General features: G+C 47.2%; 1 protein-coding gene and 1 pseudogene across 4 annotated transcripts; both read left to right on the forward strand.

Moving 5' to 3' along the window:
- The first annotated feature begins 3,623 nt into the window (after positions 1 to 3,623).
- On the forward strand, positions 3,624 to 68,638 carry TSC22D3 (TSC22 domain family member 3). Of its 4 annotated transcripts, none has more exons than XM_040999419.1 (3): positions 3,624 to 4,025; positions 65,825 to 65,876; positions 67,083 to 68,638. In XM_040999419.1, the coding sequence occupies exons 1-3, from the start codon at positions 3,727 to 3,729 to the stop codon at positions 67,311 to 67,313; spliced, it is 582 nt and encodes a 193-aa protein (XP_040855353.1). In that variant the 5' UTR covers positions 3,624 to 3,726; the 3' UTR covers positions 67,314 to 68,638. The 4 variants fall into 4 exon arrangements, with proteins under 4 accessions (XP_040855353.1, XP_040855352.1, XP_040855351.1 ...); XM_040999418.1 differs by lacking the exon at positions 3,624 to 4,025 and adding an exon at positions 60,382 to 60,431; XM_040999417.1 differs by lacking the exon at positions 3,624 to 4,025 and adding an exon at positions 64,711 to 65,084.
- LOC121169610 lies at positions 9,896 to 10,129 on the forward strand (annotated as a pseudogene).
- Positions 68,639 to 126,745: the final 58,107 nt, after the last annotated feature.

A 126,745-nucleotide genomic window follows, 5' to 3' on the forward strand; every position in this document is an offset into this window, starting at 1 on the left:
TTCTGCTCTTTGAGTGAGTGAGTGTGTAAAATAGTTAGCTAGTGCTAACAGTGCCTGCATCCAACACAGCATGTATCAGCAAAGCAAAGTTTCACAATGGGAAGAAACCAAGGTGAGGCGGCCTTGTGCAGTCAGACTTCCATTGTGGAGGCATGCAATATATCGACACGAGCTGGACATGTATGTAAATATGCAGCAGCTCTCTGAAATATCTAAATTTTTCTATACTTTAGTTATATTTGCTCTTGATTAACCTAGATATAGCATGCAAAGCTGCATTGAATTATTAACAATGCTACTTGAGAGCAAGAACTACCACAAGGGAAATGTCAAGGGGACAAAATCTCAAGTTTAATACTGCCAAATGCCAAGAAGGAAATGCTTCCAGCAGGGCCTCATCCCAAGGTTATGCACAAAGATAAGAGGACTCAGGCAAATTTAGAAGCAAAAGTGTCAACGGTTCTCAGAAGCACAACTTACAGAAACATTTGTGGATCAAATATCTTTTTATAAGGTTTAACAAAAATAATTACAAATAAGAAAATTCATAAATGCTGTGCATAGGAAGCAAATTTAGGAGGCTATAAGTCTATACAACACAGATGAAATTTACTACTCTGCTACCTTCTCTGGCTTTTACTAAAGAACATTTTTTAAAAATAGACAATCAAGCAGAAAAAGAGAGAGAGAGAACAATCAACATATTCAAGGGATTGGCTTTGAAAGAGTAAATAATGATTCTATGAGTCTGTAACTCCGGGACCATACCACTCTTCTGGTCTTATCAGTGACCTCCCTTCTGCACACCAATACCTCTTTCATCTCTGACCTTGGGGTGCTTTCAGGAGCCAAGGATACAGCCTTTAAAAAAAAAAAGAAAAGAAAAGAAAAGAAGGATTCTGTGGTGGGAGGGGAAATGTGGAGGGAGGCAGGAAGGGGGAGGGGAAGGAAGGAATTGTTATATCTACAAAACTGTATCATGGACAGTAATAATAATTTTTTTTAAGTTCTGAAAGCTATAGAAAACACTGTCCTCCCCATTTCCCCCTAGTTGTGGAGTTCTATGTAAGACCCACAGGACGTTGGGAACAGAAGTTAATTATCTGCCCTTTGTTTTTGATTGTTTGTGGCCCCTGGGGGAAATCAGAAATACAGCAGCGTCATGTCACTAGAAATCGGCCCGGTCTTTACCCTGACTGTTTCAGGCCCTGTTTCTAACTGGGGAGACTTAAATCGAGCTCCTACGCGGGTGCGGGGTCCCAAGGCTTTGGGCCGTCTTCGACAGCTTTCCCAGGTCACAGACAGGGAGCTGGATGGGAAGTAGGTCGGCCGGGATTAGAACCGGCGACCATATGGGATCCTGGCGCGTTCAAGGAGACGACTTCAACAGCTGCGTTATCATGCCGGGCCCTTGGGGATTCTTAAATAAGAGCTTCCCGTGGGCTCTCAAAATCAGCGCCCGGGAGATTCCGCCAGGAGGCACTTGTTGCTTCTCCCAAGGAGCTGGCCCCCGAAGCACCGACAGAGACCGTGGGACCTCTCGGGCACAAGGTGGCAGTATGCACTGCTTTATTTCAAAAGTCATGGGCTTGTGAATGAAGCAAGTTGAAGGGGGTGGAGAACACTGAGTGGAATTGAAATCTATTTGAGTTTGATATAAAAACTGAAAAAATTGAATGCTTTTTGTTTATCTCAGAAGTAATTAGTGAACTCTACCCAATGAAAGTATTTCAAGTTTCCAAATAATGAAACACCTTTAAAGCTTCCTACTGGCCCACCTAGCACATCCCTACATCCTCCAAAGCTGGGGTATGACCCAGGGCACCAGAGCGCCTTGCTGTCTGCCCTCTTACTGCGCCTTTCAGTTGTCGAACAGCCACTTCTCACCCAGACAGCCCCTAAGGCAGAAGCTTTGAGAGGTGCCTTACTCCTTTTCTCAATCCTTCAGGTTTATTAACATCTATTTCCATATCTTATCAAAAGGGTAACAACAAGGGAAGATCCCTCAGACGCCAGGTGAGATTCAGAAAAAAAGCGTAAGGGGGGGGGGGGACGGGGATAGGGGAGGAAGAACAAATTAGGGAAGAGAGGAAGGTGAGTGAGGTGAGAAGCTGGCAGGAAGTGTCGGACAGAGGGCTGTCGGGAAAATGAAATGAAGGAAAATGAAGGTGGAAGAAAAAACTAAGAGAAGGGGAAAAAAGGAAGGGGCAGAGAGGAAGACTGAGGAACTAGAAAAGGGGAGAATTTTAAAAAATTACTAGAGAAAGGGAAAAGAGAGGAAATGGGGGCGGTGTTGTGGGTCTAGGAAGTCGGTAAGGGGGCTGTGGGGGGGGGGGGAGATGGAAAGATTTTAAGATGATTGAACCAAGTGAAAAGAGAAGGCGGGGGAGATCTACACGAAGCCTGTGGAGAAGCCGGCGTTGCAGGAAGCCGGGATGAGGTTCCAGCAAGATGCGACAGGGCAAAAGGGGGAGAAAAGATTGGGGTGCAAAGACAGTGAGTGACGATAGGTGGGTTGGGTGTGTGTGTGTGTCTGTGTGTGTGTGTCTGTGTGTAAGAACTGAGAGTTTGTGTGCGCTTCTGTAAGTTTTCCTTAAGGCGTTTAGTAGGTTCTCGAGACCTGCAGCTACCGTCCGGTGACGGCCAGGGGACGCCACAGCTTTCCGGGAGACCCCTCCCCCTCCAAACAAACAAATAAACAAACAAGCAAAAACGCCCAGGGCCTCTTGGAGGGTGGCAGTTTGGGGGGGCGCCGTCTGTGGTAGGACTAAAGATACATTTTTTCCCCTCTCCCGGAACTCAGTCCCCCCCTCCCCCCCAAGAGGCCAGGAGACCCTGGCGTTCCGACTGTCGAGGGGCGGGGGTTGGGGGCAGAGAGACGGCTACAGAGGCGTTGGCGTTGACCAAGGCTGAGAGGGCGGGAAGGGGGGGAGCGAGGCGAGAGCGCTTCTTAGGAGCTGAGGCTCCGGGCACGCCGGCGAGGGTGCGTGCGAGGGTGCCAACCGCCGCGTGGGTGCGAGGATGCGGGCGGGGCGCGGCGAGACCGGGGGCTGGCTGGAGCTCCGGGCCCTCCGGGCAAGAGGCCGCTGGGTGGCTGGGGCCGGGGCGCCCTCCCTGGCCCCTCTAAGGTGATTTACATGCTGTCACAGCCTGGTGCGTGCTGCTAGCTCGCTCGCTCAGGGCTCCAGTCACCGAGCAGCCGGAGCAGCTGGCACAGCCTCAGGGAGCAGGAGAGCCCGAGAACCCGAGAGCAGAGGAGGGAGGAGGCAGCGCAGGAGGGAGGGAGCGAGGGCGCGCCCCGGTTCTCCCTCTGCCCTGCTGCCCGCCCTTCCTGCCGCCACAGGTCCGCCCCGAGCCTCTGATCGTACTTAGGAAACTTGGGACAGCGCAGGGGCCGCGTGTGGCACCGCAGGGGGGAGCGGGGGGCGGCCCCGGCCTCGTGAGAAGGGGGAGGAGGTGGTGGAGGAGGAGGAAGAGGAGGAAGTGAGCCCGAAGGATCCGCTCTGAGCTGTTTGTCCAGCTGTTTCTATTCGCACCCCGAGCAGAAGCACAAGAAGGGGGCCCGAGCCGAGGGGTGGCCGGCTTGAGGCGCTAATTTCCAACTCTTCTCCTCCTCACAGCTGGTCTTTTCCAGGCACCCTGGAGTCCCGTCAGGCCAGTAAGGCGGGCACGCACCTGCCAGCCGCCGCTGAGGGCCCAGGGCAAGCGACCCCGGAGCCTGGGAAGATGGCTCAGACCAAGAGCGACTGCCGCTCACCTGTCGGCCTCGACTGCTGCAACTGCTGCCTAGACCTGGCCCACCGCAGCGAGGAGAATAACAATCCCGGCAGCCCCACCGTGAGCAACTTTCGGCAGCTGCAGGAGAAGCTGGTCTTCGAGAATCTCAACGCCGACAAGCTCAACAACATAATGCGGCAGGATTCGCTGGAGCCCGTGCTGCGGGACCCCTGCTACCTGCTCAATGAGGGCATCTGCAACCGCAACATCGACCAGACCATGCTGTCTATCCTGCTCTTCTTCCACAGGTGGGTGCCAGGGCAAAGCGGAGCGCGGGGAGCGGGGGAGGACGCGTCCTGGCCGACCACAACCTCTGCTGGACCCTCATCTCCAATCGAAGGGGCAGCCAGGAAGTTCCAGAGAGGCAACAGGGAAGGGGGAGGTCAGGTTCACGGGCTCCCTAGCACTGACTGTGGACCAGGCGCTAGCTACCCAGAGGACTGTGTTGCCCTGCGCGCCTGGCGCGAGTGAAGGGAGGGCCGGCAGGTGCAAGGCTATTTTGAAGGGTGTCTGATGAGACACTGGGTGAGAGACACTTGGGGCTCAGAAGGTGAGCAGATCCCAGAAAGCTTGGAGATTTGCCCCTCTTCCAATACATAACATTGGCACAGCCCATTTGGGGCTACAGCGGTGGGATTCTGGAGGGGGCAAGGGAGACCGGAGTTCACCCTTCTCAAAAACCCTTGTCTGAACGTGCAAACTGGGAATGAAACTGCAAGGCTTTTAAATTACAGAGTGGCCCTGGCTTCCATGAAGGCAAGGAAATGTCAGGACAAATTAAGCTGCTGCTGGTGTAGGGAGCAGGGGAGGGGGAAGAGAGGAATAAGAGAAATCAGATAGTTTTTGGAAGACTCTGGATTGGGGGACCCCACCTTCTCCATGGATTAGATTCAAATGTAGGCTAAAAGCAACTCCAGAGAGCATCCCAGGACATCTGTTTGAGTACCCCGATTATTGTATGTGGTGGGAGGGAGGCTAAACCCACGTTGGCGGGGACTTGCATGAAGGGCTGACTTTGTAGAAATTCTGCTGGGGAGACAGGGCAGGGGGTGGGGAGGAAAGAAACACACAAGGGGAAGATGCAGGTGGTTGCAGTCCTGCAGTCAGCTTGCTCTGGTGACAAGCACTTAGCAACAGAAGCACTTTAGAGACAGGAGAAGCAACTTCAGGAAACCTAGATGTGGGTCTCGTATTAGCGCCACTGAGACAGGGCACCAGATTGTGTGTGTGTGTGTGTGTGTGTACGTGTACAGGGGGGTGGATATTTAATTCTTGCTCAATGACACAGGTTATGTAAGAGAAAGACATCCCCACTGTGAAAGACCTGGCTAGTTGTAGCTCAAGGTAAGGTTCTACCTTTCTGTATGATTCTGAGCAAGTTTCCTTCTAGCCCTGACATTCCGGAGGTCCTGGGCGGATGCTGTGTCCAAAGTTATAAGAAAATTCTGAGCGCTCACGAATTGGGCATTTTTAAGTGATTTGAGAAAGGCAGGAGCTCCCCTCACTTAATTCTAAGACCAGGTTTACCTCCCTTGTCCCAAAGCTAAACCCACCGTCGCCTTCCCCTTACTCCAGCTCCAGCGGTTCTGGCAAAAGTCCACAAGGCTGCCAACTTTGTTAGTGCCATTTCAGCAAGTCATATTTCTCAGACGTTTCTGACACCTACTAAAACCCTTTCCCATCTATTATTTCACTTTAGGCATCAAATTATCTTATCTAAAATAAGCTAGGCCATGGATGGAACAGGTTTTGAGGGAATCTTCATTTCTAGGAGGGTATTCAGTCCTCAGAAGCTCAAACCCTGCGGAGTCAAATCCCTAACGCGTTCCTAATGATCAGCTGGGCTCTGCTGGAGAGTGGGGGCAGGGGCGCCAGGGAAACATGGAGGGAGAGCCTGTCGGATTTTTCCTTCCCTTAACTGGGAAAGACGCTGCTCCTCGTGGGCTATAGGGAAAAGTGTGAGAGGGAGTATATTCTTTGGTTCTTGGCCAAGGAGGGTCGCACCTGCATGAGTGAGTCAGTGAGGTTAAGGCTGAGAGCCTAAGATAACACTCCCTACACACCCTCGCCTCAGCGTGCTAGTAGTTTGGCTTTCTGGAATAGAAGAGACCTCTTTTGTCACCTGCTGCACTGACAATCAGCTTAAGGATGCTGGGTCCTCCACAAAGCCAGGAAATGCTACAGGGCTGTTGGGAGCGGCACGTTGAAGGCACGTGAGTCCCCCTGACTCCTGGGATCAGTTAACTCAGTGTCCCATAGCGCTGAGGAGCAATCCAGCCAGTTGTCAGGCTTTGTGGAGCTGGAGAGCAACAGGTTCCTGTACGTAGTGTAGTGTCGGCGGGACAAAACATTCTCATTGATGTGACAACTGTGATCTTGGAGATCGGAGAGTCGCAACATGCTTTATTTTTCCCAAGAAGCAATCTAGGAGAGCATTGTTGCTGGTGATGGGGTCCTACCAGTGCCTAGGCAGGATAGCTTTCTCCTAAGTGGACTTTTTTTTTCTTATTTTACAAATTCCTTCAGTTTCTAGCTTCATACTGCAGCCATTGTTTTAACTCCTCTTCTATTTAATTATTTGACATTCCAGGCCCCCTGTCTGGGTGTGCTTTTTTTTTTTTTTCCTTTGTCTGCTTTCAAGGCTAACCCTCCTCCTCTACCCTACATCCCACCCCGCCACACACCCCACACCCCTCCTGCAGACCAGCCCCCCTGCTGCAGAGACTGGAGAAGAAAGACAGGTCACATGCTTGATTTATATCTGGCTTGTCTGCTTTGACCTGTCCCCTGCCGTCCCACTTAATGCTCTTGTTTTCCCTGGGATACAAGATTGTAAGCAATTTGAGGGTAGGGTTGTGTTTTATTTGCTTGGTTTTCCCTCAGCATCTACATACACAGTCAATATTGATTTAGTAAAGATTGTTTTGGTCGGATGATTACCTAATTGTTGGTGTGGACCCATTTAAGATTTAAAACTTCAGGTTTTTTTTTTTTCAGTCAAATCTTTTTAAGGTTTAAATGTGGAGTACTTTGTTCTGTTTTAACTACACGCAGTAACTCTAATAGTCTGGTGAAGTCCTGACGGACAATGCTGTGCAAACACTAACAAATCAGTAGCAATGGGTATGTAGCTTATTGGTACGTAAATGGTGCTTCTGAACTACTGGAAAAAAAAGAGATGGATGTTGTTTTTTAGATTTTTAAATTTTTATCTAAAAAGCAGAGTCGTAGCTCCGCGGTGGAACAGAGAGAAAGGAATTGTATCTTCAATCTGCTGATTCACTCCCCAAATGACCACAATGACTGGAGCTGAACCAATCCAAAGCCAGGAGCCAGGAGCTTCTCCTGTGTCTCCCACACTGATGTTCAGGCCCAAGGACCTGAACCAACCTCTGCTGTTTCCCCAGGCGACCAAAAGCAGGGAGCTGGATTAAAAGTGGAGCTACTGGGACTCAAACCAGTGCCCACATGGGATGAAAGCACCGCAGGTAGAAACGTAGTCCATTACGCCTCAGCATTTACTCCAGGAAGAGATTTTTGTTTGTTTTTCTTTTTTTTTTTTTTAGACCAATTTTACTTGAAGTCAAGATGTATGGAGAGAGAGGGACCCATCTTCCATCTGCTGATTCTCTCCCATAATGGCTAAAAAGGCCAGAGCTGGGTCAGTCTGAAGCCAGGAGCCAGGAACTTCTGCTGGGTTTTCCACGAGGGTGCAGGGGCCCAAGGCTTTCGGCCATCAGCAGGGTGCTAGTTGAGAAATGAAGTAGCTGCAAGTAGAATCAGTGTCCATAGGCGACTAGCACTGGTGCTGCAGGTGGATTAACTTGCTATGCCACTGTGCCGGGCCCCCAAGAGATGTGTTTTACACACCATTCCTTTGATCTTTTGTTACGTAAGTAATAACCATAAAGGGTTAATAGCTAAAGTTTATTGCACATTTCCAATGAGTACTAAACATATCTCCACCATTTCATTTAATATTTATGCCAATCTGATTAAACGGGTGTTCTCATCACATATTTTGATTTTGTAAATATAGAAGGAAAATGAAAGTTTAAAAAATTAAATAACTTGCCCATTGCCTAACAATGAAAAGTTGAGCCAGGAGTTGTGGAAAGCCGAGATCTGCTGGAGTGTATGAATCGTCTATGAAGAATTATAAAAAAACCAACAAACGCTAAAGAAACTGTTACACCAGTTTCTAACAATTTCTAAATAATTATCTGTGAATCTTTCAAGATGGTCACCATGTCGTTATTAAGGATAGGGACCAACCACCCTGGTCCTGGGACATAGGACTTTAGGTACTTAAAATGCATCAGGCCAGGACAAACTAGGGTGGTTCTTCACCCTGCTATTAGGGCATCCTACCTTGCATTTGAGTATGCTTTCAGTAAGAGAAAACTTAGGAGGGCAATAGAATGTGCCAGACAGCTGAAAATTCTTCTTCTTCTTCTTCTTTTAATTTATCTGTTTTGAATGGGAGAGAAAGAAAGAGAAAAAGAAAGAGAGAGAGAGAGAGAACATTTCTGTCTGAAGCTTCACTCCCCAAATGGCTTTAGTGACCAGGGTGGGTTCACACAAATACAGGGAACCTGGAACTCCGAGTCTCCCAAGTGGCTGACAGGGTCCTAAATATTTGGCCATCTTCCACGGCTTTCCCAGGCTGAAGTTTCTGATTTAAAAGTAGCTACCAGGGTACCTCAGATATTTTGTGCGAAATGTAATTTTAAAATATGCCTATTTTTATTTTTAAAAAATGAGCCAGTGTTGCTGCTGCCTGTGACAACAGCATCCTGTGTGAGCACTGGATTGAGTCTGTTTTGGATCCAGCTTCCTGCTAATGTTCCTAGGAGAACAGCAGAAGATGACCTAAGTGCTTGAGCCCTTCCCACCAATATAGAAGACCACAATGGATTTCTGGGCTTCTGGCTTCAGCCTGTCCAGCCTCGCCATTTTGGCCATTTGGTGAAACAAAACAAAACAGTTGATGGATGATATCTCTTCTCTCTCTGTGTTCTTTCTAAAACTCTGCCTTTCAGATATTTTTAAAGATTCTTTGATTTTATTTGAAACACAAAGTTACAGAGACTGAGAGATATATTTTTTAAAATATTTATTTTTATTTTTATTGAAAAGTCAGATATAGAGAGAGGAGGAGAGACAGAGAGGAAGATCTTCCATCCGATGATTCACTCCCCAAGTGACCGCAATGGCTGGTGCTGCGCTGATCTGAAGTCTGGAACCAGGAACCTCCTCTAGGTCTCCCATATGGGATCCGGCGCGTTCAAGGAGAGGACTTTAGCCACTAGGCCACGCTGCCGGACCGAGGAAGATCTTCTGTCTGCTGATTCACTCCCCAAGCGGCCGCAACGGCTGGAGCTGAGCCAATCCGAAGCCAGGAGACCCAAACCTCTTCCAGGTCTCCAGCGTGGGTGCAGGTTCCTAAAGCCTTGAGCCATCCTCAACTGCTTTCCCAGACTACAAGCCGGAACTACAAGCTGGGACATGAACCAGCACCCATATAGGATCTGGTGCATACAAGGCAAGGACTTTAGTCACTAGGCCACCATGCCGAGCCTGAGAGAGAGAGATCTTGTATTGACTGGTTCACTCCCCAAATGGTCACCATGGCTAGAGCTAGGTGGGTATGAAACTGGAAACTAGAAGCTTATTCCTGGTCTCCTATGCATGTGCAGGCATCCGAGAATTTCGATCATCGTCAAATGCTTTCCTAGGACATAAACAGAGAGTTGGATCATATATAAGTGGAGCAGCTTGGACATGAATCAGTGCCCATACGGGATGTGGGTACTGTAAGTGGAAGATTAGATAGCCAAACAATCATGCTAGTTACAGAAACTGTAGTTTTATTTAAATGTAAAATCCAGGGCTGATGTGCTGGTGTTGCAAAATAATCTTCTGCCTGTAGTGTTGGCATCCCATAAGGGCTCTGATTTGTGATCCAGCTGCTTCCCTCTGGTGCAGTTCTCTGCTCATGGCCTGGGAAAGCAATGGAGGTTGGTTCAGGTTCTTGGGGCACTATATCCATGTGGGAGACCCATAGGAAGCTCCTGGATCCTGGCTTTGGATAGGCTCAGTTTTAGTAGTTGCAGCTATTGCTTCTCAGCCTTTTGGCTAAGATCAAGTGTAGTAGTTGCAGCTATTTGGACAGTGAGCCAATGGATAGAAGACCTCTCTGTCTTTTGTTCTCTCTGTAAAAATCTTCCCTTCAAATAAAAATAAATTTTTAAAAATTGGGAAATCCATGCATTTGACAGGTCTTCTAAACATTCATAGAAGAGTCAGATGTTGTGGCATATTAGATTAAACTGCCATCAGCAAGGTCAGTAATGGATTTGAGTCCCAGCTGCTCCACTTCTGATCCTGCTCTCTGCCAATGTGCCTGGGTAGATAATGAGAGATGGCCAAGTCCTTGGTTCCCTAAATCCACACAGGAGAACCTGATGGGGCTCCAGGCTTCTGACTTCACCCTGGCCCAACCCTGGCCATTGAAACCATTTTGTTAGTGAACTAGCCAAATAAAAGATCTCTTTTACTTGCTCCCTCTTTTCCTTTCTCTCTCTCTGTAAGTTTGCCTTTGTAAATATATAAATTAAATCTTTAAAAAGAAATTCCAGGAACTTTGTGAAGTACCGCATATCAAAAAAAAAAAAAAAAAAAAAAAAAAAAGGAAAGAAAGAAAAGAAAAAAAAGCCTTCTTAAGTTGAAACTTCAAAGGGCCTTCATTTTCTGACCTGCAAAGCAGAGCAAGCTGGAATGGCGGTTTCGCAACAGTCTCATGATTTTTCTCTTTTTTCCTGGTACTTGCTAAGGAACTGTATTTTGCCTTTGGCTTCAGAGTACACCTGCCTAGTGTGTTCTGAAATTCTCTGCATTCCCTTCCAGCTTTAAAAGCCCCCAAAATTCCATCTTTAAGCTTCTCAAGTGGCATCAACCGGTGCCCACTCTTAGATGCTCATTAATAATAATAATATTAGAAAAACATTTCTAATTGCTTTATATGTGCTAATTCATTAAGCTGATATATCTATATAATACTGATGAAGGGAAAGGATGTGGATTCAGACATTAGGCTTTCAAGAAACCTTGGCATAAAAATTCATTTGTGGTTCTTAAAGTTGAGTTGTAGAGCTAATGATTGCGTCTTACGATTACTGACTCTGACTTCAAAGGAAGGAACCACTTGGCTGAAGTTATTTGAGAGACTGCCTGCTGTTGTGGCCTAAATTATTGCTGTGTAAGATTCAGCTGTCCATCCATATACTGAATAAAACTCCTCTCCCACAGCCCTACTGCCGTGTGGACCACACCGTGAGAAACTGTGAATTAAAGATTGCGATCCTTTGTCAACTAATTTACCAATTGATTTTGAGGATGGAATTCTTTGCTATAAAAAGGTTTCGGGTTTCTATGTGGTTAAGCCTGTCATTCTTTGGCTTTGTAATTTTTACTTTTGGTATCAAGCTTTGAAAAATCCTTCCTTAGCCCAAGGTAATTCAAAATAACTATTTCCTGAATGTCTAGTAGCCTGACAAAGAAAACTCACTCTTGGATTAAGGGACTTTTTCTGTTAACAACACAAATGCATTTGCAAAGTTAATATTTATGGTTTGGATACCTCACGAGAATCGTGACAAGTAAGAAATTATGTTTTTCTAAGGCACAGATGTGAATTGTGTTTGCTTCAGGACTCATATGTGAGGGCCAATCCTTTCGCTGATGAGTGAACCTGAATCCTGTACAGCACTTGCTATTGTATGTGTGCATCTACTGTTATATGTGTCTATAATGTATTTACTGTTACATATGAAGTGGTAAAAATATATGCTATGTAAAGTTATAACCATTTAAACAAAAGATTTATGTAATTCACTTGGAGAACAAAAATTAAGGAGAGAGCAGGAGATACAGAAAGATCAATATTCCATCTTCTGGTTCACTCCCCAGATGGCTGCAATAACCAGAGCTGGACCTGTCCAAAGCTGAGAGTCAGGAACCTCTTCATGTCACCCATGTGGGTGCAGGGACCAAGGACTTGCTGCTTTACCAGTCCATAGCAGGGAGCTGGGTTGGAAAATGGAGAGCCAAGATGTGAGCCAATGCCCACATGGGATGCCGGAGTTGACAACCACCTTTCGAAGCCCAAATTGTAACCATTTTTAAGTGTGTAGTTCAGTGACATTAGTTGCATTCAAAACACTGGGTAACTATAACTACTTCCAGAACTTTATTTTTATCATAAACAGAAACTCAGGCCCGGCGGCGTGGCCTAGCGGCTAAAGTCCTCCCCTTGAACATTCCGGGTTCCCGTGTGGGTGCCAGTTCTGATCCCGGCAGCTCCACTTCCCATCCAGCTCCCTGCTTGTGGCCTGGGAAAGCAGTCGAGGACGGCCCAAAGCTTTGGGACCCTGCACCCATGTGGGAGACCCAAAAGAGCTTCCTGGTTCCCAGCTTCGGATCGGTGCACACCGGCCATTGCGGTCACTTGGGGAGTGAATCATCGGATGGAAGATCTTCCTCTCTGTCTCTCCTTCTCTCTATATATCTGACTTTCCAATAAATAAATAAATCTTTAAAAAAATAAACAGAAACTCTATACCTATTAAACAATAACCTCAATTCTACTTTCTATTAGAATGAATCTGATTTGCTTAACCTAGATACTTCATATACGTGGCATCGTACAATATGTGATTTTTATGTGTCTAGGTCATTTCCCTCAGCATGTTTTCAAGGCTAAACAATGTTGTAACATGCAATAATACTTCATTGCTTTTTATGACTGAGTGGAAATAGTACTCAGAGGGGGAAATGATTGGAGATATTTGTAAGTTGTGGACTGGTAAAAGTTTCACTGTATGTCTCTTAAATGGCCAGGGTCTAGTATACATCTGTAAAGAGCAACACACCATATCACTACTCATCACTAACCATCTGTGTTGATTTCTTTATTCGATCTGTGGCGGGGTGACAGCTCACTGGGAGTAGATTTCTATGGGGTTAAAACATGGTTAGCCACATTTGGAAAAAAGAGGTAGAGAGACAGGTTTGGAGTCCATGCAAAGGCCTAACTTTGGTGGACTGCCATAGCATGGGGTGCTGGGTGGCACGAGAGCTCAAGATGTCTTGTTAGAAGGGTCCACACTATGAATGAATGATAAAAAGAATAGAGCATGAATTTTACCTACACCCCAGTTTTGCCAGGAGCAGGGGCTCATGTGAGCCTACGCCTTAGAAAATAACTCTTTTCAGGGTGACTGTATTTCCCCTCCCTGCCTAAAGAGAATGTTAACACTGCTGCTTATATTTGCACTTCCAGATAAATTAACAAGCTCTCAATTCCAGGTAGGCTTGTTGGCTCCTTTCCAGACCTGGTGCTGAAGGCCAGGGAGTCTGAGTAAATGGAGATGGAAATGTCTGGCCAATGCTCAGACTCAGGGTTTGTGGGGTCCCTGAGTGATGGAGTCTAGCAGAGTACTTGCCCTTACCTTGCAGACTGGTTGAGAGAATTGAGGTTGGCTGTGTTTGCATCTGGGGGTGGCCATTGTGCTGTGTTTGTTCATCGCAATTTTACTTCTACCTGAACTTTCTCCTCTTATGTAAGGCATCCTTCAAGATAGCTGCAAAGCCATAATCTGCCATGGCTGGCTGAGTTTACATAACAAATTGGTCAGCGTCATGTAATAGCCTCTTGAGTCCCAGAGAAATCAGCATGCTGAGTGGGGCTAAATCTTGGGTTCATTTGGTAGAGCACTTTGTGTACTCAGTACACTCTTAAAGAGAGCATTCCATGACCATGTGGGTCAGAAAGAGAAATTTTCCTTTTAGATGAAGAGAGAGAGCAGTGACACTCCAGGACATACTGTACAGTCCCAATGCGTGCAGCAATGAGACAAGGGTTAGGACTTCAGAGCTTTGGCAGACAAGACCCTCCATTAGACCATGTAGAATACTGTGAAGCAAGAAGGCTCTAGCCACAGAACCACCTAGGCTTGATGAGTCAGGTCAGGGAACATGGGTTTTGGGAGGCCAACATCCACCATGCTGAAACCAGCTAAGCAAAGGAGTTAAGAGTGGACATAACAGGGTCCGTGGGAGAAGAAAGTAAGCTTTTCCAAATGTTGTTCTACACAGGAGGGAACTCAGCATGCAAGTCAGGCTCACGCGTACCTTCTAGCTAGACATCCCTGCCCCAAAGCTGCTTCTGGAAATGGTCTAAGAGGTGCAAAATCTTGGCCAGCACAGGAGACTGAATGGGAAACTTCCCTTTGTGTAGACACTAGCTCTAGGGTAAACAAGAGCTGGAAGCCAGCTTGGTCAGTGATGGCCGAGGCACGCTATCAGCCTTCCTCTCTGGGGAGCCACTTTCCTCAAATAGGTTCGGCCTGAAATCAGTCTCCTGCCTACAGACAAAGCACCACTGAGACCTTCACTATCTTTCCTCGAAGGAAGAATTTCCTCACGACATAACCTTGAGTACTCAGCCCACTTCCTCCTGTCTTCTTCAGGGGATACAGAGAGCAGCTGCGCACAGCTGAGGGGTCTGGCCAGGATTCCCACTCTGTGCTAGCTAGGTGATTGGCAGCAGCAATTCCGGAGGAAGAAGGGGGTGAGAAGTGAGAGAAAGGGAAGTGGCTTCAGCAACTCCTTACTGGCTTAGTAACCCTCCAAAGATACCCCTCCCTTCAGTGCTGCTATTCAGCCTTGCTCAGACTTGGCTGTGCCTAGGCCAGCCTGAGATCCCTGACTCATATCTTGTATAGTACCTTATGTAACAAAGTCAGGGTATGTATGTATGGCAGCATCAAGCTTCTGCTTGCTTAGCTGCAGGTTTCCCTTGGGCCAAGCAGTCAGAAGCCTAGTGAGGATCCAAGTCACCATACTCATCTTATTGCCCATGGAAAGGACTACTCTCTGGTGCCAGGAAAGCAGTTTACTCCAAGATAATGTACCATGCTGCGAAGGTGATCCCCATTCAGCTCCATAAAGCAGCAAAAGTAAGCAAGTAGGAAAACTGGAATGGGCTTAGTTTGACTTAAGGGGGTGCTCCTGCTAGCACCTGCTAAAGCAGCCACCTGGTGCATGTAGAAGTGTCCCAGAACAGATGTTGGAAGTTTCTCTTTCTTTAGTGCGTATATGCCTTTTGGTCCAGGGAATCATTCTGCAGACCCCAACTTTCCTAATATCAAGTGGAAAGATTTCCTTGAGTTTGAAGGAGTTGGTTAAAGGAGGGCCTTATACAACCAATTCCCAGTCTATTCTTTGATGAGTCTCCGAGCTTTCAAGCTGGACTGAATCCACATCGATTCTTTGCTCTCTTCTTGGCCTTTTCAAAATATTATATCACTGGTTTGGTGCAACTGAGCCCCCAGCAAAATCAGGTTTGCTGGATTCTAGGAGATATTTCTGTAGTAAATTAATCCTACTAGCTACATCACAGAGTATCTCTATCCACATAGCATTCCATTGGCTCAAGATTTGAGACTAAGCCAATAGCTCCTCTTCTTTTCTTCCCTCATCTTGGCTCCAGCCTTTCCCAATGTTTTACTAACAGACAAACTGAGAGGAGAGGACACTGCTGTTCAGTCCAAGGAAAAGGGTAAGAAATGAGAAAACAAAGTTTAAAAAAAAAAGCCAAAAGAGTAGCATGGTAATTATAGCAAGCATGGCTTGTTAGCAAAGATCAGACTCAGGAGTCCTTAGACTACCATCTCAGGGCTCAGGAGAGCTGGGCATGCCAAGTTTCCCAGACAGAAGCCAGTGAAGATCAGGGGGCCTGAGATAGAGGTGCAGAATTTCCCTTTGCGGTAGGCCTTTCCTTCAAAGGTTTCCAGGCCCCAATTCTCCTTATCCCCTCCACCCTTGTGGTTCTTAGTCAGTTGCAGTGAGGAAGAAAAGGCAGGCAAAGAAAAAATAAGAAAAACAACAACAAAACTAGTCAGTTTTAAAGGCAGTATAATCTGCTTGCACAGGTGCATGGAGAAATGAATGATGGCAAGCGTCTCATTCAGCCTTAGACCTAGCAACCAAGCACTTCAATTCATCAACTCATCATTTATTGACCAAGGGCCTGCTATTTATTGAGCACTAGCTGTGGATTTATTGAATGTCTACCTTGCTAAGCATTGCAGAGGGCAAGGAGATGTCAGAGGCTGAGACCTGGGTGTGAGGAGTTGAGGGAGCACCCCGGGGTAGGGGCTGGGAGGTGGCAGCAGCTGCTCCCAAGATCTGTGAGCAAGAAAGCACTGGATCTAGGTAGACATCTGAGAGCCAGTCAAGACTTCTGCTGCCAGGAGGAAGGCATTCAGGTCATTGCTTCCCAGGTCTGCAAGTCCAGAGGTTGGGCGGTGCCAAAGCAAATGAGAAAGGGAGAGTCTCTTGATGGCGGCGGCTTCCAGCAGGGCCTTTGAGAATGGGTTAGCTTTGGCATGATGGGAAGTGGCTATGGCTGTGGAAGGGGGAGGGCGGGTGGGGGGGGTGTTTGTTTCTGCTTGGAATACGAGGGGAAACTTGCTGGTGCTGCATGCCTGCTGGGTCAGAAGGAGGTGCTGTGAGTTGGGGAAATATTCTGGATATCATTGGGCTGGCCCTCAGAGCCATGGAGCTGCCCGAATAAGACAAAAAGGCCCACATGGCCCTTTCCCCTCATTGTTGCTGTATGACTCAGAGGCAGCCTGGATCCTCTTGCGTGGAACCTGTATTAGCCCTGGCTAGGTCGAGGCCTTCAGGCTCTTGGGAGCAGGAAGGTGCTGATGCCTAGAGGGAGCCAGCTGGAACCAGAATGACTACACTAGGGAGTGCAGCCGCGGCTGGACGCTAGAGTAGCCTAGATGCTGTGGCTGTCTAGCCTTGGTTTGCACGAGGCTCCTTTTAAGGTAGGGGACAAAAGCAGGATGGTGTCAGTGTGCTGCTGTGAGAGTACATATGCCATTCACCTAAGTCTCTTTGGAAGAAGATGCCAGTAGACCTGTTGGGGATCATTTCAGTCTTGTTTGTATGCTGGTAAAACCCTTCTTCTTCAGATACCCTATGAATGAAGGCCCTTGGATAAGGCTAAGGAAGATAGAAATCTGAAAACTGACTGGAGGGGTAAGAAATTTGAGGCAGAAAAAGGAACCAGTCCCTGATAACCTGGGAAAGGAGGGTGCTATTCTCCCTGGCTTCCACCTGTGCCTGCATCCTTTCCAAAGAGTGTGAGTTCACATGTAAATTCATGTACAGATTCAGTCAGCAGCAATCTTTCTCTGTATACTTTAAATGGGCCAGGATCCATGCTAGGCTCTGGAAGGACAATTGGAAACATAAAAGGCATGGTCTTGGCTGCCATGGAACAGTCAGTGGAGTATAGGGAGAGAGATGTTAACAAAGGTAGTCTTGATATTAAATGTATAATTACAAATTGAGTTAAGTGTGAAGAGGGAAAAGGAATAGCCTTCTGTCAGAGTATGGCAAAGAATCAGATAAGACTTTCTGAGGAAGTGATACGTGAGCCAAAGAAACGAATCTCTAATGCTGAAATTCTCATTTGTCAGTCCCAGGGCAGAGGAGACATTTTCAGACACAAAATTTTCTAAGGGACTCCTGTCATAGGGGTAGCTCCCACATCCCTAGGAATGCCTCCAGGCCATGAGCAGCTAGCAGGTCTGAAAGCAGAGGACAGACAACATTATGACAAGAGGAAGGGATGAGTGAGGCAACTATTATTTAATGTCATCCTTTGCTAAAAATAATCCACGATAGTATAGAAATATGCAAAGGTTGGCCCTGGAAATGAGTGATAAAGTGGATAGAGCCTGTAGGAAGGAAATTTTGTTTTTGTAAATTATGTACGATGAAAAAGAGAGGTGGGGGGAGAGAGAGCAGCAGGGAGGGGGTTGGGAGAGTCGTTTGGATTTTCTTTTTCCTCTGCAGGCTTCGTCCTGGGTGGTGAGTAGTTACTGTACAGAGGCAGTGGGACAAAGAGTTCTAGGTTTCCCTGCTCTCTGCAGCCCAAGATGGAAACAGCCTGGGCTGCAAATGTGTGATACTTGTCCAGGCCGAAAATCAGCCTAAATGTGGGAGGGAAGAAAAGCACCACCTGTGTGAAGGGCGAAGAAATCTATCGAGAGGCCTCCAAGCAGTGTTCATTGGGAAAAACAGCCCCACCACAATGACAGGGCAGATGATGGCAGAGAGCTCTGCATGAGCCAAAAGGATCCGATTGTAAAGGGTCAAGGGAAGGTCAACTGGATCTCTTAGGTCAACAGCACTCACTTAACCAACAGGAGCTAACCTGGGACTTTGAGAGCTGGGGGCAAAGCGAAAGGAACCAAGATTCTTGAGCTAGAAGTTTAAGGGTGAGATAGAAGATGGCGAGGAGTGAGAAGAAAGATTGATTTTTTAAATATGAATCACAACTTAGAGATTGTGACTAGTTGTTTCACAAACACACAAGGAACAGAACAATAGGAAACAGGCTTCCCTCACTGTAGCATGAAGAATTGAGATTAGATAGTAGAAAGAACTTCCTGACTACAGACATTCAGAGAAGCTAGATGAAATTACCCATAGATGGTATATATATAATATATATATATATACATAAAAATATGGGAAAGATGATGATAGTAGAGATAAAGAAATGGATAAAAATGTGAGCAGCCTGCCTTTATAAGGCCTGTGGGCAGAAAGGAACAAACAGGTGGAGAAAGCATATAGGTCAGGAGTAGGTGCTTATAAGGAAGAGGAAGCTGCAGGTGTTTTCTCTCAAAAATAACTTTTGTAGGGAAAATGGTAATGGAACGGGAGGTAAACTCTAATTAAAACTAGCCTACATTCATGCTGTGGGGGAATGGACTAAGGAACTGCTAGGATGCCTTCCAGCATCCCTTAGTCTTCTTATCCAGAGAAAATTAGTCTCACTGAGGCACTCCACCCCCCCCCCCACACACACACTCAAACAATTTATAGGAGCACCCGCTGCTGAGGGTGGTAGAGCTGGACTGCCCACCCCAAGGACTTGTGGAGGAGGAAGTCTTTCACGCACACAAAGCAGATTCGACATAGGGGCTCCAAGAGCAGGCAAGAAACCACACTGAATCCATCCCTGCCGTGGGCAACTTAGAATTGAATAGTGAAGACAGATGTCACATCATACTTACACAAATAGCAATGTCATTACAGCTGATCATAAAGAAGGCATAGCTGATCATAAAAAAGGACAAAGCCACCAGGAGAGCACTGGCTACAGGGACTTCAGCCAGGGTCAGAAAATCTACCAAAGACAATTGACTCAGTTAAGACTTGGAGTACCACTTTGTCTCCGCTTCAACTTATTCTTACTCAAAATCATTAGCAAGGAAAGACAAATTGAACCCAGTCACCACTAGTGCATTAAGAGATAAATTTTTTAAAGAAATAGATTTGTTTTATTTAAAAAGGCAGATCTGCAGAGAGAATCTTCCATCTGCTGCTTCACACCCAAATGGCCACAATGGCCAGGGCTGTGCTGATCTGAAGCCAGGAACATTTTCTAGTTCTCCCACATAGGTGCAGGGGCCCATGGACTTAAATCATTCCAGGCTGTAAGCAGGGAGCTGGCTTCAAAGTGGAGCTATTGGGACACAGACCAGTGCCCGTATGGGCTGCCGGTGCTGTGATCAGAGACATCATGGCGCCAGCCCCAAGAAGTTGTTTTTGAAACTCCTTTAGTCACTGAAGCCCTATCAAGGTATGAAAGAGTAAAGCCCCAAGGAAATGTTCTCATCACCAAGATCAGGCAGCTTGATCTAGGCAGAGTGATTCTTTAAAGGCCACAATGACCTATCAGCTAAAAATCTGGACCAGGAAGACTTTGAAGAGCTCATCACGAGTTCATCACCTGCTAGTTGAGTAGGGTGGAGGTCAGTAAAGAAAATCAAAAAAGAATGTGCTGAAAATTGCACTAGAGCTCAGCCCCCCCACGAAATAACTGCGGCTCCCCTCGGCTCGGTCTTCAGTCTGCGGCTCCCCTCGGCTGGGTCTTCAGTTTCTGCTGTAAATGTGGGAGGCTTCTGTATTATTTGTTCTAGTACTAGCTGCAAGGTGTGTCTAGGGCTGTTGAGTAGGAACCTGCTGCCAGGGTGCCAGGAGCCTAGAAAAGCAGGGCTCCCCGCTTTTCCCTATTGTTCTGTCAGCCCTTGTGGGGAGGTGGAATGGGCTTCTGTATGTTTGCTATGTCCTAAGGGGGTCACCAAGGAGCAGAGGACATTCGCCACCATGTGATTCGGAAGCACTGGGGACTTCATGAAATATGATTCAACAACCACTGACTTGGCCATGGGACACCCCCTGGACCTCAGTTTCCTCGTCTAGAAGTTGGTGGTCATGTGGTTAGGAAAGTTAGGGGAGAAGCTACTAGAAAGCACTTCATTATTACTAGGCAAGTCATAAGCAGTTTCAGAACAAAACCTGATTATCAGGATTATCTTGCAGCCCCCCTCTGACTAGATTCTTCTCTCAGGGACCTCTCCTCTTGCACTGGCCATCATGTATCCTCTCCTACCAGAGTCCACTGACACCTGGGGCTCAGTCCAGTAAGCCTTTTCCCTGTCAAGGTTGGCTCTCTCAACTTTAAGTCAATGCTCAGGTGTAAGTAGCTGGGAGCACTTCTGGTTCCCTTACTGCTGGCAGAGGGATGGGGGCCAGGTAAGTGAGCCTCCTAGACCTTTGCCATTTTTACTAGAGGTTCAAACCTACAGAAGCTTTATGGTGCCCTAGTGGCATTGCTTACACACAGGGAAGGATTTCTGTAGGCAATGGGCCTGGAAAGCACCTCTTTAAGACCCAGAACTGCTCCTTTTGCAAGGGTGCTGGCTGGCATCTTCTTCCTGCACTCACATATCTTAGAGACACTGAAGTGCAAGAGAGCTTTTGCAGCCATGCTCTTTGATAGCTCCCATTACAGATGAGGAAACTGAGGCACAGAGTTGGGTGGGTGGCTGCCCCAAACAAAGCAGCCAATTAGTGATCAGCTAGAAAGAGAACTGGCGTCTCCTGATTCTCTGATCCAATGGGCTTCTGACTTTTCATTTCTAGATGCCTGTTCACATCCCATCCCAGTAGGTACACAATATCTCCATGCCAGGAGACTAGCTTGGGCCCCATCTAATGCCAAAAACGGTGTTTTCTTATTTGATTTTATTTAATGGACTTGACCAGCGGTTTGGGTGTTATGAAGCCCCGGTCCTGGAATCCTGCTTCTGCTCAGGCTGGGGCTGCATGCCACAGCCACAGCCACAGTCATGCAAGGGGGACAGAAAGGCCTGCTGTTCGGATTGGAAAAGAAATCCGTTGCTGAAACATTGGTCTTTTTGAAAGTTCCAACCACAGAGGCTGGCTGGCAGAGCCTCTGTCTGGGCTACCCCCTCTCCACCCCCCCCCCCCAAATCCTGCCCTCCTGTTCAGTCTGGGAGTTAGTTTAGGAAGCTGGCCCGGCTTCCACAGAAGATCCCCAGGGCAGCGCTGCTCGCCCCCAGGAGCTGCAAGCTTTCCCTCTGAGCCTTGGAGCCCCCGAAGGCACTCAGGGCTGGGAACTTCCTCCCGCCCTCCTCCACAGGCGAGCCAGCCCATGCTGGCCCTCAGGCTCCCTGAGCACTTTTTCTTTTGAGCCTGGGAAAGAGTTTCCAGTTGCTCCCGCCCTCGCCCAGCAGCTACAAGAGAGCCAATGAAATAGTGAGGAAGCCAGAGCGAGAGGGAAAGCAGAGGAGGAAGCAAGAAATACAGACAGAGCACGCCAGTGAGACAGAAGAAGGGACTGACTCCAGCCAAGCACCCAGGGCTTGCCTGTGCAGCAGCAAGATGATACTGGAACGACTAGAGGACCCTCAGCTCGTGGATGAGCCCCCGCTCTGGGAGGATCCAGAGCTTGGGCCGGAGGTGCAGTTCCTGGAGCAGCTTCAGCTTGACGCGGTAGAAGGTGGTGGGTCCGATCCGGAGCCCGAAGATCTGGGTGCGAGTTCAGACTTTGCCACCAATCTGATGCTTGAGCTTGAGTAAGTAAAACTTGCTGTTCTTTCTATGGACTTCTTTCCCCACTTAGAAAATAGAACAGGGAAGACAAAATGGTCTCGGGGTCTTTTCCAAATCAGATCTTCTGGAAGCCTACACCCCTGAGATCATGCTGAATGGGATGGGATGCATAGAAACCTGACAAATTTGTTGAACTTCTGAAGGTCAGGGCGGTGCCGTGGGACAAAGAGGGGTCACATAAACAAGCAAAATTTTTTTTAAAAAGAGTGAGAAGGTGGTAAACGCTTGAGCGTCCTAACCTTTATAAAGGGAGGTTCAGGCTGAACTGAGTATTGGGTTTGATTTTCAAAATTCCATGATGAAGGACTTGGGATAGATTGGTATCACAAGAACCAGGGGGTTTGGGGTGAGGGTCATTATTGCGCAATTGTTAATGGACCTCTCAACCAAATGTCTCCCAGTGACTGCATCAACCCCTAAATGTAGGCGTTGAACACAGGTTGCGTTTCTAGAGTTCTTTGCAGAAATTCTCAGTTGAATGGGGTACAAGGGGGTGATGGTGGGGGTAGTAGTGGTGGTGGATTTTCAGATGTTCACATTGAGATCAAAAAGAAAGCCTAAGAAGAAAAATTGCGCAGTCCTCTGTCTTAAGACCGGCGTTCTTGGTAAATCAGTACTCTTATCAGAGCCCCTGCTGTGTGACTCCCGTGCAGGTCCCATTGCGAATCTGATAGTCACTGTCTATAGCTACTCTTCCCCTAATAATGAATAAGCTACCAAAATCCAATGGGCTTCTTCAGTGTTGGTCTTTAGTCCATTTCATGGAGTTTAAGTTGCTTCAGCCTTGGTCATCCCTCCATGGGCTATGTGATAAGAATCTATGAACCAAAGCAAGTGATGTTTCATTAACCAGAGCTCCTCACTAGGCCAGAAATGATATCTTTGGGAGTCACTTAATGGCAGATCATGTACAGTGTCCTCTGCCAACTTCATATCCCCAAGTGTCTCCACTGTAGGAAACTGCGGTGGAGACAAGAGGAGCCTCTCCACCTGTCCAGATACCTGTTCATAGTTCTAGCACCTTGTCCACCATTCAGTCTTCTCCCTTGCTGCCAGCCTGTTTCTTCTTGGCTCACTTAACATCTTCTGGCCACTCAGTTGACACTAATCAACTATAGATTCACATGATTTGAAAAAAATCTTGACATTTCCACAGAACATTGGCTTTTCTTTTTTTTTTTTTTAAGATTTATTTATTTATTGGAAAGTCAGATATGCAGAGAGGAGGAGAGACAGAGAGAAAGATCTTCCGTCTGATGATTCACTCCCCAAGTGAACACAACGGCCGATGCTATGCTGATCCGAAGCCAGAATCTAGGAACTTCTTCCGGGTCTCCCACACGGGTGCAGGGTCCCAAAGCTTTGGGCTGTCCTTGACTGCTTTCCCAGGCCACAGGCAGAGAGCTGGATGAGAAGTGGAGTTGCCGGGATTAGAACCTGCACCCATATGGGATCCTGGAGTGTTCAAGTCGAGGACTTTGGCCACTAGGCCACGCCGCCGGGCCCAGAACATTGGTTTTTCAAAAAATGCTAGGTGGTGCAGGATCCTTAGGGTCTTATTTGGAGTCTTTAAAGACTGAGAAAAGGGGAGAGGGTGAGGTAGGTAGGAGGGAAGTCTGGAGGAGGGATGAAGAGGCAAGGGTTGAGGCTTATTTGAGTGAAAGAAGGCGAAGAGATCTGGGGGACAGGGAAGGAAGGGGGGGATGAGGTAGATTGTGTCACTGCTCTGATGCAAGTGAAGTTACATCTAGAAACAAAGTCACAAACAAGAATCTGTTAAGTGTCTTTAGATTTCAGGCTGGGCTCCACTAAACAGGTGCTATCATGTGGGTGGTGGATGTTGGGAGGCACCTGGAGCCCCGGGAATCAGGCAAGTGGGTCTTCTGGCCTCAGCCCCGCCTCCCTCAAAAAAGTCCCACTCCTCTAAGGACTTTGTATCCACAAACCCTAAGAGTTTCTAGGTTAGATTAGGTAGAATGAGGTAGGAATGAGGGATGATTATCTGTTTAACAGCAATCAAGACAGATCTAAGCCACTGAAGAACCTTAAGTCTCTGGGCAAACATTTATCTCTTCTCTTCTAAAGTGTCCCTAGGGGGTGGACATGCTGCCTCAGCTTGAAGGTATCCAGTATAGGCCGGTTTGCTGTTGATCAGTCCTGATTGTCAGACAGTCCATCTGCTGAGTCAAACCTGCTCAGATCTTCCTTGCCTGCAGAAAACTTTGGCCACTCCTCTCATGTTCCTACGCAGACCTCCTTTCTTCCATGGTCACCATGAGAGTAGGCCTAGGGAGACGGGGTGCCACTGGCTTCCCTGGTGGGACAATGGTGTTCATGGTGACCGTGGGAGCAGCAAGCCAGTGGGCAGGCTACTGATGTAGGTTTAGGACAGTCTAGCAGATGCAGCTCCTGGGGCCAAGGCAGAGGAAATATATTCCACAGAGGACACTGGCTGAGTTAAGTGAAGTCTAGTGTGGAATTCTGGGCAGGGATATAACTTGAGGGAAGAAACACTTGTCTAGGGATAAGTGGGCCTGTGTTCTTGTTGCAAACACCAGTCTTGGCTGGAGCTGTCACCTGAAAGGAGAAAAATAATGACGGCCAGGGCCCTGGCCCTCAGGGGAAGGAGGGAAAGAACCAGACTCAGGAGGGTATCTTGGTCATTTGGGATAGTCTAAAGCCCTGCCGGCTTTACGTTGGAAAAGGAAATAAAGCCATACTTGTTGGCAGTGGGGACCATCTGCGTGCTCTATACAGAGAGCACTGTTCCCCCAAGTGTGGTAAACATATGCTCGCGGAGTACAAGATGATTTTCGGTGGTATGTGGACTAACTTTGTTTTTCTATTTTTATAGCTATTTATTTATTTAACACGCATTAGGGGGAAATGTGGCTAACACATACACCCTATGGTTTCAAAAATATTATTTCTAAAGATGAGGCATTTTCAAAAAATGAATCTGCTTAGAGGTAACTTAGAGACAAGTCCTTGACAGTGGTAGACAGATAACTGGTGTCAGGGACATACAGCTTCACTGTGTGTACTAACAGAGTTGAGGCAAGCGGAGGTAGAGGAAAAAGTAACAGGAGCTGTTACAGGATGGTTTGAGACTGCCTTTTCGATGTGCACCTAGTTTGAAGTTTCCCTCTGACAGCCTATTCCTAGTGTACTGACAACTGGCTATTTTTATATCTCTGGTGTCCTTCTCTGCCCTATGACACTCAACACTCGAGATTAGCAACAGGCCTTTCCTTGGTCGAGGGCCTGGTCTCAACCACACTGGCACACATGGGGAAAAGTCACTGGGAAGTTTGTAGGGCTGTCCTCATCAGCCTCCATTGCTTGCTTTCCAGTGTTGTTCAACAGGGCATATCTAATTCCAGTTTAAGGAGATATTGCTGGGAAATACATCAGGAGGTCACAATTCTCTTAGCGCATACAGCCACAGTAGAAAGAGAGAAGATATATCCCTATGGGAATACCTCACGTATTTGTGCCAGTTTCCATATAGAATGATACAAGACTTGGTGGGAAATGTGCACAAAATCAGCATATGCAAGAGGGTTCCCAATTCTGACAGGAAGTTGTGATGGGTCCTGTGGTAAATAAATTTGGTCCAGTGGTTGAGCCACCATACCCCTGCCATCTGGGAATGGTTCAAATCCTGACCATACTTCCAATCCAGCTTCTTGCTAATGCACACCTTGGGAAGCAGAGGGGTGATGGCTCAAGTACTGGGATCCCTATACCCACATATAAGACCCAGAGGAAGTTCTGGGCTCCTGGTTGTAACTTGATCCACCCTAACTATTACAAGCATCTGGGAGTGAGAATAGCAGGTAGGTGAATCATTCTCTCTCTCTCCTGTCTTGCTCTGTTTTTCAAGTGTGTATTTTCACACACACAAAAAAAAACTATAAGAGTGAGGCTTACTTTAAAAGAAAATAAGTTTAATCTATTTCTTCCTTCATTGCCCTGTGATAGAAAACATGGTCGTTATTCCTGGGAATTATGAGGTGAGCCCAGGGTAGGGGTGTGAGGGTGGGGAGAATTGGGGGAAGCAGAAAGGTGATGAAGGTTACAGAACTAAGTTTCCCAACTTCTGGCTGAATTGTACCTTAGGAGTCTTACGTGTCTTTCCTGTGTCATCTGATTCCTTAGATTGTTTTTGACTAAAGCCTCAAGCAGAGACAGTCGATCTTTGCACACGTCTAAGAGGGAAATGTTCTAGGTTCGTACAACCTCTGTTCTCTGAGATTGTTCTTCTTAATTCTAGCCTCCAGCTTTCTTATGTACTACTTAATATGCCTAAACGCTAGTTATCATTCTCTCTTATCAGCTTATTTTCTAAATTAACTCCATAGTTTTTTTTTAAAGATTTATTTATTTTTATTTGAAAGGCAGATTTTACACAAAGAGAAGGACAGATAAAGAAGTTCTTTCATCATTGGTTCGTTCCCCAAAGTGCATCCAAAGTCAGGAACCAGGAACTTCTTCCAGGTCTCCCCTGTAGGTGCAGGGGCCCGAGGACTTGGGCCATCCTCTACTGCTTTCCCAGGCCATAAACAGAAAGTTTGATTAGAAGTGGAGCAGCCAGGACACGAACCAGTACCCATATAGGTTGCTGGCACCATAAGGTGGAAGATTAGCCTGCTACATCCACACACTGGTCACACTACTGTACTGTTGTGATAATATGGGGGAAAACTGTGTGTGGGGAGCTAATGGGGAGGGTTGAGGAGGGAATCCTTGTTTCTATGGAACCATATCATGAAAAACATAATAAAAACCAACTTGTATTTCTCCATCCTTAGATATTTTTTTCAGATTTTCCACCAGAGGTTTCATTCTGTCCTCTGTAACAGCTGAGACTGTGGCACAAATACCTTTGCCTTTAGCCAGGCATCTCAATCCTACCTCTGATCAGTGGCACATAATTGCAAGATGGCAGATTAGGAAACGGGCAAACTTGACTGAACCCCAGCAGACCAAGTTGCCTGTTCCAACCCCCTGAACTGTCCCACAGGACGCTGAAGCTGTGTAGGGTTTCATTAGTGGCTGATGACCATGGAATAGAGAAGGAGGATGACCTCATAGTTTCTGTATGTGTCCTTCCTATTTAGAGCATTCAGGTTCACACTGAGTTCTTAGTGATACTAAGTCGTCGGCTAGCAAGTCATTGCAATGTCTGCTTTAGCTGCCTACTTATGCAATCCCATTCTGTGATGTAGGTCAAATCGTATTTTGTTTTTCCCTATATTCATTATCCACTTCAAGGGTTATCGACAGCCATCACAAAATCCCACATTGTCCCCCTGACATACATATCTTCTAGTTAGTTTCTGGGAATCTAAGAGTGAAGGGTCATTGTGACACTAGTCCAAGTAGAATAGTCCTCGCCTTGAATGCGCCAGAATCCCATATGGGTGCCGGTTCTAATCCCGGCAACTCCACTTCCCATCCAACTCCCTGCTTGTGGCCTGGGAAAGCAGTCAAGGATGGTCCAAAGCCTTGGGACCCTGCACCTGCATGGGAGAGCCAGAATAGGCTTTGGGCTCCTGGCTTCGGATGGGTGCAGCTCCAGCCGTTGCAGCCGCTTGGGGAGTGAATCATCGGAAAGAAGATCTTCCTCTCTGTCTCTCCTCCTCTCTAAATATCTGCCTTTGCAATAAAAACAAATAAATCTTTTAAAAAAGAAGATTCTTGTGAAACTAAATGACCTACTCCTATATGGATTAATGATTCACACATGGTTCAGTGTAGCATGGCTGAAGTAACAGGAGATGCAGTGTGGATAATCCAAAATAAAAATAATATGGCGGGGGTGGGAGAACATGAATAGCTAGCTTTAAAATTGCACTGTGTGTTTCATTTGTTTTCAATAGTCCTGCCTTTGTTATTATTTGAGCTGATATGAACAGGAGTTTGCACCTCTGAGGTATATAGAAACTGGGAGGAGGGAGAAACTGGGCAGAGGGTGACGCTAACCTGAAGCTAATCATTGCCACCAATATTTTACAGTGTGGGAAAGTTACTCAGAAATACTTGGGAATTGATTTTCTGGCATATCAAAGTCATTTCTGTATGCCTTTGGAATATATCATATGGTTATTTATTTTGTAAATTTGTTCATAAAGGTCTAAGGGATCTGCCCACTGGTACCTAGTTTTACTTGGGGACCCAGAGCCAAAGCATTCCTGAAAAATCGATAGTCCCCTTCTCCCTCCTCACCGTACACCAATGGCCTTATCACTGTGCCTACTCTGATCACCTGACCTGTGTGAGTCTAAAGGAGGTGTTGTGATTTGTCTGAGGAAAATCATGTCTGAGACAGGAAGGGGCATAGCACCCTCTTCAGTCAAGGATTTATGTATCTGTCATAGGAGGGAAGTGTGAGCTGAGAAATGACTCCCAGAAGTGCTAGAATTGGAAGAAGCAGCACGGCTACCTTTCGCAATCAGTAGTGTATTCATTGGGAATCTATGCTGCCTCAGAAGGCTGGCATCCAGGCCCTTCTTCCCTTCCTCGAATCCATCCTCCCTCCCTCTCTCTCCTCTCAGGCTCAGTACACCCTTGAGAAAGTAGAGCAGAGCCGGCCAGGTGCACCATGGCCACGGCCAAACGTTAGGTGAAGGAAGGAAGACAGGGACTTGTGCTTTCTGTCCAGTGTTTAGAGGTCAAGGCGCCAGGCCTCAGACCCTTGAGCCAGCCACGGAGGACTACATAGATAATGCTATTTTGCCATGGCTCACACTAGTGACAACCTGGGCAGATGGGGTTTCTCGGGTACTTACAGCCCGTGGAGATCAGCCAACTCACTTAGCCACATACTGTCTAGCTTTAATTATTGCTGTCTTTGTGAATGGAGTTTTGTGGTTTTTTTTTTTTTTTTTTTTTGCCTGCCATGTGTATCAGGGCTATAGGTCCTCTGCTGAGCTTGGGACTGAGTCCTTGCTCCCTGTCCCTTGCCTTGCTGTGAGGCTGCCAGAGCGGCTCCCTTGGCAACTCCATTAGTTTCCAGTGGAGTCTGGGGAATTTAAGCTGGGCAGCAGCACTCCATCTTGAAGCTGTCATCCCTCCAGATGGTTTCTAACCCTCCCAGTGCATAGAGACCTCAAATGAGAAGTTGAATCCAGCTGTCTTTAGGGGCATCCACTCTGTTCAGGTTTGTGCCAGGCACTAATGGAGACAGACTAGGAGGAAGCCCCAGGCCTCTGCCATAGTGCTTTATGTATCCAGATTCTGTGCTGTATCTCCAAGTTATGGGGGGGAAAATGTCCCCCTATAATGAAGAACTAATGGCTGTTTTCATAGTTCCTCTTCTGGGGAAGCCAAAAGTGAGCCATCAGCACAGTCATTTGATGAAGTAGTTAAGGTACTACTTAGGATTTCTGCATCCCGCCTTGGAGTGCCTCTGTTCATGCCCAGCCTCCACTTCCTTCTGATTCCAGCTTCCTGCTAATGCATACCTTGGGAAGCAGCAGCAGGTGATGGCTCAGTTATGTGGGGACCCTGACACCCACAAGAGATAGAGCTCCAATGAAGTTCCAGGTTCCTAGCTTCAACACAGCCTAGCCTTGGCTGTTGGAAGCATTGCAGGTAGATCTCTCTGTCTGCCTGTGTCTGTCTCTCAAATAAATGAAAATAAAGAGGCATAAGAGAAAGAAGTGAGCTGTACCAGGCCTCATGGTCCAGAAGGGAAAGTCAATGCTACCCAGGTTGCAGACTGAGTCCCTTCTCATCAGCGTGCGATCCTTGCCTAAGTTGGGAGGAGATGAATATGAATTCTGGGGAAATGCCTGTCTAGAGAGGAAGTTTTATTTATCTTGTTGTAAACCTAGTTGTCAGATCAGAACCACTTTCAGCTGGGGTAGAGGAAACAGGCCCAGCCCTCAGAAATTGGTGAACTGGGTGCGGTTTAGTTTTGACACCTCTTTTCTTTCCTGGTCTGCCGTCTCCATTCTTCCCTCTAGCATAAAACTCCTTCAGACTACATCCACAGCTGCTCAGGACTCTCAACCATAGGATAATACCTCATGTTCCAGAAGTTTCCTATTTCCTGGCCTCTTATCCATGGCCTTCAGGGCCTTGCTTTCTGCTAATGTGACACAATGAACCCAGCTAAGGTGTAAACAACTGGTAGCCCCGAATGTGTTCTCACCCTCCAAGTTACAATTGTGTTTCAACCTGAACCTTCCAAAGAAATAAACAAACCGCGGATTGTAAGCACAGCAGAGGTCCCATGAAGCCTGATTCTTCTGACCTTTATCCCTTCAAATCATGCAGGCAGCCGCCCTCTCCCATCCTGACAGGTGGTTCATTTTAGCAGGGGAACTGGAAACATCCTGGCCAGGTGATATCCCCCAATTTAGCCAAGTAGCCTTTGGTCCCTCCCCTGACCAGCCAAGCAAGAACTCCTGGAAACTACCAGGAGGAAAGTAGAAATTGTCCCTCTCTCTTGTGTGTGTGCCTCACTCCACTGACTTTTTAAATATCCGCGAACACAGGAGTGAGGCAATTACTTGTAATAGCAAAACCATTCTTGTTTGAAGGGAGGAGCTCTAACCACTTACAGAGCAAGGGTTACAGTCCTTCTGAAGGGCCTGTTGCATAGTTGTTTTTGGCTCATTTGCTCTATCTTTCCTCTTTCAGTTCTATTCACTTCTAGGCCCCTCAGGAGTCTCTCCACCTTCTTCCCCGCGTCTGTGCTCACACAGTTTACACAGGGGAAGTAACTCCTAGCCAAGTGATTCTGTCATCCAACGCATTTTCCAAGATGGTTCCTCAGCTCCCTTACAGAAGAGCAGGGACAAAGACCGTTTGGGCCCATATAACGACTTCTTCCCCTCCGCCCAAGCACACCGGAATTCCAAACACTCTCGTTTCCTTCAAGCGCAAATGACTTTTGCTGCTGATCTTCTGCTCTGGGTTACCCATTTCCTGCTCAGCCCTGGCACAGCACACGTGTCTGTGTAGCAGCTACTTCAGGGTAATTTGAGAAGCAGCTCTAGGCCACCACATGTGGAAAAAGAATCAGGGGGAAGACACACATGTGCAATAAGAATCTCCTAGACAGGGAGAGATGCTGGGCTTTTGCAAATGGCTTTAATAAGACCTAAATGCCAGCACCGGATGTTTCTAGAATGCCAGCATAATTTACTCTAAGGTGATTTTTAAATTATTATTCTGTCCTCCCAATTTCAGTGACTACAACAAAGTTCCTGACACTGGCTCACAGGCTTCAGGGGGTCAGCTGCTACTGCCTCCCCTAGCTACGTGAGTCTGAGGCACTCATCCCCTTATCCAGCTTGGAGCTTCCAACTTGTACCTGCAGTATCTGATCAGTTTCTGCTTAGTCAGTCACATGTACCCTGCTGAGCCTGTTTGGGTAGGGAGGATGGGAAAATGGGGGCAAGTGCTCCAAGACAGAATTTATCAGTAAACCACCATCCCCCTTCCCACCCCCAACTCTCCAACTCTATTTCCTTGTTCCGCCATTTGTGGGCTCCAGTCCCCAATCTATACTGCTGGGTGTGCAGTTTTGCTAGCCATCCTTGCTTGACCACCTTGCCTGCTACTTTTCCACCATTCCTCCACACAGCCCCTGGGCTAGTGGCAGGTGTCTGTGCCTGGGAAGTCTAGCTGACTCCTTTTTGCCTTTTGCTTCTCATTATGCCAGGGATGCTCACCCATGGTGGAGCCCCAGGTTGGCAGCCCCCCCGCCTCCCTGGCTCAAAGCTAAGTGAGAAAGAGAAATGCTCACATTCACTTGTTGGTGCTTTTATTTTTATACTTTATGCATCTGTATATCTGTCTCCCCATTCATCTTTGCTCCTTCTCTCTAAACACACACACACATATATATGTATATATATAAATTATGTTTTTGAAAGGCAGAGAGACAAAAGAGACAAAGATAGGGGTTTTCTTCACTGATACGTTCTCTCAACTACCTGCAATAGCCAAGACTGGACCCAGCCTAATCCAGGATCCCAGAAATCAATCTAATCTCCCAACTAGGTGGCTAGAATCCCATTTCTTGAGCCATCATGGGATTCCTCTCAGAGTGCACATTATCAGGAAGCTGGAATCAGAAAGGAGCCAGAACTCAAATCCAGGCACTCTGATATGGGATGTAGATGCCCCAGGCAGTGTTTTAACTACTATGCCAAATGCTTTCTTGGCCTTGGAGGTAAATTTTTAGTTGGCCTCCAGTACCCACTGCCAAAGCTATAACCCCATTCTACAATAACTAAGAATGTAGACCTGAGGGCCCAGCGCAGTAGCCTAGTGGATAAAGTCCTTGCCTTGCACATGCCAGGATCCCATATTGGCACTGATTCTAATCCCGGCAGCCCCGCTTCCCATTCAGCTCCCTGCTTGTGGCCTGGGAAAGCAGTTGAGGACGGCCCAAAGCCTTGGGACCCTGCACCTGCATGGGAGAGCCAGAATAGGCTTTGGGCTCCTGGCTTCGGATGGGTGCAGCTCCAGCCGTTGCAGCCGCTTGGGGAGTGAATCATCGGAAGGAAGATCTTCCTCTCTGTCTCCTCCTCTATGTAAATCTGACTTTACTATAAAGATAAATAAATCTTTAAAATAAAAAAAGAAGAATATAGATCTGGGACCCTAGATCAGGCTAATGAGTAGATAACGGGTGTTGCATCTCACTGTGTGTACCTCTCTGTAGCATCTTCTGAGTTCCCCTCTCTGTGCCATGTACCCCAGCTGCTCTGGTGCTCATCTTATGGCCACACGCTTGATGTCTCCTGGAGAGCACCAGCTGCTAGACAAGGGTCCTGTTCTATGCTCCCAATTGGCTAGTGTCCTTTGAAGCCCTTGGGAGCCACTGGAGTTATCTCCATGGCAAGTGTGAAGCCCAGTGAGTAAAACCTCTTGCTGTCCCCTCCATCAGTTTGAGTAGTTCCGCTTTTTTCTTTCATATATATTGGGTTTTTCATGTGAGATTCTGATTGAAAGGGTCCACAAATCTTGTTTTTGAAAATAAAACTACTACTTTTTTCTCTTTCCCCATATCAGAATTAATCTGCTCCTTGTCTTTTTCTCTCTGGCTCTGAACTCTGCTAGCAGACGGTGGGGGGTAACAATAATCAAACACTGATCCCTACTGATGTTTTGACTAGCTACAGGCTGTCTGACAATGTCAATGCCTTCATCCAGCAAGGAGTTGGAGGAGAGCAGGCAGGTTGGCACTCTGCTTTCTCACTCATCTGGCTGTGCCCCCACCCATCATTAATAACAATCCCTTGCATTTGCATAGCACTTGACAATTTCCAAAGCACTTTCACAGACTTTATCTTATTTGATCCTCTCCAAAGCTTGTGAAGGCCGCCAGGGCAGGGGCTGTTATTTACATTTTACAGACTTGGGGGACTCTTGAGACCATTTAATCATTGGCCTCTCTGAAGGGAACTAGTCAGTGTGAGCTGAAGGGCTGGTTAAAAGGAACAAGATTTGGAACAAGGGTTATAAAAAGAATGACAGATGATGCTGGAGGAAGGACGGCCCACAGTGCTGCAAACCTACCATCCCAGTTTGAGAACCATTTCAAAAGCAGCAGGAATTTTGGAAAGGGCCCACCCAAGGAGGCAGAACTTTTTCCCTTCTCCATAACAGCGGCTGCTGAGGCTCCTGCACTTGTCTCAATCCCCACTCCACATAAACCTAATCTTGTCACACACCTCTCACGTGGCTCATGGAGGGGCATTTCAAGTCCTAAACTGGGAAGCCTCATAATGATCATGTAGTCTAGACCCTCGGTTTTTAGAAGATGAGACAGAACCCCAGACAGGAAAAGTCTTGTCCAAGATCATACAGAGAAAAAGGCAAAGCTGAGTGGAAACTCCTGTCTCTCCACTTGGGGTCCAGAGACTTTCCGCTATAACATACTGCCATACTGCGCTCTCTCTCTCTCTCTCTCTCTCTCTCTGTGTGTGTGTGTGTGTGTGTCTGTGTGTTGGGGTGTGGAAAAGGCCCTCAGGCAATACCCAGGAGGCCTGTCTGGTGAACTGCTGTGGCCTTAGCCTGGACCTTGTACCCATATGCAATGACTGGGGGTTAAAGACATTTATAGAGCCTGGGGTATGATAGGGTGTGAGAAAGACAGGGTTCAGGGTTTCTTTCCCAAGGGGATTCACCCATATAAACTGCTCCAGGTAATTAAGATCCCAGAAGAATTGGCAGCTGCTTGCTGAACAAATTAGACTCTGCCTTTATGGGCATGTTCTGTGCTGGAGATCAGAGGGCCCTCCCTGATGTTTGGTTCATTAGTCATTGTTCCCTGTCAGAGCAAGCACTCAGAAAATTGGATGTCTGGCAACAGCCTGTATTCAGAAATTCAATAGCAGGAGCAGCAGCGGCAACAGCCGAGTGTCTGGGACAGTGCTCCATGCACAGTAGGTGCTTGCAAAATGCTTGTTAGCTAACTAATGAACTAAGTAAAGAAAGCCTTTAGTCGTCTGTGCTATTCAGAACGAAACAGTGTCAATAACAGATCTGATTGCATTTCAACTCAGCTACATTTGAACTTTTTAATGGGCAAGCTGGTGGGACTTGGGTAGAAACTCAGTGCAGGCTAGTTTTCCTATGAAGACTGTTTTGTGTAGGTCACAGGGACCATCACTTAGATGTTGCACCATATCTGGCTTAGATCGAATAGGCCCATTGCTCCCGCTTATGCTTGCCCATGACTTCCTTCTGATCAAATCCAAAAGCCTTTCCCCCAGTCCTGGGCTTCTTTGGCCAGAACAGAGTAAGCCTGGCAGGGGATAAGAGGAGGTCCAGGGCGTGCTTGATGAGGGGGAAGTGAGCAAGCTCCAAGAGGACACACAAGATGAGCGGGCTTTAAAATTAGCTTATCCTTCTTTGCTGTCTTGTATGGGCCAGGCCTGCCAGGTTAATTTGGACAGGCACTTTCATATTGTTCTTAAATGTCAGGAAAAGATTTTTTGTTTTTGTTTTGTTTTGTTTCTTTTACTAAATGTTCTTAGTTCAGAATACCCAGGATTCCTTGCAAAGGTCAACTAGCATAGCGGGACTAAGAGAATCTTAGATGCTTTTGGCAGTCATTAAAGGTTACTGCTGGTGTCTTGTCTATAGGCCAAGGCAGTGAACTCTGTGAGGGATTCTAATGTCCTTGATAGACTTTTCCACCATGCTAAGAAACATTAAAAAGAGCACTTCTCAGGGCTGGCATTGTGGTGTAGTGAGTTAACCCACCACCTGTGATACTAGTATTCCATATGGGATCCATTTCTGTTTCAATTGCTTCACTTCCAATCCAGCTCCCTGCTAATACACCTGGAAAAGCAGTGGAGGATGGTCCAAGCACTTGAGCCCCTGCTACCTATCTGGGATACCTGGGTGATGCTGCTGCCTGCAGCCTAGCCTCACCCAGCCCTGACTATTGTGACCATTTGGGGAAATGAACGAGCAAACAGAAAGGTTCCTCTCTTTTTCTCTCTCTCTTTCTCTCTTTCTCTCTCCCTTTCCTTTTCTGTCTCTCTCTGTCTCTCTGTCTCTCTCTCTCTCTCATTCTTTGAAATCTTTCAAATAAATAAGTCTTTAAAAAAATAGAGAGGAAAAAAAGGCCCAGCGGCGTGGCCTAGCAGCTTAAGTCCTCACCTTGAATGTGTCAGGATCCCATATGGGCACAGGTTCTAATCCCAGCAGCCCCTCTTCCCATCCAGCTCCCTGCTTGTGGCCTGGGAAAGCATTGGGGATGGCCCAAAGCCTTGGGACCCTGCACCCATGTGGGAGACCTGGAAGAGGCTCCTGGCTCCAGGCTTAGGATCAGCTCAGCTCTGGCCATTGTGGTCACTTGGGGAGTGAATCATCAGACAGAAGATCTTTCTCTGTGTCTCTCCTCATCTCTCTATATATCTGACTTTGCAATAAAAATAAATAAATCTTGTCCTGGGTTTTTCATTGTTGTGGAGAAATTTAATTACCAATTTTAGCTCATTTAAATTAAAAAAAAAAAAGACTTCCCCAATTCATCTAGTTCTCTAGTTCGTTCCTTCAAATCTGATCCACTAGGGAAGAAAGCACTGAGAATTTACTTAGCAGACTCTTTGGGTCTTTATCGAGTAGGAAAATGTATATGAATATATTAATATATTATGTATAGCTACATACATGTGGCAAGACTTGAGTTACAGAGGAGATTCAGAGAATAGGGTAGATATATGTAAAAAAAAAAAAAAGAAAGAAAGAAAGAAAGAAAGAAAGAAAGAAAGAAAAACCAGCCCATTGTATTTAATTTTGTATGCTAATAAACTGTGAGAAAATGTATTTTAAGTATATGTGTATGGATGGCATCTATGTTTGTCAAGGGGCAACTGGAAGGATAGCATCTGGGAGAGTTGGTGTATTTACATTATGACACATGTATGTAACTATATCAGTCTATTCCAGGATAGGGGACTCAGGAGATAGTGTAACAAAAGTACTGTGAAAGAGGTATCTCTCTCTTTCTTTCTCACTGTGTCTGTCTGGTTGAGAGTATGTCTGGATTAGCCTCAAATTTTGGGTCTGCCTGAGAGAACCATGTTGACCCCCCCTCTTCCCTTTTCTGCACAATCAGAGCCTAAGTTCTTTGTGGAAGCTTCCTGTTTGTTTTCTACTATGTATCCCCCTTTCTCTGTTTCCATGATTGCTGTCACCCTACGCCACTGCCACCTCTTCTCCAGGCTGCCTGTAGTCTCTTTCAACAAAGTGAGAATGATTCTACTGGTGAGAAGGGCAGCACTAAGTGATTGGGAAACAATCTCCAAGCCAATGAAATGTCTGCCTAAAGATTGTTCTTGGATCAAAGGGAATCCTGTGGGTCACCCTTGGACAGATTCACATTGTCAAGAAATGTAATATAGATATTTAATCCTAGAATTTTGGTGAATTCATTAAAGCCTTGTTTTTAGTTCTATTGGAATGGAAAATCACTTATTATCTTTCGTCTGACCCTGTGCCTTCAAGAGAACTCTTATTCTGTGAAAATAAGGGCTGAGGTAGGCAATTCACACATACTTGTGAAATCTAAGCAGATTATCTCACCAATGGCTATAACTATAATAAACTGAAATGACCTTGGTTTAAACAAGTAGATGTTTGGAGCTGACAGTTGAACTGCAAACACGATCTTAATTAACGACTTGGTTAATAGTAATCTCTTTAGAAATATTAGCTACATTCTCAGACTTTTGCTATAACATGGGGCTACAGGCTGCCTTCATGTTTTTCTTGTTAGAAATTAAATATTTTTAGCTATTCAGTTTGTGAAGTCACTTGTGTTGTGGGAGAAAAGTAAAACCTAGAGACGGTTCTGGTGTGAAGATTGTTTAGGACAAGTATTATTGTTATTCCCCTTATATCTCCCCATAAGTGAACCTATAAATTAAAGTACACATTAATATGCATTTGTGAGCAAACATGCCATCTAATTTTCTAATGATTTCCTACCATTCATTCACTCTGGATCCATGGTAGTCACACAGTTGAATTCAGGGAGACTGCTATTTCTGGGAAGGAACCTAGAAAGCAACCTAAATCCCTGTTGTGAAAGAGATGGATGAAAACAGAATACAGGATGCTGAGAAATGGAATGCTCAGCATTTAGTGGCTGCTTGGTGTAAAATACCCCATCCTTGTCCCAACTGCTTGTTTGTTCTTTCATCAAGATGAGACAGGGAGGGGATGGTTAAGTCAACTGACATACTGGCTTTGGGTGGCCCTTCTTTCAAGAAAGGCTCTTTCTTTGCTGAAATGGATACATCCAGCTGCAGATTTTCGTCATCATTGGATATTCTTGCAGATGAATTCAGAAATTATACTGGCTTCCCCAACTGTTGTGACTGAGTTGAACAAACACTATTGAAACCGTGGCACTGTACTGCGTGCTACAAGAGTTGAGAGGAGGGGAGGAAAACACCCACGAAAGGCCTGTCTCCCACCCTTCAGGAGCTTTTGGTCAAAATCACTCAAGAAAAATTATAAAGGTCAATTTCCACATGTGCAAAACAGCACAGACAAAAATGTCCAGTAAAATGGATGCCTCTGGCATTAGCTGGAATAGGTAGCAGTTGCAACTGTCTGGAATCATGGTTGAGAACTTTATGGGTGGAAAGTGAAGAGAACCTTGTTTTGTTACATATATTCCACAATACCCAGCAAGAACAGGAATGCAGGTAATTGGGACAGGTTCTACAGCATGAATTTAAGTATTGAAGGCAGTGGGTAAGATTGTTGTTCAAGACGAGCTCATTATTTTAATAGAGCCTTTCTCACATAGCTAACCCATCATATCTCAGAAATCAATGTATGTTATCTCCCCCACTGGCCATATGGAATGGTTGGAAGCATACACCAGTGGAAAGTTGGCTTGTCAGAGAGGACAGACAGGACAGCAGTATATATGCTGCCGAAGCAAGCACAGGACAGCAGTAGCAATGGCCTCAACATGAGCCTCTATCAGGCTTAAGCACAAACCTGGTCAGTTTCATCTTGGCCTGATCACACAGGGATCAACCCTGTGAATTTTACAGTCTACCCTACAATCTGGCCATAGAGCTTGTTCCAAATTCAGAAAGTTCTCTCTGGCTCACCACCTTCTCAAAGCTGATATGTGTTCCCATCTACCACTTGTTTTTCTGAGCTCATATTCAGGCAAGACCTGGGATATTACATGTGAGTTGAGAAGAAGCAAGGTGGGCTCTGAATCTCAAGGAAATGGTAAGAGCTACATACATACCCAGAGTTGTTCCCTGCACAACCAGTGGAAAAATTAGGGCTGGGCCCACAGTAAGAATATTCTAGAAAGGATGACAACAAGGAAGAGCAGGGGTCTGGACTCAGCTCAGGCTTCGGCATTGAACCCTGCGTGTGCTACATATAAGCCCAAACAGTGTTCAAAGCATGTCTATTGTAAACAAAGAAGTCTGGAATTCATGTATCCCCCATACCAGCACCCTGACTAGCTTCACCTCACCAGGCTGCGTTGCCCATTTCAACTCTAAAACTGTGTCTATTGCTTCTGGCTCCTAAAATTCCTTTTTGGACCTCAAGTTGCTTAATATTCTTCCAGCCATGGCCAGGACCCAAAAGCATTTGAGGAAGCTCCTAGACTTCTAAAGCCAAACTTCTGCTAACCAGCAGAATTCTCTTCACCCCATAGGCCTCCGTTTTCCCTAATGTGAGATAAAGGGGTTGGAGTAGATGATTTCTAAGGTGTTCCGGCTCTGCTATCTGTCCTGTGAGTCCAAGTGCCCTCCCCTTTTCTGTGAGGTAAACATTGTGTTGGGGCGGGAAGGGGACAAGGGACATTTAAGGACTTCCAGTTTGGAAGCTGGGGCAAAGTTCCTAGGCTGTGTTTGTTTTTGTGTCGTATTTGCTTCTCCCCAGTCAGCTTATTCCACCACTAGTGGCCCAGGGCCGCTCTGCTTTGGGCCATTGGGTGACCCAGGTAGGGCTCAACCATTCAGAGCTAAGCTGGGAGCCTGGGCTGGCAGGGCGGAGTTCCGTCACTTTTGCTTGGGCTCAGATGCCAGGCCCCTTTCTTGGGAAGCATTGTTGCTGACTCCAGGAAGTCACCCAGAGGCAGCAGTGGGTGGGCAGGCAGACGGTACTGGGGCGGGCTGGGGGCTGACTACTTGTGGGAACAGGCACTGTTTGGGGGGGTCCTAGGGAGTGGGAATTTCTCGGGGATCATGTGAAGAGCCCACACTGATCCCAGGGCAGGGTCAGGTTGCCCTCAGGAATCTGGGAAAGTTGCAGGGAGGCCCTGTGGGGGACTGACCAGACTGTGGGTCTGGGACATGTTGATGGGGGTGGGGACAGGGGGGACTATAAATGGGACAGAGGGAAAGGGGGCTTTGTGCCATTCACCCTGCTTTGGTTCCTCCAAAGAACCTTGGAGGTATTCAAGCTCTGCCCCTCAGTTTACTGAAACTGGGAAGAGCAGGGGAGAACAGGATTCCACAAAACCCTAGAAACAGGAGTCGGAGAAAGGTCTTGTTGGTCTGTCTGATCACATGACACTGGGACTTCCCCTTTTTCCTAGTCCTTTCAAGGGAAGCCTTACTGAGCTAGAAGGAGCCTTGGCGAGGAGAGCAGTGACGATGTGCTACACAGAAGGCATTGTCAGCCACAACAAACAAGCACAGCCTCTCAAACACACCCACTGACCGTCTTACCATCTCTTCATCTGCCCCCCCAAACACAACACACTTATTTGCATACATGAGCCTGTAAGCATATGCCAAGGTCTCACGGCACACCCATCCCAGATCCTCAAACCTGGCTCCATGGCACTGCCGTTTTTATACAGATACTTGGTGGCTTCATCCACATCACCTGCTGCTACAATTTCATTTTGCCCAGGTGTAGGGGAGGGTCAAGGTTCCTTGTGTGGGGAAGAGCATTTTCTAAAGTAAGTGAGAAAAAGAAAGAAAGAAAACAAAGCAAGGCTGAAGTCCTCCCACAGGCAGGCTCGTGCTCGGGGTGTGCTTTCGCAGGCCAGAAACTACAGAACTGGGAGTACTGCCAAGTGCTTTATCAAAGGAAACAGCCCGCCCAACAGCTGGAGATGGGCTCTTGCCAGCTGTGTGTGCCTCTCCATCTCTCCTCCTTTTTCTCTCCCTTTCTCCTATCTTCACCCATCCATCTCTTGCAACAGCCTTGCAAGTTGCATCTGCACAGGCCACAGGTGGACTTTCTTGGACCACAGGGAGTAGTGCCCTGGATACTGAGCAGCTGAGCAGACCAAAGCCCAAACAGACAAGAGGAGGCTTTCCTAGTGAGGGGGGTCTGTTGCCCATAAGCTGATCTCCAGGCATTGGGTAAGGAGCTACTAGGTTGTAGGCACTTCTGCTACAGCTGCAGCCTTGGGGAGATAACAGTCCTGTAGTCCCTCCTTAGCCTCCCTTTTTGCCCATGCCTGGCTGGACTATGTATGTTGCCATCAACAGGGTATTTTTCTAGCAACCTCAGCAACTTTACCATCCATACGCCTTCATTAGTTAATTACTTGAATTCATTTCTCTAAGCTTTGGGCTTTCTGATGGGGGAGGAGACAATGTTGGGGTTGGGCAGAGCTCTAAAGAAAGGTGTTGTGTTCCTAGCAGCAAAGGAGACCACTGCCAGACACTCAGAATGGGCAAGGGAACATCCTTCACCCCTTCTCCCAGCCCTTACCTTTACCAGGCTCCAGCTTTCCTAGCTAAATGGCCAGCACACCCCTGACAGGTTTTTGTGTTTGTAGAAGCATCCCACTTGGAGATTGAGGTCAGTGCAGACCACCTAGTTCTGTGCGTGGCAGTACCAGGCTCTTGGAGGTACAAGTGCAGCCTCATCCCTGGGGAGGGCCTGGGGCTTCATCCAGTGCTCTGAGCACAGCCTACATCCCTTGCTTCCTTTGATCCCTGGGGATGGCTCAAAACAAACGTGATGTCTCCCCCTGAGCACCTGTACTGTTGTTTCAAGGGCATAGTCTTTGTTGTATGTGTCTCTGTAACTCCTCATTGGCTGCTGAATGCTGGGGGCTTCAGTAATGGCCCGTGAACTGGACTTTGTGGAAAGCCACTGGAAGTCTTGGGTCTGAGTAAGTGGGAGGCAGTAACTTAGTCTGCGTGTATCCCCCATGGTTGCTGTGTTGAGCTCACCTGTTCCTTAGCAGAAATTTGCTGAGGGAACACAGTGAGATGCCAAGAATCATTCCTGCTGCTACAAGGTGGGGTGGCAGGGGGGAGGAAACTATCAAAAGTAGTGAATGAATCCACAAACCTGTATAATCTTAGCTCTGACTTCTCACAGGCATTCTGCTTTCCATTATTCTCTTTCACATCCACTCTCCCACCGTTATGATTCTTCTCCCTCAAGCTCTAAAATGTTGCCCTTTACCAGCTGTTTCTCTGACACTTCATGTATAAATGGGCATGTTTCATATGTTCTGTCACAAGTGGCCCTGGTGTGTAATGTAAGTAGCTGAAGCTTTGGAGCCAAACAGACCTCTTTCTTCCGGAATCTGTGGTCAGTCACTTCCTAAAGCCAGTATGAATTAGGTTAACTTATTTCTTCTCGCTGAGCCTCAGATTGTCTCTTATAAATGGAGAATAGTATGGATATTATTGACTCCATGATTTGAGGAGGAAATTTAACTGAGATATAGTATATATAAAATGTGCAGAGCAGGGTTTGACACAGAGTAGGTACTCAACAACTGCTAGCTTTTGGTGCTCAATAGTGTCACTGTGTGTGTGTGTGTGTGTGTGTGTGTGTGTAAGAGAGAGATTTAGAATGTCTGGTGCACACAGCTGTACTATCATATGATAGGACTATGTGATGGACCGTGCACAGACCAGAAACCTTCCCCAGGATATCCAGAAGACCCTTGGACAATTGTCTTTGTCCAGCTCCGGTGGCCATAACCCTGAGTGCAACCAGGTGCAGTTATCATGAACCCGAGGCATAGCTCAACCTCTTATCCTTGATTCTGTCCCTCCCAAGCAGGGCTTCCCCTCAGGTCATAGCATTAGACTCACGCCTGGGCATAGGGCCAAATGTCTTCTGGGAAATTCCACCTTCCTCAGAACTTTTCTGGACTCTGGCTTCCTGCTTCCCTCACTTGGGGTCTTCCATGCCATAACTCCCATGGCACTTGCCATATTCCTCCCCCCACCCACCTCATGTGATTACCTTGAATGGTCTGAAAGAATCAGGAAGGACTCAAAAAGATCATTTGTATCACAACCTGTTTACAACCATCTCCCTGAGAGAAAGAGGGAGTGAGAGAGAGAGAGAGAGAGAGAGAGAGAGAGAGAGAGAGAGAGAGAGTAGAGCCTGCAGCTTTGGTGTGTGAGTCTCTCCATATGTTGAGCCTTGTGATATCAAGGTCTCTCATGTCTATACCAAATTCTGATTTGCCAGTCTTCTGTCTGTAAGAGCCTCTGCGTGCTGGGCAGTCAGAAGGATGCTGACGTGGGCACTGACACGATCTGTCATTGAGGTCCTCACGAATGGGGCTTACCCCCTCCACTTCCCTCACAGGGGCACTTCCGATGGTTGGCACCGGGAGCATGTCAGCTGCAGGGAGCAAATGGTGTGAGGGAAGAGATTCCAGGTCTTCTTTGGCTATGACTGATTCCTTATTTCCTCTGCTTTCCCAGTTTGGGAGCATTTGTTGCTGTCTGAAGGGCTGGGCAGTGCCAACACCACAATAAACAGCTTGTCCAGTACACACAAGCTCTTTGGACCCTGAAATGTCAGCTGGCCAACTGGCTCACAGCTAGACCCTGCTGCGTGCTATTTGCATCCGGCCCCAACAATGCCGCCCAGCACTTGTAGAACCATGTGTCATAGCAACAAGGCTGGGGGTGGGGGCACCACAGGGACCTGGCCCAAACTCTGGGAAGCCAAGCTCAGGGGCTGCACTTAGGACTCCTGGTTGGAATGACTGCCTTAGGGAAACAGCCAGGAAAGTGGCCTGTCCTCTCCTACCCCACTACCTAAACTTGGCCCCATGGTAGCAGACAGCTAGTCTCCCTAAGCCCCATATAACTGAACTGCTCACTGCTTCTTGGACGCAAACATCTTGTCCAGGGAACGTTAGTAGAGATGTGGGACATATGCATCCAGGGGGTACAGGCTGGGCACAAAGGGCAAGAGAGGAGAGGAAGTGGCATTGGGGTCTGGTGACAAGAATGCCAGATCAGGATCCAGGAAACTGGGGCTCCGCTCCCAGCCCCTGCCACCAACACCCTTGGCGTCCTTGAGCAAGAGGACCCATAGGGCAGGGTTGGGGGAGCAGGCATAGGGCCAAGGCCTTGTCTGGGAGAAGATGAGCTGTGAAATCTTGCTCATGCATTCAGGAGAGTGACCTGTTTAGCCAGGAAAACTTTCCACTAAAAATTTTGTCTCTGATGATTTTTGGCTGCATTCAAACCAGCAACAGAACCAAATTTAGGTATTCAAGGGACGTATCAAAAAAGAAGGGGCAGGTGACATTTTCCAAAATGTCTGACCTCCAATTTGGGAAACAAACAGCAGGAACTCCTAATGCCAGGACTGCGGGCAGAAGCATTGTCATCCCTTAGCTATGAAAGATCCCAGAAATGTCCTCATGTCCACCTCCTGCAGTCATGCAAGACAACTTTTCTGGGGTATGATGTCTTTGGACCTAGGAATTTGTACAGAAGGGACACCTTCCAGTTCAACACCACAAGTGCCCAAGCTTCCATACCCTAGAATCCAGGGATTCACTCTATTGCACAGGCTTACCTTCAGGACCCACCTTCACTTATCATCCCTGAGCTTCCTCTGCCTGGTAGCAACAGACCTGCTGTTTGCCTGGCCCCAGATGCTCAGTGGGAACTCATAGGGTGTGATAGTCTTCAGCAGCACAAAGCAGAGTTGTTAGAAGCTGCCAATGTCTGACAGTGAGAAGGTGCTCAGTAAATATTTATCAAGTCTGGAATAAACTTACAACTTCCTCATGTAAAGGGCTGTGTTTCATGGTAGAAATTTCAGACTTGGCAGTAGGATCAGTTTAGGGGAAGGAAAAAAAGAAGCTGATTTGAGACCATAGGATATCATGCAAGTGGCCACCCTCTGTGTGCTTGGAGGGAAGGTAAGCTATACCCATGGGATGGGTGTGTGTGTGTAGCATATCTGGGAAAGGGTCTAACATCCACTGTGCTTGTGAGTGCCTCAGACACTGCCTAGTGCAGGAACACCCCATGGCGGCATCTAATTGGCTTTCTGATTGTTCTTTTAGTGAAGCTTCTTTAGGCAAATCTAAGTCAGGACAATGATTCCAGAATTTCTACTGGGGCTTTGGGCAGCTCCTGGCTGTTCCCAAACAGGGGCATTGAACCTGGAGAACATGATGAGAGGGAACCAAGAAGGGCCTTGGTCAGGGTCGATACAAGTCACAAATACCCTCCACCTAATATGCCCCCAATTCCCTGGTTGATTTAGGGATTCAGTGAGCTGTGATCTGACCTTTGTAGCTTCTCTTGATGGATTCTGATTCCTATGTTGTCCGTGCCTTCACAGCAGGGTGGGTGAGAAACAGCAGCCCAGGAGAAAAAAAACAAACAGAGGAAAGGTCTCTGGGTCTGTTGACGTCCTAAGTGCCATTGATTTTACAAAATTTTTCCATTGGGAGGACAGTGAACTGACCTCATTTTGCAGCCAGCTCAGGCTTTGACGCCACTGTCTAGGCCATGAACCGAGAATGCACGAGGCTATGGCTTTATCTCAATACATACTTGATAGTCACCACTCTCAGCAAGGCCAAACCTGGCCTCCCGGGGTGGGGTGTGGGAGGCTGCGGGTGGCTCCAGGCCTCTTAGCTCCTTTTACCTTTCCCGAGGATGTTGCACAACCCCAGGCCCAAGGACACTCAGCTCTTGTGGAGGATATCAGTGGAGGCTGACTTTGCAGGCCAGAGGATCTTAGAAATGAGTCTCAGACGGGAAGAGGGTGGTGTTGAAAGAGGACCGAACTAGGAGTTGGTGACTTGAGCAGTATCCCAGCTGTGCCATTAATTAGTTGTTTTCAAGCAATCCATGTCTGCTGTCCTAGTCTCAGTTTTCTCATCTGTTAAATGATAGCTACAAGTCCTTCTAACTCCCAATCTAGCAGGCTTGTGAAAAGAATCAGAAGAAGAGAAGAGAATAGGATGAACAATTTCAGTACAGTATGGAAGGGGAAAAGCAGAAGAGAAAGAAAGCCTAGCTTCATCGCGGTAGAGTAGGAGAGCTCCGAGTGGAGACTTGGACTAAATTCTGTTCCTGATTCTATCATTAATGAGTTATGTGGTCATAGGCAAGTCACTCTCCCTCCTGTCCGACACACACACACACTTCTTGTACCTCATTCAAAGCAGGATGAATAAGTTAATCCCCTGACTCCCAGACTACTTTATTGTTGAAAAAACAAGATACACATGGCAAACAATTGGCTCCGACATGAACAATAGGTGCATTTTGGGACTGGGAGGGTAATGGTGGTTGCCAGGCTAAGGCTTTATCTAAGGTATGAGGGGACAGAGAAAAAACACAGAGTGTCCAGAACCAGTTAGACATAGGGGGACTATTGGCTCTGTCCCTACATGGTTGTAGGACTCTGGGCATGTCATTTGCTCAAGTCAGATTTCCAGGTCCTCACTCATAAGAGGAAGAAATTGACCTAATTAGTCTTTGAGACTCCAGTCATCTCTGTGAATATGTGAGCAAACAGAACACAGTAGAAGAGGCCAGAAGATGTCAAGGAAGCTTTAGAGGAGAATTATGCATTCAAAGAAGAAGCCAGACAATGTGGGTCATGCCAATATGCCAAGAGTAAAGGAAGATGGCCTCCTCAGAGCAGTAGTGGGCCTTCAGATATGGGGGGAGGGATGGAGAGGAAGGGAAAGGGAAAGATAAGACAAAGTCACCTCAAAGGAGCAATTGGACAGGCCGTGAGTGTGTGGTTCATGAGTGAGGGCTTGGTTGGAGGGCATGTTGGCAAGGAGGCACTTGGCATGAAGACCTTAAGAGGAATTAGGTGTTAAAAGGGATGCTGACTGATACAATAGAGAGACTCATCCAAGGACATAATGTAAATAGAAGGTGGGGTGGCGGGGAAGAGCATAGTCAAGGGTTTTATGCATCACCAGTCCTTGACCAGGATCAGTGACAGTCTGAAAAAATGTGGAAGCCAAGGCCCTGCAATGGTGCACTGCCTGCACAGGATCCCATGAACATTTCATGCAGAACCAAGAGCAAAAGTTTATTCTCTCTTCTGATTCAGAGTCCAAGGTTCTTTCCTGTGTGACCCCTTGCTCCATCCAGTGGATGTGCTTAAATTCCTAATTAGAATGTTGGCCCCTTAAGGAAAAAAAAAGTGAAGAAAAATTAAAAATCCATCCCAACTCACTGAACCCTGTTGGATGGTACCAAGTGTGTCCTTGGGCAACAGGGCCCATGCTTTGCAGCCAGGGTAGTGAGAACTTTGTGAGAAGGAAGAGTACAGATTCTAAAGACAACTGGAACTTTAAGTCCAGCTCCAGCTGTGTGACCTTGGGCTGATCACAACTTCCTTGAGTTTCTGCTTGCTAATCTGTCATCTGTGAAAACATTTTTTTGTTAACATCAAGTTGTTATGAAGAATAAGTGAAATAATGCATGAAAAGTTTTTGGCACAGTGCCTCATGCACAATAAAATTCCAATAAGTAGTAGCTGTCATTATTAATAGTATTACTATTAACAGTTTGCTGGCTTTTTGGTCAACCTCTCCTGTCCAACTTGGCTTACCCACTTCAGGGTCTCACCCTGCCACATGTTGCCTGTTGAACCTTGGGGCTCCAAGACTATCTTCTCCCCCATCATGAGACTAGCTTTTGTAGACGGCCTCGCCAGAGTGTTCCACTTTTTCCCAACCTGTATGGGATCCCAATAGTGAGCAGAGGGAGGAAGACAGGTGACAGGAGCCCCCCCCCCTAAAAAAAGGAGGCTGTGCATTGCTACCCTGTCACCTGTACCCTGGCAAGGTCTAGTAAAATCTCTGTTGGCTAGTCATTTCCTCCTTTGGGGAGGGGAGATCGTTGAAAAGCAGCCCAGAGGGAATATAGAGATGAAAGCAAAGACTTTGCTCTCACAGTTGTGGACGCTGTCTCCAATATTTTCCAGACTAAGAAACATCCCAACTAAGGGGAATGCCATCACCTTGGATGGGAGCAGAGCCACGCCAAGTGTGTGTGCTGTGCTGAGGTGGGGCTCATGCTGCACACCCTAGGCCAAAGCCCAAGAGCCCCTTCATGTGGAGGATAACAATAACAGTCCAGGTTTCTTGAGTTGAGAAGGCTTTTGGGGTGTAGCCCTGCAGAGGGAGCTCATTACTTGTGTTGGGAAATTCATTGTGTGCCCCAAATTGCTCCCCAGCCTCTCATCCCTACAGGAAAGGTGGGGAACACAAGAGAAATTCAGTGGAATAGGGCCAAGGAGAGCTTGGCCCTAAATCACATTCTAGTGTGCAGGTCCTAGAGATTAAATAGCCCAGCCCATTCTTCAGGTTGAGAGGTGAAGGAGAAGATGGGTGGGAAGAACAGATGGGCAGGGCCTGCTGAACCTAAAGGTAGAACAGGCAATTGTCTCTCTGGCAGGAATTCAGGAACCCCAAAGCAGACTCCACCCCAAATCTCTCCCCCAGTTCATGCAGCCAAACAATAGTGAGTTTCTTGAGTACACGCTGGGTGTCCTATGTTGTGCTCAGCCTTTGGAGCAAATTGTGAAGTGCACTCATTACTGTTCCCACCCCATCCCCACCCCAGTCCCTTCCTCTTCAAAGCTTTGATGGCAAGGGCCTGAGGTTGGGACAAGGAAAGCAAGGTCATTCAGCAAATGGCCCTGGACAGCCAGAGATGGGAGAATATAGCAAGAGGACTGTGCATGGTGAAGGAAGGCCTGAGGGTGACAGGATGGGCAGTAAGGGGGACGAGGGTGGGGTGCAAGATGTTCTTTAAAACAGGGTGGAGGTGCACAGGAGACCAAATGTGGCCAAGGGCCAAGCCCTGAAGGAGAGACAGAAGTTGAGGGAGAGGAAAGGAGCAGGCCTATGACACATGCACATTTTTGGTAAGGAGGGCTCTGCTACAGAACCTGAATGATAGACACATAAGCCCATTAACTCCTAATATTTAGCCAGGACCTTGCTATCTAGAAAATTCTCTCTCTCTCCCTCTCTGTCCTTCCTCCTCCCTCCTGCCTGCAGCCGCACACACAAACATATGTACCTGGTCTCTAATTTTCATAACAGTCTGCCAGTGAGGGAAAGGCAGGGGTAATTACTCCCATTTGCCAGATGAAGAAACTGAGACATGGAGAGATGATGTGATTTGCCTCAGGTCACGCAGATTGTTTTCAGTGCAGAGATGGGACCAGAACTTTGTTCTCCAGACTTTCAGGGAGGCAAAGATAACCCCCCTCCAGAGTACTATTTCAAAAATTCGAGGAAGAATTCCCATCCCATAAATCTCTTTCTGCTCATCCGCATGTGAGATTTCACTCTTGATTCATTCCTTTGGATTGAAACTTTGACTTCTGTTCTATTGGGAAAAAATGCTGTGGAAGGACTGAGAAGAGAGGACAGAAGCAAACCTGTCAGCACTTGAGGGTGATATCTTTGGGTAGCCCTGGGAGATTGCCTGGGCTGTGGCATGGGGTGGCATTGGGGACAGGCTGCATGTCAGGATGGGTGGTAAGGCAGCACTGGCAAACAGTGCTGGGAGGAGGCCATGTCCCAGTGTGAATGGTGGCCACTTTGGAAGGGAGCAAGTCTGCCCAGATGCTGGCCTAATCTTCAGAAAGCTCTGATGGGTGACTGTGCAAGGCCCCAAGCAGAGTCCTTGCAGCGAGCGGCGGCGGGGGGGGGGGGGGGGGGTGAGGGGGTGGGGGGAGGAGGAATTCCATGTAGCCTTGAATGCGGGGGAAGGGGAGGGGGTGGAGTAGAGGCTGCTATGAGGTTGGCTGGACAAGGAAGCAGGTTGGCCTAAGAAGCTGAGATCGTGGCAGGTCAGGATGGGGTTGGGGAAGCTATTCAGGGAGCTGGCCTGGAGCCAGCGGCCGGGCCCAAGGGGGTGAGCAGAGGCTTGAGAGCTCTGGGCCCTATTCCAGCTCCTGACCTTGAGTCACCATGCAACTCGGCACTTTTCCTACCTCAGCCCAGACACCCATCAGGTCTCTGTTATCCCAGCTTCCCGTTTTTTACAGAATACTGGAGCAAAATTGCTCCCTTGGCTCCACCTCCTGACAGACCGCCTGCCCTTCCTACAGGCCTCGCCCTGCTGCCCTTCTGCCCTGCGCCTTGCCTCTCTCCAGCATCTTGCAAGCCTTCTGCGCCTTGTGGAAGCTCTTGTTTGCTGCTTTGGCTCCCCGTTCTGTCCCTCTGAAACACAGGCTGCCCTTGGACGCAGAAGTACAGGCACATTGTGGTCCAACGGAGCAAGGGCCTGAAGGTCTCGTCCAGTCCTTGGCCTAGGCCTCTTGAGATACGACTCAGAACAGCTGTATCTGAGAGGATCAAGGTTGCTGCTTACAGAACTAACAGGGAACTTTGAAGCCTTTTTCTGTCATTGCAACATTGCTCCGTTGTTCTATCTGTTGAGTACAGAATACATTATAGGCACTTGGGATACAGCTCCTGGGTTTCCAGAACTCTGCCTCAAGAGGATTATTGGTCATCAAAAAAGCACCCAAATCAGTATAAATTTGCATCCTCAAACCTCACACTTTACATTTAGGAGAGATTAGAGCCCATAATGATTACAGGAAACCCAGGCTTCCTGACTACCATTGCAGTGTTCTTCCCACTGGGTTCTGAAAGGAATACAGTGCAACTGTAAGAGCGTATATACCCCTATCCATAGAGCCAGCCTTATCTATAGTCAGAGTAGCGTGCAGCCTACTTGGCAGGATTTTCCGTAAATAATTCCCTGTGCCGGGACTGTCCCCTCCCAACCTTTTCTCTTCCAGCACTCCCCTCCTTTGACTAAAATTATACCATCGGCTACAATCTTTGAATTAAAAACCCTGTGATCTGACCGGGAAAAACCTGCTAAGCCATTGCCTGCCGTTTACACAAATTTCTTCGATTTGTCCTTTAAGGCTGGCCCAAAGGCAAAGTACATTTGATTTGCGGGAGGGAAAACTGGGAGTCTCCCTTAAAGAGGGCATGGCTAGGGGAGGGCGGTTCCCTTCCCAACCACTGTAGCGTGGGGCCCCAGGAAACTCCAAGGGGTAGGAGGGCACAGTTCACCTGAGGTAAGAGGCAGGAGGAAGGCTCCCGAAAAGGAAGCAGGAAGGTTCTGAACACGGACTCCTACTCCACAGGTTAGCCCTGGGGGCCAGCCCTGCACTGACACCCTCATCAGTGACATTTTATTTCAAGATACATGTTTACATTTGGTCCTTCCTTCTACTGGATTATACTAAGGCTTTTGTCCCCAGCCTCAGCCTGGCGTCCGGGTAGTTGGTGCTTATTTGAGATTACTGAGGGGCCTTCCCTCAGAACGGCCCAGCCAGCTACTGTTAAACACTCCCTAGATCTCTAGGGGCTCAAGGAATTGTCTTAGGAATCCTTCGGTCAATGGAAAATATTAACCTCGGCCCTGGATGCTCCTTCATCCTGACCCTATAAAGGCTCCTTTTTGCCTTCCCCTGCAGCTGTGAGGAAAGGAGGTTCCATGGAAGGGACCTTGCTACAAATTGCAGCCTCTGCTTTGCGTGCGGTTGTATCTAGATCTCCCCTGAAAGCACAGCACAATCCCCAGCTAGCCACAGCCCAGTGCTTTATTTAGAAAGCTCAGGCCAGGAATTCTCATCTGGCCACTGCACAGTTAACTAGCTGCACGACCCCAGGCAAACCATTTAACCTCCTAGACCTCAGTTTCCTCATCCACAAAATGGGTCCAATAACAATACAATACAGACTTGTAAGATTCCAAAGGCTAATGTATACAGCGTACATAGCAGAGTGCTTTGATGAGTGGTCGCTGCAAGGGGACTGCTGGTGTTATTATTTGGACCAGAGAGGGCTTCAAAGTCCCCCAGTGGCAGGTCAAGCCCTAACAGCTGTCCATCTTGGCTTTCTTGCTAAATCAAGTTTTGCATATATCAGGTTTGCTTAAAGCAAGGCCCACCTGCAGGGCATTTCCTGCGCTGGTGATTCATGGGTGGGAAGCATTCCACCCACCTATTTTAAGCTGTAATACATTTTCTTCCCCCTGACGTGGATGTGTTTACACAGGGGAGGACGGTCCCAGTCAAAACAAGATGAAAATACACTGCTGGCTGGGAGCCCCAGGCTAACTGGTTTCAGGTCCTCTCCCAGCTGTCAGCACCTCACAACAGGGCCATAGGAGTGGGGGTGGGGGATGCCCAGGCCCAGGCCCAATTCTCCTGCGCCCTATATCAGCCCAGCCCTACTTGCTATCAGTGGAAGTGGGCGGGGATCCTCTCTTGATCAAGCTAGAGGGAGCTCCAGGTCTGAGGTTTTACAAGAGCAAGAAGGAGGGGTGCTGAGGGGCATGGGCCAACCCTTTGCCAGCTCTCGTGTGAGTATTGTGTCTGCTGCCAGGGTAGCCTGGTGCACAGGCAGAGAAGGCTATTGCCAACACAGAGTGGCAGAAAATGGCCAAAGAAAGCTCCCCTGGCGACCTGCCCTTCAGCCAGGAATCTCCCACTGCACGCATTCCTTTAGGTTAACTGAAGGTTCTTGGCAAGAAGACATTAGCTCAGGAAGGAGAATCCCAGTAGCTTTTGTCAGCCATAGTCTGCACCTGTGGGGCGGGGGGGGGAAGGGTCCCTCTCTCAGCTCTATCATACCTTGTAAGCCAGGCAGCAGAACTTGAGGAAGCTGTCAGGGAAGATGTTTTACTGAGCTAGCAGTTGGAGTCTCCCAGATAGGGAATCCTCACAATGAATACCCCCGCCCAGTATGGTCAAGGCAGCGTCGCCGCTCCTAGTAGCATTTTCTGAACAGCTTGCTTCTAATTATCCAGAAGAGAAGGAGAGTGGTGAAAGCCCACAAAGCCAACGAATAACCAGGACCTATTGTAAAACCCCACCCCCCAGCAGCACCCCACCAGTCTCTACCTAGCCAGCCGGGGTCACTTTTTCTTGCAAAAACCCCCATTATTTGAACATAGCTGAACAGGTCATCATGTTCTTTCCCTGAGAAAAAGCAAACAGCTCTCCCTCTGAGAAAGGACTTTTCATTGTAACAGGGCACCTCGAGGCTCCAAACCCAAGGGTGACATTAATGGTGAGAATTTCCTTTACCTTGGCGGATGTCCGGGTATTTTTAGGCTGGACTTTTTTTTTTTTTGCACCCCCCACCCCTATCATTCCAGTTTTATGGCTGTCACTCACTCGGAGAATTAGATCTGCTAGTCCTAAATCCTTCTTTGATACTGGTGCCAGCTGAGACTTGGCTACCCCACCCTTGGGCTTTATCACCCTCAACTGCTCCCTGAGGGTGACCTGTTCCCAAGTGACCCAGCCTCATGTAGCTAAAGATGGAAACTGACCAAAGTCCCAGCATTGATGGAGAACCAGGAACACACACGGGGGTGAATTACCCCTTTTATTTCAGAGGCCAAGCCTCCCTTCCAGCTCGTTAGTGGCCACTTACTCAATTAAACTGTGTTTGGGTTTCCAAAGTATGTGTGATCTGCACAGGTCCTTCGTGTTTTTAACTACAGCGTCTTCTCTCAGCCATTGATTATTCCAAAATTAAAGTGTTCACCGAAGCCTAGTGCATAAATTTGTCTGTACTTCTTCTCTACCAGGGCTACATTACCAAAGTTCTAGCACTTAGCCAGTCCTTTTATTTGTTCTTTTTTTTTTTAAGATTTATTTTTATTGGAAAGGCAGATATACAGAGAGGAGGAGAGACAGAGAAGAAGATCTTATGTCTGTTGATTCACTCCCCAAGTGGCTGCAATGGCCAGAGCTAAGCCAGTCTGAAGCCAGAAGCCAAGAGCTTCTTCCAGGTCTCCCATGCAGGTGCAGGATCCCAAGGCTTTGGATCATCCTCAACTGCTTTCCCAGGCCAAAAGCAGGGAGCTGGATGAGAAGTAGGGCCACCAAGTAGGGCCACGAATCAGTGCTTATATGGGATCCCGGCACGAGCAAGGCGAGAACTGTAGCTGCTAGGTTATTGCACTGGGCCCTCTTTTATATCTATATTAAGAGCATTTACACCACATTTTTTCTGTGTGTCAAAAGTCCTGGTCTAGGCACTCGATGTACATCAGTGAGGAAGAGAAGCCTCTGCCCCTAAGCGTTTATGTACTGGTCTAGGAAGCCAGTTGATGCATTCTTGTGACCATGTACTGCTTATTTGAGTCATAGATCTATCTGTCTGTGCCTTCAGTTCTGCTTGAAAGACTAGAGGTCTTGCTGATTACTGATTGTACTGTTGGAAAGACTCTCAAGGTCAAAGTATTGTGCAACTTAAAAGTCCTACCTAAGCGGAAAGATTGCTAAGACCTTTAAGAGTATCATTTAAATACTGATTTCATTGTAACTTCAAGTCCCTCAAACTACCACACTGCCCATAAGCAATGTGGATGACTTGTGAAATCATAGGAACAAAAACTGCAACTGGATACAATGTTAGAAACATCAGACTTTGAAGCTGGAGCAAAATAAATGCCCATTCTTGGAGCCATTTCTCCACCATTCCCAAATGCTTCATTGTGAAATATATCACATTCACTTGCCCCTTTCTGACTCTCCAGACAACTCAATGATGGCATCCACAGAGTATTCAGCAAATCTGGAAACACAGGAGGGCCCCCTCCCCATATATATATATATATATATATATATATATATATACATATGTCTATATATCCATATATAGGCGTAATGTGTCTATACCTGTATATGAATACATATATATACACAGATTCAATCTGTAAAAATTATTTTTTAAAAAGATATCTTCCAGAAAGTTTATGATAAATACATATTATAAAAACTTATGCATGAATTAAAAAAATTGTTACACCAAAATAAAAAGATGTTTTGCTTCCATTTCCCAGAAGCTTTTGGAAATATCCTGTTTTCAGACTTCAGGTGTGCACAGACAAGTATACCACGTGTGCTATATGTGTTCCACAGGACATATGGGGAGCTTGACTCCTATTTCAGTGATGAGCACCTGGCAGCCTGGTATGTTTAGAAGCCCCTGGCTGACTATTAGCAAAGGTGGAAAAAGAACTCTGGCCTTCCAACATTTCCTTCCCACTTGACTAACTTAATCTAGAATGGGTGCTAGAGCTGCTTTTCTAGGGGGTGGGGGGAGGACATTGAATGGGGCATGGGGAGTCCCTTCTGATTCTTTTGATCAGTATTCGCTGAGGGCCCTGACTCAGCTCTGTGGGCCACACTCAACGCTGCAGTAGCATATTGTTGGAGATAACTTGGCCAGAGCCATGGCAGGCTCCTCCCGGATTGTCTTGCAGCCATGCTCAGGCCCCCTTTTCCCCAAGAAATCCAGATGATCTGTGAAACTCCCTTCATCTCAACTGCTGAGCTGGTCAGTGTCTACACTTGGCTGTTCCTCAGCTTCCATATTTACTTTAACTCTTCTGCAACTCTGTCAACAAACAGCACCGTATTATTAGTTTTAGCAAATAACAGGATGTCAGAACTGTTGACCAGGATTCGTTAGTTTGCTGTTGAAGCTCTATCCCGGGACGTAGGGGCTAGTGTTCCTCTTACTTTTTTTTTTTTTTTTTTTTTTTTAAGGTGGAAGAACTTTGGCAAGAAGTCCTTCTCTTTAAGCCTTACCACATGCTGATGTCTAGGGGTCCTTAAGGCAGCTCATGGCCCACAGATCTTTGCTCACAAGGATCAGGACACCTCTGTCTTTGCTTGATGGCATAAAGACATCTGAAAGTAAATTCTCACCCCCCTCAAAAATCAATACTGATACTTTGAAATTGTTTTCATTTTTGTGCTTTACCCTTATGATCTTTCTAGGGCTTTTTAGCAGAAATCTACATGAGGGTATTTCGAAATGGTCATGGATAATCAATTAAATGTAATGGTTAAGATGCCCATTTCTCACATTGGCGAACCCAGACTCAGTTCCTGATTTTGTCTCTGGCTTCCGACTCCAGCATCCTGCTCAGGCAGACCCTAGGAGACAGCAGCGATAGTTCATGGTTCCTGTCACCCAACTGGGAGACCAGAATTGAGCTCTCGCCTTGTGGCCTCAGTCTCCTTCAGGCCCAAACATTATGGGCGTTTGGGGAATGAACCAATGGATAGGAACATGTTCTCATTCTCCCTCTCTCAGTCTCTTTCTGTCTCAAATAGATAAATTTTTAAATTTTTGAATGAAAATTTATTTGGGGGCAAAATGTTTTTTGAAATTTGTGCTTTTTTTCATAATATGCATTTTTATGTGAACTTTAGAAGATTCCCCTTCCTGTGCATGGATTTTATAAAAGTTTTGGCACCAAAATTATATTTTAATTGCATTTCCCCAAAATTTTGTCAAGTGTGTTCATAAAATGGCTTTAGTGCTTACTATTCTTATAACCAGGAAGGGCCGGAGGATGGTATTATTAGTTGGCACTAAAAATCTTCAGGCTTCTCACCTGAAATATCTTTCTCTTCGATCCCACTGCCAACACTGGCCCAAAGAGCAAGAGAAGAGGTTAAAAGGGTTGCTGTGTTGCTAGCAGGCAACCAGGAAATCCAGGCCTTATGGGGATGGGGGAAAAGCATGGCCTTTGTTTATTTAAGCCCCAAACCTAGCAGGCAGTGTAAATTAAACATAAAAATGAAAATAAAATAAAATAGCAAACACAGGCCGGATGTGTACCATGGAGTAGAGCAAATTGCCCTCCCGCTGCCCCTTGGGAGAGGGGAGTCAGTGAGCAGTAGAGGTGGCCTCTTTGTCAGGATGGCATGAAGATGGGGTGAGGATGGTAGAAGTGGGTGATGCACATGCTTAGATCAGGGTGAGGACTGGCATGTTCGCAGACTTCCTGGCAAGTCTTTGTAGTCAACCCGAGCAGGTTCCTGAGGGCCAGTGAGTCACAACCCTCCAGCTAGCCTGGGAATCATTCCGTAGTAGATCTTGATCAGGCAGTAAAAGCCACGGGGCTGGAACAGAACTGGTTTCTGTGGAAGTGGAGGTACGCTGTTGAACTGACCAAACAGTATGGTGAAAGAAAAAAATCAGTCCTTCCTATTCCCCACTCTGGGTTGTTCCCTCTTCTCCACCGTGAGATCCATGCCCTACTTCCCTAACCTCGCAGGCCGAGCGTTCGCATGGACAGCTGTGCAGTGTCTTCCAATCTGGTCCTTAGAACAGAAAGGCAGAATCTGCCAAAGACTTAGATATAAATCACAACGGATTCAAGGCTTTCCCCCTAATGGCAGCTCTCACTTACGGTCTGGTCAGACCGGCAAGAGTAAGAGAGATGGCAGGATGAATAGCACCTCCCTGCCACCCCCAGATATGCTGAACCTCATTGGAATGTGTCAGACACAGTGGGTCCTCAGCCCCCTAGCACCCCAGCGGTCCTTCAATGAGCCCTTTACTGGCTTTTGGTCCTTTGGGGCCGGTGGCTCCTACATAGCAGCTGCATGGGCTTGTTGCATGGGGCGGGGGTGGGGAGCCAACTTTATGATTCCTCAAAGCGTCAAGAAGTCTGGGAAAGAACACTGGAACCCCAAGGATTGACTCTGATGGTAACCCTTCACAGGTGGTGGCAGGTTTCAAAACCAACAGCGCTCTCCAGGGTACACGGAGGCCAGGGCTGTCCTGATGGGGACTCGTGGGGATTATGGCTGACTGTGCACAAATAGTGCTTGTCCTTTTTCTTCTCCTCCTTCCTTTAAAAGTGTCTATTTTGGTGTATGATTGACATCTTTGAAAATATGGTCCTGGAAGTGTGGGGACTTCCTGTTCTGGTGTGTGGGTTGCCTTGGGCCCATGTGAATGGCACTCCAGTGCTCTGTTAATCTCCTGTCAGCTACGACCCCTGCACAACAGACAGCTCTGCATGTCAGAGACAGACTTTTTACACTCCGGCCTCGCCATGTCCTATGGCCTTACTACCCCTTAGGGTCATGAGGAAGGTGGCAACAAGAGAGAGGGTGGGGGGAGGGGCAGCTTGCCCCCTCTGCCTGTCTGTGAATTAGATGGTGTGAAAGGCTGGGGAAGTTTGCAAAAAGTGTGTGTACTTCCATGCTTCTTTCTTCCAGCTCAGGTGTGTGTATTCCTCGTCAACAATTCTCAAACCAAGTCAAGAGGGCCTCCCGGCACCCCTCCTGGCACTCCTTTGCGTTCTCTGGCACTGTTCCCATGGGCAGAAGGCCCTGCCCAGCAAGACTTGTTTCTTTTCTTCTTAGCCTGAGAGTGGTGCGTCCAAACCGCCCCCTCCCTTGCCACTGCCTTGCACCTTAGCCTCTCTTGCTTTCTTTCTATCCCAGAAGCCGAGGGTTGGGGGAGGGGGTGTTGGCGGTGGCTAGAGAGCCAGGGGCTCTTGGCAATCCTCAGAGCCCCTCTGCACAAGTCACAGAACATCATAACAGAGAATCAAGGAGCTACCTCAAGTGAGCTCCTGGTGAATAGCTCTGCTGGGAGGGAAAATGAAGGCCTCAAATACACAATGAGGGCCCTGGGGGGCTTAAAATACTTAGCCCTCTTGGTCAAGGAGCCTGTGTCTCTGAAGAGGCCAGCATTATTAACCGTCCTTTTGTTCCCTGGGGAACCTGTGCTACTTCAAAGGTCCCCCATTCTCTGGTGCAGCTCATAATGGGGCCAGGTGCGCCCCCTTGGAGCCTCTGCTCTCTTTACAGGCCCCTTGCCTCTTTGGCTTCACATCCCCAACAAGATCCCCGTGAGTCCCTTCTTCCAAGCATTGCCAATAGCCCCAAGTCCTTCATGTGCCACTCGAGGTAACCCTGGCAACTGCAAGAGAAAATGGTTTGGAATTTCAACTCTTGGGACTGCTCCATGGAGCGAACGGGATGAGGAGAGGCCCTGCCAGTGTCTCCCTGGCCTGGAGAGGCGGATGCAGACAAACCAGCATGGAGAGTGGCCACATCTCCTGATGATTTCGTTCCCAGCACTTGGAGAGGCTATAGTATACCAGAATTTCCAGACAGTAAGCTTTTTCAAGGGAGGTTATTTTGCCTACCTGAAGCTGCTTGCCATTCCGTGAGGGAGGACAAGGAACCATCCTCTGGGAGAGATGGGATGAAAGGTAAGATAGAGAAGAGCTGGCCTGGGAAAGAAGGTCAAGAAGCTGGCAGGGAGAGGTGAGTCCCCTACTACTAACTAACAAGGAAGGGGCTGGCAACTCAGAAAGCGAGTTGTGTCCTTGTTCCCTAGCTTTACAAACCTCTGGGTTTGCTAGGAGAATCCAGGTGAGGGACCCTTCCTAGCACCCTGGGCCCCAATCTCAGAGGAGCCATAGGGAGGAGTGGGGGAAAGAAAGGCACAGCCCATTTTATGGGCTGAAGCAGTGCCCAGGGATAACAGTGGTGTGGCCCTCCTGAACCCCAGGCTTCTCAGTCAACTCAAGCTCTATTGTTTTTTCCCAAAGCAGATATTTCACTAAGGTTTACTCAGCAGGAAGGCTTCTACATTTGCCAAGATCCAGAATCTTCTGGAAGGAAGCACAGGTTTTGACTTGTACTACTGACGTGCTTTTATTTTTTTTAATCCATTTTCAATTTGAAAGGTAGGTTTTTACAGAGACAGAGAGTTCTTTCATCTGCTGGTTCATTCCACATGGCCACAATGGCTAGAGCTGAGCCGCTCTGAAGCCAAGAGCCAGGAGCTTTTTCCAAGTCTCTCACGTGGGTTCAAGGTCCCAGGGACTTGGGCCATCTTTTGCTGTTTTCCCAGGCCACAAGCAGGGAGCTGGATCAGAAATGGGGCAGCCAGGACACGAACCAGCACTCATATGGGATGCTGGCACTGCAGGCAGAGGATTAGCCTATTGAACCATGGTGCTGGCTCATACTGATTTGCTTTGTTTAACATCTCCCAGACGTGTGGCTTGTGCTTTGGCTAAGCAGTCAACTCTGAATTGAATGGATATGAATTGAATTCTGAGTGATAATATAACTACTGTGGGGAAGGGGAAGCAGGATGGTGATTCGATTCCCCAAGGTTAATTTTACAGACCTCCCGTTCTTGTAGATGGATAATAGGAAGGGTAGAAAATGAGAAGAGGCCTTGGAAAATTTGTGGCGCTAAAGCTTCACAGCTGTAAGACATAAAGGGAAGGGAGACAGGCATAAATATTGACACAAGGTTCGTGAAATTTCAGATCCATGGAACTACACTGCATTCCTGGATAAGTCACCAATACTTCCACTCCTGTGCAGATGTCAGGGCAAATCTCCGCCCCCACCCCCAACCCCCAGGATTAGCCCTCAAGGTTAGGGTGATGAAGGTGTTTTGCCGATAGCAGTGTGTGACCCTTCTGAATGAGGCGAGTGGTACAGAAGGCTTTGTTAAAACAGGGTTTGGTTCTGCCTGTCCCCTAGTGTCACTCAGAGGACCCTGTCCGAGAGGGGACTGAAAGGCACAATTCATTGTTCCTGCCATCATTCACCACCAGGGTTTGTCCCAAGTCAGCTGCTGGAGCTGCTTTCCCAAGATAGTCCCCATCTCTCCACAAGCCAGCATTTCTCCTTGGACTCCCTGTCACCCTGGTCGCCTGCTACATCTGCATCTGTGCCTTCCTCCCTATCTTCCTGCCTCCCCCCCACCCCTCCACCCCACAAAGCCGGAGCCTTGGGTTCTGGCCGTGCAGAGCAGTTCACTTGATTTACAGAAAGTAAGGCACTTTCTCTGTCACCATTTTTCCTGCCTGCCTCTCTTCTTCTGGACTTTGGGGATTTTCCGTGTAAGTGGCCTTCCTGTGCCCAGCTGTCCACATCGGAATGGAGTCACAGGCAAAGAAAGAAGATAAGACAGAAGTGGGAACAAAGTCAGCTATGACATTTCAGCCTCCTTATTCCCCCAGCCTCTTCCGAAAAAGGGACAAGTAAGTAGTTTGAACTAGACCAAGCCTCAGCTGGTCGGGGGCCCATGGTGGAGGAGTAAGTGGGGAGGGATGTTTTTCAACCGTCCCATTAACACTGTGCTAACACTCTCGCGTTCAATGTCCTTTTTGTATTTCCGTTTCCAACTCCTAACCGAGTGTTTGCTTTGTGGCTTGTCCCGCACCTCTTGCATCGTGTCTTTTTCCGCTTCTTCTGACACAGGACCCTCTGTTTTTCTGGCAATACTGCTGAGTCTTTGGGTGGAACATTCCTTGTAGAAAATAAGGAAGATCTGCCTATAAATAGTTTCCTTCTGCCACACAAGGCTTCAAGTGTGACAAAAAGGGAAGTGAGACGTTCCCCCTCCTCGCCTCCCCAGCCTACCGCACCCAGTTCTCAATCGATGTGCTGAGCTTCTCCCGCACGAGGGTGCTGCCCTCCAGTCTCTGGGCCACTGTCCCGTGGGAAGCACTTTAGTCCCAGGCAGTGCGACTTTTGCAGTGGGACAGTTGAGACATTTCTTCCAACTCAAAAGGGCCCAAGTTGGCTCCAGGATCTCTCGAAAGGGAGGCACATGGGCCGCCCTCCCTCTGCTCCTCCCCCACCCCTTCTTCCATCTGTATAAGGTTGCTAGCTCGGGTCAGCTCTGTGGGTTTTGTCGTGAAACTGCATGGCATTAGGGTTATACCTGAGAGTCAGCAAAGCGCAAGGGAGTGGGGGGGGGGCAGGCGGAGGGACGCGGAGGTGCCAGCTCAGTGCCATTACTCTGTTGCTTTTGGATCCAGCCTACTTAGTGCTTTCATGGTTACCCGGCTTGCTAGGCTGTTGAATTCCCATTCCGCTGTTTGCTGTCTAGGGCCCAACAGCCCAGGCCACAGGGACACTGAAATTCTCAAGGAACAGCTTGTTACTGTGAAACAGGAGGTCAGATAGTAAATATCATGTACAGCACACACCGCACCTGGCTACTAGACTTGGTGCCCCAAATTCCTTCTGGGCACAGGAATTTTCTGCTGAGACAGAAAACCTTCTGGGTTCCTCCTCCTCCTCCTTCTCCTCCCCTAGTCCACCCCCTGTCTTCCCCTTCCCTTCCATTGTGTTTCAAAAATCTTTCTAGAGAGACATTTTATTCCATTGTCTTCACTTATCAGATCCTGAGGCTCAGCCATTTTTTGCTAGTAAAGGATCTGAAGGACTCCAGTTGGCCAGTTCTAACACAACGGAAGTGAAGTGGAGGTGTCCAGGGAATGAGAGATGGGCCTGAATGTGGGCTGAGCTTGAGCCATCCTTTTGAAGTTTTGCTAGACTGAATCCCTGAAGTGAGCTTGTTTTCTTGTTTTTGACCTTGTTCTAAAAGCTGAGCACAGAAAGTATAGGCAGAAAAGAGCACCATCAAGGGGGCCAGTGAGTGGAACCCCAGGAATTCAAGCTTTGAATGGACTGCAATTACTATCCAGACATTTCATGCTTTACTTGAGGTATTGGGTACCCTAGGACTATGTGTTCCATTCTAGAAACCACCAGGCTGGATGAATATTTCCTAGACAGAGGTTGTTTGGCTACCTTTTGAGCTGGTATGGGCGAGCCCAGCCCTCTTTCTCCCTCTCCTGATGTTCATCTGGACAGCCTGGCTAATCTTCTCCCCTGCCTTGAATGTCAGAAAAGCCACCTGCACTTATTAGCTCCAAGTGGGCCACTGGACCTCTCTGACAGCGGCACTCATCCGCACCACTCTCTGGGACTTTCCATTCCATCCCTTGACAGCCCCGACTCATTTCTTTGAGCTTCAGCTCATAAACTATACCTACTCCCTGCCTCACTAATGTCTGCAGTAGAAAGAAACTTGGTCTCTAGGTCAGAAAGACCCAAGTTGGAGTCCCGCCTCTGCAACTGATTAGCCCCTTGGGCAAGGGAGCCTCTCAACATACCTGCAGCCTGCTCAGTTTGTGGCATTACCAGCACAGTATCTTCCCTTGCCTGATGCTCCGTGGATGGTAGCTACTGCTGTCAGTGGGTCTCAAACTCAGCTTCTTTTTTGCTGGAAGTATAATTAATGAACAGTTCCATGGCAGCTTTGGTAGAAAACTTAACTCCCTTTGCATCTCTTCCCAACTGTGATGCCTTCTCTGCCTCCATTAAGGGGGGTTCATGGTTAAAGAAGCTGCTTGAGCACTGATCTGTGCCCAGTGTTCCGTGGTGTTCCCTACCTTCCCTCACCCCGCCATCCCAGTTTATTTCTCTCTTGCTTTCTTCTTCTTATCATCTCCTATGGGACATTGGAGTTAGTAACAGTAGTTCAGGAAAAATGAACAAGCCAGTGAAAGTGAAAGGTCAACTCAGAAATAGAGGACAAACTAGTGAATCAGAGAATTCCAATATCAGTTAAGTTCCTGACTTCAGAAAGTTTTTTTCCTTTAGGATAATGCTCCTGATGACCTAAACATATAGACTGCATTTTGTTCTTCCTCCTGCACACAACTTAGTCAAAAGCACGAGCTTCAGAAATCCTGTTTCCTAAAATTAACAGCCTGTCCTGAGATTGGAATTGTGTATGGTGAAGAAAATCAGCACTGATGGCTCATGTATCAGGTGTTCTTAGAGGGTCTATTGATCCACACCTTGCAAATATGTAATTATATGCATGTTATTGCCACCTCTGCAATGTGCCGGGGCAGGGGGCCCACAGCGTAGCCAAAAATGTTAACTCTTCAGTGGTTTAATTGTGGTGGAAGCCTGAAAGAAATCAAGGCCTTCAGACTGGGTTTGGCTGGTGCCATCGCCAGCGTGTCAGTGCCAAGCACCTGGTTAAGAGAAATATCCTGAAGCCAACAATAATTACCTTCTTTGTTGATAAGAGGCCCTAGTATTTTTCCAATAGCATGATTGCATTAGGCCATTTCTTTGGACCACAGCCTGTAGAGCACTGATTCATGGGTCCTGGCCTTAACTTCATCCAAAGTATTGTATATGTAGTGGAACCCAATGTTCTCCTTATGGTCACGGGTTAGTGTGAATAATATCCCTGGTTGCATCACACCTGTTCTTTTCCCTGCCCAGGTTACTCCTTCTGGTTGCAATTCTGCCTCTGTCCACCAGATGGCTCGCCTAGGAGCCTGCAGGAGAAAAGGTCTTCTGATGCCTTTTGTGTGTGTGTGCATGCGTGTGTTTGTATTAAAGCTTGAAGCAGAAAAGAATGGAAATATATAGAACATGTTCAACTCCTATTAGGCAACAGTCACTTAATTTTCCCTATGGTTCGGTGTTTATTTTTCCTGAAGTGCCCTCTAATGCTACATATGGCAGGTATTTTCTTGGGATCAGTTATATGTAGCCTTGGTATGTAGTTTTATTGTCATTTGTTGTTTATAGGAAAGTAACAATATTCTGTTTTTTTTTTAATGAGACATGAGCTCCTGGATAATGTTGAATATAGTTCCCTTACTAAGTAACCTGCAGGACCCCTCTCCCCCATAGCTGACATCTTGTTGGTCACCCCAGGGCCCATCCCCACACCCATTCCTTTTTCCACCTCCTCCATTACCCACCTAGCTGCTCCCGTGCACATATCCGCCCACTCACCCGAGTTCTTGGGCACCCTGTCCTCCATAAACATCTAGGTACAGAGTAGTACAGAGCCGTGCAGCTGTCACCTGCATGTCACGGATCTGTGCCTGTGTCAGTATACCAATACTCTCACACTTACATGTTTCAGAGGGGGGAAAAAAAGCACGTGAGTGGGTGGGTGCCAGAGTTTGGGGGCAAATATGCTACTGGCTGGCTGGGTTGAGAGAACAGTTGCACTGCAGTGAGGTGCCACAAATATATGTTCAGGAAGGAGACTGTGAGAGCAGTCAACAGTAAGAAAGGCTCCTGGTGGTGAATAACGGTGGGTGTCCGGGGAGTGTGACAAATTGAGAGCATTGCAAAGCCATTGTGATATATTGGCTGACACCTGAAGAAAAAAAAAAAAAGCTTTTAAAACTAGCACGATCCTCTCTTGAATGTTTCCTACCTCCTGCCGGCACATTCATGCTTCTTATTTCCCTTGCAGTCAGCTCTGGTTTGGTTTTTACCAACCCCCAGAGTCCTCTATTGGAGATGCCAGTTGGCACAAGAAAGCGCTGAACTGTTTACAGTCTCGGCCTAAGGTTCAGGGAGGGGATGTGGTTTAACTGGGCCACAAAGCCCGGGTACAGGATTCATTTGCATGGCCCCTGACGCCATGTGACGCAACCGGCTCCTCCTATATAAAGAAGCAGGAGCCGAAATATCTCTGAGTCTGGGTTGGACTGGCGGCCGTGGAGTGTGTGACACATATTAGGTGACACCCCTCGAGTCACTTCCCTTCAACTCCAGCTGGAGTGCCTGCCTGGCTTTGGGTCCTCTCTGCAGCCTTCGCCCTCCTCCCAGCCCCAAGGCCGACTCCGGCTCACAGCCCAGCCCAGTGCAGCGCGCCAGCAGCCAACAGCCGGCAGCCGCCTAGCCCGCCCAGCCCACCCGAAGCCCGGCCAGAGCTCCCCTGCAGCCCAAGCTATGAACACCGAAATGTATCAGACCCCCATGGAGGTGGCGGTCTATCAGCTGCACAATTTCTCCATCTCTTTCTTCTCTTCCCTGCTTGGAGGGGATGTGGTTTCCGTTAAGCTGGATAACAGGTAACCACTGAGCCCAGCTGCTGTACCGAGTGGAGCCTGGCCGCGCCGGCGGGGGCTGGGCTCTGAGCTGATCTCCGAGCGGCGAGCTGTGCGCTGCCGGTCCCCGTTCCCCGTGGTGCAGCATCCTGGGAAGGGGCGGGAGTCGGGGACGCGGGGGGGGGGGTCATCGCTGCGCTGGGATCCGTCGTTGGAGCGTCCCTGCGGCCGCTGCGCCCTGAGAACCAGCTGCTGCAGCCGCAGAAACAAGCCAGGCAGAGCTGGGCACGGCAGGGCAGGGGGCTTGCGGTTTGGCAGGGTGCGGCTGGGGAAGAAGGCCAGAAGCTTCCGACTTGCAAAGGAATTTCTTGCTAGGTTCGGAACCGGGTAGGTTTGCCCAGGACCCTCTAGGCAAGCGGCGGGAGACCACTGCCTGGGTTGCGCGCCCCCATTGTTTGCATATCGCTCAAACAGGCCACGCTTTCTGGTGCGCCCCGGGCCCTGCCTGCTCACCCCTGGGGTCGGTCTAAACTCCATGGCGGTGGCGGGTAGAGACGTGGATCTAGCTGGGGTGGGGAGGTGCAGCTTCCTGCAGGGGCCTGGGAAGGCTCTAGGGACAAAGTGCTCGGAACTCTGCTGGAACTCCGGGCCTGGGAGGTAGCAGAGAGGAGGAGCCAGGACCGATGGAGAACTGGGCCACAGCTGACAGGTACTCAGAGTGGAACCGAGTGGGTAACGGACCGCTTTGCTTTTTGTCTTGGCAGTGCCTCTGGAGCCAGCGTGGTAGCCATAGACAACAAGATCGAGCAGGCCATGGTGAGTGGCATCCCTGCGTCATCCCCCATACTTAGCTGCTGCTTATGTAACTCTGGGCAGGCCTGAGAGGGTGGGTGCAACAGCCGTTAACCCAAAGCCTGAGGAAACAGGCAGCTTGCTGCTCATCTTTCCCCGAGAGACCTGAGCTAAAGTCCAGGGCCGGCGGGGGGGGGGCGGGGGGAGGAGGTCTAGGGGGAATACTTCTGAAGACGTTTGTAGTCTGCCCTTGCTGGGCCCCCTCCTTTCCAACACTCTTGTCTGGCTCAGGTCATTGCAGCAGCCTCTGGCTTCTTCCTGGGCGGGCTGCAGAGCAGGGAGCTTGGCCTTGCATGTGTCTCTATCCTGCAAGGGGCAGAGCTCATTGGATGCAGCAGCGCTGCAGCGCCTCTGCAGAGCCTGGCCTGGGGTCAGGAAGCAGGAAGCCAAACATCCCACCCCTTCTCCCACTCCTTACCCAGGTAGAGCTCAGGCTCCAACAAGCAGCCAAAATGGCCACAGAGCCAGGGGCTTCTAGTCTTTTAGAGCCACGTATAGACCACTGCCCTGGAACTCTAGTGATGGCAGCTCTGGGCCCTCAGATGGGTCTCATATTCAGAGAGGATGCCGCAATCCCTGTACCTTCCTCCCAATGTCCTGTGTCCTGTCTGGTCTGGCTGCAGGACAGCTGTGACTTGGTTGCTGGCTCCTGTGGAGGAGAGAGCCCCAAAGAGCCGATTTGTGCAGATTTGTGCATCTCTTGTGCAGATTTATAAAGCAGACAAATGGTATAGAGTACGTTGTAGGTTCCCCAACCCTTGGGATGTGGGCCAGCGGTAGGACACTTACGTGGAAAGAGGGACATATAGTTGGTCACCAGTAAAGGTACAGTCAGCTTTGAAAGTCATTAGAAACTTACCTGGGAGGAGAGGGGACCTGTCTTGTTCAAAGCTGGACTCCCCTCCCTGGCTTGGTCTGAACTAGGTAAGTGTGTTGAGTGAGGGCTTCAATGCTGCAGGTAGGGGGATGGGGAGTGGCAGAAGGAGGCGGGGAAAGCAGGCATCCTAAGGAATTGGGCTGGGGAAAGCAGGCATCCTAAGGGCCAGTGTGCTAGGCAGGGGGAGATGGGGGGAAGCTGGACAGCGGTGACTGCAGGGGCGGCACAGGCACACCGAGGACACCAAGGGCCAGGGTACAAGAATGGCTTTGCTGAGATTTCCTCTGTGGCAGGATCTGGTGAAGAATCACCTGATGTATGCTGTGAGAGAGGAGGTGGAGATCCTGAAGGAGCAGATTCGAGAGCTGGTGGAGAAGAACTCGCAGCTGGAGCGCGAGAACACCCTCCTGAAGACCCTGGCAAGCCCAGAGCAGTTGGAGAAGTTCCAGTCTCGGCTGAGCCCTGACGAGCCGGCACCTGATGCCCCAGAAGCGCCTGAGGCCCCTGATGGCTCTGCGGTGTAAGTGGCTCTGTCCTCAGAGTGGGCAGAGCCACAACAGTTGTTCTACCTAGTTCTTTCCGGTTTGTTTTTTGGCTCCCTAAACGTCATCTCACGTGGAGAACTTTACACCTAACATTGCTGGTGCCAAGAGATGTCCCCTCAAGGACATGGCCACCTGGGTCCACTGTAACGACAGATCCCTGACAAATAGCAGGTCTCTGGAGGCTGAGTTGTACGGGGTCTCATAACCTCAAGCCAGTGAGCCTCTTGATGTCATCTGAGCAACTTAAGCATGACTGGCAAAGGAGAGAGGTAGTTTGTGACATGATGCCAGTTTTCTCCAGAAAGTTTAAGGGGTCTGTTCTTTGGGGTTTTTTTGTTTTGTTTTGTTTTGTTTTGTTTTTTCCTTTCCATGGACATCTTCAGCAGCTTCACCTGACAACGACTGTTCCTATGAAGAAGCCACTTGTGTTTTAAGCAGAAGCAAACTCTCCCTTCTCCTCTTGCTCTCCAAGGCTGGGGGTAGATGGGAGAGATTGAGCCAAGTCAGCCTTCTGTTGGTTAATATGGTATAATGCATGGCTTTGTGCACAGCCCAGTGTGGGATTATGGCTTTGGGGTGACCGCTTACAAAGTTCTGTTTGGTTAGTATTGGCATCGTTTTTCTATATAGCCATAAATGCGTATATATACCCATAGGGCTAGATCTATATCCTAGTGTAGTGATGTATATATATATAAACATACACCTACGTGTTGAAGGGCCTAACCAGCTTTGGGAGCATTGACCCGTCCCTTATTTCTTAAGGCTAATTCCCTGAATGTGTTCATTTACTGAGCTGATCCAGTTTGTCCTTGAGGTTAAGTGAGGCTCCGGAATACATTTGGGGACGGCGGGCCAGTGTCAGGATGTGGCCATAGACGCCTTGCTGCTGTGAGCCTTTTCCCATCGGTCCGCTGGACACGTGAAGTTCTCTTTCGAATGCCAAACCCACTATTCACTGGTGCTGACTACATAGAATGGGGTTGAGAGAAGACCAGTTGGGACTTCACAGTGGCATATGTGAACATTTCTTTTTTGTTTAAGATTCTGATGGGAAGCTTTGCATGTGAACATTGAAGATGATGTCCTGTTGTGAACGAGAGCTAGATGAGGGAATGGCTGTGTTCCAGTGGAATCAGGGGTGTGCCCGGGGAGCTCGTCTCAAAAGTATTTTGTGACAGTGAACACTTTCCACTTTCTGACACCTTATCCTGATATATGTCTCCAGGATTTGGATTTCAATTTTTTTTTTCAATTGTAGCTTGAAATTTCAATAAACTTTGCTCTTTTTTTCTAAAAATAAACTTGGTGTCGGAGTGAGTGAACTATCTGGGCAGGACAGTGCGCTACTTCAGAGGGAGGGGGTTGATTTTTTGATTCTCTAAATGTTCTTGGAGTATCACGTCATTGCTGTAACCATGATACACCCCAAGAGTTTGTATCATTTACACAGTACCCTTAGGGAGGACATACTCTACTCTTCACTGTGTGGGGAAGGAAGCTGAGACACAGCCAGTTGAGAGACTTGCCCAGAGTTACACAGCTGTTCTGGGAGTTGACACTCAGCCCCGCATCATTTCCTCTACTTCATAGGAGTGTGGGAGTGTGTTGTGAGGTGATTGCTAGCAAACAGCTTCAGCTTAGCAGCGTCATTGGTGGAATACCCTCAAGAAGGCCCAAAAGAAAAAGCAGAATGTGCAAGTGGGGAACCAAGAAGAGGAAAGACAAAATCACAAGTAGGGCTTTTTCCTCGTTCAAAAACACTTGTCACAATCATTGGATGTATTCCCTTAATATCAATCCATGTGACACTCTTGACTTTGGCAAGGAAGCTAAGAGAGCCTTGGTGAGTAAAAGGAGAATTTGTGACGTGGAAAGCCACCTGCCCTCTTTGGTCCCTGTCCCCACCCACTCAGGGAAAGAAGCCCCCGATTCCTGCTGTTCCATAGGCACTGCTGAAGGTTCTGCTAACAAAACCCACCAGCCACTGGGGGCAAGGCCAAGTCTAAGGTTCCTGCCTCGAGCTTTCTTCTGCTTCTTGTTGGGACTCATTGCCCATCACATTCCAGTTCCATGCCTCCCGCAGCTGCAGTCCTGCCATATCCCACTAGCTCTGGATAAGCATTAAGTGTCTCCTCTAGCACACCCCATCCTGGGCCCGCTCTGGCCTCTGAACTGTATTCTAAGCCCAATACTCCAAAAAAGATTGCCACCTCCATTTAAGTGACTCCATTCAATTTCAACTCCCTGTGACAGCTTGAATCTATCCCTTTGCCACTTGAAATTGAATAAAATGTGCTTTTTCTGAGCAGCAAATCTAAAGGTGACCAAGATGTCCTGACTCCTTCCCTTGCACCAGTCCCTGCCCTCAGTGTAGTCAAAATGACGTTACCTTCTCTGTAAAGTTCACATCCATGGCCCTATTCCTTTCCAGTCATCAAAATTCTTCCTTAGAAAAAATTTATTTTTCATTCCTACTGTTTTAATCGTGGCACACAGATCTCACACTGCAGGTACAAATACAACCTTTGGACTAACACAGTTATAGCCCACAGGCAGCAATTCCCACCTACTACCCCCATACTCCAATGCTCTGGCCTTGGCTCTCCCAATTCCAATTTACTCACAAAACATATCCCCTGATTCAAATCAAGCTGTGAAACTTGCACTATTCGACTCATTTTCTGTTGATGCCCCATACCCAACTTCCAGTTGAACAAAAACAAACAAAAAAAGAGAGAAACCTAGATAACATCCCAACAACACCCCCAAGTCCTTCAGCCCTTTCTCTCCCTGTCTACCTTGTTAGTGGTCTTTCTCTGGCCAGCAAGTCCTTCTGTACAAGAAAGGGAAAGAAAAAAAAAAAAAAAAACCCTTGTCACATAGTCACACAGTGGTAAAGAAGAGAGAACAACTTGGTTTCCTAGGCAACCGCGACTAAACAGAGACAAACATTGCAACTTCTGAAGCCACAGCGGTTAGTAGACTAGATAAGAGGAACTTGACATGTTTGTTAGTCACATATAGGGCAGCTCCTTGTTGTTGTTCCGCAGAGAGCCGACTGGGGTGGAGAAAGGCAGAAGAACACACTGCTCTGGGAAAGCCTTTCATGGGCTTGGAGGCTCCGGCCTTAGCGCATCCTGCTGGTTGCAGGAAAGGTAAAGAACAAGGAGACCACAGCAGTAAGCCTCCCCTGCAGAGTTAGAGTTGTGTCTCCCCCAGCCCTATCTGCTGTCCAATCGGGCAGCCCTCCCAGCACAACCACAGGGATCACAAGAGCACTGCTCTGTGCCCCTCCTGAATGCGGAACATTCTATTTCCTGCCCTTAAAAAAAAAAAGAAGCCCATTGTGATTTACCTCTATTTGACAGACAAGAAAACACAGCCAGAGATCTCAGTGCTCCTACAGATCCCCTTGGGGATTGTTCCCGACCTTTGTGGTCACAAGGACCCCTTTTATTTATTTATATTTGTATTTTTTTTTCAATTATTATTTGAGAAGAAGGGGGGTGCTCCCATCCTCTGGTTCACTTCCCCAGATTCTTGTAACTGCTGGGTGGGGAGCTCAGTGAGGAGCTAAGAAGCAGGATCACAATCCCAGGTTTGGATTTGGGTGACGGGAAGATTGTCTCTTCAGTTGGTTTCCCAGGGTCCGTGTTAGCAGGAAGCTGGAATGCCAAGCTGGGTCCTGATGTGGCTACTCTCCTATGGGATGTGATGTGTTAACTGTTAGGCCAAATGGCTGTTCTAACAAGGGGTCGTTTTATTGGTTTTTCCCCCCCCTCAGAATAGATCTGTTTTCTTTTTGATGATATTTACGTAGTTGACAAGAATGTATACCAACGTGAACCAGTGCTTAGGAAGGGTCACAATGGGGGAAAAGTGAATGAGACAACTGCTTCTAGTCTTCCTTTTTTATCTTCCTGTTTCTAGGAGAAAAGGAGAGAGAGAGAAGCAGGAGAGGGCTATTTTCAATAGCCTAATAACATCAATACCCAGGAATGGGGGACAAACACCCGATGTCATCCTAGAGTCCCTGATGTGGAGCATATTCCAAGGGTACTGCTAAAGTGGTTTTGGTAGTCCTGAGATGCTGTTGATTTCATTGCTCCAAGGTTGAGCAAATCCCTCCTAAGTCCATTGACATAGTCCACGTCAGAGTCTCGACTCTCCCAGAAGTTTGCTGTCGAAGCCAGGCCAAGAGTGTCATCCGTTTTGTTCTGCCTGGTACTAGATGTCCTCTGCAGGCCCAATGATCTGTCATGTGTTCCCATGTGCATCTGGGCATGTTATCTCCTACCCAGGCTTCAGTAAATGAGGAGGCCCATTTCTGACATATGGACCCCACAGTCAGACCGCAGATCCTGTGTTTTTTCCCTGTGGTTGGAGTTTTGAGTCCAGTGATCCAGTTGCAGGGGTTGGGGTTGATCCCCAAAGAAACCTTACCAGGGGTGACCCCAGAACTGATTTCTATATGTGCCAGCCAGTATGGAGTCCGGCTCAGTCTATCACCCATATTAGCCTACACTATACACTAGTAATTGCAGTTTCTGGATCAGTACTGTCCCCAGACCTATCTCATATACAAACCAATGGATGCTACACTCCAGTTCAACCCTGCCTACCATATACTTGGCCTCACACACACAAGTGGGGCCTGCAGCACACTCAGCAATCCCCAATAACCCTCACCAGGCTCACCTCCAGCCCTGGTTTCTGTGTGCTGGTATGTGCAGCAGAGTGGTCTGGTCTATCCTGTATCCTATTTTGCTGTCTTACACATCAATGTGTGCTGCAGCCTAACTCAGCTCAACAGGCCCCATTATCCAGCTCACACTTGTGCTGGTGGGTGCTACATTTATTCAGCCAGGTCCATCCCCAGCTCTGGTCCCCCTGCTCACCAGTAGGAGCTGCGGCCCATTAGAAGAGTGCCCACAGTTTCCCTCCTAAGCCCATTCCTAGCCCCGGATCTTTTATTTTCTAGGTGGTACTGTGGTCCAGACTGACAGGACTTGCCTGCAGTCCATTTGCCAGCTGATGCTGCAGCACTCTAAACAGCCTGCAGACACTCTGGTTCATGCATGCACCAATGAATATTGTCACTTAGCCAAGCCTGGCTCTCCCCCTAAACCATATGCAGGCCAGTGGGTTTTGTAGAAGGACCTCTTTTAAATGTCAAATCATTCTCAGAGGCAGGCATTTGGTTCATTCGTTAAGATGCTCTTTGGGACTCCTGCATCCCATATAGGAGTTCCTGGATTAAAGTTCCAAATCAGCTCTACATTCCATCTTGCTGCTAATGCACACCTTGGGAGGCAACAGATGACAGCCCAAGTACTTGGGAACCTGCCACCCATTTGGGAGACCCTGAGTGAACTCTGGGCTCCTGATTTCAACTTTGTGCAACTTGGATGCTGATATCTGGGGAGTGAACCAAAAGAAGATGGGGGATAATTCATTCTCTCTCCTCTCTCTCTCTCTCTCTCTCTCTCTTGCTTGCTCTGTCTTTCAAATAAAATCAATGCCTAAAAATTTAAAATATTCTCAGACCTCCCTTGACTCTGAGTTGATCTCTTAAGAGGGAGAAATACTTCACAGTACCTATGAATTCAGTGGGACTTTTTCTTTAAAAGTATCCATTGCATTTGTCAGTGAATCATAGACCCGGGTTCAAAAACAACAAGGTCCAGCACAATGGCTCAATTGGCTAAATCCTTACCTTCAAGTGCCAAGATGTCACGTGGGCACTGTTTCATGTCCCAGCTGTTTCACTTCCCATCCAGCTCCCTGCTTGTGGCCTGGGAAAGCAGTGGAGGATGACTCAATGCCTTGGAACCCTGCACCCGTGTGGGAGACCCAGAAGAAGCTCCTGGCTTCGGATCACCTCTCTCCGATGAGGCCACTTGGTGAGTAAACCAGCAGACAGATCTTTCTCTCTCCTTCTCTCCATAAATCTGATCTGCCTTTCCAATAAAAATAAATAAATGTTTTAACAATCTACAACAGCAATGCATAATTTATTAATTATAGTTAGCCATTCTACAATATGTATGGATTTCAATATATCACATTGTACACAAGAAATACATACAGTTGTGTCAGTCAGAAAGGAAAACTAGGACACAAATGTGGGGGATAGATAATTTACAGACAAGAACTTCTGGAGGTACAAGGTTCAACGCTGTCTAGCTGAAGACAGCCACTAAGGTAGTGTTCCAATGGGAGCTCCAAGAAGCAAGTCTGGCATGAGCAGCTGAGGAGGCAGGGCCACTAGGACCTGGGCTGTAGGGAGAAAGAAGGGACACACCCTGCTGTCTCTTAAGGTTGTATGGATTTGTCCTAACATCATTCTGCTTCTTCTGAAAAAAAAAAATCTAGCTTGCAAGTCTCTCCTCCTCCTCCCCTGGCTGGTTGGAAATTAACGGGCATAATCAGAATTTCACAGACAACCCGGTTCCTCAGGTTGTCTCCTGCAGAGAAGTTCACTGAAAGCCAAATAACATAATACTTAACCAGCTCCACTAGATCCAGCAAAGTTTAACAGAGAACCCTTTTGGTTAGCTATTCCAAGTAGAGATAGTTGCCAATAAGGAACTGAATGCAAGAGGCAAGGATCTTGCTAATAACCACAGCTAGGACTTACCTGCCACTTACACTGTTTTAAATCCTTTAACACCCATCACCTCTTTTCATCCTCTCCACAAATGTATGAGGTCTGTGTTCATAAGATCCTCATTGTGATGAGTAAGTGAAAATACCAAGACACAGAGAGTTTAAGCAACTTGCCAAAATTCACACAGCTACTGACTGGCAGAGCCCAGACGTGAGCTGGAGAAGTTGAAAAAACAGGGTTGTAACTAGAAGGGTTCGGGGGGTGGGGGGGTGGAGGGCGTGAGGTTGGGGAGAGCAGGCAGAAAGGAGACCACCTCAATCTTACAAATTGGCAGAAGAGTTAACCAAAGAAGAAGAAGAGAGGAAAAGAAAGAGCCACTGAGTCCCTGAGGGGTGGCACTGAAGAGAAAAAGAGGTAGCACGGGAGACCGGCTTCACTGGCTTACAGCTGGACCACTGTAGATAGGGTCTGATCAGTCTCAGGGGGCCCTGGTCAGGTCCTGGGCAAGGAAGTGATGTGATGTAAAAGGTATTTGTGGGAGACGGGCCATGGCAGCTGGAGGGGCTGCAATGGGGAAAAGATGGTTGGTAGACCAGCTGCTGCTTTCACCCAGGTGTGAGGTAATGCAGACCAGCTGGGATAGGGAGTGGGGCCTATAGGAAGGAAGGGGGTGGGGGACAAAGCCAAAGGCCACTGCAAGGCAATGTTTCTGCAATTGCGATCTGCAGTCCATCCATACCAAACGGGATTACAGATGTAGATTCTGAGCCCAACTCCCAGAGGAAAGAAGGCGACAGGGTTCATGAACTGAATGACCCTAAGTCCCTAGCATTGCTGGGGTCTGGGACAGCTGGAGAGGCCTGCCCTGTGTGAACACACCAGCAGGGCCTGGAGGCCAAGAGGCTCACAAAGGAGAGCGTGGTGTGGCCATGAGTCAGGGGTGACACAGAAGCTGTTTGTCATGTGGGTTTTTGTGATAATGATGAGCCTGCTCTAATATACACAACAGACTTTACAAAGCTCACAGAAAATGGAATGAAATTAATTATCTGCATGCTTTGGAAATCCATGCATGCTTTTTTTCATAGTTCACATTCCCAAGGCCCTTAAGAGTTTATTTGCAGTTGTTGAGATTTATTTATCTTTGTTATTTGAAAGGCAGAGTTATAGACAGATGGTGAGACAACAGAGAGAGAGATCTTCCATCCGCTGGTTCACTCCCCAAAATGCTTTATTGGCAAGAGCTAAGGCAATCCAAAGGCAGGAGATTCTTCTGGGTCTCTCACTTGTGTACAGGGCTCCAAATCATTGGGCCATCCTCTACTGCTTTCCCAAGCCACAACCAGGGAGCTAGATGGTTAGTGAAAGAGCCGAGATGCGAACCAATACCCAAACAGGCACATAAGTATTCAGGATGCTGGTGCTCCAGGAGGAGATTTAACCTATTATGCTACAGTGCCTATCTCCCGCACCCTCCCCCGCCCCAGGCTTTTTGAAGCACTGCTCAAACATCACATGAACTTTGTCATTGTCACCAGTTTTAAGTAAACAGTGTAGTGACATTGGATACACTTACATTGTTGTGCAACCATGACCACCACCCACCTCCAAGACTTTGTCATCATCCTAAACTGGCACTGTGAAAAGTATGACACAGGGCTACAGGAAGGGGCTGAAGTTTTGCAGAGAGAAGAGGAATTCCAATTTTGGTGGCTGGCTGGGCTAAGCATAAATGCATTTGCACAGGGAAATGGCTCGTAGCTGGCTGAGGGAAGAAGAGTGTGAAGTTGGGGACTGGAGCATGAGAAACCAGCAAGCCTATGCTTCAGGAGCTACAGCAGCAGAAGCAGACAGCCTTTTTCGTTGCATGAGCCTCATGTGGCTGTCTGCATCAAGCAACACATTTACAGGCTTTGGGTCACCCGACCAGAATAGGAGAGAGGAAGGTGGCTGCTACGAAAGCTGCCTTGCCTGGGCGGAGGAAACAGGATTGCCTCTGAAAGACCTATGATTGGTGCAGATACAACAGAAAAGGAAAGGAAGGAAAGAGATGTCTGGGATTTGGGGTGGCAAGAGAACTGACCCCAGCTCACTGGTCCTCACTCATCTACATGACTGTTGTTACACTGAACATGCCATTAATATCTAATAATCCAGGGAACATTCATCACCCAAAACTAGGTGTGTGGGTCCTGAACATGTCAGGTCCTTGCCACCACCTATGGTTGAGAACCCAGTCATTGCAAGTGCAAAGCTAACCACTGTAGAGACATCTGGAGGTACAAGCAATGGCCTAGTGAGTTGCATCACACCTGGGACATGAAAATTGCCATAGCATGCTGCAGGGCTGGACAGGGCTCCACACATTATTCCAACCACCTCATCTTCCCAATGAGGATAGTGAGGTCCAAAGAGAGAAACACACATCAGAGCCAGGGTAAGCCTTCCGCTGTGATTCCCTCTCAGGCTCACCTTACCCCAGGATTCAGTGTCTGCATCTGTAAAAATGCTTTGGGCCATTGCCCCAACATGAGAAACTTGGAAGAAGCTCTTAGCTCCTGGTTTCAGATCAGCTCAGCTCCAGCTATTGTGGCCATTTGGGGAGTGAAGTGGCAGAAGGAAGATCTCTGTGATGTTTCTCTTCTCTGTGTAACTGTGCACTATGAAATTATCTGGGGGAAACAACCTGTTGCCCCCTCATTCCCAGATTCATTGATGGCATTTGCCATGGGATTGGGACCTCAGCTCTGGTGAATCCTGCATGATCTGTGATGACTGTTCCCGTATTGGCCTCCATATCCATTTACTCGCTCAGCAGACACTGGCACCACCTCTGTGTCATGCAGGGAGGCTGCAGTCCTGACCAGGCCAGATGTGACCTCTGTACTCCTAGAGCTGATTTCCTATCTCCCTGGAGAAGACACACGTGAGAATGGACACGTAGTTTTCTATCTGTTACGTGCATCTCAACCCCTCCTTGACCCATTGTGATTTCAGGCAGAAGTGTGACTTATCAGCCTCCTCCAACTCCAGAACATTCTCTGAGGGCTGACAGCCAGTATATAAACAATGCTTTGACCTCTTCTCTGTCACTTGTGCAGGCTTCTCCCTCCCTCCCTATTGGCAGTAGCCTCTGGCATCCACTCTACCTTCTGTCTGTTCCCTGTTTGGTCAGTTCCATCTAGGCCCCAGGGTGGAAGTGGGTAACTTGGCCAAGCTAACAATGCCCATACTTCCGGCTCTGGTCTTCAGTACTTCTCTGGGCGCCAGACTTGGCTCTGCAGCCACCCCTTTGGCAGCTCCACACTTATGTCTCCTGACTATGACAATCTCTGTAGGAAGAAAATGCAAATCTTGACTCCTACCTCCTTCTGCCGCTTTTCCTTCCCCCTTCTCCCCCTTCCAGTTATGCACCTGCTCAGGCTAGAAACCATGATTCCTCCTCTCCCCTGCCAGTCTCATTTGTCACCCAATCTGGCCCACTCTGACTCCAAAATACCCCCTCCAAGCCTTGCCTATCTCCCTGGCCCCCATGCCACGACTTGCTCTGTTTTCCAAGAGGTCAGAAGCCTCACACATTGATCTCCCTGCTTCCACTCTGGACCCTGTCCAATCCCACACCGCAGTCACCACAGTGACCTCCTGAACATAAAATCAGATCACAACGTTCCCTTGCTTTAAGCTTATCAATGGCTTATCATTCTCCTTAGAACAAAGTCCCAACTCCTTCTTCTAACCCTGCCAGCACCTACCTGTGTGAGCTGACCTCTGCTGACCTCCCCAGCCTGCTTGGCCTGTGGCTCACTGTCCTAGCCAGGCCCTGGTCCCCACTGATCCACTTTCATTCCGCAGATGGCCCGCACAGCATTTTCATATGTGGTTCCTGCCACTCACAATGCCCCCACCAGCACCCCAGCTTCTTCCTTGCCTGTCTGCTCACTGCTACTGTACTCTGGAGGTTCGTCTTACTGCCCAGCACTGCATAGCAGCTTCTCTCACTGCAGGAGCCCCAGGTGGCAGGTCTCTGTGCACATGTTTTTGCTCACTTGCTTCTGGAAGCCCCTCAAGGGGAGGACCCCATCTGTATGCTCACTTCGACATCCTCAGAACAGACTCAGGATCCCACACATGTAACAATCCACTTTCTTGGACTTGGCAAGATGGACGGCAGGTCAGAAAAGAAGACAATTTTGAGTGGGGATGGTGGGGGAGGGTGCAATTCTCCCAAATCACTCCAATGATGCAAATGAACTGGCCTGTTGCTTATGTTAGTGGCTTTATTCTGTCAACAATATTTATTGGAGTCAAGCATCTGACACTTACTTAATTGTGTTGGGTACCAGGCAAGCTCTGGGGGACTTCGTAGGAAATCTGAGACATGATCCAGGTCCCCATGGAGCTTTACTGTGGAGGGAAACTGCCTACAGCCTGGGGTGGGTATTCCTGTGCCTGTTGACAAGCAAAACCCACAATGTTGGCCCACATGGCAAATAAATGCTTATCTTCATCCATATATCTATATTCTTAATCCATAATGCTTTAGGACATTATGTGGAGTTGTTTGTAAAGCCACTGTCTCATGTTAGGGAGAAGTATAATATTAGTTAGAATTAGCTCTGACCACACTTTTCTCTGCAAAAAGAGAAGCCTGAAGTTAGACAATCCAGGGTTGATCAGGTGGCTCTATAAAGTTACCAGAGCTCCACATTTCTTTTAGTTTACTGTCAACCATATATAGCATATGCCCTCAGGGCACAACACAATTGCTCAGACTGCAGCCATTTTGTCCAAAATCCAGGTAGCAACAAAAAGGGAGGAGAAGAAAATATGGCTTCTCTCTTTTGAGAAAACTTCCCATAAATACTTCATAACACTTCTGCTTACATTTCATTGATTAGAATTTAGTCTACCCGCTTATAACTTAACAGGAGGCATAATACCGTCCTCAGACAAATTCCAGTTTGTTCTACAAAGGATAAGAACAGTCACTGGAGAAACTGCCAACAGCAGTTTCTTCTCCAGGTTCTTGGCTGTACTGAGAGATGAGAAGGAGGGAAGAGAAAAGCAGGGAAAGTACAGTAATGAGCTTAAGAAGAAGGTTGTGAGGGGAGGGACTAACTCCAGGGCATCAGAGCTGGTTGCCCGGTGCCATCCTGGACCTGGGGAACAGAGTGGCTAGAGCTGAACCCTGGAGGTGGGGTCATCTCTGCTGTTGCCGCTGGACTGTTTACCCAGAATGGTGACCTGAGAGGCCTCTTAGCAGACAAATTCCATTCCGGAACTTGGGAGCATAGTCTATCCTCTTAACTGTCCTCATAGAGACAGAGGAGTTAATAATCCCTAGAAGAAGCTGTCGTCTGGAGTTAATGTTAGGTCTCAGTAGCTAACATCAAAACCCCAGCAATTCTTCCCCTACCTCCCATCCCTGTGACTGTAAAAGAAAACGTCTACAAGGCCTGATACAGTAGCCTAGTGACTAAAGTCCTTGCCCTGCATGCCCGGGATCCCATATGGGTGCCGGTTATAATCCCAGCAGCCTGGGAAAGCAATTGAGGACAGCCCAGAGCCTTTGGGACCATGCACCTGTGTGGGAAACCCAGAACAGGCTCCTGGCTCCTGGCTTCAGATTGGCTCCAACTCTGGCCATTGTGGCTGCTTGAAGAGTAAATCAACAGATGAAAGATCTTCCTCTCTCTCTCTCCTCCTCTCTATATATCTGTCTTTCCAATAGAAATAAGTACATTTTTTTTAAAAAAGAAAACATCTATATAGAACTTTCAAGCCTTCAATCTAGGGGGCAGAGAAGCAGTGCTATGGGTAGGTGGGTAAAGCCACTGCCTGTGACATCAGCATCCTATATGGGCATCAGTTTGAACCTCAGATGCTCTACTTCCCATCCTGTTCCCTGCTAATGTGTCTGGGAAAGCAGCAGAGAATGGTCTAAGTGTCTGGCCCCTGAACACACATGGGAGACGTAGATGAAGTCCCTGGTTTCAGCCGGGTCCTGCCCTGGGGGCCATTGTGGCCATTTGGAGAGTGAACCAACAGATGGAAGATATGTCTCTCTCTCTCTCCCTCTCTCTCTCTCTGTCTCTCTCCATCTCTCCCCCCTCTCATTTTTCTCTGCAACTCTATCTTTTAAATAAGAAGGAATAAATCTTCAAATCAAAAAAAAAAATCTTCCAACAGGGAGAGGCCGCCTGGAGAATCCTCTAGCCCCAAGTCTTGCTGCCAATGACCTTGACTTCCACTCTAACCTCTCACCTAGGACAAGCAGTGTGGGAAAGATGTTCATCTGAAGGTAGTATTTTTCACGGAGAGATAGCTTTCTGCCAAGCTAGGAGCTGTTGCAGGGCGGGGGCGGGATGGGGAGAGTGAGAAGTAAAAACTCCTCAGTACCCCGTCCCCCAGTTCCCCAGACATGGATGCACAGCATCTGTGTCCAGCCTTCCGCCTTGCTGTAACCTTAGGCAGACAGACGAGTGCTGCTACCCAGGGCCTTGGTGCTCCCTTCCCACAAGCATCTCCTCCCTCCCAAAACACCAGCATCAGCCCAGCAGCCTCTACCATGCAAAAGGTCAAGGCAACAAAACAAAACAAAGCAAAACAAAACAAGAAAAACCAAGAGGGCTCTTCTTTGGGACCTGTGACTGTTGTATGGGACATGCGGAGGGGGAGTTGAACTTTTCTATCTGCACTTGCCTTTGAAGGTCCTACCACTTGATGGCCTCCCTTGTTCCTCATGGAGCCTGCCAAAGTGGGACACTAGGAGCATTGTTGCAAACTGCTGGGGAAGCCGGGCCTTAAAGAGAACACTTTTCCTGCCTCTGGGCAGGGCCCATTGTGATGCCAGGCAGGGTTGTGGAAGCACCTGACTGTGTCCATTCAGCGAACAAGAATTACTCAGGCAGAACACAACCACGGCCCCGCCCATGAATGCTGAACATTCTGTTGTTTTGCCCTTAGGAGGAAACTGGTAAATAACTGCATTCTCTTCTCCTGGATGCGCGCGCACCCCGTTCTCTGAAAAACCAAGGAATTGGGTCACATTACATAAGTCGATGTGGTTTCGCAGGGCTGAACATCAAGCTTCAAATTGTTGTCCCACACACATGTTGGAACACAGCCTGTGCTCCCTTGGGCAACATGAAGGGGAACTGCTGAGTTCCAAGGTTTGGTAAGTTGCTATTCCATACCCTTCTGATTATTTTAAACTTATGTGGCCTGTTTTGGTCTGTCATCTAGAAGGGCATTAAGCAGTCTTAGCAGTATTACAAACCAGCTCACACTGGCGCCCAGTTACGACATAGCAAGGGGAAAGTTATCAGAGATCCCTGTCACCAAATTGCCAAGGTGAGTCCCTTTCTTCTGTAGATGCTGTCATTCACTTGTTCATTTTAACAAATAGAGAGAAACAGAGAAGCTGTTAAATACGCAATCTCAACTGAGAGGCAAGGTTCCAGATCTCACAGATGGTATACTCTGCTAAAAGGAGACAGTGAGGCTGTAGAGAAACACTGAGGAACACCACCAAAGTAGAAGTGGCTTGGGTTAGCAGACAGGAAGGGACCTGCCCAGGATTGCTCAGCCCAGGTCTTCTGGTTCCCAGTACCTCCTGTATTCCTTGAGCATATATTGGCATACTGTGTGCCGAGCCCAACACTAGGCACTGAGGACATATGATGAATGAGACAAAGTCCCTGTGCCTGCAGAGCTTATGGTATACTTAGAAAAATAAGCTGTGAATAAACGCAGAGGGGGAAAAAGAAAGACTTCCGTTTTCTGGTCCAGCATGGAAGGAGGTTGGAAGGCACCAGTCTGTTGAAAAAACAGGTAAAAGGCTGAACAAGCTTGAAAATCAGCAGTTCTTCTTAGAGCTGCAAGAGAAATGAGATCAAAGGGCAAATTGCTTACCTTCTCTATCCCCACTCCCCCCCCCCAAAAAAAAACTGAAGGGTAAACCAGGGAAGACAGCAATTCAGCATAGGAGTGGGAACCCAGTGTCGGCATAGGGAAGCCCTAACTGTACTTCCAAATTGCTGGAGGCTCAGTGCAGACAAGCCCATGAGTTGAAAGGTTCAGGGGGACCACAGTCATGGACAGGATATATTTTTCTGAGTTTTCCCTCTAGGAGCTCTACTAGGTTCTCAAAAAACAAAAACAAACAAACAAAAAAACAAAAAACAAAACTGGAGGAGAAAAGTCAACATACCCCAGAGCATTCTGTTCTTCTTAAGAAACTCTACCTTCAAGAAAAGTTATCTGACCAAAGCCCAGTCTACTGGAGTTCTAGCTGAGCCTAACCAACAAGGGGAAAGGGCACAGCCAACAGCAGCTCCCTAGGGCCTTCTGCATGGGCGAAAGGAAATGCCCAGCTGGCCCATTCTGTTCCACCTAAGGAAGATGGGGACTAAGAAGCACTTGTGAAGGTCAAAGTCTAAGGGCACAGTGTCATCCAAAAAACTGACACTTAAGCTAGGATCATAGGTTACTTCCCCTTCTACCACGCTTTATACTACATCATTTAAAGTCTATTCATGGCATTTGTCTCCGTTCAGCATACCATCTCTACTTTTCGACAACAACAAAACTGCAGGGCAGGCTTGAAGCAAAAACATAGTTTGAGGAGACTCAACAAGTATCAGAATTAGAACTAGGTATGGCAGGGTGTTGCTGTTATCAGACCAGGCATCTAAAAAAAACTCTATGATTCATGTGCTAGAGAATTCAGAAGAGTGAGACAACTGGTACGAACATAAAGGTAATATAAGTAGAGAGATGGAAATTCGAACAAAGAAAATTGTTAGAGATAAAAATAAAAAAACACTGCAACAGAAATGAAGAATGTCTTTGATAGGCTCATTGGAAGACTAGACATGATGAGGAAAAAAATCTCTGAGCCTGGGAGCATGTCATTAGAAACCTTCAGGGCTGGATGCTTGTCCTAGTGATACATACAACAGCTAAGATTCCTGGGTCCCCTACTGGAGAGCCCAGATTCCAGGCATAGTTCTGCTCCTGATTATAGCTAATGTATACCCTGGGAGGCAACAAGTCATGGCTCAAATAGTTGGATTCCTTTCACCAAAGAAGCTCCAACAAGGTTCATCTTTGCCTGTTGCAGACATTTAACGAATAAAGCTATGGATAGGATTTCTCTCTCTCTCTCCACTCTCTCTCATAAATCAATAAACTTCCAAAGCTGCAAAGACAAGCAAAAAAGACTGCAAAGGAAAATGAGCACAGAATATGCAAGGGCTATAGCTTTTTGGCTTTTGAGGTAAGATCAACTGTGATACCTGTATTTATCAGAATATGCAAGAGCTATACAACAACTACAAAAGGTGTAAATACATGCAAGACAAAAAGGAATAGGAAAAATATTTGAATCAATAATGATCAAGGCTTTTTTCCTTTTTATACTAAATTTTATTTTTGATGGTAATTACATAATTAAGGATGCATGTCCATGTGGACCACTGATTAGGGTGTGGAGGTTTGAGGAATGGTGGAAAGTGCATGAAACAACTACCCCCAATTTCCTTTTTCTTTTCCGTATCTGGGGAAACTTGGAAGAAAAGGGGAGAAGGCCACTCCCAGCAGCCCTATCTCATCAATACCCAGGGATGGGGGACAAACACCCGATGTCATCCTAGGGTCCCCGATGTGGAGCATATTCCAAGGGTACTGCTAAAGTGGTTTTGGTAGTCCTGAGATGCTGTTGATTTCGTTGCTCCAAGGTTGAGCAAATCCCTCCTAAGTCCATTTGCTCACATAGTCCACCTTAGAATTTTCACTCATCCAGAGACTCACTGTCAACACTTGGCAAGGAAAGCTGTTCAATTTGTTCTGCCCTCAAGGGTACTAGATGTCCTCTGCAGGCTTCAATGAACTGGCTGTCATGTTTCCCATGTGCATCTGGGTATGTTATCTCCTACACAGGCTTCAGTAAATGAGGAAGCCCAGTTCTGACATATGGACCCCACAGTCAGACCACAGATCCTGTGTTTTTTCCCTGTGGCTGGAGTTTTGAGTCCAGTGATCCAGTTGCAGGGGGTAGGGGTTGGTCCCCAAAGAAATCTTACCAGGGGTGACCCCAGAACTGACTCCTGTGTGTACCAGCCAGTATGGAGTCCGGCTCAGTCTGTCACCCATATTGGCTTATACTACACACTGGTGGTTGCAGTTGCTGCCTCAATTCTGTCCCTAGCCCTATCTCGTACACAAACCAATGGATGCTACACTCCAGCTCTGCTTTGACTACCGTATACTTGGCCTCACGCACACCAGCAGGACCTGCAGCCTAGTTGGAGAAGCCCCCAGAAACCCCCACCAGGCCCACCCCCAGCCTCAGGTGCTGCATAGGCTGGTATGTGCAGCAGAGTGATCTGGTCCATCCCGCATCCTATTCAGCTCTCATGTACGTTAATCAATGGGTGTTGGAACCTAATTTAGCTTGACCAACCCCACTATCCAGCCCACACTCATGTCAGCAGGTTCCACTGCCTGTCCAATGAGGCCTGCCCCAAGCCCTGGTCCCCATGCTCACCAGTGGAAGCTGCAGCCCATCAGAGGGGTGCCCACAATTTCCTTAGTAGGCCCACTTCCAGTTCCATGACCAAAGTTTTTTTCTCAAAGTAATGTCAGATACTAGACACCAGCTCCAGAAAGCTCACAGAACTTAAAGCAGCACAAAGATTTCCTCAAAGGATCTGAGTCTGGGCATACCATATTCAAACTTCCTGGCTTTGGATTGGCTCAGCTCTAGTCATTGCGGCCACTTGGGGAGTGAATCATCAGATGGAAGATCTTCCTCTCTGTCTCTCCTCCTCTCTATATATCTGACTTTCCAATAAATATAGATAAATGTTTAAAAAAATACCTATTTCAGACATTCAGTTGGAGTTAGATGGAAAAGTAAAGAAATGGAGAAAGATATACCCTGCTAACACTAATAAAACAAAGTGGGACTAGGTATATTAATTTCAGACAGACCAGACTTCAGAGCAAAAGTAAGCAAGGTTAAAGAGTGGCACAGCATCATAATAAAGGTATCAATACTAGAAGATGTGTGTATGTCTAGTAGAAGAACATCAAAGCACATGAGGCAAAAACTAATAGAACTACAGTGAGAAATAGATGAGCCCACTCATAGTTGAAAACCTCAACATCCCCCTGCCCCTCCCATGAGAGATGGGACAGATCCAGCAGACAGAAAATGAGTAGAAAGAACATAGTTGAACTCAACAGCATCATCAATCAACTAGATGTAATTGACATCTATAAGCTACCTTATCCAAGAACAGCAGAATGCACATTTTTCTCCAGCAAACATGGAACATTTACCCAGATAAATTGCATTTGGAGCCATGAAACACTAACAAATTTAAAAGAATAAAAACCGTACAACATCTGCTCTTGGACCATAACAGAAGGTAGAAGTCAATAACAGAAAGATACCTAGAAAACCCCAAAATGCTTAGAAAAAAAATTAGAGTGAACAAGTCGATGGCACAGGAAGCTAATCCTCCACCTTTAAGTACTGGCATCCCATATAAGGACCAGTTCATGTCCCTGCTGCACCATTTCTGATCCAACTCTCTGTTTATGGCCTGAAAAAGTAATGGAGGATGGTCCAAGTCCTCAGGACCCTGCACCCACATGGGAGACCCAGAAGAGCCTCCTGGATACCAGCCAGCTTCAGATCAGCTCAACTTTGGCTGTTGTGGTCAATTGGAAAGTGAACCAGCAGGTAGAAGATCTTATCTCTTCTCTCTCTGTAAAATCTGCCTTTCAAATAAAAGTGAATAAATCTTTTTAAAAATTAGAGTAGATTTCAATGAAATTGGAAGCAGGTAATTAAGAAGAGAATCAATATGGAAATCAAGAGAATATGTAAAACCAAAAATCAATTCTTTAGAAAAGAGCCAAAAAATTTTTTTAAAGCTTCCAGTCTAAGGAAAAAATGAAGAAGAAGAAGAAGAAGAAGAGAGGGTTGGTGACGTGGTGTAATGGGTTAAATATGCCATTGTCTGCAATGTCGGCATCCCATGTGGATACTGGTTCAAACCCTAGCTGCTTAAAGCCAGCTCAGCCCTGGCTCTTACAACTATCTGGGGAGTGGACCAACAGGTAGGAGGTTTCTCTCTCATTCTCTTTCTACCTTTGAAATAAAACACCCATTTTTAAAGGATAACACACATTAATAATGTTAGATATGAAAGGGAATATTATTGTAGATGTCATGGGCATTAAAAAGGATAATGAAGAAAAATTATGGCTAACTCTCTTTTATTTACTTATTTTGCTGATTCACTGAGAGGAGGAAAGACCAAGAGAAAGATCCCTCATCCCTGGTTTACTCCTGAAATGGCCGCAACAGCCAGAGCTGAGCCAGCCTGAAGCTGGGAGCCAGGAGCCTCTTTTGGGTCTCCCACACAGGTGCAGGGTTCCAAGGACTTGTATCATCTTCTTTCCCAGGCCATAAGCAGGGAGCTGGATTGGGGTGTAGAGTAGCCAGGACATGAACCTGTGCTCATATGGGATGTTGGCAATTACAGACAGAGGATTAGCCAATTGAACTGTAGCACTTACCCTTGCCCCATGGATGACTCTCAAGCCTACAAAGCTGATAAAACACATGAAATGAATCAATTCCTCAAAAGACACGGTCTTTCAAAACTCATAGAACTAAAACAGACCTATCCATGTAAGCAATTAATTCAAACTGCTAAAAAGCTTTCATCATTCAATTTCTCATTGGAAACAAATCAAATGTAACTCTCACATCCTTCATAACAGTTAATTTAAAAAGGATCACAAACCTAATGTAGAATGTAGATCTATAAAACTTGTAAAACTTAACTTGGAAAAATGTGGATGATCATGTGTAAGGTGACATTGGAGATACAACATGAAATTGCATAATCCATGAACGAAATCATTAATATGACAGATTTCATAGAAATTAAAAAACCTCTGTTCTGAAAAAAAAAAATGTCAAGAGAAAAACAAATCACACACAGTGAGAAAATACTTGGAAAAGGTATCTGATAAAGAATTGCTAACCAAAATGTACAAAACACTCTTACAACTCAGCCATATAGTGCCTGTATTCAGTGAAGTGACTTTGGACACCCACATACTATATCAGTGATTCAGATAGGAATCATGATTCCAGATTCCTCCTAATGCATACCCTGGGAGGCAAGAAATGATGATTCAAGTGGTTGGATCCTTACAGCCCATATAGGAAACTAGATATTATAGGGACTTGGGGAGTGAACAAGTTGATGGAAGATCCCTTTCTTTCTCTTGGTCTTTGGCTCTCTGCCTTCCATGTAAAATGATAATAAGCAAACATTTACCAAATCAACAGTAAGGTAAAGAACAGGGGCTAGTGTTGTGGTATAGCAAACTAAGCTTCCAGCTGTGATACCATCATCCCAGATGGGTATTGGTTCAAGTCCTGGTTGCCCCAATTCCAATCCAGTTCCCTGTACCAGGGAAAGCAGTGGAAGATGGTCTAAGTCTTTAGGCCCCTACACCCAGATGAAGTTCCAGGCTACCAACTTTGGCCTGGCTCAACCCCTACAATCATGGCCATTTGTGGAGTGAACCAGCAGAGGAAAACTCTCTCCTTCTCTGTCTCTCCCTCCTTCTATAACTCTGCCTTTCTAATAAATAAATATTTTTATAAAGAAAAAAAATGAGCAACTGGCTAAAAAAATGGGCAAAAGATCTCAATAGAAACCTTACCCAAAACTATGCAGATGGAAAATAAGCATATGAAAAGATGCTCAACATCATATCCCATTAGAGAATTGCAAATTAAAACACGGAGATTAAAATAACAATGAGCCATCTATTGGAATGGCTAAAGTCCAGAACACTGACAACACCAAATATTGGCAAGGATGTGGAGCAATGGGGACTCTCTTTCATAACTGGCAGAAATGCAAAACGATAGAGTCTCTTTGGAAGACAGTTTGATGATTTTCATAAACTGAAACATCTTATTACCATATCATCCAGCGATAATGCTTCTTGGTATTTACCCAAGTGACTTGAAAACTTCTGTCCACACAAAAACCTGCACCTGGATGCACAGAGCAGCTTTGTTCATAAATCGTCCGAATTGGGAAGCAACCAAGATTTCCTTCACTAGATGAATGGATAAACTGTGGCCCATTCAAATGATGGAATATTGTTGAGTGCTAAAAAGGAATAAGTTATCAAGCCCTGGTAACATATGAAGAAAACTTAAATGGGTATCATTAAGTGAAAGAAGCTTATCCAAAATGGCTGTATACTATCTACATGACATTTTGGAAAAGGCAAAACTATGGGGACAGTAAAAAGGTCGTTGGTTATCAGAGATTAGAAGAGTAGAATTGATGAACAGGTAGAGCATAGAGGTTTGTTTTGTTGTTGCTGTTGTTTCTTTTTGTTTTGCTTTGTATTTAAGGTAACACAACTCCATATGATCCTGTGAAGGATGTAGACAAACATTATAAATCATCATAATCCACAGCATAAATAAGGGGCCTTCAAAAAGTCTGTGAGGGAAAATGGAATTAAAATATAACTTAGTTATTTATGGCCCAAGTCCTCAGGCCCTTGCACTCTCTTGGGTGACTCAGAAGCTTCTGGCTCCTGGATCAGCTCAGCTCCAGCAATTGTGGCCCTTTAGGGAGTGAACCAGCAGATGGAAGATTTTCTCTCTCTCTATCACTCCACCTTTAAAGAAAAAAAAAAAAAAGTAAGGTAAATCTTTTTATAAAAAAGATAACAGTTTGATGTACAATATTTTGGCCTTCATGTACATAAGGAGTTTTCAACAAGTTCCTGAGAGTCTGCCTCATGAAAACACTATGCATGCGTTGGTAAAATCTTTACCAACAATGTAAACATCTGTTAATGTAATTTTGTGTACCATTTCAAACACCCTCATAAATACCAAGACTGAATCCTAATGTTAACTATCGATTTGGTGTTATAATGTGGGCCATTAGTTGTATTACTTGTTGTTACCATGCTGTTCCAGTGTTAGCATGTGAGATATTGATAGTCAGGGAGGCTATGCATGAGTGGGGTCCAGGTACGTATGGGGACTCTTGATAGTTCCTACTCAAATTTACTGTAGACAAAAAATTGCTCTAAAAAGTAAAGTTTATTAATTAAAACACAACACACACACCACATATAGAACATTAGGGCTGCAAATCCCTGAGAGATCTGTACACTGCTCTCATCCTGCAGGTGAAGCAGAAGAAGGGACTTGCCCACACAACAAACTTGCAAAAGAGCCTAGGCCAAAACCAGCTATCTTGCCTCTCTGCCCAAATTAGCTCACATTGCTGTGGAGCAAGGGTCAGGCCACTGTTTCTTAGCCAGTACACTGTGGGCACTTTTCTGAGGAGCTTGCAGGTTCCATTGTCTGTAAAGGGACAGAACATCTTAGCCCAGGGCATTCGGCCTTGCAGTACAAACTCTGTGATAAATAAGCCTCTGCTTCATGAAAGATCAGTGTTATTGCCAAACGCAGACCTTTCTTCTGGCTCAAGTCCTGTTGAACCTTCAAGACTAGGGGAAACCTAAGAGCAAGCACCAGGAACAAAACCTAAGTCTTTCTTTTAGTCCTGCTCTCAGACCTTCTAACAGTCAACAGATCCATTCATTTAGGTTCCATGTATTTGTTGTAAAAGCTCATCATTTGTTTTAAGGGAGACTTTTCTTTGCCTTGATTAATGCCATAGGTTCCCATGTATATTAAAATGTATCCCAATCCATAAGAATGTATTTGTTGGCATGTCCCAGCAAGCAACCAGTATGTGTCTGTCAGCACTGTCCCTTCCATGTGCCTTTGAGCAAGCCTCAGGGTCTTATTTGAACTAACAGAGGATGACACCAGATTACCCATGTCTGCGGAGAGCCCTAATTCATGGCATTGATAAGTTGGCCTTCATTGCTTCAGTCTTACACTGAAAATGCTTTCCTAAGTAACCCTTCAAACACAGATCTCCCTTCTGCAACTCAACCCTAGCCGCTGCCTCTGAGCTCTACCTGTCCTCTAAGCCCCACCTCCCACCACCACTCCATCTTCCTCTAGGTTTTCAGCGTCAGCTGTCTACTGATTTTAATGCTAAAACTGATCCACTTGTTTTTTTATTATTATCATAAAAGCTGCCATCTACCACTTCACCCTTTCCTCCTCCCCCTTTCCCTCCCCTGCCACTGCATTCTGCCTCTCTCTTTCCTTTTCGAGCCCAGACTCTTGCAGAAGAGCTTTCCTTCACTGGCTCCACTTGCTTGCTTCCCACTCAGTATGCAGTGCTTGTACTTTGCTTTCTATCCCCTGGACTTCTCTGAATCTGCTCAAATGCCCAAAGTCAATTCCAGACTCAGTGAACACTGTTCAGTTTCTAATGCTATAGCACTCCCTAGCCAGGCTGCAGTAAACATACTCACCCCTGGGCCCGGCGGCGTGGCCTAGCGGCTTAAGTTCTCACCTTGAACGCACCAGGATCCCATATGGGCGCCGGTTCTAATCCCAGCAGCTCCACTTCCCATCCAGCTCCCTGCCTGTGGCCTGGGAAAGCAGTCGAGGATGGCCCAATGCTTTGGGACCCTGCACCCGCGTGTGGGATGCCCGGAAGAAGTTCCTGGATCCTGGCTTCAGGTTGGCTTCGGATCGGCATAGTATCGGCCGTTGCGCTCACTTGGGGAGCGAATCATCGGATGGAAGATCTTCCTCTCTGTCTCTCCTCCTCTCTGTATATCTGACTTTGTAATAAAAAAAAAAAAAAATCTTTAAAAAAAAAAAAACTCACCCCAAAGCAACCTTCCCTCTCAGCCTCCTTGACCCTATCCATGTCGCTTTTAAAGATTCTTTTTTTTTTTTTTTTTTTTTTTGAAAAGCAGATGTACACTGAGAAGGAAAGACAAGAGAAAAAGATCTTCTGCCCGCTGGCTCACTCTCCAAAATGGCCCCAACGGCTGCAGCTGAAGTGATCTGAAGCCAGAAGCCAGGAGCTTCTTCTGCGTCTCCCACACGGGTATAGGGTCCCAAAATCTTGGGCCATCCTCCACTGTTCTCCCAGGCCACAAGCAGGAAGTTGGATGGGAAATGAAGCAGCCAGGACACAAACCTGTGCCTGTAAGTGATGCTGGCACTTAAAGAGGAATGGCTAGCCCATTGAGCCACTGTGCTGGACCTAACCTTATCCATTTCTTGTCTGCCCCCTGTGTCTATTACCATTCCTTTGCAGGTGCTTCCCTAATGTCATCCTTTCCTGCTCCACTTACACATTTGTAGTCCCTAGAACGCTGTTCTTTGATCTCTTCTCCTCTCACTCAAATCATACATGCTGCCACATTGGCTTCATCCCCTCGCATCCTTTCAGCCTCCACCTATGTTGTCGCTTCTAGGGCCAAAGCCTAGATCTCTTCACTGAACCCCAGACCGATATAAGCAATCACTGGGTGTGTCACATTTAACTCCTTTAATACTGAACTCAGGGGCTGGGAGTGTGGTGCAGTGGGTAAAGCTATCACCTGCAATGCCAGATCTCGAGTCCTGGCTGCTCTACTTCTGTTGCAGGGAATTCGGGAAGCCACCTTGTTTCTTGTCTCACAGGAAAGAATTTTCATGGGGACAACTCGAGTTTGCAAAGTACGATTCATTTAGGAAAGAAAGAAAGAGGTCTCCTGTATTAGTGACAATAAGGGGCTCCAAGGGAGGGAAGACCCGGGAACCAGTAGACTTAGTATCTTTTTTTAATTTTTAAAAATTAAATTTTTTTATGACGATTATATGGTTGATCAGGGTGGGAAGGATTGAAGTTTATGGAAAACTGGGTGAACTCATTGTTTCCAATGTTGCTATTTATTCTTGTTTCTGGGGAAGAGGAGAGGACATAGTTTTTTTTGTTTTTTTTTTTTTTTACACCATCTCAAAGGAATTTATTTTCTTCTTTTTTTTTTTATTGGAAAGTCATTTATACAGAGATGAGAAGAGACAAAGAGGAAGATCTTCCGTCCTGTGATTCACTCCACAAGTGGCTGCAATGGCCAGGGGTGAGCTGATTCAGAGCCAGGAGCCTCTTCCAGGTCTCCCATATGGGTACAGGGTCCCAAGGCTTTGGGTCACCCTTGACTGCTTTCCCAGGCCACAAGCAGGGAGCTGGATGGGAAGTGGGGCCGCCAAGATTAGAACTGACAGCCATTTGGGATCCTGAGGGAAGTTACTTTAAAGGGTAAAGGAGATAAGTAAAGGAAAGAAGAAAAAAACTTATTTACACTAGGCAGTGATGTCTACCACCTGGCCCAGAAATAAAAGAGTGAGCTGTGGGGCTTCCTTCTCCCATCCTGATAAGCTGAAAACTAAAATAAAGCGCTATTCCTCTGTTAGTGACCCAGACATGAGGTTGATTGTAGGCCTTGTCTCCTTGCTTTTGATATGGTAACAGCTCTGATTTTGTCCCTTTGTTTCCCCATCCCCAGAGGGATGCTTCAGGAAGGGTATGGAAATAGGAGGAAAACCCTGGTTTTATAATTTTACAGACCCCAAATCCTTACGCTTTCAATTCAGTTCCTTGCTAATACATCTGGGAAATTAACAGAAGGTGGTTCAAGTCCTTGGGCTTCTGTACCCATGTGGGAGATCTGGATGGGGTTCCTGGCTCCCAGCTTTAGCCTGGACCAGCCCTGGCAGTTGAAGCCATTTGGAGAGTAAAAAAGGGTATCTCTCTCTCTCTCCTTCCTTCCATCCATCCCTTTTTCTAAAGTAGCTCTGTTTTTAAACAAAAACAAAATAAATCTTTTATAGAAAGGAAAGCTTATTAAGCCCCTGTTATGTGCTGTCCCCTGCACACACACCAATTCTATAGAGTCCCTTCTGTTAGTTTCTGGTTTTTCTTTGTGTGTAAGTATGTTTTGTACAAAGAAACAGATGATTTATTTTAAAATTTCTTCTTTCTTAACACAAAATGATTCATGTGTTTTTGCATTTCACCTTTATTTTAATTAATTATACAGCCCAGAAAGCTTTCCCTCTCAGTTCATACAGCATTTTTCTTTCACAGCTGCATAGTACTCCATTCTGTGACTACCACTCTTGTATGTATGGACATTTAGGTGGTTTTTAATATTTACAATCGTAACACTGCTTTGAGTAACTTGAGCATGCACATTTCCATATTTGGAAGTTGTGGGTAATAAATTCCTAGAAATGAAACTGGTGATTCAAAAGATAAAAGCACACACAATTAGGGAGATAGTGTCACATTCCACTCCAAAGGGCTGTATTATCTTTCTTTTCCACCAGCAATGTAACAAAGTCACCCTTGGCTTTGGGGAATATATATATATATATATATAGTTCCCCTCAGAACACTACCCAGCTCCATTTCTTAGGTGACTCGTGATTGCCAGTGACTGATGCATGCCCCCGGGCCCCCCACATTGTACCTCAAGCATGAGCTCACAACCTTATCCTTTGAGCAGTCACATCTCCAGGACAGCAATAGACAAAACCAGGCCCTGCACTGCTGGAAATGCTCCTCTATCTTCGGCTTGTCAGGTTCTTTGTTGAAGGGAAACAATAAACCAATTAGTCTTTCTTCAAGTTCACAAGCCTGCAGGCAGATCAGAAGGTCCTTAAACAAGTGTCAATTAGCCTGAGAGACACAGGAGAAAGTACCAGGAAAGTTTAATACTTTTTCCAGGACCCAACAAGTACAAATTTGGTTTGTTCAAAGGTTCCTAATGAGAACAGGAATTCATCTTGTGAATAAATAAGCCATGTTATTGGGAAAAATAACAATAAAAATTATTTACTGGGCTTCAAGGTTCACACAGTGCTTTCACACACATATATTATCTCATTTGATCCTTGCAATAGACGCATCCACACTGAAACAATTACTTCATTGCCCAATTTTGGATGTTCCTTACCTAGTTCATGGACTTCAACTACGAAGTATCCACCCAGACATCAAGGGGTTAAGTCGAGCTGAACTCTAAACAACCTGAACTTATTAGAGACAGGAAGTGGTCAGGAAGCCCAGTGGGCCCCAGGCTCAAATTTCCCTGACCAAGTGCCTCCGATGAATTATGGTGGAAAACCCCCAACTGCACTGGATCCTCTCCCTTTAATTTAGGCATTTTTATAAACAGATTGCATCGCTCTCCAGAAATGAGGAAGGCTAATAATTTCCTTGGAAGGAGAGTTCCAAGCAGCCCTTGTGGCTTTGTGTGGACCTTCAAAAGCACTGCTGCAGACAGAGTCTGTGAAATTTTTTATACTTTGCCTATTAAATTTTCACTAGGGCTCCGCTGCCCTCATTAATATCATTAACGTACAGAAACGAGAGCCTGTCCAAGAGCTCTGAGACATCCCTGATCCTGGAGGGAGGGAAAGGGGGAGAAAGGAGCATCATGGGTATTCCTTAAGCTAAATTTCCCATCTGGCAGTACCCACTTGCTTGTATCGAAATGCCCAGAACCCGTAGTTTGACAGCAGCTCACTGGTCAGAACATCACTGCAAGTGGCCTTCTCCTAACAAGGGAATTCGCAGCTTCCAAATGTCCACTCACTTCTGCAAGCACATCAAGCCAGCACAAGTGTAAATGAGATGGTAGGATCATTCTCTCTCTTGGGTGGCCCCAGCTGGTGAGGACTTCTAGGGCAATCTGGGCAGCACAGGAGCTTGTAAGTCAGCACGTAGGAAAGCAGTTAGGAGCGTGGCATGTGGGATTTGAGAAACTCGAATCCAGATCCTGCTCTATCACTGGGTGATTGTGAGTTCTTGGGTAAGCTGTTTAATCTCTGAGCAGTGGTTTCGTCATCTGTAAAAGCTATGTTTACAGAGCTGGACCTAAGAATATCACTTTGGGGGAGCTGTTGCAGGTATTAAGCAAGAGAAGAAATGTAAACTGCTTAGCTGGGCATGTGTGCATAGCACCTATCAAACACTTAGCATACAGTAACTAAAAGTGACCTTGGAGAGCATTTACCTGATTCTGTCATCTTCTAAGTGGGAAATGGGCCTGGAGGAAGGATGCCCAACCCACTAACAGAAGAGCCAAGGTTAGAAGAGGTTTGCTGGTCTTTTTCCAATCCACCACGAAACTTCTCTTGCCTGAAGAACCATCCTAAAGCAGATGAGATGAATGGGGTGAGGCCTGGCTGGCTGGAGCCCATTGAGGAAGTGGCAATGCCAGACTAGCCAGTGCCGTGTAAGTGGGCAGAAATGCTTGCATGAAGCTGGGGCCTGTGCGATGGGGTATTTCCCTGTCTTAGGGTTATTTTTATGATCATCTGTACCCCATGCTGTCAGAAAGCCCTGATGGGAACTTGGTTTCATTTCTCCCCTAATTGGTCCTCAGACTAGCTCTCTTAAGGAGTGAATACTCTCAGTTTTGGACAGCATAGCATTCATTTCCCTTTGCCTTGGCCTGTGAGCAAGGCACCGCTCCCCTGGGCCTGGTGTGGGGTGGAGGCAGGAAGGAACTTCTCTCCGTAGCTCACTTCACGGAGGGAAGTTCTGTGGCTTTTACAAGGGCAAGCAAAGGGAGGGGTGGAGGAAGGGAAGCAAGAACTCTGCGGTTCCTGGGATTGGCTATCCACACAAGTGGTGTGTCAAAGAGCAGCCAATCCCAGGTGAGCTCAGACATTTGTGCCCCTCCCTCCTGACCACACGTGGCCCAGCATGAGGGTTTTGCTTGCTTGTTTGCTTGCTTGCTTGCTTGCTTGCTTTGAGATCCAGGGAACACTGGCAGGCCTGCTTAGCTTAGCACTTTGTTAGACCACAGAGACAGGAAAGATCTGCCCTGAAAGGACTTAGCACAAAGATGAGCACCAGTCAGACTGGACAGGATTGAGATAGCGAACTGAGGCTGATGCTGACTCCAACTGTCCGTTCAGAGTCATGTCTCTCCTTTTGCACGTTCTGCACCTGCATCAGCTTCCAAAACCCTGTATTTTCCATGATGGCCCAATGCGTTTGGCCTACTTGAACCCACCTAGTCATCTCTGACTTCACTCTTAAGACTCAATAGCACCAGCAAGCAGGATGACATTGGGCAAGTCACTCCCCTTATGTAGGCTTCAGTTTCCTCATCTGCAATATGAGCGCGTTGAATTTTCACTGAGAGCTCTACAACCACCACCCTAAGCCAGCTCACCATCAAAAACACCTGATTTGCCTCTCCACTTCCATCTTGCCTTTCCCATTACCAACACAGGAGTCATGGACTCTTAAAGACATCAATTATATTGCACCCCCTCCCTGCTTAAAATTCACCCATTTTAAGCGCAAGTTCCATACCTTGATCGACAAAATGTTTCTTTCTTTCTTTCTTTCTTTTTTTTTTTTTTTAAAGAAATCTTATTTATTTATTTGAAAGTCAGAGCTTACAGAGAGGAAGGGTGGGGTGAAGAGATCTTTCATCCTCTGGTTCACTTTCCAGGTGGCCACAATAGCTGAAGCTAGACCAGAGCAAAGCCAAGAAGCTAGGACTCAGATGTTTCTTCCAGGTCTCTCATGAGAATGCAGGGACCCAAGCACTGAGGACATCCCTTGCTATTTTCCCAGGCCAGAAGTAGGGAGCCAGATCAGAAGTGGAATAACTGGGACACAAACCGGCACACACATCAGATGCTGGCTTTGCAGGCAGTGTGTCTGTACCTGACACTGACCCCAACCCACAAGGCCTTCTGTGACCTGGTTCCTAGCTAGTCACCTCATCTCACCTCCTGCCTCTCACTCCTCAGCTCATCACCATCTTACTTCCTATGTTCCAGCCATACTTGCTTTCTTTCCTGCTCTATACACATTCCTACTAAACTGCCTTGAACTCCCATATAGCTGTAACTCCCACTTGCATCCTGTTTAGTTCATACTCATGATCTCAGCTCAAGGTCACTTGAGTCAATCCTTGTTGAGCAGCTCCCTTCTCTTCCATCAGGCTAAGTCAAGTTCTCCTGTAACAGTCACTGAACATTGACTTATTTTTCCTTCATGCTACCTAGTAGAACTACAGGGTTTTTTTTTTTTTTTTGTAGTTATGTTTAAAGATTTATTTTTATTGCAAAGTCAGATATACAGAAAGTAAGAGAGACAGAGAAGAAGATCTTCTGTCCAATGATTCACTCCCCAAGTGGCCACAATGGCTAAAGCTGAGCTGATCCGAAGCCAGGAGCCAGGAGCTTCTTCTGGGTCTCCCATGCGGGTGCAGGGTCCCAAGGCTTTGGGCTGTCCTTGACTGCTTTCCCAGGCCACAAACAGGGAGCTGGATGGAAAGTGTGGCTGCTGGAATTAGTACTGATGCCTGAATGGGATCCCGCTGCGTGCAGTATGAGGACTTTAGCAGCTAGGCAACCACACCTGGCCCTCTTTTTGTAATTATTTAATATCCATCTCCCTCACTAAACTATGAGCACTCCTGGTGAGGGAGAGGCAGTAACCGTGTCCATATTGTTCATAGGTTTGTCTTTAGCACCATGTGCAGCGTCTAATACATAAGGGAGTTCAATAAAAATTAGTTTAATGGGGGTCAATGTTGTGGCATAGCATGTAAAGCTACTACCTGAAGTGCTAGAAGCTTGTATGGACACTGGTTCAAGTCCCAGCTCCTCTACTTCCAATTCAACTCCATGCTAATAATCTGTGGAAAGCAGTGGAAGGTAGCACAAGTGTTTGAGCTTCTGCATCCATGTGGGAGACCTGGATGTAGCTTCTGGCTTCAACCAGGCCCAGTCCTGGCCATTGTAACCATCTGGGGAGTGAACCAGTAGAATGATGGAAGATCTTTCTGTCTCTCTGTCTCTCTGTGTCCTTCTTTGTTAACACTGACTTTCAAAAACTTAATAAATCATAAAAAAAAAAGATTTATGAGCCATCTGTGTGGCATAATAGGTTAAGTCTCTGCCTGAGGTGCCAGTTCAAGTCCTGGCTGCTTCACTTCTGATCCAGCTCCCTGCTAATGCCCTGAGAAAGCAGCAAATGGTTCAAGTCGTTGGACTCCAACAAATACTTAGAAACCCCAGATGAAGCTCCGGACCCCTGGCTTCAGATCAGCTACACTCTGGCCATTGCAGGTATTTGGGGAGTCAACCAGCAGATGAAAGATCTCTCTCTGTCTCTTTCTCTCTCTCAGTTTCTCCTCTTTGCTCTATAAATCTTCCTTTAAAATAAAAATAAACACATGTTTTAAAAAGAAATTTTAAAAGCCTCTTGGTTTACTTAAGGAATGAGTGAATAGAACTCGCTGGCAGTTTGAGTGGTCTACAGTACCAACTCCAGAGCTCTTTAGTCTGCCACAGCCTTGGCAGGTCACTATGCCCCCACATCTCTGAAGATGTCAAGCAGTGACTGACCCCTCTTCTAAGGCAAACTCAGAGCCCAAATCTACCCTTGAGAAAGACTTGGAATGCAGTCATTCCTAAAGCCAACATAGATGGCTTTGGTTTGTGTTATCGAGGCCTCCTGCTCTGTTCATGAGTGATTTGTTTTCTCCATGTGGGCATCTACTGTGTCATAAAAGTCATCAGTCTTCCCAGACTTGGTCTGGGTACTTCAAAAATTCACATGTAAACAACCAATCCCTATAGCAATCAGACTATGGTGAGTGCCCAGGAGGACAGAGGAAAGAGTGTTTAAGTACTGATTGTCCTGTGAAAATGTCATAGGGAAAGGATAGGGGTTGGGGGCAGAAGGTTGTGCAAAGGGGTAATCAGATTAGAGGCAGGGCAGGACCGTGCTTTTGGATGAGGAAAGGAGCATCAGAGAAGGGTGCTCACATGGAGGGGGTATTTCAAGGTGGACTCTGGCTGCCAGATGGTCACTAAAGACTGCATGTTGGCTGGCATGGCCCCAGGTGTCCCTGCTCCCTATCACCATCCTCCACCACAGCAGTGCCCATGTAACAGAGCAGTACTACCATCCAGGGAGCTTATGAGATACCCAGAATTTTACACCTTCCTCCTGCCAGGCCCTGACAGTTCTGCTATAAGACATCCAACTGGGGTTTATCTAGCCACGTGTTGAATAAGCCTGCTCTCCACATGGTTTGGAGACTGCTTAAAGGCTGCAAGGCAGATCGCTGCTGCAACAGGGAACTTCAGCAGAAGACCAGGCCTGCATTGGCTCCTGAGATTTTTGATAACATCATTGGTTCATGGAAGGGCTGGCTGGGCAGCAGGAGGGAGCAGCTTTGTCAGTGAGTGCCTGAGCCCAAATGAGGATGATGAGGGCTAACCACCTAAGAAAGTAGCTCTGGGTTCGTGACCAGAGTCCCCATAGCTTTGGTGGCCATCCATTCCCAAATACCCCACTTCTCTCACCAGTCAGGAATCTCCCGGGTGCTCAATTAGTTTCTGGAGTTGAAGGGAATGAACATGACAAGGATCTCCCTGGGTATGAACCCCAGGAAAGCAGAATTTCCAGGCCGCCCCATGCATCAAAACAGGCAGTACTTGCAGCATGGTATGCTGAGCTCTGGGGGCACAAGAAAGGGTAAAATAGAATATTCAGACAGGAGGTAGGGGTGCTTCATTCTTTGCTTCAACCATTCTTCCCCCACCCTCTTGGGCTGTACTAAACCTTGTCAAATCTGATGGCTCCACTGCTTGCTCATCTATGGAATTCAGGGTGCAGGGTGTCATCCTAAGACTTTCCCATAATTCTTGCACATTCCTTTCTGCAAACCAGCTTCATGCATTCAACCTGCTAGCGTTCAACTTCCACCCTTCTCTTCAGTTCCAGGGCTCTTGCCTTAGCACCAGAACTTGATGACTCACTACTGTGTCCACACTCAGCAAAGCATATTGCAACCAGATTGATTTGATGGCTTTTATTTTTAAACATTTTATTTAAGTATAACCTGTATACCATCCAATTCATCTATTTTATTTAAAATTTTTTTTTTAAAGATTTACTTATTTTTCTTGGAAAGGCAGATATACAGAGAGGAGACAGAGGGGAAGATCTTCCATCCAATGATTCACTCCCCAAGTGACTGCAATGGCCGGTGCTACACCAATCCGAAGCCAGGAGCCAGGAATCTCTTCCAGGTCTCACACACGGGTAGAGTCCCAAGGCTTTGGGCCATCCTTGACTGCTTTCCCAGGCCACAAGCAGGGAGCTGGATGGGAAGTGGGGTTGCCAGGATTAGAACCAGCACCTATATGGGATTCTGGCGTGTTCAAGGCGAGGACTTTAGCCGCTAGGCCACACTGCGCTAGGCCCAATTCACCCATTTTAAACATACAATCCAGCAATTGTCAGTATACTCCCAGAATGTCTAACTGTTGCTATATTTCATTTTTATTCCTTCTTAAATTCATCATAATGGTTTTCAGCTACTGTTTATTTATCTATTCTGGTACTCAACTGAAAGTACTCATGGCATTTTAAGCATATTTTTTTGTAAAACAGAATAGTTATACAGGCAACACAATGTACTCATACACAATGTGATCTTAAAACATTCTCATCACTCTTGTACCTATTACAAGTCACTCTTTTTTCCCAACCCTAGTGACAGGCAGCCACTAAGCTACTTTCTGTCTCTCTAAAGCTGCTTCCCTCCGCTCACCCCACACCGCACCCCGTGCATTTCCTATCAATAGAATCATGCAGTGGATGGTCGTTTGTCTTTGATTACCTCTCTTATTGCAGAAGTCCACTCAGTTGCAAGCCCTTGAAGAACTGCCCATCATTCACCATCCAACCATACCATGCTCTTGAACTTTCTAACACAAATCCTGTACTATTTCTTTTCGGGGGGATGGATAGATGGATGGATGGATGGATGGACTGGAAAGTCAGATTTACAGAGAGAAGGACATACAGAAAGAAAGATCTTCCATTCACTGATTCACAACGCAGGTGGCTTCAATGGCTGGAGCTGAGCCAATCCGAAGCCAGGAGCTTCTTCCAGGTCTTCCATGTGGGAGTAGGGTCCCAAGGCTTTAAGCTGTTCTTACTGCTTTCCCAGGCCATAAGCAGGGAGGTGGAAGGGAAGTGGAACAGCTGGGACATGAACCAGTGCCTATATGGGATTCTGGTGCATGTAAGGCAGGGACTTTGGCCACTAGGCTGCCATGTCAGGCCCTCATGTACTACTTCTTGCCTGCATGAATTTGTACCTGCAATTCCCCTGACTAGAATGTCTACCCTACTCCCGAAGCAATGTTTCCATGTCTTCAACTACCCACTTATCAGAATCTGCTGGCCACTTCCACTTCTGTAAGCACTATGCATTTGAATATGCTGTATTCATTGCAAGTGTTATGACACATTCCAGCTTGACCATGAGTTCCCTGAAGGGCAAAGATGCTGGCCTTTCACTTCTGGAATACTGAGATTTGAACAGATCCTGGAACTGCCCTTAAGCTCAGTTTTATGATGGAGAAATCAAGTCATTCATCACTTATTACATTCTCTGAGGTCCTACTGTGGGATGGTGGGAGAAGGGAGAAAACAAAAAGGCAGAGGCATGGTACAAACTCATGGTTTGTGTCCCAGCTGCTCCAATTACTCTCTAGCTCCCTACTTGTGGCCTAGGAAAGCAGAAAAAAAATGGCTCAAAACCTTGGGTCCCTGCACCCACATGGGAGACCCAGAAGAAGCTCCCGGATCCTGGCTTCAGATCAGCTCAACTTTACCTGTTGTAGCCATATGGGGAGCAAACCAGCAGATGGAAGATATGTCTTTCTGTCTCTCCTCTCTGTGAATCTGTCTTTCCACTATAGATAAATAAAAACATTTTTTCAACTTTTAAAAGATTTATTTATTTGAAAATCATAGGCAGAGAGGGGGAGAGAGATATTCCATCTGCTGGTTTTGTGCCCAAATGGCTAGGGTTGGACCAGCGTTTGGGCCAGGCTAAAGCCAGGAGCCAGGAGTTTAATTCTGGTCTCCCTTGTGGGTACAGTAGCCAAAGTACTTGAGCCAGCCTGTGCTGCTTTCCCAGGCTGTTAGCAGGAAGCTGGTTCAGAAGTGAAACAGCTTGGTCTCAAACTGGTACCCATATAGGATGCTCATGCTTCAGGCAGCAGCTTAATGTGCTATACAACAGGGCTGGCTCTGACTTCAAATAAAAATTTTGTGACCTGATGGCTACCATGGTAAATGGAGAAGGGCGGAGTTTGTCTCCAACCAGACCCGAAATGGATGGCAGAATTCTGGTGGGCTCCTCAGGCTGTGAAACCACTGTTGCACCAATGAGGGGCACAGACCCACATCCCCCCACCACATAAGGGCCGAGGCGACTCCCATTTCGGCTTCTGTGTTAAGGAGAGTTTAAAAAGTCCCTTCCCTGTCTCTTCCACGCTCCTCTTGCCTCTGCAGCCCACTCCTTTTTGCTTCATGAGGAAGGGAAGCTGGTGACCGTGGTTCCCTGAAATAAAGGCCACCTAAATTCTTTTCATGTATTTGACTGAACGATTGTTTTCCTGGTGGTTGGTGAATCTAACATTTTGGGGAGCGGCGAATCTAACATGACCAAAAAGAAAAAAACAACTTCTCATTGCATTCTTCCTCACAAATGTGAAGTCTCCTATAATTCTCCATGGATCAACCAATTGCAAGGCGAAACATTACATAAATCAAACGTTAGGCAGAATAGTTGCGAGTGGGAGGTTGTGCCAAGAGCCAAGAAAAAGCAGGGAGTATTAAGGCACTTAGAGAAAGCAACATAGAGGAGGAGCTTGAGGGTGGAGTGGGGCCAGAGGACTGGAACAGGAGTGGGAAATGCACAGAAGGTGTTTGGATGTAAGTGGAAGAATGGCCTAAGTGACATCTTGGAGCAAAGCAGGGGATGATTTGTGAGACAGAGAACATGAGATTGAGAAATTAGTTTAGAAACTGAATGACTTCATTCAAGAGAGACAACAAGGGCTTAATGCTCTATCAGCAGGGATGGATATGTGGCTGGAGTCAGCTCTCTGGGTTGAAAGATTACACACAATGGGGCTGGTGTGATGGTTCAATTGGTTAATCCTCCACCTTCAAGCAGAGGCATCCCATATGGTCACTTGTTTTTAATCCCAGTTGCACTGCTTCCCCCTCCAGCTCTCTGCTTATGGCCTGAGGAAGCAGCACAGTCCAAGTCTTTCAAACCCTGCACCCACATGAGAGACCCGGACGAAGCTCCTGGCTTCAGATCAGCTTAGCTCCAGCCATTGCAGCCGTTTTGAAAGCAAACCAGTGGATGGAGGAACTTGGCCTCTCCTTCTCTCTGTAAATTTGCTTTTCCCATAAAAATACATAATTCTCTGAAAAACTAGTCAACTAAAAAAGAAAGACTATAAGTACAGATGCAATGCAAGGGACCTACTTCGAGCTACAAATGGCTTGGTATGTTTCTGAGATTTAGATGTCCTGGGGCATCCCTGATTTATATCTGGCCTTTCTGCATTAGCGGATATCAAAGTTGGGCCAAACTGTAGAAGTGATCACCCTGGGTCCCCAGGGGAAACAGGAAGCCACTGAATGGGGAGACTTCAGGCCATTGGGTATGTCTTTTAGAAAGAGGGCTCAGGTAGTGATGAGGAGAATGGCTTTCTGGGGGAGAACAAGGCTGGAGGCCGTGGCAATGATTAAGGATACCTCAGAGGATGGGGGCCTGAGTCTGAGCCGATAGGGTAGACCAAGAGAGAAGGGTTCTAGCTCAAGTTGAATGAATTTACTTTAATGACAAGTATGCCTAAGGAGCGAGGGGTCGGTTCCTTTGCAGGGAGGGAAGGCTCCGAGGAGGGGCTGGGTTGAGCATCTGTGATTTTCCTTCCTACCTGTGCTGCCTCAGGAAGGGAGGTGAGGCTTGGCTGCAAGAGCCTGAACAGCTGTCATACACAGTGACAAGCCTTCTCAAGCTTTCTCTTGGCTAGTGAGTCCCGCACATTTGCCTTTCCTCTAGATGCCAGTGCCAGTCCAGAGCACATAGTGTTCTCCCAAGCAGAGGCAAGCCTTTTGGGCTGGTTAAATCACTGTCCCTGGCCAGAAGGGCCTGCCTGCTAGGGCAGAGATCAACAGATCAACAACACCAGAGGACACCCCAAAGGACCTCCTGTGAAAACATGTACAGAAAGATGCACATAGGAGAAAACAACAGGTGTCAAGAAGTAGTGCTAGCCTTTTCTGGGATCACTTTCAATACAGCTAGTGAAATGAGATTATGCATGTGTAGTATTTAGCCTGATGTCTGGTAATTAACAAGTATTCAATAGATGTTAGTTATTCTAATATGATGTTATAGATTATAGCCATTACCATTATTCTGCTTCGAATTCATGCTCAATACCTCTTGGTGCCCCCCAGCCTCCATCAGATGATTTGGCTCAAGGTAACAGCTCAGAATCACCACACCCCTCGTTCATGTCACCACTGCCAGGCCATAGAGGCCTCCCCAAGGATCTTTCTCTGGATCTCAGAGATTCAGTCTCCACGTTATAGATGTTAGTGCTCCCGGAGCCTCACAACCTCATTGAGAGCCACTTCCCTCTTTGCCTCAACCTTTTGCCTTTTCTCACTTCACACTGTTGCTGAAGAAGAAGCCAGAGGCCAAGGGCAGAGAGTAGATAGAGGCAAAGAGCAAGCTGGCTAGGCCAGGCGGGGAGGGCTAGCTCTCATCTGTCAGCACTGTTTCCACATGGGGTGGCACCTGCCTAGGGACTGTGCTTTGCAAGAAACACCCAAGGCTATAGCCCTCTGTGGATGGCCTGGCCCAAGGGCTGCAGCCTCCTCCCCTGCAGACGGTGCGAGTTCTTGCGTGGAAGCAAGGGATAGGAACTCAGAGGGTACAGAAGATCATCTCCTACATGGTTTGCTGGCAGCCCCACTGTATCCCAGCTCAGAGCTGCGATCCCAATAGCTCTCTTACAGGCTCCCGTGTGCCAAAGTCAAGGAGCAAAGCTAGCTTTGAGAAAAGAATGGGGCAAGGGGTGGGTGGGAGTGGTCCTGGAGATGACGGACTCCCCAGAGCATACCATCAGCCCTTACTTGGCCCTTTCTGGCCTAAGGAGTTTTCAGGAGCCCACACCCTACCATGGTTGGGAGGGGGAAAGCTGTCCCTGGTGTTAAATCAATTAGAAAAGCCTGAGCAATCAAGCCCTAGATTTAGCACTGGCTTCCTTTCCCAGTTTTGACTGCACCTTCTAGGGAGAATCTCATTAACTCCTCTTCAATCTCTAGGAAGAGACAAGCAAGCAGTTGAAACCAAGAGGACAGGAATTGCTGCGCTGAATCACTGGCTTTTCAGAGAAAACAGGTAGAGGCTAGGGAGGGGTGAAATAGAGCTGTTGTGCCTCAAACATCTGGGAAATGCTTTCAGTCCTTGAAAAGCAAGGGTAGCTATGGGGCCTTTCCATTGGCCTTGCCCTGCCATCTCCCTCCCACTCGGAACGAAATGTTCTGTCTTTTTGTGGTTACAACCTCTTTTCACTTGGAATGACTTGCCTCTGTCTGGACCTTGATCAGGCTGCCGCTCTTAGACGCTCTCACGCAATAATGAATTACCCAGTTAGCCTTGGTACAAGAACTCCTCCCCCGCCCCCGCCCATTTTCTTCCCCTCCCCTCCGTCCTCCTCATCCCACCCGAAAAGCCACTGTGGTTGGCTCCTCTGCGGCTTCAGCATCGCTTGCCTGCGGCTCCCCCGCCCTGATGACAGGCAACACATGTCCCTCCACGCGGCCGGCTGCCGGCTGGCTGGGGAAGCGGGGAGGGCCTGTGGGCCTCCATGTGGCTGCCAGACGAGGGCGGGGCAGGACGCTTTGCCCTGCCTGGGGCTCTAACCAGTTGAGTTCCAGGTGACTGGAGTGGGGACAAGAGGCACTGGGGAGGATGAGTGTTCTTTCGATTTGCCCTTACTCAAGGTACCCAATTTCTACTAACCAAAACTTAGGGACAGGTTAAGAGAGGAAATATTTGGCAGAAAAGTTTCCAAGCTGGAGTGGGATGAGGCAGTGGGCAAGCGAACAGGTGGCCAGGCTGCCAGGGCTGAGCATCCTGGAACAGCCTTGGAAGCCAAACTTAGGAGTTTGGCAAAGAGAAGGTGGTCAAATGCCTCTGAGCCCCACTCCAATCAATACACCCGTCCCCAGGGACAGTGGACCATTGCCAAAGGGTAAGACGGTGGTTCTCAAACCTGGCCACAAATGAGAACCACCCAGGGAGCTTTTTATGGATCTGACAGTCAGGCCTCGCTTCAGAGCAATGAGCTCAGATTCCCTGTACAGGGTGGGAGTCAGGCAGCAGTTCTGTCAACTGCCCACGTGGCTATAATGTGCAGCCAGGGTTGAAACGCAGCCCTGTGAGAACTTGCTGCTCCAGGGGCCCAGCAGAGCTGACCACACCTGGGAGCTTGTCAGAAAAGCAGAAATTTGAGCTTGAGCCCCCCCACCCACAGTCCACTGTATTTTTAAAATCACAGCTTTTGTTAAGATATCACAGGACAGAACATTTTTTCTTTTAAAGCATACTGATTCTACAGTTCATAATATAGTCCCAATTGGCACAACTGCCACCTCTGACTCCTTCTCTCCTTCTATTTTCATCACTCCAAAAACAGACCCCACGCACTTGTTCAGTCACTCCCCACAGCCACGGGTGACCAGGACTGTGCTGTCTCTGTACTGGTTGCTGGTGTTGAAGGTCAGCAGCCGGGGAAGCACCACAGGAGAGACCTTTGAAAGTACACAGCCCTTGCTCCCGCAGCCATTGGCATGTGGGCACACAAGGCTCTAGACTTGCTAGATTTTCAACTTTTTCTCGAGAAGCCAAACAAAACATGGCGTTTGATGTGAGATCTTCCACTTTTTAAAAGCTTGGCAGCCAGTTCAACTTTGGGGAAAACACCATGCAAGCCAAAACAGGATTGGCCTGAGGGCTGAATTCAGCTATTAGCTGCCAGGCTGCAACTTCTGATGGTCACTGGATTCTTACCCACGCCCGCCACAGTCCTTCCTCTTCCAGCTGTGGTCTCTTTCTCCTTGGGCCAGTTTCTATGAATGAGAGAGGAAACAGCTGCTTTCAGTAGACTACCCATAAACAAAGCCTCTCTCGTATCTTATTCCTTCTTTCTCCAAACAGCCCTCTGCTTATTGAGAACCTGTCGTGTTAGTTACGAAGGTACTTCAAAAAGTTCATGGAAAATGAAATAAGAGAAGCATTTGTTTGGGTGTAAAAAAAAATCTGGGGGCAGGTGGGGTGGTGTTGAGGTGCAGTGGGTAAAGCTGGCTCCTGTGACATCTCATATTGGGGTGCTAATTGGAGTCCCAGTGCCCTGCTTCTGATCCAGCTCTTGCTACTGTGTCTAGGGAGAGAGCAGAAGGTGATGACCCAAGAAATTGGCTCCCTGGCACTCACATGAGACCCTAAGATGGGGTTCTGGACTGCTGGCTCTAGCTTGGCCCAAGCCTGGCTATTGTGGGTATTTTGAGGAGTGAAGCAATGAATGAGATATGGGAAATCTCTCTCCCCGCCCACTTCTTTCAAATAAAAAAGTTGAGATGCACACATATGAAGCACCTTCAAAAGTTCATGAAATGTGCATGTTACACAAAAGATTAGGTATGGATTTCAAAATTTAAACTTACTGTTCCATTCTATTTTTCATAAAATTTTTAAAGTAGATTGTTTGAATCACGTGAGGCTTTACAAAAAAAAAAGTGTTACAGCAGATACTCTTTACTGCAGTTTTAAAGACAAGGAAGCTGGGTTTCAGAGAGGCAAAGTGACTTTCCTGGTGTTGCGCAGTCACTGAGACATACCACACTGTCTCTCCTTCCGCAGTCTTTACCCAGATTCTAGACCGTATCTCTCAGAGGGACTGGCACAAGGATCATGCCTCCAGCTAGCCCAGGACTGTCATTGGCTGGGGAGAGACTTGCTTTCCAACACCCACCACTGTTTCCGCCTGAGTACACTCATTCTTGTCAAATACGCGTCCTGCTCTTTGGTTTGGAAAATATGGCCCTCCTAAGTGATTCGCACTCTATTTTGAGGCTGATTCATATTCAGACTGTGGCCAACTCCCTCTTTCGCTTGGTGTTTTGCTTGTTGATTTGTGTCGAGCCAAATTAGGTTGTGAAGTTTTGTCACTAGCAAACTCCTTGCATGTGTCCCTGCCGAATTTCCTCCTGGTTTTGCAGGACCTTCCTCCTCCAACCTGTCCAACTGGAAGTCCTTCTCCTATCTCCTGGGGGTTTGGCCCCCTCCCAACCTTCTGATTTTCAAGTCACTTCAGGTTTCAGGAAACTGGCTCCACCCTCCCCAAAGGACCCATCTGGTTCCCTCCCCACACTGCTTTGGCACCACTCTTCAGGCCTCTTAGAGGTGGCCATAATAGGTGAAGGGGATGGCTTACGTGGGCTGGGAATGGTGGAGGCTCTGGCTTTGTCTCTTGTTGTCTCCTATGGTGATTCAAGGCTGGAAGCTCTAGACCTAATCTAGCCCGAGGAGAATGTCAGGGGCCCATGAAGCAATTATTCCTAGCAGAGGGATCCTTGGTCCTGGGGCTTGGAGGCGGGGAGGGAAACCCTCTGGCATGAAGTCCTGGCCCCTTGGGACATGACATTGTTTGAGCTGTGTGGAATCCCAGGCGGTTGCTAGGCACAGAGCTCTCAAACAATGTAGTGTGACAGTTCCCCGGCCTGCTTCAGGGGCCTCCCCAAGCCACAAGGGTGTGGTTTGCAGACTGGGTACATTCTGTACCCTTACTCTAGGGCTGGGTTTGTGGTTCCTGGTCCTGCGCAGCGGAGCTCCGCCCATGCCTTTCCTCTTCAGCCACAAAAACAAGCTTAGACACCAAGAGGGGAGGAATCGAAACAGAGGCTGTTACTGTACGGCTTGGTCCCTGGAGACTCCAATCAAGGAGCTCCCCGCCCCCCCCACCTTGCTGCTCTGGCTTCCCCTCTGCTGCAGGCATCTCTCACCTGGAAGGCCGGGCCAGTGTCACTGGCTTACTACTGCTGTCTCCTGCTTCCCTTCCCACACCTGCCTGAACAGGCTGGCTCAGGCATGGGGCAATAGCCTAGCAAGGGGCTGCCAGGTACTCTCACTTCCTCCCTAGAGACCTCAGCATGCCCACAGCCCCCTTGGCTTTTCTCTGGCTACCCCATTTTTAGGCTTCTGACCCTCCATGGCTACGCTTAGCAGCATCAGCTGCCATGGGCTGATGGATCATCTGGTGCTGTGTGCTTCCATCCTGCCCTGTTCACAAGGGCTTCCCAAGCTGATATTAACTACATACTCACCACAGGTAGGCACTGTGGAAACATGTGAGCCTGCCATGTGAGGCTTTTTGAGATGGGTCCTTGAACTGTTCACATTTTACAGACCAGGAAACTAAGGCACAGAGAGGTTAAATCGTGAACTCAAGGTCATATACTACCAAGTGGGAGAACTGGGATTTGAAACTAGGTCTGCCACCCTCCAATCCAGGATCCTTCCTTTGGACTAGACTTTCTCCTCTGTCTTTCCTCACAGCCCTCCACACCCCTGTCAATATTCCCAGACAATCGTGAGGGCTGGAGCACCCTTTATCAGACCAACTTGGGCTTTGGCAAAGCTGCAAGAGACAGAAGTGACCTTTGATTAGTTACAGGGATTCCCCAGGACTCCCTGGGAGTCAGGCCACACCCAGCTGCTCCTGCTGGGCCAGGCAGTGTCTGCTCCCCAGTGGGATGGGGTATGTGCTCGTGCATGTGCAAGGCTGGGGGTGGTGGTGGTGCGGTGAGGCTGAGGAAGCTCACATCTCAGAGCTCTCTTGCACCCTCTTCAGGCAATTCCCACTCACTGCTGCTCCTGCGGAAGAGACCAATTTCTGCCATTCAAAGGCTCTCTTCTGTCCCTGGATCTCAAAGCCTACCACCATTTCCCCAGGGGCTGTAAGCTTAGGGACCAAGCTGCTGTTGGGGCGAATTGGTTCACTTGTTTCTGTGTGGTTTTGCTTGTATTATTGTTTTTTGTCATTTTAACCATTTCAAGCATATGATGTAGTATCATTAACAATGTTCTTATTCAGTGCAACCACTGCAGCCACCACAACCACCACCATCATACATCTCCAAAATTCTTTTTTTCCTTGCAGAATTAAAACTCAACCAGTTCCCCAACTCTCCAAGAAGTTCTTCTCTTCTCTTTCTTTTTCCCTTCCTTCCTTCCTTCCTTCCTCCCTTCCTTCCTCTATCTTTCTCTCCTCCTCTTTTTAAAGATTTACTTATTTTTATTGGAACAACACATTCTTATATAGAAGCAGAGACAGAAAGAAAGATCTTCCATCCACTGATTTATTCCCGAAATGGCCAAATGGCTGGAGCTGAGCTTAATCCAAAGCCAGGAGTTAACTGCACACTCCATATCTCCCACACAGGTGCAGGGTCCCAAGGTGGGCCATCCTCCACTGCTTTCCCAGGCCACAAGCAAGGAGCTGCATGGGAAATGGAGCAGCTGGGATACAAACTGGCACCCACATGAAATCCTGAATTCCACAAGGGGAGGACCAGCCAGCTGAGCCACTGTGCCAAGCCTAAGTAGTCCACTTTCAGTGTCTAAACTTGCCCAGTGTAGATGCTTTACATCTAGGGAATCATGTGCTATTTGTTCTTGGCATGATTGGCTTCTTTCATCCAGCATAATGTCATCAAGGGGCACCACTCCATTCCTTTCTTGGACTGAAAAAAAATATTCTGCTACATTCTAAACTACAGTTTGTCTATCTAGTCACCTATTGATGGACATTTGGGCATTGTCCACCTTTTGACTGTTCTCAATATTGCTGCTCTGTGCATGGGTATCCAACAAATCTCCCAATTTCTGCTTTCGATTCTTTTGATATCACCCCAGGAATGATGGTTGGAGTTGTTGGCCTGTTCCCAGAGGCAATGTCCTATTGGCCTGGCCCTTCTTGGAGGAAACCTTGCCCTCACAGCTTTCCACCTGATGCTGTATTATCTCAGGGCACACAACAGCATCTCAAGGAAAAGTGCTTCGCTTCAATCTTCCCTGCCCACATGGCCCATTGCAGTGATTGTCAGCACTGCCTGAGCTGTGGGCCTCCCTAGGTTTTATTCCCTCTGCTTCTGTCCATCTACTGGGGGTCACTCTCTGACCCCTTGAAAACACGCCGATCTCCGGAGGCCTGTTTTGTTTGTTTGTTTTCATCTTCCCAAGAACCAGGATCCACACTACAATAGCCTCTGATGCAAAGGGTTAAGGGCTTGGTCTCCGGATTCAGCCTGCCTGAACGTGAGCACTGCTTCATTCTTTGTTTAAACCTGGCTAAGTGACTTGACATCACCACATCTCAGTTCCTCCATCTGTAAAATGCAGATGGTAGAAATAGTATCTACCTCAAGTAGCTAGGAGGAGCTAAATGATGTGTCCAGTGCCTATTACATCATTAATACTAAATAAACAAGAGTCCTCCTTCGACCAGAACCATAACAAAATGGGAGCCACCTCAGCGTCTTTTCCAGGGAGGGTTGTTGTTGAACTCAGACTTCCCTCTGCACTATCCCCCCCATCCCTACGCTGACAATATTTTCAGGTCAGCACCCCTCCTCCCCCACTGCACTCATTGGACACTTTAGTAGAGGATAAACCACACTGAGGACATAGCACCTGCTCTCCTCACTCCTCAGCCCTACACAAAGCAGCAGCTGTACGCCGGATAACCTGGTGGGCCTGGCAGGCTCCTGCTTAGGCCAAATACATCACAGGAAATCTGCCCACAGCAGGTGACTATGAGAAACTTCTTCCTACTCAGAGGGAATACACTGTTTACATCATTCAGGGTGGGAAAGAAGAAAGGAGGCTCAGGGTATATTTTATGCTTATCAGCAAAGATAGCCATATCTAGTTAGTTCTGTTAGTTGAAGCACCATATTATTGCAGTGTATGAACACGGCATTGATTGGGCACCTGTTACACACCAGGCACTGTGGCAGACAGAGATAAACAAAGGACAGTCGGTGCCTTCCAGGCATCCAGGCCCCAGGAAGCCCACATTTTGTGTGCTCTGGGAGAATCTGAAGAAATTTCCATTCTGTATCTTCCTAGGGGAGTCTGGGAAAACTTCCCAGAGGCAGCCCTGACTGTTGACTCTAGAAAGAACACTTTGTGGAACACAGACTGTGCAGAAAGGACCAGGTATTCCCACAGGAAACAGAAGGCTGATGCCCTTGGAGCTGAAACAGTTAGGGCACTGAGGGAGATGCTAGTAGCTGGCTGCAGCTGCACCTTCAGGAGAGAAGCAGGGGTGTGGCCAGGCTCAAGATGGCAAAGAAGGCAGCACCCAGAACAAGGGGAAAGGTTTTAAGGAAATGGTCCAGGGGCTGCTGCTGTGGTACAACAGATGAAGCCATGGCCTACAGTGCTGACATCTCATGATGGGTGTCAGTTTGAGATCCAGCTGCTCCACTTCAGTCTAGGTTTCTGCTAAGGCATCTGGGAAAGCAGTAAAGGAAGGCCCATGTACTTAAACCCCTGCACCCATGTAAAACCCAGAAGAAGCTCCTGGCTACAGGCTTTGTCCTGGCTCAGCACTAGCTACTGCAGACATTTTGAGAGTGAACCAGTGGATGGAAAAACCTCTCTCTCTCTCTCCCTGTAATTCATTTTTTAAATGTATTTTTATTGCAAAGTCAAATATACAGAGAGGAGGAGAGACAGAGAAGAGAAGAGACAGAGAGAAATAGCTTCCTTCCGATGATTCACTCCCCAATTGACCACAATGGTGTTGCTTCACTGACCCGAAGCCAGGAGCCAGGAGCTTCCTCCAGGTCTCCCACGTGGATTCAGGCTCCCAAGGCTTTGGCCATCCTCAACTGCTTTCCCAGGCCACAAGCAGGGAGCTGGATGGGAAGTGGAGCTGCTGGGAGTAGAACAGGCGCCCATATGGGATCCCTGCGAGTTGAAGTCAAGCACTTTAGCCGCTAGGCCCCTGTGCCGAGGCCCCTTGTAATTCATCTTTAAGAAATTTGGGGGGGGGGGTGGGTAGGCATTTGGCACAGTGCTAAAGATGGCCTCCTTGGTATGTCAACATCCCATGCCCAAACGTCTAGGCTTGTGTCCCATCTCTGCCCCCAGTTCCAGCTTCCTGCTAATGCACAACTTGGGAGGTAGCAGGTGATGGCTCAAGTACCCTAACACCCACATGGGAGACCTGGATAGAGTTCTGAGTTCCTGGTCTCAGCCTTGCCATTATAGGCATTTGGAGACTGAACCAGCAGATCAAAACTCTCTCATTTCTCTGTGTATGTGTAGGAAATGTAGCTCTGCCTTTCAAATCAATAAAAAAATTTAAGAGAATATTGCAGTTTAGACTAGGAAGAAAGCTATAGGCTTGGTGAGAAGTAGTAACAATAGGCCTGTGTTTCAGAGTTGGCCATGGGCAGGATGTGCTAGGTAGGGGAGAAGCGATCAAGGATGACTTAGAGGCTTCTACTTGGAATATTAGTTGTATGTTGTCTCCTGAGGCAGAGAAATCTGATTTGGGCCAAAATCTGAGTTCACTTTGGCCGCAGTGATTTAGGCCATCATTGAGAAACCCAAGTGTCAATGCCAGGCAAGAGGTTGATTATCTGAGTTTGCAGTTTAAGCAGAGATGTGGAGTGGTGCTAGACTGGGGACTCTTCAATGACTAGTCTAAATGTGATTATCTGAGGACTCAGTGCAGGCAGAGAAGGGAAGGGATCTGAGGACTAAGGCCTGGGGTGCTCTGATGTTTAGAGATCAGAAAGATTAGAAAAATCCAGGTGGTGGTGGCTATACAGGTGCTTGTTGTAATGGTGCCAGATTTCCCTGGGTTGTTGAGAAGAATCAGCTAATTCACCTAAAGGGCTTGAGGCAGGACTGGTATGTTACTGCATCCAATCAGTAAGAACTATTCAAATCAGCTATTGTTTTTTTATTTATTTATCTATTTTTTATTGTTAATAACATTGTATTATGTGATACAGTTTTATAGGCAGCTATTGTTTTCTTCTAGAAATTCCTCTACATTTGAAGGGCTTCGCATTTTTGGAAAAAAAAAGAGCATTTAAAAACAAAATTAGCTACTCCATGGGAAAAGGCCACTATCACTTCTGAGAACACTTTGCGCTATCAGGACAATAGTGAAACAGACTCAGGACAAGTCATTCCAACTAACTGCCTCACTGCCACTGTAATGGGAAATAAATGATGCCACCAATGGCTCTGGGGGAAAAAATGCAGCTGGCTAAGCTGTGGTTCCACCAGACTTTTCAGCTGAGTTCCCTTTGAACTTCTCACCATGTTAAACTTGAATTTGGGCTGCCAGTGTGTGTGTGTTCATACACATAAAGATGCTTCTCTCTCTCTCATATAGGCATCTTTGCAAGTTTACAAAATCAGCAACTGAGCATCATAGGGACCTGTCATCTAGGGCCAAGCAATAGAAGCAACTTCTTAGCAACCCCTGTAGAGGCAGACTTGCAGCAACCAAGGGAAAATCTGCACATCCTCCAGCAGGAGTACTCCCTAGTGCTAGGAGCTGCAGCCTGGCTGACAGAGGCTGGGAACCCTGGGACTACACAGGTGGAATTGGAGAGAGGCTATAAAAGAGGCAGTGACAAACTTCTTTACGAGGAGTCATGGAAAATAAAAATCATCAGAAAAAAAAAAAAACAGCTATGCATGGATTCCAAATATTTTAGGCACCAAAATTGATTTGTCCTTTTTATTCATTTATTTTTATATGACAGACAGACAAACAGGCAGAAAGAGCAAGCTCCTGTTTCCTGGGTAATGCCCCTAAGGCCTGCAATGGCTAGGCCAAGTTCAATAACATGTATGGGGAGGGACTCAGGTGGGCGTCAGTCCCTGGCTGACCCTGGGCCTCTGCCACCCAGGTAGGAAACCCAGAGTCCTTGCTCAAGCAGGTGTGTCCATTTGAGGAGTAAACCAGCAGATGGAAAATCTGTGTGTGTGTGTCTATCAAACATTGCCTTCCAAATAAAAAAGTCTTTAAAAAATTATAAATTACAATGCAACAAAAAAGAGTAGACACTTTTCATGGTGTTCGGTGCTGGTCAGGTCACAAGCTGGGAACTTAGGTGCCTAGCGAATGGTCCTGGTATGAAGTTAAACACTTGAACTTTCAGTCCTAGAATGAACAAAGCAAGTGTCTAAGGGCTCCACGCAATGCACACCAAGGTAAGGACAGGGGTGGGGAGCAGTGGCAAGCTGGACAGATCCTACCTCCTCTGCTCAAAACCCACAAGCAATGAGGGCTAGCTGAGATAAAAGGCTGGAGGGCAGAGTAATTGCCAAGCAGGCCAGAGGGGAGCAGCAGGAAACTGCTGGAAGGATATGCTGGGGGTTAAGGGAAGGGTGGGTAGAAACTGGAGGTAGTGAGCAGAGCCAGTGGTTAACTGAATTATACCAACTTCACCCTCTCTCAGAAATGACTTCAGGTAGTTTTATAAGGGCTCCCGAAGTGCGTTAAAGAGGCATAAAATAAAAGGGAGCAAAACAAAAAAGGGTGGATGCAGAGTATAGCCAAGGTTACGTCCACAGATGCACACCATGAAAACCTCTGCTCCAGCGAAGGCTGTCCTTAAGCTCTCTCGCAGCCAACAGGAAAGGGGAAACCTTGTTGGACAATTCACAATGTCCAGGAGATAAAAACAAACTCGTTGCTCTGGAGGGCAACTGTTTTGAGCCCTCAGATCAGACAGGAATTCCTCCCAAGGGTCCTCAGAGAGGATGCTGTGGGATACAATGAACAACATCCTTGACAACATTCTTACAAATAGTGGTAGCAACAAGTTTCAAAGGATTGCTTTTTCATAAGACCCTTAGGTTCAACTGCCTGAATCCCACTGCAGCCAGGCAAGTAAAAACCAAAAATAGTGTGTGAAGGTGCAGGACAGTGGGTCTGCTAAGCTGCCATTGGTGGAGAAAAAAAGAGGGTTTTATATATAGGCATGCATATGCATAGAACTCTGGCTACCCGTGTTTGCCTCAAGGGAGAGGAAGTGGAAGACTAGGTTCTGGCATAGGAGCCTTCTTTTTCATGGTAGACCATTTCGTACAACCTGGATTTGTGTTAAATGTGGTTTATTTGTTCAATAGAAGCATCAATTACTTCAAAAACTTGGAGAACACTTCAAAATGTTCATGGGAAATGAAATTGAAAGTTCACTTCAAGGGCAGGTGTTTGGTGTAGAGCTTAAGACGCCAATTGGGATGCCTGCATCTGATACCTGAGTGCCTGGGTTCTAGTCCCCCGCGGTGTTTCTGATTCCATCTTCCTACTAATGTGCACTCTGGGAGGCAGCAAGAGACGGCACAAGTGGTTGGATCCCTGCCACCCACATGGGAGACCTGCATTGAGTTTCTGGCTCCTGGCTTTGCCCTGGTCCAGTCCTAGAAATTGCAGGCACTTGGGGAGTGAACCTGAAGGTGAAAGCTCTTGTCTCTTTGTTCCTTTCCATTTGTTTCTCTCTCTCAAAAAAAAAAAAAATTATGAAAAAGCTCACTTTAAGCTCCAGAAAATTCAAATCCATACCCAGCTTTTCATGGTATGCATTTCCCATGAACTTCATGAAAACCACTTGTAACAATGGCATTCTGGGTACACAGGATAGACTGGTTTTGTCTTTGAGCCACAGCCAGGCTGAGGATATCTAAAAGTTATCCTTGATGCTTAAGGAAAGAAATAGCATTTGTTGAGCAACTCCTGGATGTTAAAGAGCTTTCATTTACATCATCTCATTTAATCCTCACAATAATCCTGTCTGAGAAATTGACCTCAGAGACAAGCAAATCAGTTTCCTTGGAGAAGCCATATGATTTAAATTGCTTATTTTTTCCCCCTGCAGTGGATTTTTTGAGCCCTGAGCCACGGGAGGAAAACCAGCAGTTGCCAAAGGAGGGCCTTGCCAAGCAGACCGCATTGAGTTCAGCTTCCTCAATTTCTACACCCGCCTCCCCTCCACCTCCTTTCCTGGGTTTGGGGTGTTGGTGACTGATGTTCAGACTGACAAGCCTGATAGCTTGCCAGACCTTAGAAAACTAAACTGCATGGGACCGCGCTTGGCACAGTGGGGGAGACACCACGTGGGATGCCCACTTTTCATGTTGACCTGGGTTTATGTCTCTGCTGCAGTTATCAATTCCAACTTCCTGCTAAGGTGCACCCTCGGAAGCAGCATGTGGTAGCTCCAATATTTAACAGCGGGCAGTTCCCAGTTCCTGGATTCAGCCTCACCTAAGCCTGACTGTTGGAGATGTTTAAGGGATGGGAACTCTCTTCCTCTCCATCTCCTTGTCTTTGTCTCCAAAACACATTAAAGTCATTTTTCAGTTTTCAAAAAAAGAAAACCAATATATAACCACATGGAAGATGCCCTGATAAAAACTAGGATGACTCATCAATTTTGGATCTTAGAAAAAAACAACAAACAACCATTGTGCATGAGCAGGCCCCAGATGCTGCACAGTCTTCACTGCCTCCTGGTGCCTCTGAACCTCCCTGGCTGGCTCACTGCATGGCATTTTTTGAAATTCGATGGAGTGTATTCGGGGGGAGGGGTGTGGTAGAATGTGTTTGGGGGAGGGATGGGGACAGCCCCTTACAGCCTGGCCAGGCTTCCCACCACTGTCTAAAAGCTTATGCTTTGCAAGGCTGCCTCCTTCCCAGGTCTTTGCCTAAAGAGAGCCAGATTGTATGAGGGTTTCTTGTTTGTTCTGGATCTGCTGTTGTTTCTGAGTTATCAACCTCTCCAGCACCCAGTCTGAAATAGATGAAGCTAGAAGAAAAAAATTAGGGAAGCCACTGCCATATGTTCCTTCAGGCCCTGAGGTCTCCAGGTGGCCTGATAGCCTCTGTTTTATTTGTTTTTAGTCCTATTTTCCTAAATGTATAATGCCCAGGGCTGCTATTTGACAGACTACAGGTTTATTTTTTAAATCTAGCAGTCCTACCCAAGATCCCCATTAACAGTTGAAGCAGCCAACAGAACTTGGAAATGTTGCATGGATTTCCAACCACAAAGCCTGGAACATTAAGAAGAGTCTGCTCAACCTCTATTAACTCAGAAAATTCACTTTTGATGGAATGAAGCTGACCAGCCAATTTTCTTTCTCATTTCTGTTCATCAACATTTTCCTGTGCTTCTAGAACCTTGGCGAACTTCTCTTTCTCATATATTTACCGGTGACATTGACTTTGTGCTAATGAGGCCCTCTGCTGTCTGCAGAGAGAAGGGCAACTCCATAAATCTAGAGGCTGGAGCAAATTTTCTCTGCAATGGAACAAGGCAGATCAGGAGTTCATAAATTACATTCAATTATCACAGTAGCTGATCCCTAACCTCTAGGGAGCTGTAAAGTCCTTAGATCTGCTTAATTTCAAGATATTCTTTCCTTCTCATGGAAACACAGTGCAGCGTAGTTTGAAAAGGAAGGCTTTCCCAAATCATTTTGTGGCTATTTAGCGACAAGCTCTGTTCTTAACTCTCAAACTGGCAGTTACCATGGAATTCATCAAGGCAGGCTTGGGCAGGGCAGTCAGTATCATTTGCTAGAGAAACGAGAGAGAGAGGAAGAGAGAGAGAGAGAGAGAGAGAGAGAGAGAGAGAGAGAGAGAGAGAGGAGGGGGCTGCAGTAGCTTGGGTAAACTTGTAGGGAATTTATGACGTCATTCTGAGAGGAAATTGTGGAGCAGTATTCCTGCTGTAGGGCCAAGAAGCCTGCAGCCCACAGAGAGGAGCCTGGTTTTCTCATGAACAGTGCGTTCAGCTCACCTAGCCATCATGCTCGGGGTCCTAAATAGGGGCACAAAGCAGACAGGGGCAAAGGACTCTGCAGCACCTGTCAGAATGCACCGACAGGAGGCACCAGTCCAATCACCCTCCTCACCAAGGCTTTCTCCTCCCCTCCCGCTTGACCTTTTGGAGGCAGAGTTAAAACAAGTGCTGACTCCTCACTCTTTCTAAGCAGGGAGAAAGGAAGCAAACCAGCACTTCCTGAGTGACAGAAACTTTATCAAGTTTCTTACACATTTGATAGTTTTTTAGGAACCATAACAGTCCTGACAGCAATAGAAATGATGCCCTCTACCATTTATAGAGGGGTTGGCCCCTGTGCTAAGCACTTCAGATGAGTCATTTCATTGAATCCTCACAGCATCATCACAGGTTGCATATCTTGACTGCCTCTTTACAGATCACACAGCCAAGGGGTGCGCAGCTGGGATCTGAACTCACGGTGGACTCCAAGTCCCATGCTCTTAACTACTGAACGGCACTTCTGGGTGAATAATGGAACTTAACTCTGAGCTTAGATCTGTGAAGAATTTTCCTAGCAAAGGTGCTTAGGTGAGGATGTCAGACTGATGAATATGTGCAAGGCACCCCATTCCTGCATGTGTGTGCCTGTGCATGAACAGTCTGGGAAGATGTTTGAGCCACTCAAAGTGAGTCTTGAGCTGTTGGTGCCCTTGTGCTAAGCCAGCTGGGCAAGAACACAAAGGCAGCGATTACTTCTGGGTAAAGAATTATGGCTGGGGCTGATAATGTGGCATACTGGCTTAACCTGTTGCCTGCAACACCAGCATCCTATGAGCATCAGTTTGAGTCACAGATGCTCCACTTGCATCTGGTTTCTTGCTAAACTGCTTGGGAAGGCAGTGGAAGACAGCCTGAATGCTTGAGCCCTTGCCACCACATGGAGCTTCTGGCTTCAATCTGGCCCAGGTTTGGCCAATCCCTGGCTATTGTAGCCATTTGAGATGTACACCAAGATGGCAGATCTTGTTTTTTTTCAGTCTCATCCCCTCTTTCCTGTAACTCTGCCTTTCAAATAAACACCATATATCTTTAAAAACAAATAAAAACTTGAGTGATGGCTAAAAGGCAGCAGGAAGGGACTTCCAAGACTTCCAGGTAATGTTCTGGGTTGTGATCTGGCTAGTTGGTATGTGCAAGGTATGAAAATGGACTGAGCTATAAACTTAGGAATTGTGTACTTTTTGTTCTTTTTATTTTTATTTGAAAAGCAGATTTGTAGAGAGAAGGAAAGACAGGGAGAGAAATTTGTCGTCTTCTGGTTCACGCCCCAAGTGGCTAGAATGGCTGGACCAAGCCACAGTGGAACTAAGAACTCCAGCCAGTCTTCCACATGATTGTTAGAAACCCAATTGCCTGGCCCACCTTCTGTTGCCTTTCCAGGCACCTTAGCAAGGACTTGGATAGGAAGTAGAGCAGCTGGGACTCAAACTGGCACTCATTTGGGATGACATTTGGATCACAGGCAGCAGCCTGACCCATTGTGCCACAATACCAGTCCTCAGGTTGATGGTTTCTTTAAGAAATCTAAACATGAAAGTACCACATAACTTAGCAAGTACATTCTTGGATATAAGGCTATCCCAAGGATATAAAAACTGAACTTTACATAAAAACTTGTCCACAGATAGCTCTAGCAGTTTTATTCTTTTTAAATAATTATTTATTTGAAAAGCCAATTGACAGAGAAGAGATATATTTTCCTCCATTTGCTGATTCATTCCCCAAATGCCTGCAAGCCAGGTCTGGGCTGGGCCAAAACAGGAGCCCAGAACTCCATATGGGTCTCCGAAATGGGTGATAGAGACCCAAGTATTTTGGCCATTTTCTGCTGCTTTCCTAGGAACAGCAGCAGGAAAGTGGTTTGGATGTGGAGTAGCTGGTGTTAAATCGAAGCACTTAGATATGGGATGTAGGTATCCAAGCCAGGCAACTTGACCCACTACACCACAATACTCACCTCATTTTTGTTCTTATTATGTTTGTTTAAAAGGCAAAGAGAGAGAGAAAGAGAGAGAGAGAGATCATCTATCAGCTGGTTCACTCTAAATGTCTAAATGGTTACATCAACATCTGGGCCTAGCCTTAGCCAGGACCAGAAATTCCATCTAGATCTGCTTGTGGGTGGCAGGAATCATCATCCACTGGGCACATCACCCACCACCTCTCAGGCATATTATTAGGAAGCTGGATTGGAAATAGAGGCAGGATTCAATCCCAGGCACTCCAATAAGAGATGTAGGTCTCCCTAGTGGCAGTTTAACTTACTGCTACACAATACCCACCCCAACAATTTTATTCCCAATAGCCCCAAACTAAAAACCCATATGTCCTTCAATAGGCAAATGAATAAATGGATTGCAGAACATCCATTGGAATTTTACCCAGTACTAAAAAGGAAGAAAGTACTGATCCATGCAACAACTTGGTTGAAGCTCCAAAAAATCAGGCTAATTAACAATAATAATAATTCCAGAAGGTCATGTAGTATATGATTTCATTTACTCTTTGAAAAATGCTGGACGTGGATGGCAGGTTGATCGTTGCCAGAGGTTAAGCAGGGTGTAGGGGCAGGAAGGCAGAGGGTTGGCTATGGAGGCACAAGACAGCTGGTTTGTTTCATATCTTCCTGTTTCAACTGATTATGTCTGATTGGATATTGTGTAATGGCTTTATAAGACATTACCACTGGAAGAAATGGGTAAATGGTATGTAAGATCTCTCTGTATGACTTTTCACAACTGCATGTAAATCTATAATGCCAAAACATATTTTTGCCTTTAAAAAGGCAGTGGATTTATCTTTTTATCAAAGACACAAGGCTCTAAAGCTCTTGCCTCCCCTCTTTTACTTATTTGATTTTATTTTTGATGATGTTTACATAGGTAAGGTGGGAAGGGTCAAGGGTTAGAGGAAAGTGGGTGAGATCATTGTTTTCACGTTCTTTTTTTTTTATCTTTCTGTATATGGGGGAAGGGGGAAAAATAAAGAGATAAGCTACACCCAGCCTCCCAACTGCCTCCATACCCTGGGGTGGGGGACGGCCACTCGATGCCATCCCAGGGTCCCTGATGTGGGGCACGCTCCAGGGTCCTGCTCAAGTGGTTTCAATAAATCAGTAGTTCTGAAATGCTGTTGATGTTGACAATCCAAGGATGATGAAATACCTCCAAGGTCTACTGGCTGACTTAATCCACCTTAGAGTCTCCATTTGCCCAGGTATTCACTCTCAACTCTTGGCTGAGGTAGTTGATCAATTTGTTCTGTCCTCCGTCCTCTGTTATGGTACCAGGTGTCCTCTGCAGGCTCCAATGTACTGTCATATCCTCCATGTGCACCTGGATATGTTGTCCACTGTTCTGTCTGAGCCACTGAGGAGGCCCAACTCTGACACACTCCATGGAACTCAGACCATGGAACTCAAACTCCCCATAGTTTGAGTTCTGAGTCCAGCAGTTCAATTGGGAGGATTCCCAAAGAAACCTCATCTGAGGTGATCCCAAACCTGATTCTTATGTGCGCTTGCCAGTACAGGGTCTGGCTCAGTCTGTCACCCACATCAGCCTACATGTACACTGTTGTTTGCAATTGCTGGGACAGTTCTGTCTCCAGCCCCATCCCCTACACAAACCAATGGATGCTGCAGTCTAGCCCAATCCTGCCCACCGCACACTTGGCCTTCACTGAGTTGAAGCGGGAGCTGAAACCTAGTTGGAACGACCCCCATAACCTCCACCATGCCCACCCCCTGCCCTGGTTCCCATGCTTGCCAGTGTGTACAGCAAACTGGTCCAGTCTGTCCCACATCCCAATAAGCTCTCATACATATGTCAATGGGCATTGAAGCCTAGTTCAACTAGACCAGCCCCTCTATCCAGCTTACACTCATGCCAACGGGTGTCACTCTGTCTAGCCATGCCCACTGCCAGCCCTGGTTCTCATGCTCACCAGTCATGTGGAAACCCGAGAGGTGCCCAGTTTCCATAATGGGCACTTGCACTCTTCAGGCGGCTCTGCAGTTTAACTTGAAGAATTTGCCCCCAGTGGCAGCACGTGCTAGCTGATGTGGCAAAGCCCAACCAATCCACACCCATTCTGGCTTATGTATGCACCAAAGGGTACTGTCATCCCAGCCTGGCTTTCCCCCTAACCCAGCTCACATGCAGGCCAACAGGTGTTGTAGCCCTTCCCAGCCTGGTCTGCCCCTGATCTCAGCTTCCACGCTCACCTGTGGGAGTAGTCCTTGCCTCCCTTCTTATTGAGTCCTTATTTGCCATTCCCTATTCAGTTTTCTTTTCAAAAAGAAATATTTATTTGAGAGACACAGGTGTGTGTTGGGGGTGGCGGTGAGGAGATAAAAAGAGAGAAAGCAAAATGCTAGCTACCATTAACTTTCTTCCCAGATATCCACATCAGTGAAGCCAGCAAAGCAATATGTTTCCCATGTGGGTCGCAAGAACCCAAATCAATGTGGGTTCCTGTCAGTGGGATGTGCATTAGCAGGAATACTAGAGCCAGCTGCAAGAGTTGGATACTGAACCAAGGTACTCCAATATAGGATTCAGGCATCTTAACCACTAGGCCAAATGCCGGTTTCCTTATTCAGATTTCTGAGTCTAACCTATGACCCGATTCAGCTGTTACATTTTCTTTCACTCAACTGCTGCTGCTGCTCAGACTTCAATTGTGCATACCTCCCCGGACAAGGGAGCTTCAATATGTGTTACACAAGGGTCCAGGGTCGTGGACAATCCTCCGATGCTTTCCCAGGCACATTAACAGGGAGCTAGATCAGAAGTAGGTGAGGCTTGGACTAGCACTCATATGGGATGAGTGGCAACTTAACCCACTGCAACACCACACCTGTACCATGTGTAAAGATTCTTATACATGTTTCCCAGATTTTTGGTAGTGCTGTTAGCAAATGTTTAAAAGAAAAAAGAATTGGGCCCGGCAGCGTGGCCTAGCGGCTAAAGTCCTCACCTTGAACGCGCCACAGGATCCCATATGGGCGCCGTTTCTAATCCCAGCAGCTCCACTTCCCATCCAGCTCCCTGCCTGTGGCCTGAGAAAGCAGTCGAGGACGGCCCAAGGCTTTGGGACCCTGCACCCGCGTGGGAGACTGGAAGAAGTTCCTGGTTCCTGGCTTCAGGTCGGCATAGCCTCGGCCGTTGCGCTCACTTGGGGAGTGAATCATAGGACGGAAGATCTTCCTCTCTGTCTCTCCTCCTCTCTGTATATCTGACTTTGTAATAAAATAAAATAAAATAAAGAAAGAAAAAAAGAATCTACATTCATTTCCTTTAGAGCCTTCTTTGTTGGCTTCTTTTAACATGCTCCACAGTCTACCTATCTTTTTCAGAGAAGCACCCAGCTTATTCAAGATGACTTAGGAGTCAGCATATTGGTTCAACTGGCTAATCCTCCACCTGAAGCACTGGCATCCCATATGAGTACCGGTTGTGTCTCAGCTGTTCCACTTCCCATCCAGCTCCCTGCTTTTGGCCTGGGAAAGCAGTAGAGGATGGTCCAAAGCCTTGGGATCCTGCATTCACATGGGAGACCCAGATGGGGTTCCTGGTTTCAGATTAGCTCAGCTTCAGCTGTTGTGTCTATTTGGGGTGTGAATCAGCAGATGGGGATTTTTTTTTTTGTCTTCCCTTCTCTGATGAATCTGCCTTTCCAATAAAAATAAATAAACCTTAAAAATTTTAAAAAAGGACTGGCCTAGTTTTTAGCCCCATGTTGCACAGCTTCCTGATCTGCATAAAGCATCTGGGCAAGCATGTACACTGCCCCGTTTGCAGCTATAGGATCTGGCAGGCATTGGGTATAGAGTTACGTGCCACTTGGAACACCTGCCCCGCCCCTCCCTCCTTCCCTGGAGTGCCTGGATTTGAGCCTTGGCTCAACCTCTCTGTTTCAGGCTTCCTGCTTTGGGAGAGGCAACAGGTGACCAGATCCTAGGCCTCGTCTTGGCTCCTCCTGGTGGCAGCCAGGCAGCAGTGACAACCCTTGTGTTCAGTGGTGACTTTAGGGAAGGAATTGATCTGTGTTTGTGTGTGTGGGGGGGCGGGTGGGGGAGGAGTCAGTTCAGCAGCCAGTTCTAGGAAATGCTGGGATGAGTCTTAAACCGCTGGGAAACCCTCCCTTTCCCTGCCCTGCTATAGACCTGCTGCACAGCAAAACCTCCCACCGCACCTCTCTGCCCTGACTTTATTACTAAAGGTGTTAGCTCAAAAACTTTGACGGTGCTGAAATTGGCCAGTGTGGCTCCAGGCTGCTTGCCTGCACATATAGAAAATCTCTGCTGAGTATATCACTCAAATGAAGGGCATTGGCCAGGCCAGCTGGCCTGTCTTCTGCTCAACCACGGAACCCAAGTTCAAGACAACTATATGAATGAAGCAACAAGAATCAAGCTGTAGCAGTTAATCCATGTGCCAAGTGTGGTGGTGTGGACTTGGACAAGCACATAAGAACTAGAGCCAGTGGAAAAAACTGGAGCTCATGGGAATGAGAGTCAGAACTATTGTCACTTCACATGGTTTTGGCTATTTTTGTTTCAAAATGAGCTTCCCTTTCTGTTTGCCTTTTTTTTTTTTAATGGTTGGCAGCTGACATGTTGGAAGGAGACACACATGTGAGCCAATACAAACTTTGGAAAAAAGAAAGATGGAGAGAGAAGCTTGGCTGATAGCCAATGGAGATTGTCTGGTCTTAGAACATGGGGAGGAGGCCACCATGGAAGGACACACAATGGCCTGTTAGTAGTGAGGTCTGGGTGAGGAGACCCATGTCTCCCCTGGAAAGCTGTGAGTCGCTGATGCTGGTAAAGTCTCCCTGTCCTGAGATGGAGAAAGCTGCTTTGCCTTTCTCAGCCCTTTCTGTCCACTCTGTCAGCAGAAACACACAGGAACTTCCTCATGGCAAGATGTCCTCAGGGACTTAAAGGCTCAGGCTCCCAGAGTGCCAGGCAGGGGTGGAGCCAGGCATTCCTCAGGAGCAGGGGCAGAGTGGGAGTACATGATGGGAGTGAGCTGAGTTGTCCACCTGCCCTCTGGCTCATCCAATCAGTCCCCAGGCCAATGCCGTCCCCCATTTCTGCCACTTGAAGCTCTAAAAAAACACCAGCACAGATGCCACTGGTGGTCTGTTACCAGGTGATGGGGGACAGGACACCTTGGTACCTGGTGGCCTGTTACCAAGTGATGGGGGACAGGGCACCTTGGCACCTGTAAAGAGGACTCCAAAGACATATGGCCCTGCTATAATCAAACTGCTTTGGGTTCTATTATGCACAGATTGTAAAACGCCTTGCCATGTGAAGCCAGAGCTGAGAACCAGGGCTCAGGGATCCAGGAAACAGCCCCTATCTAAAGACCGGAGGCACAGACCTGGCATGGGCAGGAAGCTTTTCACAGCCAGAATACTGACTCAATTTGAAGGTCCCTGGTGGGAGTAGTAGGCCCCAGAGCAACAGTGCAAAGCTTGCTTCCCTTGCAGCCTCATTTTTTTTTTCTTGTGGGGAGCGTCCACCAACACCCAAAATATGTTTCCTTCCTCCCTCCCCATAACTGAGAGCTAGTCAGGGATGGTAGGATGGTAGTTCAACAGCACAGCACCCGTTTGGGGAATTCCCAAGCTTTTAGAATTCAGATAAGCCTGATTAAGAGCTACATGCCATTAATGCGCAAACTGACATTGTCAGCAGAATGCACCTGCTGCATATGTAGACCTAGGACTAGCAGCCAACACAAGACGCCTTTCCTTTGGAAGATGGAAGAATGCAGAGGCTGTGAGATGGAGCTTGGCCGCCTTCTTGCAGGCAATCACACACCCAGCCCAAGTAATTCTGTGTCAACTGTGCTCTTGCTATTAGACGCAGCTTTGTTGCTGCTTCCTCCACCTCTTGCCCCATCACGTCTGCTCGTGCTATTGTTCCAGTCAGGAACTGCTTGCCGTCCAGCACACCT

Source organism: Ochotona curzoniae, unplaced genomic scaffold, assembly GCF_017591425.1.
Source record: "Ochotona curzoniae isolate NIBS_2020 unplaced genomic scaffold, NIBS_Ocur_1.0 scaffold_1852, whole genome shotgun sequence".
NCBI lineage: Eukaryota > Metazoa > Chordata > Mammalia > Lagomorpha > Ochotonidae > Ochotona > Ochotona curzoniae.

Bases quoted from the DNA above. Each gene is read 5' to 3' on its own strand.
- TSC22D3 (XM_040999419.1), top strand. From the start codon at position 3,727: ATGGCTCAGACCAAGAGCGACTGCCGCTCACCTGTCGGCCTCGACTGC. The intron at 4,026-65,824 runs GTGGGTGCCAGG...TTGTCTTGGCAG, and splicing joins ATCCTGCTCTTCTTCCACAG to TGCCTCTGGAGCCAGCGTGG. The intron at 65,877-67,082 runs GTGAGTGGCATC...CCTCTGTGGCAG, and splicing joins ACAAGATCGAGCAGGCCATG to GATCTGGTGAAGAATCACCT.